At 43.9% G+C, this 124,803-nt stretch overlaps 1 protein-coding gene, 2 long non-coding RNA genes and 1 pseudogene across 4 annotated transcripts; 2 read left to right on the top strand and 2 right to left on the bottom strand.

Moving 5' to 3' along the window:
• Nucleotides 1-29,758: 29,758 nt before the first annotated feature.
• Nucleotides 29,759-34,924, bottom strand: LOC102402253 (annotated as a pseudogene).
• Nucleotides 34,925-51,266: 16,342 nt separating this feature from the next.
• LOC123328028 lies at nt 51,267-56,756 on the top strand. Of its 2 annotated transcripts, none has more exons than XR_006542739.2 (2): nt 51,267-53,552; nt 56,308-56,756. It is a non-coding gene; the product is annotated as an uncharacterized LOC123328028 (long non-coding RNA). The 2 variants fall into 2 exon arrangements; XR_006542738.2 differs by having other exon boundaries at nt 51,267-53,450.
• Nucleotides 56,757-72,771: 16,015 nt separating this feature from the next.
• On the bottom strand, nt 72,772-75,243 carry LOC123328029. The gene is made up of 2 exons (XR_006542740.2): nt 74,755-75,243; nt 72,772-73,991 (listed from the first exon to the last, which is right to left on the bottom strand). It is a non-coding gene; the product is annotated as an uncharacterized LOC123328029 (long non-coding RNA).
• Nucleotides 75,244-75,387: 144 nt separating this feature from the next.
• Nucleotides 75,388-111,388, top strand: SORD (sorbitol dehydrogenase). Its single transcript, XM_006076303.4, has 9 exons — nt 75,388-75,570; nt 85,714-85,747; nt 92,815-92,979; nt 94,870-95,029; nt 101,005-101,123; nt 104,196-104,261; nt 105,206-105,381; nt 108,880-109,001; nt 109,936-111,388. Exons 1-9 carry the CDS (start codon nt 75,508-75,510, stop codon nt 110,099-110,101), a joined length of 1,071 nt encoding a protein of 356 aa, XP_006076365.1. The 5' UTR covers nt 75,388-75,507; the 3' UTR covers nt 110,102-111,388.
• Nucleotides 111,389-124,803: the final 13,415 nt, after the last annotated feature.

Consider the following 124,803-nt stretch of genomic DNA (forward strand, 5'->3'; position numbering starts at 1 on the left):
ATCTATTCTCTTTTGGTTTCTTTTTCACATATAGATGATCACTGTGTTTTTTAAACTTCCCTATGCTATTCAGTAAGTACTTTTTGATCATCTGTTTTATATATATATATATATATATATATATATGCACACACACACATATATATTTAAGGGATTGTTCATTCCAATTCCTTAGATTATCTCGCCTGTATCTGGAAGGCAACAGATGCTCCAGGTTCACCGTGGAGGCACACTGCCTGCCACATGCTCCCAGCTCCCTCAGCCCCACACACTCCAGCCTTGGGATCCAAGCTAATCAGGCTCCAGGGATGTGACACCAGCCCAGGTCATTATGTCCTGAGGGAAACAGAATCAGCATTTCTTTTTTGCTTTTGCTGTTTTTATCTCATCATTTGAACTGGAGTATATAGGTGAATTACAGTCTTGTGGGTGGTTTTTTTCCTTCCCCCTTCTACCGCAACCAGTTTCACTTCTATTAACATATTGAGGTTTTTTTCCATATAGGTTATTACAGAGTGTGGAGTAAGTGTCCTTGTGGGTCCTGGTCATTTATACAGTGGGTCCTGGTCATTTATTTTAAATAGTAGTGTGCATATATTAGTCTGAAGCAACTCTAAAGGAACTCACTTCTCCAAGCCCCATATCTTTATATCTTGGTGATTAGAAGTTTCTTTTCTAAGTCTGTGAGGCTTCAGTTCTGCCCATCTTTAGATTACACCTAGAGGTGATATCATATGATACTGATACTTGTCTCTTCCTACGTCCCTTACTTCACTCAGAATGATCATCTCTATTTTCTCTCCTGCAGCTGGCTTTGGCATTATTTCCTACTTCTTTATGGTTGAGAAATATTGCATTGTGTACATGTACCCTGTCGTCTGTATCAATTCAACTGTGCTTCTACAATTAGCTTGATTCCCGGTCTTGGCTATTGTACATTACAGGGTCAAAATTACAGGGTTATCCATTTTTTATTAATATTTTGGCTGTATTCTCAACCCCATCCCAGTCTAAACATGAGGCACAAGCTTGCTCAGGCTCCAGGGATAGGATAGCAGCCCAAATCAGTGAGGTTTCAGGGAATAAATTAGGCACTGATTTTTTTTGTTGTTTTTGTTTTTTTAATCTCATGCTGAAGCTATGTCAGAGTATATTCGATTTGCAGTTTTGTGCTTGCCATTAGTGTATAGTCACCTGATTCAGTTATTACATATATATACAGTGTATCTGTTCCTTTTCGGATTCTTTTGCCATAGAGATTATTGCAGAAGCTCAAGCAAAGTTCCACTTGCTTAACATCAGGTCCCTCTTGAGCATTTATGACAGCTACAGATTTCTGTGTATATGTGGAAGGAAGGAAAGAGATAATCCTTTTGGATTATCTATTACACCTACAGATTTCTGTGTATATGTAAGTCCCTACCTCTGAATTCATCCCTGGCCTTTCTTTTTTTTTTTTCTTTATTGGAACCCTCTGTGTTTGAATTCTCAGAGTCTCTTTTTGGGTTGTAACTTTAGTTCCTTTGTATCTCTTTTTAAATTTTTCCTAGGAGGGACATCAAAGGCTGTTGTCTTCCTCAGTCTGGCTGATTTCAATTAGTGTATGATCCTTCAAGGTCCATCCTCCTAGTGACCAGCGGTGCTTTTTCATGGCTGAGTAATGGTCCATTGTCTGTCTGTAACACACCTTCTTTAACCTTTAATCTGTCAATGGGCATTTTGCAGGCTCTGTTTTGGCTGTTGCAAGTAGAGCTTCCGTGAATGTTGGAGTGCACGTGTTTTTATTGAATGATGAATGATGACCATCTCAGCTTATAGGCCCAGGTATGAGCATGTCTGATCCTAGGATTGGCTCTCTTGAGAGTTTTTTATTTTCATTTTTTTGACATGCGGAGTCTGTGCTTTCTAGTGGCTGTTGTCAATGTCCATTTCCACTGAACATGTAGTGGGGTTACCTCACCTGCCAGCTCTCCTGCTTTTATTGTTTGTAGACTTGTGAGGATGGCCAGTTTGACTGGTGGGATTTGATTTCCCATTGTTGTTTTGATTGGTGTTCCTGCAGCAATTAGGGATGCTGTGCATCTCCTCCTGTGGTGGAGGTTTGCTTTTTTTTCTCCCTTTGTCTCCTTTACATTAAAGGGTGTGAAGGAAATTTACTGTGGCAGTTGGCTTCTTGAAACTCTGTTGTGTTTGGAATTTATTTCTTCAATCCCTGCCCTGGGAGATTTCCTGAGGGCAGCTGTCATTAACAGAACCCCAGGCCTTGTGAATTAGAGGTCAGCCTCTTTGGTCAAGTTGTAGTTGCAGGAGATGTTTACAGGCGATTGCACTTTTTAAAGCACATCTCTGGTTCCTGGGAAAGTCAGCATCCTGGGCTGTGGATTACAGTGAATTGTATCTGAGCAAACACCTAAGGGCTTGTGTTTCACTACTTTCCCCACTGTAAAGCATCACACACACACACACATCCCCCCCAGACTAATTACTTCTGGGTCCACAGCACTCTGCTGAGTGTGCTTAGGTGCCTAGGAGGCTGCACTCCAAAACGGAGGCTTGAATTGAAATGCCGAGCACCAGGGCATGTGCAGGGTTCGTAATATTTGCTCCCAAGTCCCTGGAGGCCTGGATCCTGCTGGGGAGTCTGGTCCGAGCCAGATCATAGCAGGCAGTAGATGTTTAAAAAGGGTTCAGTGAAGGGCGCCCTGCCAGGCTGTGTCAAACTCACCCCAGTCCAGCAGTGGGACCTACACCTGCTTAGGCTCCAGGGATAGGATAGCAGCCCCAGTCAGGGAGGTCGGGGAGAGTAGAGTAGGCACTGCTTCTCTTTCCTTCTCTTTAACATCATGCCGATGTTATGTTGCAGTAGAGTCAATTTGCAATGTTCTGACTGTTGTCATATAGTCACCTGATTCAGGTACAACATATCTATGAAATATGTCTGTTCTTTTTTGGATATTTTGCCATAGAAGGTCAAACAGAGTTGTAAACATCAGGTCCTGGTGGATTATGTATCTCAGATACAGTTTTCTGTGTATGCAAAGAAAGAAGGTAGGATATAATTTCTCTGCATTCTCTCCTAGAGATACAGATTTCTGTGTATAGGTTAGAGGTACAGATTCCCATGTATATGGAAAAGGAAGGAAGGAAGGGAGAAAGGAAGAGGATAATCCTTGGGGATTATTGATTACAAATACAGGTCTCTATGTCTATGTTAGTTCAGATCTCCTTTCATTTTCAGGCCCTTCATGTTTTCTTTTTGTTATTTCTTTTTCTTGGAACCCTTTGTTTGTGTTTGAAATCTCAGAGTCTCTTTGGGCTCATAAATTTGATACTTTGTATGTCTATTGATATTTTACCTAGAAGGTATATTCATACACTACTATTCTTCCTATGGCTGACTGACTTCTGTTAGAAATGATCCTTTAAGGTCCATTTGTGTGGATACCTGTGGTTATGAACCCCAGGTCCAGTATCTGGGAGACGGGTTCTAGAGACTGGATGTGTGACCCCAGGTACAGGGTCTGGGGGTGGGGTCACCTTTGAGAGTGTCCACACGTGACCTCAGGTGCAGAGTCTGGGGGTCTCACTCCTCTGCACGAGTCAGGATCCTGTGTACCTGGAGACCCCCTCACTCTCCTTTTCCTGTAGCATGTTTTGTTCCCCTGAGATTTCCGACATCTGAGTTGAGGGTATTGCCTGATTTACTGTGGTCCTTTGTCTCCTCTTGTTGCATTCATATGAGGTCAGGCGCCTTGGGGCAGCTGTGCTCCGTGTTCTGCTGAGTGACTGATAAACCCTGGTATACAGCTTCTGAACCGCACTTGAGATTCTGGCCCCGGCACAGTGAAGCCCGTCCACTGACCCCACCTTGTGGTGAAGGAAATGAAGCATGTGTGGCAGGTGCTGAGCAAGGAGTCCAGGGCAGGCCGTGCTTAAAAGGCTCACACCCCCTGAAGGCTTCATGGGAAGTTGAAAGACAAGGTTAAGAAGGGGCTTGTGGAGTGGGTGATCTGCTCAGGAACCTTCTCCTGATTGGCTGGTGGTGAGGTCATCGGGAGTCAGCATCATGCGGTCAACTTCTCCGCCTGATGGGGTTTCAGCATGTATAAGACCGCTCACAGGACACTGCTCAACATTATCTACAGCCCTTGAGGAGGAACATAGGTGCTGGACTTTAATGGCTAAGTTATTGTTTTCTCTTTTTTGACATTTTTCCCTTTCTTTGTGCATATTCTCACTTCTCTGGTTAAATGTACTCTTTGGAACTCAGAGAAGCCTGGGAGTCTAAAGGTTTTCTACAGACAGGAGGCAGGCAGAGGACATGCGATGTTTTCCCTTAAAATTTGATTATTTTTTGGATTAATGGATTAATCAATGCTTCGTAGGATCTGCTCCTCTTGTTTTATTCCCACCTTTTCCCAGGAAGGTAAATTTCAGTGATTAAAGGACAAAGTAGGGACTTCCCTGGTGGTCCAGTGGCTAATAGTCTGCGTTTACAATGCAGGGGCCCCAGGTTCATTCCCTGGTCAGAGAACTAGACCCCACATGCCACAGCTAAAAGATTCCTTGTGCCAGACCTGCCCCAGTCAAATATTATGATAAATAAATTGCAAATATAAAAAACAAAAAATTTTAATTAAAAATAAAATACTTGGTAAAGCCCATATGTAGCCATCCATTCTTGTATGCAGCAAGTCTTTCTTCAGAGAATATATGGCCCTACTATGTGTCCACAGACAGGACCCCGTGACAGTTAGAGATGTCACCAGACAGGCTGTGCCTCTATTATCAGGACTACAAGAGGCAGTGTTCTTGGTAAACAGGCAGGATTTGTGGTTGCTGAGTTCATCCACTTGTTTTAATCTTTCCTTGAATGTATGTCTGTGCTTGAAACAGCGCAGGACACCATTGTCGTTGCCACCCCCTGCCAATCATGTCCTCCGCCTGCCTTTTGTCTGTGGAAAGTTTCAGTCAACAAGTTTAATCAGAGAAATGAGAAATGCTAAAAAAAAGGAAAACAGTCCAAGGAGACTCAACCATAATAATGCTGTCATTAAGCATCATCAAGGACCTTCAGTTCTTTCTCAAAGTCTGTAGATAATATTCTGAGCCACATCCTGTGAGCTGTCTTGTTGCAGAAACTAAGCACCACACTCAGAGAGCCCGAGAACTTAGGTTTATTATGCCAGCGGGCCCAAAGGAGTTAAACTCTTAAGCTCTGAGCCCCGAACAAAGGGATTACAGAGTTTTTATAGACAGACTGTAGTGGGCAACTCTAGCTGTTAATAGGCTGGTTTAAACTGAGGGGTTTCACACGCGCAGGGAACAGCAGTCAAGATGCGGAGTGGTATGCCTGACCTTTACCCGGACAGGCATGATTAAGCAGGTTGCAGGGGCTGGGCAATTGCAAAGAGCAGGACAAGAGTGAGTGAGCTAAGCTCCAGTTCCTAGTACTGTAAGTCCCCACTTGCTGAGACTATGTGACCTATCTGATCCAGACTTTGCAAGGAACAAGCTGAGTTGCAGAGGCAGAACAAGCAGGAGGTTATGTAAAAATTTTAACTTTTCCTCTTCAATCTTATAGATACTGAAACCTCAGGTGGGGAAGTTAATGATGAAGAAGTCATGATGACCAGACTGTACCCATGACATGAGCTGCCACAATTCAGAGATGTGGCCAAAAAGAAATAGGAACAAACTGACCCTGGAACTGAAAATTAATTGTACTTAAAACAAGATGACACTGGTCAGACCACTGATAACCAGTTTCACGTTGACTGTCAGAGCTGACTATGCTGTTTCTGCATGTAGCCACTCCCCACACCACCACCTCCCCACCACCGCCTCTGTCTATAAAAGTTCTCACCCTCTGCTTGTCGGAGAAGGCAATGGCTTTGGACAGACATCTACCACCCCACTCTCCACAGGTGATGGCATCTAAAATAAAGCACACTTTCCTTTCCACCAACCTGGCCTATTTATTGGCTTTTGAGCAGCAAGCAGCCAGACCCCACATACTCTTTCAGTAACATGCTGTTTCACAACTATTTTAATAAATAATTAGGTATTGGTTAAGGTTTATTTTACTATTAACTATCAGTGGGTTTATGCATTCTGATAAAAGCTTTATGCAAGGAGAAACATTTCTTGTTACTAAATATGAACAGTATTGCTTCTATTAATAAATTCAGTTTAGTTCAGTTGCTCAGTCATGTCTGACTCTCTACGACCCCATGGACTGCTGCATACCAAGCCTTCCTGTCCATCACCAACTCCCAGAGCTTGCTCAAACTCATGTCCATCGAGTTGGTGATACCATCCAACCATCTCATCCTCCGTTGTCCCTTCTCCTTCTGCCTTCAATCTTTCTCAGCATCAGGGTCTTTTCCAATGAGTCAGTTCTTTGCCACAGGTAGCCAAAGTATTGGAGTTTCAGCTTCAGCATCAGTCTTTCCAATGAATATCCAGGACTGATTTTCTTTAGGCTGGACTGGTTGGATCTCCTTGCAGTCCAAGGGACTCTCAAGAGTCCTCTCCAACACCACGGTTCAAAAGCATCAGTTCTTCGGCGCACAGCTCTCCTTCTGGTCCAACTCTCACATCCATACATGACTACTGGAAAAACTATAGCCTTGATTAGACAGACCTTTGTGGACAAAGTAATGTCTCTGCTTTTTAATATGCTGTCTAGGTTGGTCATAGCTTTTCTTCCAAGGAGCAAGCATCTTTTAATTTCATGCCTACAGTCACTATTTGCAGTGATTTTGGAGCCCAAGAAAAAAAGTCTGTCACTGTTTCCATTGTTTCCCCATCTATTTGCCATGAAGTGATGGGACCAGATGCCATGATCTTCATTTTTTGAATGTTGAGTTTTAAGCCAGCTTTTTCACTCTCCCCTTTCACTTTCATCAAGAGGCTCTTCAGTTCCTCTTCGCTTTCTGCCATAAGGGTGGTGTCATCTGTATATCTGAGGTTATCGGTATTTCTCCCAGCAATCTTGATTCCAGCTTGTGCTTCATCCAGCCTAACATTTGGTATGATGTACTCTGCATATAAGTTAAATAATCAGGGTGACAATATACAGCCTTGACATACTCCTTTCTCAATTTGGAACCAGTCTGTTGTTCCATGTTTTAACTGTTGCTTCTTGACCTGCATACAGGTTTCAAAGGAGGCAGGTCAGGTAGTCTGGTATTCCCATCTCTTTCAGAATTTCCCACAGTTTGTTGTGATCCACACAGTCAAAGTCTTTGGTGTAGTCAATAAAGCAGAAATAGATATTTTTCTGGAACTCTCTTGTTTTTTCCATGATCCATTGGATGTTGGTAATTTGATCTCTGGTTCCTCTGCCTTTTATGAATTCAGCTTGAACATCTGGAATTTCTCAGTTCACGTACTGTGGAAGCCTGGCTTGGAGAATTTTGAGCATTACTTTGCTATCCTGTGAGATGAGTGCAATTGTGTGGTAGTTTGAACATTCTTTGGCATTGCCTTTCTTTGGGATTGGAGTGAAAACTGACCTTTTCAGTCCTGTGGCCACTGCTGAGTTTTCCAAATTTGCTAGCATACTGAGTGCAGCACTTTCACAACATCATCTTTTAGGACTTGAAATAGCTCAACTGGAGTTCCATCACCTCCACTAGCTTTGTTCAAAGCGATGCTTCCTAAGACCCACCTGACTTCGGACTCTAGGATGTCTGGCTCTAGGTGAGTAATCACACCATCATGGTTATCTGTGTCATTAAGTACTTTTTGTATAGTTCGTCTGTGTATTCTTGTATAATTAGTAAATTAGTCTGGTATTAGTACTTGATGTGTTTATTATTTGTATTTAGGTGATTGTGTGGTTTACCTTGAATGCTTTCTTAATTGATGACTGCTTTTAAACTAACTGTGGCATTGTATATGCTTATTTTCTAGAGACATTTGTTGTTGTTTAGTTGCCCAGTCATGTCCCCACTCTTTGTGACCCCATGGACTCATGGCCCACCAGGCTCTGACCTGCCCTAGCCCACCAGGCTCCTCTGACCATGGAGATTCTCCAGGCAAGGACACCGTAATGAGTAACCATGCCCTCCTCCAAGGGATCTTTCCGACCCAGGGATCTTTGAGTCCCCTGCATTGGCAGGTGATTCTTTACCACTGAGCCACCAGGGAAGCCCAGAGACATTTGTACCCTGTAACTAAAAACCTGTATCTAAAAACTTGTATCTTTTAAAATAACACTGAACATTATGTTAAAAGTTATGTTTTAAAGCAATATTTAAAGTTGAACTAAAGTTCTTTTCTGAACAACCAGCTATCACCAGGCTTATAAGGTTTATTAGCTCTACTCATAAATCATAGGATGAGTTTGTTCTTCTAAACTGTCCATAAGCAGCTCCTCTGGCTCCAGGATATTCAACTTCTTTCATCATCCTTTATGGTACTTTATCCATAGCACCAGCTTTAAATTTCTTTCTTCTACACATAGACGCTAAGTGAGTCTTTTATTTACTTATGAGAGTTGAATCTGGTGGGAAATTTGGTCGGGTTTTAGCACAAAGTGTTCTGAGGTTTAAAATATCCTCTAGGCTTCACTTTGATCCATCCAAGCACACTTTCCAGAATGCTTATCTTGCCAGGACTTATTTCCTCTTGTATGTTCAGTTCAGTTCAGTTCAGTCACTCAGTCGTGTCCGACTCTTTGTGACCCCATGAATTGCAGCACGCCAGGCCTCCCTGTCCATCACCAACTCCCGGAGTTCACCCAGACTCACGTCCATCGAGTCAGTGATGCCATCCGGCCATCTCATCCTCTGTCGTCCCCTTCTCCTCCTGCCCCCAATCCCTCCCAGCATCAGGGTCTTTTCCAACGAATCAACTCTTCGCATGAGGTGGCCAAAGTATTGGAATTTCAGCTTCAGCATCAGTCCTTCCAGTGAACATCCAGGACTAATCTCCTTTAGGATAGACTGGTTGGATCTCCTTGCAGTCCAAGGGACTCTCAAGAGTCTTCTCCAACACCACAGTTCAAAAGCATCAATTCTTCAGTGCTCAGCTTTCTTCACAGTCCAACTCTCATGTCCATACATGATCACTGGAAAAACCATAGCCTTGACTAGATGGACCTTTGTTGGCAAAGTAATGTCTCTGCTTTTTAATCTTGTATGTTAGGAGCTTATTAATGGGTTATGAAGTTATTGATATTGGAGGGGCTGACTGTGTGTGCTTCCTGACTCAATCAAGCTCTCTATTCTTTATTTACTACTAAATTCTCCTTTGGTTTTTTTAATTTCCTAAAAACTTTTGTATAAATTATGTTCCTGAGGTACAAAATGTAGCCTATATCTTCCCCTCCCACGGGCTACGCCTTGAGTGAACATCTGATAATTATGGTAATTACGCTTTCTGCTGTTCCTCACCAGGGTTCTCTAAGGATGGGGTTTACCAGAGTCTGTTGACTATCAAACGGGCTCCTCTAGAGAAGTGTGAATCACCACCAAGTTCTCTGATTTTTAGGCTGATGCTCATCCTATTCTGGTGAATAATTTTGTTGTTATAATTATGTGAATGTAGGACTAAGCATAGAGGGATATCTAATCCCAGGGTGGATCTTTGTTGTGGTATAATCAGAAGTGTTAAAGTCAGTTTCATAGCTTATTTATATCTTTTCTTATTTTATTTTTTAATTTAAAAACTTGTCTTCCACTTCTATTGATATGTAATTGACATAAAGAGACTGTATAATTCAAAAATATACACCATAATAAGTCGACTTACACACATGATGAAATGATTATCACAAAAAATTTAGTGAACATTCAATCTTATATAAATACAACATCAAATAAATAGGAAAAATATTTTTTCCTTGTGTTGAGAACTTTTTAAAATTCTCTTAGCTTTCCTATGTAACATACACAGTGTTAATTTTTTTTCTGTAGCTTATTTTCTTTTAGCTGTGGATTTTTACAGCTTCACTGGGACTTAACTTTATTCTGAGGTAATCCTTAACATGCTTTACACTGGCTTTCTACTGATATGAGTTAATCTTAGGACCAAAGTGGCTGACATAAAGTGTACAACCCTAATTAGTTAATATAACTTACTCAGACTTCCTCCTGTGTGTGCTTGGTCTCTCAGTCGCATCTCTTTGCTCAGTTGTGTCCGACCCCATAGACTGTAGCCTGCCAGGCTCCTCTGTCCATGGGATTCTCCAGACAAGAATACTGGGGTGGGTTGCCATTTCCTCCTCCAGGGGATCTTCCCGAACTGGGGATCAAACCTGCATCTTCTGTGTCTCCTGCATTGCAGGCGGATTCTCTACCTGCTGAGCCTCCTCTTACAGCTTACTTTTCATCCCTGCCATTTCCCACGAGGCAGAGTCACATAAGGCATAATTTTTGTGCACCTGGTGTCTGCTTTTTCTAACCTTCTATCTTTAGAGACCATTCTCACCGGATGCAGATAATTGCATGTGTAATTGTATCAATATTAGACATTAGTAGACTGGAACTTGTGTGTTTATGGGATTATTAAATCTATCCATGTATTTACAGGGCTTCACTTTGATTATTAAGCTACATCACCAGGTTGAGTAGAACTTTGTATGAATAAGTTTTATACAGTTAAATGATATATTGGTATTCAGTGTAGTAGTTTGGGTTAAGTTAAAATTAGAATTGAAATTTCTTTTGAAGATTATTAAAATGTACTTTATTGCTTATTTTATTTGAGGTACATGGCAGGTCCAGAGGGATGTCTTTATTTTTACATATATTATCTTTTTTGGGGGGTATAGTTGCTTTACAATGTAGTATTGGTTTCTGCTGTACAATGAAGTGAATTAGCTAAGGTATACATATATCCTCTCCCACCTGAGCCTCCGTCTTCCCCATCCCACCACTCTAAGTCATCACAGAGCACAGAGCTGAGCTCCCTGTGCTATGCAGCAGCTCCCACTAGCTGTCTGTTTTACACATGGCAGCGTGTATATGTCGGTGCTACACTCTCAGCTTGTCCCACCTTCTCCTTCCCCAATGTGTCCACAGTCTGTTCTCTAAGTCTGTGTCTCTAGTTCTGCCCTGCAAATAGGTTTATCAGTACCTTGAGGCAACATTTCACTTCAGTAGACAAAGACATGGGGGCTCATCCATGGTTTCATTAGCTGGAGTACAAGTAGCTCCTTGTGCTGTCTACGCCTTGCCCAGTGGCTGGAGACAGACTGGTCTGGAGGGAGAGAAGCACGTATTCAGCAAAACTAACTAGAAAATGGGACAGCAGGGAAGGCAAAATTGTGATAATTTAAAGTGGCTCTGCATGGTGCCTTTGTTAGAAAAACAAAAACCCAGTTCCAGGAGCCTCTCCAGGAACCAAGCCTGCAGTTGACACAGAGCATCTGTATTAAACCCAGCCACGCCACTCTCGGCACATCCCGGCAAGATCATTTACATGGAGTTTGTCAATTTATTGGGCTTCCCTGGTGACTCAGCTGGTAAAGAGTCTGCCTGCAATGCAGGAGACCTTGGTTCGATCCTTGGGTTGGAAAGATCCCCTGGAGAGGGGAACAGTATTCTGGCCTGGAGAATTCCATGGACTATATAGTCCATGCGGTTGCAAAGAATCGGACATGACTGAGCGACTTTCACTTTCACTTTGTCAATTTATTACAACTGGTACACTCAACAACACTCTGATATACCACGGGTATCTCTGCCGTTTGCTATTGTAAAATCACGCAGAATCTATGGTAAGACAGCTCAGTTCAAGTGTGACTTTCCATTAAACAGCTTCAATTTACTCATCCATATGATAAACTTTTAACCATGGTCAGAGTGGGCCTACCTAGCTCACAAGATAGTTTTTAAAATCAAATGAAGTAATTCATTTTTAATTAATTAATTTGCTTATATATTTTTGGCTGTATTGGGTCTTCATTGCTGCTCAGGCTTTTCTCTAATTGTGGCAAGCGGAGACTACTCTCTAGCTGTGGTGTGTGGACTTCTCATTGTGGTGGTGTCTCTTGTTGCGGAGCGTGGGCTCTAGGGCGCAGGCTCAGTAGTTGTGGTGCACAGGCTTAGTTACTCCACAACGCGTAGGATCTTCCGGGACCAGGGGTCGAACCCATGTCCCTTGCACTGGCAGGAAGACTCTTCACCACTAGACCACCAAGGAAACCCATGAAGTAATTTATACACAAGAGAATTTTATGGAAGCCATACATGCAAACAATTCCAGTAGTTGGAATTCTTCAGAAGGAAGTAATAAGCATATCATTTAGTTTTATATTTAAAGCTTTGCTTGCATAATAGTTGAAAATCATTTCTTAAAAACACAGCAATACACATGCCTCTAAGCAGGAAGTTGATGTAGTGGAATGCTGTGGAGAGATAGCAAGGACCTGTGTGTATACACACACTAGTCAGAAATATCATTAGTGGCTGTTTTCTCTGGGTGGTAGAATCATAGAAAATGATTAAAACTTTGCTTTGCAGTAAATTATGAATTTTCTCCCATATATGTAAAACTTTGATAACTTTTAAAAAAGAGATTCGCTCGCTCACTCGCTAAGTCGCTTCAGTCGTGTCCGACTCTGTGTGACCCCATAGATGGCAGCCCACCAGGCTCCCTCGTCCCTGGGATTCTTCAGGCAAGAACACTGGAGTGGGTTGCCATTTCCTTCTCCAATGCATGAAAGTGAAAAGTGAAAGTGAAGTCGCTCAGTCATGTCCGACTCTTCTCGACCCCATGGACTGCAGCCCACCAGGCTCCTCCGTCCATTGGATTTTCCGGGCAAGAGTATTGGAGTGGGGTGCCATTGCCTTCTCCGAAAACAGAGATTACTTGGGGGAAAAAAAAATTAATGCTCCCCTGTAAAACAGAATTTAGATAGCTCTCTCCAGAATTTTCATTCTACAGAATTCCATCATTCGAGGCTTGTAACAGTAAGTGCAAGACCATTCCTGAGTGCTATCAGAAAATCTGTTCAGCAAAATGACTGCCTTTCCAAGTAATCACACCAGCAAAAGAAAAGGATTTCTTTTCCATTTCCCATCATTATAAGTTTAAATTAAATTCTGTCTTTGTTTCCTTGTTCTCTTGTCTGTGTTGTTTCTTTGTGGCTTAGAAGAGGATCATTTTGTGAGACCATCTCTATGGAAACTCTAAGAAAATACAGAAAGCATTGGCCAAGTTGGAACGAACACAAACAGTGAAATCCATTTCACAGTCCTTTTGTGGACTGATTGTCCAGTGCGTCTCTGTCTCCTCTGGTTCTGATGCTGAAATTCTTCGTCTCTCGTTTTGTACAACCTCGGCCATCTCTGAGACACGGTGTCCATGACCTGAGGAAGAAGGCTTTGCTCCCTACATAATAGCACCAACAGGATAGTTGTTCTCATCCTTGCTAATGTGTCTGGGGATCCGAGGTAAAGGAAATGATGCTTTACTTGCTTCGTTTACTCCTTTTCTTTCTCCTTGATGGAAGCTAAGGCTCTGTAAATGTTATTGTATTCTATTTATTCTATAATGGCTACTTAGCAAAAGGTTTAGCCTTTCTTCTCTACTGAATCTCAAATGAGAGCCTTTAAAAATGTAACTTCTCTCTTCAGGTAATGCAACAGTAACACATATATTGATGTGTGTGTAATATAGCATACACTTTGCCGGATGGACTGATAATAGCAAAAATCTCAATGAAATTATTTAATACGTACCATTTTTGAAAATATGCACTGGTAAGACCAACCCAGTGAAGACCAACTCAGTGGATGGACTGAGTAGAAGCTCCAAAGCACTTCCCAAAGCCACACTTGCAAGAAAAAAAATGTCATGGTAAATACCCGAACTAATCCACTACAGCTTTCTGAATCCCACCGAAACTACTACATCTGAGGATCATACTTAGCAAATCAACAAGATGCACCAAAAACTGCAAGGCTTGCAGCCAGCATTGGTCCACAGAAAGGGCCCAATTCTTCTCCATGACAATGCCCCACCACAGGTCGCACAACTAACACTTCGAAAGTTGAACGAATTGGGCTACGACATTTTGCCTCATCTACCATATCCATCTAACCTTTCGCCAACTGACTACCATCAAGATGCTGATGACTTTTTGCAGGGAAAACACTTCCACAACCAGCAGGATGCAAAAAAAGCTGTCCAAGAGTTCATCTTATCCTGAAGCACAGATTTTTTTTTTTGGCTACGGGAATAAACAAACTTATTTCTCATTGGCAAAAATGTGTTGATTCTAATGGTTCCTATTTTGATTAATAAAGGTATGTTTGAGCCTAGTTATAATGATTTAAAGCTCACAGTTTGAAACCACATTTATGTTTGCCCCAAACTAATAGATGGACAAAAGGTACATAATAAGATGCTCAGCATCACTAATTATTAGAAATGCAAATCAGAATCACGATGAAATACCACCTCACACCAGTCAGAGTGGCCATCATCCAACCTTCTCATAGATAGGACACAAGTCAGGGATCTTCATGTGTCTTTGTACCTATTGGAATCTTTCATTCATAAAAATTATTAATGGCAGAGAGGCAGAAAGTAGCATGATGCTTTGAAAGGGTCTTAATTCTCACCAAATGAGAATTTCTAGCAAAGTATTTATTTTACATAAAACTGAGAGATGGTATTAAATGTAACATTATGAAAAAGAAAGAACTGAAGATGCTCTGATGCAAACATTGTTGTATTCTTTTGTCAGTCTCAGGGAGAGAGTATTAAATGTTTAATGGCATTTTAATGATGATAACCTTGGAATTAGATTTCTCCAGCAGTTTTAATGCTGAGGGAGGCTATTTAATACATTTTTTAAATGTCATGTAGGTAGGATTTACATAAATAGCAGCAGTTATATACACATGCAGATAACTAACATTTGCTTTGCTAATATGTATCACTGTAAATCTAAGACAGGGCACAGAACAATAGATTAAAACATTTGTCCAACCAACAAAACAGGCAAATTAGCTAGTTGCCGTGGGATTTTTAATTGGAAAATTCCTGACTAGATCTAGGTAAGTTATGGTATTTTAAATTAGTGTCTTCCTTTATCAGATAATTTCAATAATTTGGAGATGTGAGAAAGAAGCAGCACATCTTTTTTCTTCCATAGTTCGTGAATGCATGAAAAGGGTGTTGGATATTCTACATCCAAAAGACTGGAAGGCTCTTAGTCCTCAGGGCAACAAGCGGTATGCTGTAACTCTGTTCCCTTGGGCACATGGAGCTTTAGAACTTCCTGTAAACCCACGTTCAGTGCTGTTCCTTTGCTTAGGTCTCATGTCTCTGAGTAAGATAGTCATCATGCTACCATCAGGGAGCATGGGTAAGCCTGTTTCATCTAGAGAACTAGAGTTCATGCCCACAGAATTTCATGTAAAAGAAAACAATCCCTCAGATCCATCAGACCGGCTTTTACGTGGAAGTTCCTGAGCATGAACGTGTAAGATTTAATCTGCTTCTCAAACCCAGGACATCTGAACACTTGCTTGAGATCCCCAAGGAAAACAGAGATCATGAAAGGACAAAGCAAGCTTCATCACCAACTCCTTTATGATGGTCTCTGGTGGTAGACATGACAACACGGAGAACATGCCTATATCAGATGGACATGAGTTTGAGTAAGCTCTGGGAGTTGATGATGGACAGGGAAGCCCGGTATGCTGCAATTCATGGGGTCACAATGAGTCGGACATGACTGAGCAACTGAACTGAACTGATTGTGGTGTATAACTATTTTTATACATGGCTGGGTTTTATTTGCTAATATTTTCATGTACATTTTTACATTTATGTTCATGAGAGATATTGGTCTGTAGTTTCTTTTTTAGAATTTACTTTTGGCTGTGCTGGGCCTTCATTGCTGTGTGAGCTTTTCTCTTGCAACAAATGGGGCTTACTCTCCATGGTGGTACATGGGCTTCTCTTTGATGTGGCTTCTCTTGTGGAGCATGGGCTCTAGAGCACAGGTTCAGTAGTTGTGGTGCATGGGCTTAGTCGCTCTATGGCATATGGAATCTTCCCGGACCAGAGATCAAACCTGTGTGCCCTTCCCTGGCACATGGATTCTCATCCAGTGTACCAACAGGGAAGTTCATTATATGATTTCTGTTGTTTTAAATTTGTTAAACTGTGTCTGTGGCCCAGAATGTGGTATGGTATATCTCTGTGAATCTTCTATGTGAGCGTGAGAATAATGTGTGTTCTGTTGTTGCCATAACTCATAGATGTGAATTGTATGCAGTTGATCAATGTTATTTTTAAAAAATATTTATTTATTTGGCTGTTTCAGGTCTTAGTTGCAGCATGCAGGATCTTCATTGCATCATGTGGAATCTTTTGTTGCAGCTCTCAGACTCTCTAGTTGTGATGTGCAGGCTCAGTAGTTGGGGGGTGTGGGCTCTAAAGCATGTGGCTTCAGTAGTTACAGCACATGGGCTTAATTGCTCCATGGCATGTGGGATCTTAGTTCCTGAACCAGGGTTTGAATTCGTGTCCTTTGCGTTGCAAGGCAGATTCTTAACCACTGGACTACCAGGAGGTTCCTAGATATTATTGTTGAGTTTAACTCTGCCCTTCCTGATTTTCTGCCTGATGATCTGACCATTTCTGATAGACAGGTGTTGAGATCTCCAGCTCAGATAGTGGATTTACCTATGTCCTTTGCAATTCTATTAGTTTCTTCTTCACAGTTTGTCTGTTATTAGGTTCATTCACATGAAGGCTTGTTATGTCTTCCTGATAATTGATCCCTTTATCATTATTTATCCCTGATACCTGTCCTTGCTTTGAAGTTTGTTCTCTGTGAAATTAATAGGCTACTCCTGCTTTCTCTTGACTGCTGTTTACATGTGGATTTTCTTTCATCTATTTGTCTTTATACCCAGCGTGAGCTTCCTATAGACAATATATGACTGAGTCTGCCGTTTTGATCCAGCTTACAATCAATTATTGGTCATTTAGATCACTGACTTTCAAAGTGATTATTGATGTAGTTGGATTAGTATCTACCACGTTACTGTAGTTTATTTGTTGCCCTTTCCATCTTTTTTTTGACACTTTTTCTGCCTTTTGTGATTTTTACCTGCGCATTTTGTAGAAGTCATTTTCTCCCTTTTATTAGCATATCACTTAAATATTCTTTTTACTTTTTTTAGTGGTTGCCTAGAGTTTGCACCATACATTTACAGCTAATCATAGGCCACTTTCAAATAATGTCAAAATTTAAAGGTTTAATACCTTAAAATAACAAAATAATCTTAGTTCCTTCCTTCAATCCCTAGAATCTTTGCTATCATTTTTAAAATTTATATACAAGCATATTCTTGTTGTTGTTTAGTCATTAAATCATGTCTGACTATTTGTGAGCCCATGGACTGTAGCCTGCCAGGCTCCCCTGTCCATGGGATTTCCCAGACAAGAATACTGGAGCAGTTTGCCATTTCCTTCGCCAGGGGATCTTCCTGACCCAGGGATTGAACCTGCATCTCCTGAATTAGCAGGCAGATTCCTTACTGCTGAGCCACCTGGGAAGCCCATATACAAGAATACACAAGCATATATAAGTATATAATATATGCTTACATAACTGAATATATTGTTGGTAGTAGTATTTAACAAAAGTTATCTGATAGATACATAAGAACTAAGAAAAATAAGTTTATTTTGACTTCACTTATTCTTTCCTCAATGTTCTTTCTTCCTTTATGTAGGCCTGAGTTTCTGAACTTCTCTCTAAACAACTATTTTTTCCTTCTGTCTAAACAACTGGTAATTTTCCTTCTCTAAACAACTTATTTTTACCATTTCTTCCAAGGCAACAAATTCACTCAGTCTTTATGTGTCTGAGAAAGTCTATATTTCTCCTTCATCTTTGATAGATAATTTTTCAGGATATAGAATTCTAAGTTGGTTGTTTTTTCTCAACACTAAATATTATACTCTATTCTCTTCTTGCTTTCATGGATTCTGAGAAATCAAATGTAATTCTTAGCTTTGTTTCTTTAGGGTATTAGAGAATGATTAAAAGAAATTCAGGAAATACAAACTTTAACCCTTCGTGAAACAGTCTCCATTTGGAAAACTGCAAAATGGGGGAGAAGGCAAGAAGCTTTTCTAAGAAAGAATGAAGAACAAAATAGAGACAAATAGAAAAATTCTGATTGATTGGGCAACGTAGTTGATCTTGTTTAGGACAAGAAGGAGCAGGGTAATAAGTATAGCGCCCAGAACTAGCTTGGCCTTTGGGGATTGATTGACTGGATATTGCAGTGTTTTTGGTCAAGAGGAACATATCCAGAGACACAAAAGTCATATAAGTTTCAATTTGTTGCCATGGCACCCTAGGCTGAAGCAGGTCCATCTTGGACCTAGAAAGTTATTTCAACACCAGACAAGGTGCTTTGTTTTTGTGTTTCCCCTCTCTGGTGTCTCTCAGGATTTCTTGTTTATCTTTGGTCTTATGTAGATTGAGCAAAAAATTCCAGCCAGTTTTCATAACCCCAAAAACAATGGTGCCATTAAAGTGCTGCACTCAGTATGCCAGCAAATTTGGAAAACTCAGCAGAGGCCATAGGACGGGAAAAGGTCAGTTTTCATTCCAATCCCAAAGAAGGGCAATGCCAAAGAATGTTCAAACTACCACACAACTGTGCTTATTTCACATGCTAACAAGGTAATCCTCAAAATCCTTCAAGCTGGGCTTCAGTAGTATGTGAACCAAGAACTTCCAGATGTACAAGCTGTGTTTAGAAAAGGCAGAGGACCCAGAGGTCAAATTGTCAACATCTTTTGGATCACAGAAAAAGAATTCCAGAAAAACATCTACTTCTGTTTCATTAACTATGCTAAAGCCTTTGATTGTGTGGATAACAACAAACTGTGGAAAATGTTTAAAGAGATAGGAATACCAGACCATCTTACCTGCCTCCTGAGAGGCTTGTATGCAGGTCAAGAAGCAACACTTAGAACCAGGCATGGAACAACAAACTGGTTCAAAATTGGGAAAGGAGTATGTCAAGGCTGTATATTGTCACTGTGCTTCTTTAACTTCTATGCAGAGAATATCATGTGAAATACTGGGCTGGATGAGTCACAAACTGGAATCAGGAATTCTGGGAGAAATACCAATAACCTCAGATATGCAGATGACACCACTCTAATGGCAGAAAGCAAAGAAAAACTAAAGGTCCTCTTGATGACAGTGAAAGAGAAGAGTGAAAAAGCTGACTTAAAACTCAACATTCAAAAAGCAAAGATCATGGCATCCAGTCCCATCACTTCATGGCAAATAGATGGGGAAATAATGGAAACAGTGACAGACTTTATTTTCTTGGGCTCCAAAATCACTGCATATGGTGCTACAGTCATGAAATTAAAAGACACTTGCTCCTTGGAAGAAAAACTATGACAAACCTGGACAGCATATTAAAAAGTAGAGACATCACTTTGCCAACAAAGGTCCCTCTAATCAAAACTATGGTTTTTCCAGTAGTCACGTATGGATGTGAGAGTTGGACTATAAAGAAAGCTGAGCGCTGAAGAATTGATGCTTTTGAACTGTGGTGTTGGAGAAGATTCTTGAGAGTCCCTTGAACAGCAAACAGATCAAATCAGTCAATCCTAAAGGAAATCAACCCTGATTATTCATCGGAAGAAATGAAGCTGAAGCTCCAATACTTTGGTCACCTAATGCAAACAGCCAGCTCACTAGAAAAGACCCTGATGCTGGGAAAGATTGAAGGCAGGAGGAGAAGGGATGAGAGAGGATGAGATGGTCGGATGGCATCACTGACTCAGTGAACATGAGTTTGAGCAAACTCCACGAGACCGTGAAAGACAGGGAAGCCTGGAGTGCTGCAGTCCATGGGGTTCCAAAGAGTCAGACATGACTTAGTGACTGAACAACAACCAGTTGTTTCATCTACTTCATTTGTTTCTTTTTCTTTGCTCCTTCAGTTAGGCTCTGATGATCCCCAGGTGGGTTAGGTTCTCATTCCTAGATTTCCCCAAGTGCAGCCTTATTAAGAAGAACAGAGTGCTCTCTCTGTTAGAGCATAAAGGGTTTTCTCACTGACATTTAATGTGAGGACCTGGTTGAGCTCCTCAGGGTAAATCCCACAATCTTCTGGGTGTCCCCCCCTGCATCATTAGGTCCCTCTGGAATTTTTAACACAGGTTGTCTCCATTGAGCCTCTGGCAACTCATAAATTACAGTTAAGACTTTCCTACCCCAGGACTGGCTTCTGGGGTAATTTCCACTTGTGTGTCTCCACTCCAGATATTTTGTTCTAGCATGTGGGATGCAGGAGTGGGACAGAGGTGGGTAGTTCCTGGTCCTGGGGCAGCTAGGCAATGAGGAAACCTGAGTAGGTTAGCTTCCGTAAAGTGGTTTCTCCTGAGGTCAGGTCTGGTGAAGATCTGGAGCATTCGGAAAAAAATGATACTCAAACATAAAACTGTCATGAAGAATTCCTTGGACCTTATAAGCAAAAGCAACATTCCTTAGTGTCAATAAAAAGTGCACATTAGGTTTTGACTTGATTTACTGATCATCAATCCTTGAGTTGAGAAAATCCCTCGGAAAATGGAATGGCTACCCACTCCAGCATTTTTGCCTGGAGAATTCCATGGACAGAGGAGGCTGGTTGGCTACAGTCCAGGTGGTTTCAAAGAGTCGGACATGATTGAAGTGACTGAAGTGACACACTTTTGCTTCTTATCCAGTGTAATGCAGCAAGACGTCACCAGTGACATGTTTTCAATTACATTTATATGATAATCACTTTTAAAGCTTTGAAAATGCAGTTTTGTTAGTCTGACTTCATCCTCTCCATACTCAGAAACCACACATTGTAAGCACAAGCTGGGAGGACATCTGTGCAAGTAATTCAGGGAAGTTTGAGAACATGACTGTGTCAGCAGGATGTGATGAACTCTGTGGCAGACAAGTGTGTGTGAGTAACTGGTTGTCTTGGAGATGAGATATTCAAGGCAACATAGGAAGACAGTGCAGACATTGTCTTGACCGACACCTTCCCAACAGGGCGATTCCAAATGACAGACTCGGAATAATAAGTAGCCTGTTCCTGGGAACCACACGAACGGCCTCATCAGATGTTTGTTTACATAATGAATCGTTGCCTGAGATACTGAACCACCCCGAATCCTTGACACACTGCTTTTGTGCTATATAGAAACTCACAAATGTTGTCTTACATGACTGTACAAGCCACCTAAAATATTTTAGCAGGTTCAAAGCCACTTCTGTTTTCACCTGACTCATTCTTTTTAGAGAGAGAGATCTGTTTTTAAGGTAGGGTTTAAATGGTGCCTCTGGAGAAGGAAATGGCAACCCACTTCAGAACTCTTGCCTGGAAAATCCCATGGATGGAGGAGTGTGGTAGGCTACAGTTCATGGGATCACAAAGAGTTGGACACGACTGAGCGACTTCACTTTCTTCTTTCTTTTTTTAAATGGTGCATGAGACCAGAATCTCTTAAAAAAAAAAATTATTGGAGTTTACTTGCCTTACAGGGTGTTCTGTTCATTTCTACTGTACAGCAAAGTCAATCAGCCATATGTGTAACTGTATCTCCTCTTTTTGGATTTCCTTCTCATTTAGGTCACCAAAGGGGACGGAGGAGTGGGATGATTTGGGAGATTAGGATTTACATATATACACTATTGATACTGTGAATAAAATAGATAATTAATGAGAATCTACTGTACAGCACAGAATCTTTAAAAATTTTTTTTTACTTTTTTTATGGCTGTGCTGAGTCTTCATCACTGTGTGGGCTTTTTTTTAGTTGTGGCGCATGGTGGCTTCTCTTGTCATGACTCCCAGGCTCTAGAGCACAGTCTCAATAGTTATGGCACAGGCTTAGTTGCTCTGCAGTAGGTGGGGTCTTCCCAGACCAGGGATCAAACTCATGTCTCCTGCATTGGCAGGTGGATTCTTTAGTACTGAGCCACCAGAGAAGCACCCAGAATCTTTTTAGAGTACTCTTCTCTCAGCCATTAACACAGTCTGACAATCAGATTGATACACTTTTTAAATAAATTTAAGTTTCCTTTTCTTTGAGTAGGGGAAGTTAATACCATTTCAAATATTTTCTAAAGTTAGGTTTTAAATTTCACATTCATGTATCCTAGGAGGTAGGCAGGACTTTCTAATATATGACAGTAAGGGTCAATAACACTTAAATTCATGTTTAATCATAACATGCTTACATTGTGGAAATGTGCATAAATTATTAATTACAGCTCATTAAATTTTTACAAATGGCAGCCCACACCAGTATTCTTGCCTGGAGAATCCCATGGACAGATGAGCCTGGTGGGCTACAGTCCACGGGGTTGCAAAGAGTCAAACACAACTGAGCAACTAACACTTTTACTTTCAACTTTTCTCAAGCAAAAAAAATCTAGGTATCTTCAGTTCATAGTCTCGTAAATTAAGACTGTCTTGTTAAGATCTGCTGGGCCTGTAACTTGGTCTTCATGGTCTGAGTTTCTGCGGCTTCTTCTCAAAATGTCTCCAGCTGTCACCAGAGCTACTCCTGGTCTCTACTCAAAACTTGCCCCCTCCACTTTTAGCAGGAGTGAGTATACATCTTTAAGTTAAAAGATGTATAAGATGTACAAGATGTCCAGAGATCTCAAGCCAGGCCCCTCAAGGAGTTTATAGTCAGTTTTTCAGGGGCCGTAAACCTAATCCCAGCACACCGACCAAGATGACAACTTATCCAGGAGATAACTTCTCCAGAAGACCCAGCAAGCGAGCTCCCAAAGTCAGAGGTAGGTTGTCCTCTTTCAGTCTGCTCTCCTGTGTTCTCTCCTTGCATCCTCGCTTTCTTCTTCATTCACTTAACAATCTAGATTATTAACAGATACTCAAACCTCTTATCTACAATGTGTTCATGTTTCCCATCTTTTTCTTTTGATGCTTTGAGTCGCTCCTTTGTGTGTCTTTTGATTAAGATGCACGTTCAGTATAATTATTGTTTTTACTTGTGCTCCTTTGAATAACAACCAGTTCCTCTGATGCTAGTTCATTGCAATAAGAAAGGTAATTTTCTGTGTAATTGGAATCAAGCAATAAGTGCTTGTAAATGACAAAACACTGGGTCAAGTGGCCAGAAAAATCAAACTCCCATCAAACCTAGACATGAAGATGTCTGCCTGAACAATAATGGCACTTAGCAACTTTGTAGTCCATGTTTCACAGAAATAGAGCTTGGGCACCCTTCGCTTCTGCTGAGTACAGGACTACAAACCCTGGAAACATGTCTTTCCATGTCACTTTGCTCAGAAGTGTCATCACCAAAATCTGAAATACTGAGAAATGTACTTTGTCCCTTCAAGTGATCCAACAAGTGATCTTTGAGCAAAAAGAAATAGCAAATCTGACAGTAATAGATTCTGGAAAATTGCCAGCAGAGCCTTATCATATATCCACAACTCACCAAAGAGCAGTGAAGATGGAAATCGCTTCTGTTTGCAGACAATGGTGTTGTAATCTCCACCCTGGGCTGACATGGATGTCAAGGGAGAGGGGCTGAGAGTTTAAACCCACGTGGTTTTGGTTTTCCCCATGATTAGAAACTATTCATCCCCAAGATACATTCCTGTCACTATGTAAAGGCTGAGAAAAATGAAAGACAGGGTAAGTCTGTCTCTGGGAAATAGCCCTGAATATCAACTGTAAATCAGTAAAAACACCTGAATTATCAAGACTGTTGAGCAAACTCGGCTCAGAACTTGGTCTCGTATGCACATAAGTATAAAGCTATTCTGTCTCACATGCTGCCAGGTCCCAAGGAGTTCCCGATCTCACGATACTCGTCTGAGAATCTGTCACTTAGTCAGACCCTTCACTTTCACTTTTCACTTTCATGCACTGGAGAAGGAAATGGCAACCCACTCCAGTGTTCTTGCCTGGAGAATCCCAGGGACGTGGGATCCTGGTGGGCTGCCGTCTATGGGATCGCACAGAGTCAGACACGACTGAATAGACTTAGCAGCAGCAGCAGCAGCATCAGTCAGACCCTACAAAATCACCACTCTACTCTTTCTGTCTGGGCTGTTAAGATTCTGCCAGGGTGTTTTCCTTTCTTATTTCAGAAAATCCAGCAAAGTAAGCCTTGCCTGCTCAGTGGGTTTTTTTGACACTGTTTTGCTAAAGCCTAAAGTTGACAAAAGCTATAAACACAAAAATCAATAGTTTATCTATAGGATAGCAAGGCATGCCTAGAAATAGAATTGGGAAACAATCTTTCCATGATATGTAGAGCAATAATAAAATGCTTATAAACAATGTCCACAAGAAAGGCACAAGATCTGTATAAATAAAGCAATCAAGTCATTCTGAATGAAGTAATGGAAAATGACAACAAAATGGCAAAGTGCGAGAAGGATAAAAGTACCAATTTCTCTCAAATTATCATAGAATTCATACAGTCTTAAAGGACCACAATACTTTACATTTTACTATGTTAAACAATTAGCACCGTTCTCAGAGTGGTAGCTTTAGATGAAATATGAGTGGAGTGTTACATCTTTATTTTGGCAGGTAAACAGTATTAAACTATATAAGCATTAGTCTTAACTTTATAAAAATAAATAAGATTTAATTACATCTTCAAAAGCATTTATAATCAGCTTAAGTCATTCTGATTTCTTTATATTTTTCATTCTAATTTATCTTTTAATTTTAAAGATAATGTTGAAGTAATATAATTTTTATTGAACAAATCCAGGTGATCTATTGAAGGGAAAGTAATGTTTAGATGGGAAAAAAATTTAGTCATATTTTGTAAACTTTTATTACCTTCATTTTAGCAAAATCACTGTTTTAAATTATTTATATAAATATCCCTTCCCTTCAACAGAACATGAAAGCTGTGCAGCGACAGTCAGTGGTCTTGGATATTTTGTCAAATTTCAGTCACATAGCACTCATAATTTCACACATTTTAAAGTCTTGTCTTGAAGATTCACGTATTATTTGATAGTTTATTGGCATTTGTAATTTTATCTTTAAAAGTGTAAACACATCACACACTCACCTCACTTGTACTGTTGCTCACAACCATTAGGAGAGGCTGCAGGAGGGTTCCTGAATTCATCTGAAAAGCTGGCAGCAGGGTGAGGAAGTGCAGGCGTCCCGAGGAGGTGGAGTGGGAACGGGGCACAGGTGGACCTGGAGGAGCTCTAGGTCTAGAGAAACTACAGAGGGACTTTGACCAGAGTTTCTGGACCACAGCACTTAATTTATTTTTACTGTGGTATCTTTATGCTTTTATTTGTACATTTTACTACTGTAATACAGACAGACAAGATGGAAGACCAGTATTGGACTGTGGTAAATTCAGCAATATCATATCACTTAAGATCTATCCGGTCTTTGGTGAGGATTATTCTCAACGTCATGCTCTATATAGCATCCATTATTGTAAACCTGTTTTACAATATGAAAATACAGTATCATGGGTCTGAAATGTTTCCGAAACAATCTCATAAGAAATAGGAACTTTTATTTATTTTTTAAATATTTATTTTTCTGCACCTGGTCTTGTTTGTGACATGTGGGGTCTAGTACCCTGACCAGGGATTGAACCCAGGCCCCTTGCATTGGGAGAAGAAATAGTTTTTCCCTGATTTTTATTTAGTTGTTAGCTCTGAATATGGCAACTAAGGCTCTATATAGGAGGAGTAGGTCTGGATATGATGAAGAATTTAAGAATAGAAGACTTAGGGGTTTTGTTGTGATAAGGAAAGCAAAACAGGGAAAAGGGCAAGTAACACTGCTTTAAATGTGAGACAAGTGGAAGTTCAAAAACAAGAAACGTGGTGGAAAAGGCCACTCCAGTAAGTTTTGAGGGAATATTGTGTGATGGGCCAGGCAGGTTCCCATCCCGTGAACTGTACATTTTAGTGGGCAGATGGGACACCCCATTTTCTGAACCCCAAGCGTGCCCTTGACATGTTTTTACTAGCAAATGTGGTTGGACCTATTTAAGTTGTTGTGTGAAGCAGCGGAATCCAGTGAGTCAAAAATGCACAAGTTCTGACACTCTGCAGGTTATGAGGAAGGCCTTACAAACAGGTTTTAGTGAACAGATTTCACTCCTTGTATTGTTTTCATTAAATACTAATATTTCTGTGATGAGGCAGAGCCAAACAGGGTCAAAATCACGCATGGATCATTGGAGTTAAGACTTTTTAAAAAATGTTTATTTATGTATTTATTTATGGCTGTGCTGGGTCTTTGTTGCTGCGTGGGCTTTTCTCTAGAGGCAGCAAATGGGGGCTACTCTCTCATTGCAGTGCGTGGGCTTCTCTTTGCAGTGGCTTCTCTTGTGGCCTGCAGGTTTCCGTACTTGTGGCACGTGGGCTCAGAAGTTGTGACTCCCGCGGTCTATGGTACGTGTGCTTAGTAGTGGCCTACAGGTTTAGCTGGCCCACAGCATGTGGGATCTCCCTGGACCAGGGATGGACCCCGTGTCTCCTAAATTGGCAGGTGGACTGGGCTTCCCTGGTGGCTCAGAGGTTAAAGCGTCTGCCTGGAATGCAGGAGAGCCGGGTTCGATCCCTGGGTCAGGAAGATCCCCTGGAGAAGGAAATAGCAACCCACTCCAGTACTCTTGCCTGGAGAATCCCATGGAGGGAGGAGCCTGGTAGGCTACAGTCCATGGGGTCGCAAAGAATTGGACACGACTGAGCAACCTCACTTCACTTCACTTCACTTCACTTCTTTACCCCTGAGCCACCAGGGAAGACTTGGAGTTAGTCTTTTAATAAGTAAGCCTTAAAAAGAAATAACAGAGCCTCAAAGATGACGATGGTCATCTTACTTGCATTCATCTTCCTAACAACCACACATCAGTATGTACTTTAAATGCATTATCCAATTTGTTATGTAATTGTACCAAAGATATGTTGGATATTGATGTTTAATGTCCCATTTTCAAGTAAAGTATACTCACCACCATCTATTAATATCATGTCTGCTTCCAGGAGCTCAGTTTCTCTGGCTTAATCCTGTTATGGAAGGCTTGCAAGACACACATCTCAGCAGGTTATAGCTGAAGGCTTTTCTTTTAATGTATTATTTTATAATTTACACTTATTTTTGTGTTATATCTACTGGTGTTGTTTCTAACTGAAATTAGTCCATTTCTACATAAGTACATCTCATGATGTCAACATATTATTTGTGATTTTTTTTCCGTTAAATTCTATAAGCATATCCTTTTATTTGAGGCAATTATAGAACTCTGCTCTCACAATGACACATTTAGTGTTAAAATAGATACCCACACAAATTCTCATTTATACCAAGGAGCTGGTCATTTCTGAAGTCATGGAAAAATAAACAAAGAACAGCTGGTTGAGCCATCCTATAAAAATGTTGACTTTTAAAATTTTCTCATATTTTCCTTTAAGTTCTCCATGTTTCCCATCCATGATAAACCAATATTATATAACAGAAAATTTCAAATTAGGCTTAAATTCCAAAATCAAGTTTCAGTTCAAATCCTTTCTCCAAGAGAACTAGTTTTCCCAACTTTTTCTCTTTTTCTCAAATCAAAACATTTGAGATAATTAAAATTCAAAACCTCAGGGTCTCATCAAGGTTACTTTTATGTGTCTGTTTCAATAGGGAACCACAATTCTACCTCTGGGTTTCTAGTGGAAGGACTTGCCACCAAAGGTCTACGCCACAGGCCCCTTGACTAGGAGTACACAGCTTAAAATCTGGTGTTTATTAAATGTGCACAATCAGATCAGATCAGATCAGTTGCTCAGTCGTGTCCGACCCTTTGCGACCCCATGAATCGCAGCACGCCAGGCCTCCCTGTCCATCACCAACTCCCGGAGTTCACTCACACTCACATCCATGGAGTCAGTGATGCCATCCAGCCATCTCATCCTCTGTCGTCCCCTTCTCCTCCTGCCCCCAATCCCTCCCAGCATCAGAGTCTTTTCCAATGAGTCAACTCTTCACATGAGGTGGCCAAAGTACTGGAGTTTCAGCTTTAGCATCATTGCTTCCAAAGAAATCCCAGGGCTGATCTCCTTCAGAATAGATGGGTTGGATCTCCTTGCAGTCCAAGGGACTCTCAAGAGTCTTCTCCAACACCACAGTTCAAAAGCATCAATTCTTCGGCGCTCAGCCTTCTTCACAGTCCAACTCTCACATCCATACATGACCACAGGAAAAACCATAGCCTTGACTAGATGAACCTTTGTTGGCAAAGTAATGTCTCTGCTTTTGAATATGCTATCTAGGTTGGTCATAACTTTCCTTCCAAGGAGTAAGCGTCTTTTAATTTCATGGCTGCAGTCACCATCTGTAGTGATTTTGGAGCCCAGAAAAATAAAGTCTGACACTGTTTCCACTGTTTCCCCATCTATTTCCCATGAAGCAATGGGACCGGGTGCCATGATCTTCGTTTTCTGAATGTTGAGCTTTAAGCCAACTTTTTCACTCTCCTCTTTCACTTTCATCAAGAGGCTTTTTAGTTCCTCTTCACTTTCTGCCATAAGGGTGCTGTCATCTGCATATCTGAGGTTATTGATATTTCTCCCAGCAATCTTGATTCCAGCTTGTGTTTCTTCCAGTCCAGCATTTCTCATGATGTACTCTGCATAGAAATTAAATAAACAGGGTGACAATATACAGCCTTGACGAACTCCTTTTCCTATTTGGAACCAGTCTGTTGTTCCATGTCCAGTTCTAACTGTTGCTTCCTGACCTGCATACAGATTTCTCAAGAGGCAGGTCAGGTGGTCTGGTATTCCCATCTCTTTCAGAATTTTCCACAGTTTATTGTGATCCACACAGTCAAAGGCTTTGGCATAGTCAATAAAGCAGAAATAGATGTTTTTCTGGAACTCCCTGATGAACTATGGAATGAGGTTCATGACATTGTACAGGAGACAGGGATCAAGACCCATTCCCATGGAAAAGAAATGCAAAAAACCAAAATGGCTGTCTGAGGAGGCCTTACAAATAGCTGTGAAAAGAAGAGAAGCGAAAAGCAAAGGAGAAAAGGAAAGATATAAACATCTGAATGCAGAGTTCCAAAGAACAGCAAGAAGAGATAAGAAAGCCTTCTTCAGTGATCAGTGCAAAGAAATAGAGGAAAACAACAGAATGGGAAAGACCAGGGATCTCTTCAAGAAAATCAGAGATACCAAAGGAACATTTCATGCAAAGATGGGCTTGATAAAGGACAAAAATGGTATGGACCTAACAGAAGCAGAAGATATTAAGAAGAGATGGCAAGAATACACAGAAGAACTGTACAAAAAGATCTTCACGACCCAGATAATCACGATGGTGTGATCACTCACCTAGAGCCAGACATCCTGGAATGTGAAGTCAAGTGGGCCTTAGAAAGCATCACTACGAACAAAGCTAGTGGAGGTGATGGAATTCCAGTTGAGCTATTCCAAATCCTGAAAGATGATGCTGTGAAAGTGCTGCACTCAATATGCCAGCAAATTTGGAAAACTCAGCAGTGGCCACAGGACTGGAAAAGGTCAGTTTTCACTCCAATCCCAGAGAAAGGCAATGCCAAAGAATGCTCAAACAACCGCACAATTGCACTCATCTCACACGCTAGTAAAGTAATGCTCAAAATTCTCCAAGCCAGGCTTCAGCAATATGTGAACTGTGAACTTCCTGATGTTCAAGCTGGTTTTAGAAAAGGCAGAGGAACCAGAGATCAATGTGCACAATATTGGGATGTAATTGGCATTTTAAAAAATTCAGTAATGCCCATTACAAATATCTGGACAGACTCAAAAATAACTGGTTAACCTTAAAATAAACAGAACCACCATTTCATAACACATTTATACCTTGCTAAGAATGAAACAGTGTGACCTAGGAGAGTCTAGAAATTCTTGGATTAATTATAACATGGTGATCGGTTTCTCAAGGTACTTTCTAAACTCAGCAAGCCACTGGGCTCCATCTACTCCATCCACAACCTGATGATCATAACTAAGTGTAACAGACAGCATGCTAGCCACATCAAATCCTTTTTCATTATCTGCTGGAACCAGTCTATCCTCTGAAGCACCAATTGCCAAAATACATGCTTGGGTGGGTTAACAATAGCAGAGAAGCTTTTAATCCCAAACATTTCTAAACTTAAGATTGTAAAAGTGCCACTCTGGAACTTACGTGACTACAGTTTACCCTCTCGTGCTTTGGTTTCTAAAGAAATAACATCATTGGCAACGATTTCCAGTCCTTTTATATGTGCATTAAATACAATAGGTGTGATGAGTCCTCCAGGAGTACTGACTGCAACACTGATATCAACAACATGATTCTGTTTTACAACTGTGTTCAACCATGAAGAATTTCCTTCAGGAACTTTTAAACATGCCAAAGCTGAAGCTTTTATAATGAAGTCATTGACGGAAATTTTGCTTTTTCCTTGTAGCATCTTCTTTTTTGTTGTTGTACCAACAAAATTTCTCCCATATTTACATCAATAGAAAGGTAATAATGAGGTATTGTTTGCTTAGATTGCATTAACTTCTGTGCAATGACTTTGCGAACGTTGGTGACTGGGATATCTGTGAAGACACCTGTAGGAACTGGAGCCACTCCTTGACCTAGGGGAGGCACAGCAGCTGCTAGAGTGAGAGCAGTTTTCATAGGCACAAAGGAGTTGATCTCCTTCTTAATGATTCTGCCATTTGGTCCTGTCCTTTTTACTTGTGTAAGGTCAATCCCTTTCTCTGCTGCCAACTTCTTTGCAAGCGGGCTAAGGCGCACTCTTCCCTTTGGTCCAGCTGGAGCAGCTGGCCAGTGGCCTGAAGATGGATGGGCTAGCTGGTGTGCTGGTGGTTTTAAATCAGTTACTTCAGTTGGCCAATAGTCAGCAAATGCTGGTATATCTACCTCTTTTTCTACAATGATACAGAGTGGGGTTCCTACAGGGACATGTCGTTTGCCTTCAGGGATCAGGATTTTTGCCTTCTTCCTGCACTTTGAAACCTATAGAGGCCTTGTAAGTCTCTATCTCTGCCAATAAATCTCCTTCGTTTGGCTCCTCACCCACTTTTTTTTCCCCCATCTCTGAACTGTGCCCATGGTCACGATGGGAGAGAGGGCAGGAAGAACCACCTGCATGTGAGTAGGAGATGAGCTACCAGGAGCCTGAGCAGAAGGTGCAGGTGATGGAGCAGCGGCGGCAGGGGTTAGTGCCGGGGCTCCTTGTGGGGCAGGTGCTGCCAAAGAATCAAGTGTGTAATTTTTAAAGGTTTCCATATCTTCAGGCTTTTCAACTGTGATACAGATGATTGCTCCAACTGGAACATCTCTGGTACCTTCAGCAACAAGGATCTTTGCCATATAACACTCCTCCACGCTCTCATATCCAACAGTAGTTTCATCAGTTTCGACCTCATTGATTTTTTTCTCCTTCCTTCTTTTCCCAGCGGTCTATGGTGCCTGCCTGCATTGAAGGGAAAACTGAAGGCAATGGAATCTTCTGATGCGTGGGTAGGCTATGCCAGCGGCGGCTAGGCGATCCCCAGAGCTGCAGCAAGACGCGATTCCACGGTGTGGCCCAAGAGATGGGGCTCCAGCCGCACAGTGCGGGGACCCTGCCATACCCTGTGGTCTTGCTGCTGTGACGAGCCAGCCTGCGGGGTCACGCACGGAGCTCCCGGCTCCTCCTGCAAGGCCGTCCACTGAGCCCCGAATCCTGCCCTTGGTGCATTTTGAGCCTGTCGCGCACAGACGCGCCACATAGTGCCACAGACCCAACATCCGAAAAGCAACGCAGTCTCCGGAGTGACTTCTCCAAGAACAGCCCGGCCGGAGTGACTTCTCCAAGAACAGCGCGGCGTTGCCGTCAGCCGAGCCGCGCGGCCGCAAGTTGTTGTAAAACGGTCTGCAAAGATTCGCCACACCGGCTCCGCGGACCAGGAAAGTGGTTAACGTACGGTCTTCATGAAATGGGGACTAAGGATGACCCAGAGCGGGTCAGGGAGGCTGCTATAGAGCCACGCGGAGCAGGGGCGTTCCAGCAGGCCGAATCTGGGAGAATTAGGCTGAGAGAGGGAGTGGAAGGTGGTGGGCTCTGTGGTGAAGGCTTCTCTGGGGAGGACAGGACCTGAGCGCTGTCTGTGATTTTTAATTGTAACTTAAATTATGGATGATACTTTGGCGTGAATTAATTTTTTTAAATTTTGTGATCCCATTTTTATTTATTTTTTATGCAAAGACTTCCTCTCCTGATCCTCACTTTCTCCTTCCCTAGCTGTGATTTTTATCCGTTTCTTACAACTTGATTTGTTAAAAAATTACATCATCCAGGTGGCATGTAAAATACTTTTTATTGTTTTTAGATAAGAAAAAACAGAAATGAATTCCTTGGTGGTCCAGTGGTTAGGGCCCCATGCTTTCACTGCAGGGGGCTCGGGTTTGACCCGGGTCAGGGAACTAAGATGGCACCTGCCGCTGGACAACTATGCCCACTACCACAGCTCTAGAAGAGCCTTGTCCTGCAAGGAAGACCCAGCACAGGAAAAATATATTAAAATGTTCCTTTCGTCCTGCACCCCACCGCATCCCGCCTCTCTAGGCTGATACATAGGTATACTCATGGCTGATTCACATTGTTGTGGGGCAGAAACCAACACAACACTGTAAAGCAATTATCCTCCAAGCAAAAATAGTTTTTAAAAAGTAGTATCAGGCCCCCCCCCTCAAAAAAAATCTGTGGAATATGTAATGAAGTCAAAATTCAATTATTTGAAAAAAATAATATATATAAATTTAAAATGAAAAAAAATTTTAAAGTCACGAACTTTGCTTTATCTTCCTGGCTTATGCATTAATCCTTTCCCTTCCCAGTGGTTGGAGGTGGAAATCTCATGAACTAGAAGAGAATATATTCGAGAAAGGAAAGTATTTGAGAAGAATTGCAGCAAATTTGCAAATATTTATTGGCAGATTCAATAGCTAAATCATTTTATGAATTTTTCCTTTTTCTCTCATGAAAACTTTCTAAATAACTCAAGATGCTGTCATTGGTAGTTCACATGGAGCCTGACTATTTTTAAACATTGGATCAGAATACAGAAAGGCAAGTAAATACATATGCAAGTATTTGTGTATTCATTAAAACTTTTAAAATTTCAGATTCAATAGCAAATGAATACATTAGCTCTTTTGCTCTAGGGAGTATATTTCTATTTTCAATATTGGTGGTGGTTGCTTCGTCGCTAAGTCGTGTCCAACTCTTATGACCCTATGAACTATAGACCACCAGGCTCCTCTGTCCATGGGATTCTTCAGGCAAGAATACTGGCATGGGTTGCCATGCCCTCCTCCAGGGGATCTTCCCGACTCAAGGATTGAACCTGCATCTCTTGCATTGGCAGGCAGATTCTTTACCACTGAGCCACCAGGGAAGTCCATTTTCAATAATAAATTGCTACAATTACTGTGCATTTTTGAGCTGAACAAGGTAACACAGAATCAAATTTTGTTGTTTTTCTATTAATGAAACAATCGTTAATGTGATGAACTAAGGGTAAAGTCAGCTTTGAAACTGTGTATCAGAGAAGAAATATCTAATTAAATTAATTTTTAACACAAGAAGTCCCTGCAGTGGTGATCTGATATTGATTAAACTTGTATTAAAACTACAAAGTTTTTGCACAAACTGTTTCAGAAGAGAGAAAAAGTTGTAACCATGCGTCTAGGTATATCTTCCCTTCCTGAAGTTGCAGTGCCTTTCAGAAATGCATGTCTTTACCCCTGTCCAGAATCGATTTTCAAAAGTGCACAGTTTCAGTCATTGATCGTATGGAATCATGGGAAATAAATCCTTTCTTAGACACACTCATCGTAACCACTAACATGGTTAAGATGAGTGCAGTGCTTCTTTAGTACACCCAGACATCGACCTTTCACCTCATTGTCACCTACCTTTGGATCCACATACATTTCTGGTATTTTTTGAGACCAGAAAAGCCTAAGAAAGAAGAAAGCCCAGCAAATAAGTAATTATGTTGTTTTCTCCATGTGTACTTGTGAATTTCTCATTTTTCCCATGACCTGAGTTTAGTTTTCCCTTAGTGACTCTTTCTTCACATCTTTAATATGTGCTGAGTTTTATCATGGAAAATGCTGCTTTTCAATGAACTCCAGTCTATTCTTTGAAAACTCGCAGAAATGTTTGGCCTTGTGTGAACAAAAGAACAGAAACCACCTAGAACAAATCTGAAACTGTAATACCTGAATACTGTTCTCCAAAAAGAAATAAACAAGTGTTTTAGAATAAGAAAATGGTAATATAGTAAAAATAAGATTGGGAGTCACAGAAGAATCAAGCAATAAAATTGGAAGACATTCTTTAGCTCCGGAAAGCAAACATAAGTTGTGGATAATCCAATGTCTGTGCTCAAACAAATTTGTTAGTGTACTTTCAGGGTGAAATACAGATTGCTTTGTTTAAAGACGCTTCTTTTTATCTAGACAGACATGTTGATGCTGAATCAACATGTGTTGATGCTGAATCAAGTGGAAGATACCTGAAAGTCACATTATGTGGGCACTATAGTGATATCATCTCCATAGTTTGAATAATTCTGGGTTTGTATATTTACATTAAAAGTTTCACTGGAAATCCAGAAGCACAACTAAATTTGTCCAAAAGGTCAATGGTGTTGACAGGTAAGAAGCAAAGTCAAGTGAATCATCTGGAGAGCAGGGCAGAAACTGTTTTAAAATTAACACGTTTAAACTGTTTGACTATGGCATTTGGTTTGCATCAGTTCAGTTCGGTTCAGTCGCTCAGTTGTGTCTGACTCTTTGCAACCCCATGGACTGCAGCACGCCAGGCTTCCTTGTCCTTCACTATCTCCCAGACTTGCTCAAACTCATGTCCATTGAGTCAGTGATGCCATCCAACCATCTCGTCCTCTGTCGTCCCCTTCTCCTCCCGCCTTCAGTCTTTCCCAGCATCAGGGTTTTTTCCAGTGAGTCAGTTCTTCACATCAGGTGGCCTTCAGCATCAGCTTCAGCTTCAGCATCAGTCCTTTCACTGAATCTTCAGGACTGATTTCCTTTAGGATTGACTGGTTTGATCTCCTTGCAGTCCAAGGGACTCTCAAGAGTCTTCTCCAGTACCACAGTTCAAAAGCGTCAATTCTTCAGTGCTCAGTTTTCTTTATGGTCGAACATCCATACATGACTACTGGAGAAACCATAGCTTTGACTAGATGGACCTTTGTTGGCAAAGTAATGTCTCTTCTTTTTAATATGCTGTCTAGATTTGTCATAGCTTTTCTTCCAAGGAGCAAGTGTCTTTTAATTTCATGGCTATAGTCACCATCTGCAGTGATTTTTGGAGCCCAAGAAAATAAAATTTGTCACTGTTTCCATTCTTTCCCCATCTATTTGCCATGAAGTGATGAGACCAGATGCCATGATCTTCATTTTTTGAATGTTGAGTTTTAAGCCAACTTTTTCACTCTCCTCATGCACTTTCATCAAGAGACTCTTTAATTCCTCTTCACTTTCTGCCAGAAGGGTGGTATCATCTACATATCTGAGGTTATTGCTATTTCTGCCAGCAATCTTGATTCCAGCTTGTGCTTCCTCCAGGCTGGCATTTCACCATTTCATAGATGGTACTCTGCATATAAGTTAAATAAGCAGGGTGACAGTATACAGCCTTGACATACTCCTTTCCCAATTTGGATCCAGTCTGTTGTTCCATGTCTGGTTCTAACTGTTGCTTGACCTACATACAGATTTCTCAGGAGGCAAGTAAGGTGGTTTTGTATTCTCATCTCTTGAAGAATTTTCCAGTTTGTTGTGATCTATACAGTTGAAGGCTATGACCTAATCAATAAAGCAGAAGTAGATGTTTTTCTGGAATTTTCTTGCTTTTTCTATGATCCACCGGATGTTGACAATTTGATCTCTGGTTCCTCTGTCTTTTATGAATTCAGCTTGAACATCTGGAAGTTCACAGTTCATGTACTGTTGAAGCCTGGCTTGGAGAATTTTGAGCATCACTTTGCTAGCGTGTGAGATGAGTGCAATTGTGCGTAGTTTGAACATTCCTTGGCATTGCCTTTCTTTGGGATTGGAGTGAAAACTGACCTTTTCCAGTCCTGTGGCCACTGCTGAGTTTTCCAAATTTGCTGGCATGTTGAATGCAGCACTTTCACAGCATCATCCTTTTAGGATTTGAAATAGCTCAACTGGAATTCCATCACCTCCACTAGCTTTGTTCATAGTGATGCTTCCTAAGTCCCACTTAACTTCGAATTCCAGCATGTCTGGTTCTAGGTGATTGATCATACCATCATGGTTATCTGGGTCATGAAGATCTTTTTTGTACAGTTCTTCTGTGTATTCTTGCCACCTCTTCTTATTATCTTCTGCTTCTGTCAGGTCCATACCATCTCTGTCCTTTATTGAGCACATCTTTGCATGAAATGTTCCCTTGGTATCTCTAATTTTCATGGAGAGATCTCTAGTCTTTCCCATTCTGTTGTTTTCCTCTATTTCTTTGCACTGATCACTGAGGAAGGCTTTCTTATCTCTCCTTGCTTTTCTTTGGAACTCTGCATTCAGATGGGCACATCTTTGCTTTTCTCCTTTGCCCTCAGCCTCTCTTCTCTCCGCTGTCTGTAAGGCCTCCCAGGCAGCTGTTTCTGCTTTTCTTTTTCTTGGGGATGGGCTTGATCACTGTCTCCTATACAATCATCTGGAGAACAGAGCAGAAATTATTTTAAAATAAACACCAGTTTAAACTGTCTGACTATGGCATTTGTTTTGCATGAATAAACATATTGTTTCAGAAGACAATTTAAAAACAACATGAAAAAGAAAACAGCCTTCCAAATGAATGGCTTAATGTCCAGTTTGTAGTACTAAAATAACAAGGACAAAGATTTTAAAAAGAGAATCATCAATAAAAACTTATTTGTGAGGAGATGAGAGTAGCCACTTTTTGTTTAAATAGTGTATAGATTGAATATTGGCTCTAATTACTGCATTCAGCCTTTGAAACAGTTCCCTCCACAGCACTGATGCTGACTTTCAGTGTCATGTCAGGGCTGAGTCACCAGAATTGGGTGGTGGAATTTTGCTAGTAAGGCTTTGTGCCACCCCATTTCAGTGCGGACCACAGGAGAATGTGGGAGTCTTTGCAGGGCCTCAGGCAGGTTAGGGCTAGGATGAACATGGTCGCTCTAAGTTGACGTGCTGGTGATAACACATTCTAAGGTGCAACTTCAGAGGCAGATATTATTGAATGGTTAAAAAAAGAGTAGGATATTTAGCCTTGACATGATATACCCTCAGCCCTTATTACTATATGTAAAATAGATAACAGGAAACCACTCAGTGCTCTGGGGTGACTTAAATGGGAAGGAAATCCAAAAAAGGGGATATGTGTAGACATGTGGCTGACTCACTTTGCTGTGCAGCAGAAGTTAATACAACAGTGTAAAGTAACTATATACTCCAATAAAAAAGAAGAAAAAATAATGACTGTTACAATTCTACTTAAAGGCATTAGAATGAGCACAGCTCAGCTAGAGATAGATGAATCTTCTAAAGCCTTATGAAGTACTCAAAGCATAATTCATGAGATAAGAAAATGAATGAAAAGCTGGATGTTAGCTGAGCCTACTGTGGTAATCATTCCACAATACATCATAGCAATCAAAACTAGCATGCTGTATGCCTTAAACTTATACAGTTACGTATGTCAATTGTTCATTGATGTGTGTCATTTACTGACACACAGTAAATGAACTGAACTGAATGTTAATTATTTCCTAATAAAGCTGGAAAAGTAATAAAATAAATTTTAAAATTAAAAAACGAAAAAAAAAAATAGGTTTTATTGGGGTCATTTAGATCAGCCCCATGAGAGGCCTTCTGTCTTCAGCGGTCTTCCTTCAAACACCAGCCTCCCCTTCTGAAGTTTCAGTGTTTCTTCAGTTCCTATGTGCAAAATTCAAAGCCTCTGAAATGATACACAGAAATGCTCCTAATCTGAACCTTGTAACTCCCCCACACCTTCTCTTATACCCAAAAACTTATTCGTCTTAGATATGCAGAGTCATTTGTGATTATTTCTGTTCATCACCTCTGCACACGTTGATCTTTCCTGACTGCCTGGAAAGCTCCCAATATCCTCTAAGAGGCAACCTGAGTGTTAACTTCTCTAAATTGAATCCTATTCAGGGAGTGCACTTGAGCATCTCCCATGAAAGACTTTCGTCTGAGCCCTGGACCTGCTTTCCCTGCCCTGGAGCCTGGCCCAACCTGGCGACCCACTACGTTGAAGCCCCACAATGAGCTGTATATGCCATGAATAATTTGTATCATAACGTCGGACACCACTGAGCGACTGAACAAGGACTCACAAGCAAAACTTTTACGGTTGCTATTTCAGGGAATGACCACAAGGTGGCAGGCTTTTCTGAAGCCCAATTGTGATTACCTGGGAAATGAAAACTTGAGAGTTTTAATTCAGGGCTGTAATTTAATGTGGAATGCACCTGAACGAACACCCAAAAGCTTTTGTTTTTCTTGAGTATTCTTTTAAAATTAACCTTTATTCCATATTATAGTGACATAGATACACAACATGTTGTCGGTGGCAGATGAACTGAATATATTTTCTATTTTGCTGTAATTTCTGCTTTCTCACCATTGTACTCTGATTAAGTTCTAGAGACATAACTTCTGTTTCTTTTACATTTACTGGCTAAGCCACTTGGGAAGCCTCTCATCTGCATTAGCAGAACAAAAATTGTACCACCAAAGTTAGAAATCTGATTATGAAATAGCATGTTCCAAATTATTTGGAAGTAGTTAGGTCTTTATTTTTGAAAGGATTGATTTTGAAATAACCCAAACTTTGGTCGATCTTGCATTTCTATGTTAAAATAGCAGAGGTATTTGAAACATTTTTTCCATTTATTATAAACTCTTCTCTGAGAAACTAAACCACAGTGCTTTTGCCCACTAGGCTCAGGAAGTTTGATAAAAGAGAATGAAAAAAATGAGACACCTCAGATGTCCTAAGACAGTCTGGTAAGTGATTTGTCTCACAAGAAACTGCAAGGCTTGAGTTCACTGTTGCTGATGCATAATACACATAATAAGCTTGGAAGGGTCACTGATGTATATACACGTCATTGAACGTAATCTTCTATCAACCAGAGACCAAAGGTTTCAGGACTGACAGGAAGTTCTCACCTCCTAACGACTCTGAATCTCTCTGACTTCCTGAGCTCCTTGAAAGTGAAAGTGGCTCAGTTGTGTCTGACTCTTTGCAACCCCATGGACTATACAGTCCATGGAATTCTCCAGGGCAGAATACTGGAGTGGGTTGCCATTCCCTTCTCTAGGGGATCTTCCCAATCCAGGGATCGAACCCAGGTCTCCCACACTGCGGGCAGATTCTTTACCAGCTGAGCCACAGCGGAAGCCCAAGATTACTGGAGTGGGTAGCCTATCCCTTCTCCAGGGGATCTTCCTGACCCAGGAATTGAATCAGGGTCTCCTGCATTGCAGGCAGATTCTGAGCTCCTTACTTTAATGAATTCTGTCCACTTGCCCTTCCTCCCTGTTGACTGATGGTGACACCAGCCCACAGAGCTGAAGGTCTGGTCCAATAACTGACCACGGGCTCTTCTCTTCCCTTTCCAGTCCTGCCTTTTCATCTCTTTCTCTTTTCTCTGCTCATTGCTCACCTTTGCCATTATCATTGGGAGGCAGTGGACAAGCATTATTCTTCATTGTTCGGTTGTGTCTGACTCTTTGCAACCCCATGGACTGCAGCACACCACAGTTCCCTGTCCTTCATCATCTCCCAGAGTTTGCTGAAGTTCATGTTCATTGAGTCAGTGATGCCATCCAACCATCTCATACTCTGTCGCCCTCTTCGCCTCCTGCCCTCAATCTTTCCCAGCATCAGGGTCTGTTCCAATGAGTTGGTTCTTTGCATCAGATGGCCAAAGTATTGGAGCTTCAGCTTCACCATCAGTCCTTCCAGTGAATATTCAGGACTGATTTCCTTTAGGATGGTTTGATCTCCTTGCAGTCCAAGGGACTCTCAAGAGTCTTCTCCATCACCACAGTTTTTCAAAAACATCAATTCTTCATCTCTCAGCCTTCTTTATGGTCCAACTCTCACATCCATGAATGACTACTGGAAAAACCATAGCTTTGACTAGATGAGCCTTTGTTGGCAAAGTAATGTCTCTGCTTTTCAATATGCTGTCTAGGTTGGTCATAGCTTTTCTTCCAAGGAGTAAGCGTCTTTTAATTTCATGGCTGCAATGACCATCTGCAGTGATTTTGGAGCCCCCCAAAAATAAAGTCTGACACTGTTTCCATTGTCTCCCCATCTATTTCCCATGAAGTGATGGGACCAGATGCCATGATCTTCGTTTTCTGAATGTTGAGCTTTAAGCCAACTTTTTCACTCTCCTCTTTCACTTTCATCAAGAGGCTTTTTAGTTCCTCTTTGCTTTCTGCCATAAGGGTGGTGTTATCTGCATATCTGAGGTTATTAATATTTCTCCTGGCAATCTTGATTCCAGCTTGTGTTTCATCCAGCCCAGTATTTTGCTGATATACTCTGCATAGAAGTTAAATAAGCAGGGTGATAATATATAGCCTTGATGTAGTCTTTTCCTGATATGGAATGGGCTACTTCCTCTGCCTCCCCTTGGGGCCCTTGTTGAGGGGAAGTCAGTGCCACATGAAGGGGGACACAGCAGCTCTGGAAAGGCACAGGTGACCTGGAACTGGGGCTTCCCTCCTGCTCTCACCCGTGAGGCTGGACCACACAGAGGTGGATGCCCCAGCTCCAGCCAAGCCTTCCAATGCCCTCAGCGCCCATGACATTCCACCTGCATCCCGCAGACACTGAACTCCCAGATAATCTGCCACAAGCGTCTTATGAAGAGAGAGAGAGAAAAAACTCTTTCCTAAGCTTCTAAATTCTGTCAGCAAGCAGACAGTGATGATGGTAGCATCCTCACAACTGAGCTTCTATCCTCAGCCACTCGTCTCTGTGGTCTGGTCTGGCTACCTCCACCCCCATGTCTCCAGCTACAGTGGCCTTCTCTTAACCCTGTGTGTTTCCTGTAAATCCCATGCTCTCAGGGCTTTTAAAAGCCCCCTCATGTGGTGCAAGGAAATCAGCTCTTTCAGAAATGTATTAACTCACACAGATTTCAAATGTATTATTCTTCGAAATGGCTGAAAATTTTCACCTTTTTAAAGGATTTATTTATTTATTATGTGTTTATTGGGCTGCATCAGGTCTTTGTTGGGGCACATGGGATCTTTGCTGCGTTATGCAGGATCTTTTGAGTCGCTGGGCAAACTCTAGTTGTGGCTCTGCGGCTCAGTAGCTGTGGCATGAGAGCTCAGTTGTTCCTTGGTATTTGGGATTTTAGTTCTCTAATCAGCGATTGAACCTGAATCCCACTGCACTGCAAGGTGGATTCTTAACCACTGGACCACCAGGGAAGTCATTGAAAATTTCATTTTTAAAAACTGAGATAACCAGTTTGATTTGTGGCGTTACCTAAATGTACAATTGAGTGCATTTGCCAAGTCACACAGTTATCTCAACAGGTTTTAGACACTCACAGCCACAGCACAAAGCGTTTCTTCATACATCTGCAGAAAGCGTACACTCTTACCAAAACTCTGGCTTCCAGGTTTCAAAGTGAAGACTGTACAACTGCCGTCAATGTCGTGAGAATCACTAACAGATTCCCAGCTGCACTTTGACATCATCTTCGTTGTTGCCTTGGGGCTTTTGCTAATGCCGAGCACAGATAAGATCTAGTTCTTCAGCAGACAGTTCTTTTATGCCCTGAGCCCTGTCGCCATGGTGCTGGGCAGAGAGAGCAGCAGGGCAGCACATAGTTCTTACTTCTCTGAAAGGCAGTATTAGGGCCTTTCTCAACTGTGTCCTGATTTAAAATAATCCAAACTAATATTTCTCAAAATAAAGCCGTAATACAATTGCCTGTAGATGATGAATCATTTTTCAAAAACATACATTACAAAACTCTAGTCAACCTATTTATGGATCAGTTGGTGAAAGTTCTTGTGAGATACATAAAACAGTAACTATGAGCTAAAACTGATTTATTAATACTTCAAATTCAAAACTATGTGCATTAGCTCTATTTTTGATTTGGACCAAATCAGCTTGAAGAAAGCAGATCATTCTTCATCAGACTGAAGAAATTAGAAGACCAAAAGAGAAAAGATGTTTTTACCTACTCTCTAAGACTCTGATCTTTAGTTCTGGTATTGTAAGGAAGTACTTTCTGTATTAGCCAAAACAATTCTTCATATTCTAGACTCTAGCTTTCTGAGGGAATAAGTATAATCCATTTAAGTGAGGAAGAAGCAACAGAAAACAGATGTTCAGGAAAACTTCAAACAGCATGAATGACTGTAGTATTTTGCTCTGCCCCGTTTTCCATAATTGTTTTCTGGGCTTTCAATTTCCTATTGAAATTAAAATCCTATTGTGGATTTTGAAAATAAGCAGACTTGCCTTTTCTAATTGATTAAATGGAGTGGAAAGGGAGAAAGAAGAACTGACTCTGAAAGTACAAATCTATGAAAACCCTTGGCATCTCCCAAAGATGTTAGTCTTTTTATTTGTTAATAATAACACTTGATTTATGTTTGTTAATGTCAGAACAATTAGGTTTCTATTTGAATGGAGGTATACAGTGTTCTTTGTACTTAATCCACACAGAATACATGAAAATGGCCTGTTCAGTGGTTCCAGTGGGAAAATGCTGGCCATAGGACGCTCAGGGAGGCATGATGGCGGGGGAGGTGTGAGCTGCCCACTTGGCCTGCCCCTGAGGAGGGGCAGGGAGCTGGCTGTGGTTTCCATCTCAGCTTCCACCGAATGAACAGAGAGCAGGCCAGAGCAGTTGGGGGGGTCCCCAGGTAGCTCAGTGGTAAAGAATCTGCTTACCAGTGTGGTAGACATCGGTTTAATCCCTGGGTCAGGAAGATCCCCTGGAAAAGGGAATGGCAACCCACTCCAGTGTTCTTGCATGGAGAACCCCATGGACAGAGGATCATGGTGGGCTACAGTCCATGGGGTCACAAAGAGTTGGACACGACTGAAGGACTGAAAAGCAACAATAGAGAGCTCTCAGCTCAGAGGCACTCACACTGTACCTGACAATTGACATGAACACTAGCTTATCATTTTTATGTATTTCAGGTGTTCACATAATTAATTTATCAAAGACATGTCACTTTTAATTTAGTTTTTTGTTAAATTTTAAAAATTTATCTTTAGAAATTAAGATTCAAATGTAACTTTTAAAAAACTTTCCGTGAAAGATATATTTATTATAAAAATATAAAATTTTTATAATTATAAACATACATTAAAAAATTACACTTTCTTTTAGTCCCACCTTTTTTTCAGCCTTGTTCTGTGTAGCTGTTGGCAACTCTTGTCAGTAGTAAGATGGTTTAACTTACTTTTGAAACCATAAATAAATCAGAATGAAAACAATTTTAAAATTACCCTGAGAGGAAGAAAATTGAAGAGTACCATTCATTTTCCTTTGAGGTCTGCTCTGTTATATATAAGACACTCACATGTAAAACGCTCTGGGGTGAACCCAAAGCAGAAACAACTCATGACATTAATGGCGTGTGCTCACACAGCCAGATTATGGATTGTAGCCCAGCAGGCCCCTCTGTCCATGGGATTCTCTAGGCAAGATTACTGGAGTGGGCTACCATCATTCCCTTTTCCAGGGGATCTTCCCGACCCAGGATCGAACCTGGGTGCCCTGCATTGCAACAGATTCTTTACCGTCTGAGCCACCAGGGAAGCTGCAAGATTATTTCAGGCTGTCGTCAATTTGTAGAGGGTCCCCCATCTGTGTCTCCTGAAAATTTATGATCAAGGGGAAAGGCACATACAGCTCACGGCTTCTCGCTGCTCCCCTGAGGCTTTAAACCCTCCATCTTGTGCTGGGACCAGAGATTGATTTGTCTTCCTTGCGCGTCAGTTGTTATGAGAAACCAGTACAGAAGTCCTTGTAGTGCAGAATCTGTCTTTACATTTTGGCAATTAGGACTTTATTTTACCTCTACTATTTTATTATTCTCTTTAATTTCAGCATGCTCTTATTTCTCTTCATGACTGTATATTAAAAAAATTAAAAAAACGTAATTGCCACTAGCTACTAAAAGGTACCTGGTATATTTTTTAAAAACCTTTGAACTAGTACACTTTTTAGAACTTTTTTTTTAAATCATAAATGAAGTTTTTACTCATCAGCAGTGAAAATGACAGTGATAATAACTTGAGAACTTGGGATTTAATTTTAAGCATACTACTTTCAACATAAATTGAAAATATGGAAATGGAGATGGAAATGAAGATTTTTGCTTTATTTTAAGCACATCATTACTCAGATTGTTTTCATAGTACTCTTGTGACTCATGAAGTACTCCTGTAATGAAGAATATCTGCTGTGAAATGGTCAAGTGTTCAGTACTTATGTTTGTGCTAAGACATAAGACCTTTTCAAAGGTCAGTCGTTTGAGGTTATCATCTGAGGACTACCTGGCTTTTATCCTTCTTTATTTTTGTATTTCTCTACGCTTGTGTCAAGGCACTTTACATCCATCTTAGTGATGAGTTGCTTAGCAACTGACTGGTTGATGAAACCTACTGGATCTCCTCTCTGCCTTTTTGGAATATGTCAGGAACTAAATGGAGTAGGTTTGACTTTTCACAGTGTTTTAGCATTCTACCATCTCTTAAGGTTTGTAAGCAGTTTCATTTATTTGTTTTTGAATAGGTTTTATTTTTGTTCTTCAACCCCAGACTTCCTTGTGACTTCCATTACTTGGAAGTTAATTATAACTTTTACTATATCTTCAAGAGGTATTGTTCCTAATATTTGAAGACTTGTTTCATATATTAGATCTTAGAGAGCTCAATCTTGATCCGTCTTTGTAATTAGCCAATTAAATTATGCTATGGCCAAAATATAATGTTAGATTATTGGTAAATAGGCGTGATTTCTACCTCTAGCAAGGGGTTTAAAATTCATCTGGAGCCACACAGCTTTATACTACATTTGGTGTCTTAGTTGATAAAGAATCTGCCTGCAGTGTGGGAGATCCAGGTTTGATCCCTAAGTTGAGAAGATCCCCTGGAGAAGGGAACGGCAACCCACTCCAGTATTCTTGCTGGAAAATCCCATGGACAGAGGAGCCTGGTAGGCTACAGTCCATGGAATCACAAAGAATCACCTCGTTAAATACCACACAGTAAAGATGTCTATAGCAAAAAGACTAATAATGTTGGAGTTATAGACATTTTCTACAAAGGAAGAATGTGATACTCCAATTCATATTTTGAGTTAAACCACTGCTTCATTCAGTTAACAAGTAGTTAGTAAGAACCTCAAAGAGTCAGACACGACTGAGCACCCATGCGCACATCATGAACAGACAGGGAGAAGCAATGTGGTACACAGTGCTTATGGCATAGTTAACACTCCCAGGCAGCTAGTCACATGATTCCATGTTTCACTTTTACACCTGAAATACATTGGACAATGATATTTTTTTATGCTGGGTTTCAAGGCATTTTGTTCCCCTATAGTGAGCCAATGAACCCAGAGCCATCATCAAAAAGTCACTCTTTCCATTACACTGTCCCTATTATCATAAATCAGGTACTTCTCTGTGTGTATTTCCTTCTAAATTCTCAATTCTCTTACCTTAGTTGGGTTTTCTCTCCATGGGTCAATTTCCTACTGTGTTAATTACTCTATAATAAAAATTCTCCATAGATGATGATGTAAATTCTCCAGGTTTGTTCTTCTTGCTTGGACATGCTAAACCCTTTGACTTGACATGATTTTACAGCCATCTTGATAATTTCCACAACAGCTTTTACTGGGATTAAAAAAAAAAGTTATTAGAGTATTCTACTGGGATTTTAATTAAGATTGAGTCTATGGATCAGTCTGGGGAGAACTGATAACTTTGCAATATTGAAATTTTTAATCCACAAATCTGATATATCCTCTATTTAGGTCTTAAAATGTTTCCCCTTTAATTTTCTTCAATAACATTTTGTAGTTTGCAGTCTAACTTGTACTAGAGTTATTCCTAGGTATTTGGTCTTTTATGCATTTTTGGTAAATCATATTTAAAATTCATTTGTTTTCAATTTCTTTTTATTTCTATAAAGGAATACAATGGATCACTGACCTATGTCCAGTGATCATCTTAAATTCAAATTTATTTTAAAAAGTTGTTTGGATTTTTGACACAATAGTATTGTTAATACATGATGGTTTTGTATTTCTTAGTTTCCAATTCCTATGACCTTCATCTCTTCTTTGTAGCTGGTTCAAGTGTAATTCTTAACAGAAATTACAGTGGTTTCCCCCTCTGACCTTTCATGTGATAAATTGCACTGGTTGTATTTCTAAAGATAAGCCACTCTTACTTGCAGAAAGTGAAGAAGAACTAAAGAGCCTCTTGATGAAGGTGAAAGAGGAGAGTAAAAAAGCTGGCTTAAAACTCAACATTCAAAAAACCAAGATCATGGAACCTGGTCCCATGATTTCATGGCAAATAGAAGGTGAGTTCCCTCATAGCTCAGTTGGTAAAGAATCCGCCTGCAATGCAGGAGACCCAGGTTCAATTTCTGGGTTGGGAAGATCCCCTGGAGAAGGAAATGGCAACCCATTCCACTATTCTTGTCTGGGAAGTCCCATGGACAGAGGAGCCTGGACAGAGGAGCCTGGTGGGCTATAGTCCATGGGGTTGCAAGAGTCGAACACAACTTAGTGACTGAACCACCAGAAGGGGGAGAAGTGGAAGTAGTGACAGATTTTATTTTCTTGGGCTCCCAAGTCACTGCAGATGGTGACTGTAACCATGAAATTAAAAGATGTTTGCTCTTTGGAAGAAAAGCTCTGACAAACCTAAACAGCATATTAAAAGGCAGAGACATCATTTTGTGGTGAGCAGAGTGAGCTGGGACTCAATAAAATCTCTTTGGGTTGTAAATTCGTTCTTTTTTTCACTTTCTTTTTATTTTGCCTAGAATGGACATCTTGAGTTTTTGCCTTGCTCTGTCTGGCTGAGTTTCCTTAGTGTGTATTCTAGATCTATCCCTGTGGCTACTGTAAGTTGAACGCGGAGAAAAGAGAGCGAGCTGGGCAGTCAGGCAAAGAAAAAAGAAATTTATTAGAGGGAAATGAGAGGGTGACTAGCCCTTAGGGAAAACCAGTGTCCTCCCTTTCTGATGGGGTCTTTCTTATACCCCACCAATGAAAAATTCTCTGAACGGATGGTTAATATTTAGCCTGTAGTTGAGTCCTGTGGTCATGGAGCCGGAGGTCTGGAATCTGGTGGTCTCATAGCTTTGAGAAGGTAGGCGCCAGTGGGAAAACAGAATGTCGTTTGGGCAATTTGGTCAGTCTCAAGGGTCACTGTGATATTATTCTTTGTGAGCTCAACATAATGAGCCATTTCTACCATGAGCCCCCATGTAGACCCTGGCATTCAGCCTTTTTGATTTGGGATAAGGGCCGAAGGTCAATCTTCCGTAAATGCTTCCTCTGGGACAAGGGTGTTATGGAGGTGAGATGAGAAAAGCATGTTTGTGGGTCAAGGGGATTTGTGTGAGGTTGAAGTTTTTGGTAATTTAAGCGAGTTAGAAGTAATTCATGGATAGTTGGGTTGGTGAAGGCTCATAAGTGGTTTTGAAGAAATTTTGAAAAAAGACGCATTAAAAATGGGCCAAAATTATCAGACCACCTGACCTGCCTCTTGAGAAACTTATATGCAGGTCAGGAAGCAACAGTTAGAACTGGACATGGAACAACAGACTGGTTCCAAATAGGAAAAGGAGTACATCAAGGCTGTATACTGTCACCCTGCTTATTTAACTTGTATGCAGAGTACATCATGAGAAACGCTGGACTGGAAGAAGCACAAACTGAAATCAAGATTGCTGGGAGAAATATCAAATAGATATGCAGATGACACCATCCTTATGGCAGAAAGTGAAGAGGAACTGAAAAGCCTCTTGATGAAAGTGAAAGAGGAGAGTGAAAATGTTGGCTTAAAGTTCAACATTCAGAAAACGAAGATTATGGCATCTGGTCCCATCACTTCATGGGAAATAGATGGGGAGACAGTGGAAACAGTGTCAGACTTTATTTTTTGGGGGCTCCAAAATCACTGCAGATGGTGACTGCAGCCATGAAATTAAAAGACGCTTACTCCTTGGAAGGAAAGTTATGACCAACCTAGATAGCATATTGAAAAGCAGAGACATTACTTTGCCAACAAAGGTCCGTCTAGTCAAGGCTATGGTTTTTCCAGTGGTCATATATGGATGTGAGAGTTGGACTGTGAAGAAAGCTGAGCGCTGAAGAATTGATGCTTTTGAACTTTGGTGTTGAAGAAGACTCTTGAGAGTCCCTTGGACTGCAAGGAGATCCAACCAGTCCATTCTGAAGGAGATCAGCCCTGGGTGTTCATTGGAAGGAATGATGCTAAAGCTGAAACTCCAGTACTTTGTCCACCTCATGTGAAGAGTTGACTCATTGGAAAAGACTCTGATGCTGGGACAGATTGGGGGCAGGAGGAGAAGGGGACAACAGAGGATGAGATGGCTGGATGGCATCACTGACTCGATGGATGTGAGTTTGTGTGAACTCCGGAGTTGGTGATGGACAGGGAGGCCTGGCGTGCTGCAATTCATGGGGTCACAGAGTCGGACACGACTGAGCGACTGAACTGAACTGAACTGAAGTAGAAGAAGAGGACCTAGAAAAGGTAGGACCCAGGGCATCCAATTCTAATTGCTTAACCAGTTTTCCCATGAATTACTGAGGTGTCGACGTATTTTCAAGGCCCTGTTTATCAGATTTCTTGCTGTTTCCTTTACAACCTGGCAGCTCATCTGGTTAAGAATCCGCCTGCAATGTGGGAGATCTGGGTTCAATCCCTGGGTTGGGAAGATCCCCCGGACAAGGGAAAGGCTACCCACTCCAGTATTCTGGCCTGGAGAATTCCATGGACTGTATAGTTCATGGGGTCACAAAGAGTCGGACACAACTGAGTGACTTTCACTTTCTTCCTTTACAACGCCTGATTTGTGGGTGTAGAAGCATCAGGGTTCCTCCAAAAATAGACATAGGCCCCCTTTTTCTGCCGTGAAAAGGTCTAATCCTCTTCTGTTTTGGAGGACCACTGGCAGGGAATCTAGCTGGTTTTGGATAGTGATGAGGCTAGTAGCTATTTTTTCGGGGCTCTCAGTGAGGTCTTTAGAAAGGCATTGGTAGTAATTTTAAAAGGTTGTGTGTCCTACTGTCCCTGTTCCAATCCCAGCTGCTATTTCTATACTTATTAATAGAGGAATGAATTGATTTGCCCATTTTGGTTGGTTATAAATTAGTGGGATAGGGAGGGTCTATACGGAATATGTGGTTTCCAGGTTATGCCAAGGGATTTGGCTACTTGTTGAGTGATTTGGGAGACAAAAGCTGGCCCATTATCAGATTGGAGAGAGAGTGGGAAGCCAAAGCGAGGGATGATTTCTTGTATGAGAAACTATGTTACTCAGTTTCTGAGGCAGTTTCTAATCTCATAGGAAAAGCCTCAATCCACCCTGAAAAAGTGTCTCTGAGAGTGAGGGTGAGTTTTAATTTTCCAGTTGGAGGCACGTGAGTGAAGTCAATTGGTCAGTCCTCTGCTGGGATATGCCCTTGAGCCTGATGTGTTGGGAATGAGAGAACAGGCTTTAGGGCTTCCTGTGGTGAAACTAAGGAACAGATAACAAAACGCAAGAGTGAGTGATTTGTTGTAGGAGTGAAAGAAGGTTAAGCGGGGTGATTCGAGGTCTTCAGTTCAGTTTAGTCACTCAGTTGTATCTGACTCTTTGCAACCCCATGGACTGCAGCATTTCAAGCTTCCCTGTCCATCACCAACTCTCAGAGCTTGCTCAAACTCATGTCCATCAAGTAGGTGATGCCATAAGATGTCTTAAGAGATGATAAAGAGGTTTAGTGCCTACGTGTAGGGCCTGATGAATATCCATAAGAATCTGTGTGGCCTGAGACTGGGGAAAGACACAGCAGCCCTGTTTTTGTAACCAGTCTCCTTGTGGTTGTGCTCCTTATAATAATCGTGTGTTTTCTTTGGGGAGGTGAAGGGGCTTTATGTTGGGGATTACTGTAAGTTGTTGAGTTGGTGATCGGAGTGAGGCTTTTTTCGCTTCTCTGTCTGCAGTTTTGTTACCCTATAAAATGAGTCTGAGGCTGCCTGGTGACCTCGGCAATGTATGATGCCTACTTCAGTTGGCATGTTAGCTGCTTTTAAAAGTTGGAGTATAAGCGGGGCATTAGTTATGGGAGAGCCTTTTGTAGATAGGAGCCCTCGTTCCTTCCAGATGGCAGCATGTGAGTGTATGATGTGGAACGTATATTTAGAGTCAGTGTATATGTTTGCTATCTTGTTAGCTGCGAGGGTAAGGGCTCTAGTTAGTGCAATAAGTTCTGCCTTTTGGGAAGAGGTTCCCAAGGGGAGAGGTTAGGACTCAATAATTTCTGTGTCAGAGATAATTGCACATCCAGCTCCCTTTTTCTCTTTCTGATGTAGAGAAGCTGCCATCAATATACCAAGTAAAGTCAGGGCTGTTTAAAAGGCTCGAGGAAATATGGGAGAAATGGGGCATCAGGTCTTCTAATGCCTCTTTGCAAGTATGGATGGGGGGCTCAGAAGAACTAGGGATAAGGGTGGCAGGGTTGAGAGTAGGACAGCGTTCAGAGGAGAACTCGGGAGATTCGAGAAGGGTGACATGAATTAGCTGGATGCATGAAGGAGCTAGAAGGGTCATGGATTTGTGAGAAAGTAAGTCCTTCAACTCATGTGTGGTGAACGAATGACAGTGGGTGCTCCAAATGAGCTTTTTACTTCCCTGAGTGAGGACTGCAGCTGCTGCCAGAGCACGTAGGCAGGCTGACTACCCTTGAATTGTGGTATCTAGTTGCTCTGACAGGTAAGTGACAGGGATGAAGGAGGGGCCCTGATTTTGTCCCGAAACTCCTAGGGCAATTTTTTGTCTCTCAGTAGAGTATAAAGAGGCAAGATAGGTCAGGAAGTGTGAGTTGGGGCTGAGGGAATGGCTTGCTTAAGGGTCTTAAAGGCTGATGGATATTTTATTTAGCTCTAGGGGTTCTGAAAGATCTCCTCGGGTGGCTTGATATAGGGGTTGTGCCAAGAGGGTGAAATTAGGAATCCGGAGGCGTAAATATCCAGCTAACCCCCAGAAGGACAGAATCTGTTTCAATGTAGGGAGTGGTAGGGTTGATATAAGGGACTTTCTATTGGTAGTAATATATCTTTTTGTTAGTGTTAAAAGGACTCCAAGATAGGTGACTCTAGGACGAGAAAGCTGAACTTTATGGGAGATGTTCAGTATCCTCGATCGGCTAGAAAACTGAGGAGTTGTATAGTGTGTTGTTGAGAGTGTATAGACGAAGGACTACAAAGGAGGAGATCGTCCACATATTGGAGGACAGTACTCATAGTAAGGTCAAGAGAGGTTAGGTCTGATGCTAGAACTTGGCCAAAGAAATGAGGGCCATCACAAAAGCCTTGTTGGAGGACTGTCCCTGTCAGCTGTTGGGAGCGATGATTGTCTGGATCAGTCCAGATAAAGGCAAAGAGGTCTTTAGAGTTTGGGTGCAAAGGGATGGTAAAGAAGGCATCCCTGAGGTGTAGGACAATGAAGTGGGTAGTGGAAGAGGGAATGAGAGAGAGAAGAGTATAGGGATTTGGAACTGCTGGATGTATGGGGATAACAGTCACATTGATAAGTCTCAGGTCCTGGACCAGGTGATAGGGGCCATTTGGCTTTTTGTTGGGTAAGATGGAGTGTTATAGGGAGAGTGGCTTGGGGGCAAGAGGCCCTGATATAGCAGTTTAGTGATGATAGGCTTTAACCCTTGTTGATGTTTTCGGGAGATTGGGTATTGTGGTTGATTGGGGAATTTAGGGGGGTTTTTGAGGCAGATATGAATTGGAGCATGGTGAGAGGTGACAGATGGGTTGTCTGTATCCCCGACTATAGGATTTATGGATGAGGAGGGCAATGGGGCGGGGGAAGAGGAGGTGGGGTTGAGGAGCAGTAGCCAGGCTAGATCAGAAGATGGGCTTGGGATGGTAATAAGGGCTTTGAATTTTGAGAGATGGTCTCTCCAAGAATAAGACTGGGGCATTTGGGGAGTATGAGCAAAGAATGGGGAAATGGGGTATGTTGAAGTGTGCAAAGTAGAGGCTCGGTTATTCATGGCATAGATATTAAACAGTCATTCCCCATAACAGAGACCTGAGAAACCTTGTTTTTTCCGGATTAGGCAGGCACAGCAGAGCAAGTGGCCCCCGTGTTGATGAGAAAAGGGATCGGCTTACCTGCCACTGAGAGGCCTTTTGAAGGGCCCACAACGAGGCAAGCAACCATGTGATTACGGGCTGCTTGTCCAGGTCTCCCTGCCTGATAATCCCCGTTGGGATCATCTCTGGGGACAGCCGTTGCCCCTACGGGCTTAGTGTCGTATCCCAGTCTACGTATCCCATCAGCACGCGCCTGAACGGCTTGCCATACTCGTTCCTTCTCTTCTGGGAGAAGAGTGGAGGAAAGGATGATGTAAATATCATGCCAGGTTAAGTTGTAAGACTGGGTAAGATACTTGAATTCTTTTAGATAATTATTAGGGTCTGAAGAGAAGGAGCCAAGACGCTTTTCAATTTGAGATGGATCGGTGAGGAAGAATGGGACGTGAACCCGAACAATGTCTTTCGCTCCCGCTACTTGCCATAAAGGGAGAGGTGGAGCAGGCAAAGACTTCCTGCTGTCAAGTTTCTGGCTTTAACGTTGTTCCGACCGCTTATCGGGAGGGGATCTAGGGAGGTCAGGGAAGAGCCTTGGAACCCTCGGGGTAGAGGGTGGGGCTGAGGTCTCAGAGCTTGCAGCGGAGAGGGGTTGGGCGCTGAGGTGGCCTGCCCTTGAGCAGGAGGGAGGGAGGAGGAGTCGTAAGGTGGAGGTTGTGAAACTGGATCTGGAGCGACTGCAAGGGAATTGGGAGCGAGAGGGTGTGAGCTGTGGTCGGAAGGGTTGAAGGAAGAAGAAAAGTCTCAAACAGGAATCGGGAGACATTGTATTAGGAGGATGTGGCCCAGAGTGGGCTAAGAGTATTTGAGAAGTAGAACAGGATTCACAGAGGGAGAATCTGAGCGCGAAGAGCAAAGAACGGCTGGACATGAGGGATCTCGGACCACTTTCGGTTGCGACGGCAGAAGGTACCGAGGTCCCATAGAGTATTATAATCGAGAGTTTTGTTATCTGGCCATTGGAACCTATTATCAAGTCTGTATTGTGGCCTGACAGTGTTAAAATATTAAGTAAGTCTTTTTGGTCTTATGTCTCCTTGGAAGCCCAAGACTTTTAGGTTTCGGAGAAGGCATCCTAGAGGAGTAAATTTTGAGGGCTGGGATTGAGAATTTCCCATTGTGGCCGATTAGGAAGGGTAGACAAGGTTAAGAATCCACCTGCAATGCAGGAGACCTGGGTTCGATCCCTGGGTTGGGAAGATCCCCTGGAGGAGGAAATGGCAACCCACTCCACTATTCTTGCTTGGGAAATCCCATGGACAGAGGAGCCTGGTGGGCTACAGCCCATAGGGTCACAAGAGTCAGACACAATTTAGTGACCGAAGCACCAGACAAGGGCGAAGGAAAGCGAAGACAAAGTGCTGAGAGAAAAGGCATCCCTGTTTTCAGGACCTTCTCAGAGAGTAATAACAGTCTGCTCTGAAATGGGCATCCCTTATTTCAAAGTCAGACGGGGTACAAGGCTGAGGGCCCGAGGGCCGTGGGGATCTTCCTGCCTAGTGCTAGGACCTGGAAATGAGGCGAGGGAGAAAGAGGATCCCAGGGAATGCAATTTTGCTCACCCTTGTAACCGATAGATGAAATGTGGGCCAGCATGTGGATGTCGGTCCAGCAAGGCAAGTGGAGAGTCCCGCCCAGAGCTCATCTGTTTCTCGGCAAGGTCCAAGGGAGGGGACCACCGGAGGTGGACTCGTGAGAGGAGCCCACCCAGTTGCTGTGGCTCTTCCCTCCCGGGTTTTGGCACCGGAATGTAAGGCGAGTGCAGAGAAAAGACGGTGAGTGAGCCGGGCAGTCAGGCAAGAAAAGGAAATTTATTAGAGGGAAACGAGAGGGTGATTGGCACTTAAGCAGAACCAGTGTCCTCCCTTTCTGACAGGGTCTTTTGTATACCCCACCAATGAAAAATTCTCTGAAGGGATGGTTAATTTTTAGCCTGTAGTTGAGTCTTGGGGTTACATAGCTGGAGGTCTGGAATGAGGTGGTCTCATAGCCTTGAGAACCTAGGCGCCCTCGGGAAAACAGAATGTTGTTTGGGCAATTTGGTCAGTCTCAGTGGTCACTGATTTTATTCTTTGTGAGGTCAACATAATGAGCCATTTCTACCATGAGCCCCCATGTAGGCCCGATCAGCTCCCAGGGGCACAATTTCCTTGTTTAGTGTTGTTTGGATATGACTGAGAGTCCATCATACATACGTGCTGAAGCTTTAGTCTGTCGGTGAGGACTTTGCTGTTTATGGGTGTTGCCTCTTGTGGGTTGTGCTGCAGTGCTCATTGGGGTGCATGTGTCTTTTGAATGATGGGTTTCTCGGGATCTAGGACCAGATGGGGGAATATTAGATCCTAGGCTTAGCCTCTCTCGATAGTTTATTTTCAGGCTTTTGGAGACTGTCAATTATCCTTCCTGTTGCCAGACTACCTTCCCACCTACTGTGTAGGGGTTCTTTTTACCCAAGGCTCTCTCCCGCATTTATTGTTTGTAGATTTGTGAGGATGCCCAACCTGAAGGGTGGGGTATGATTTCTGGTTGTCATTTTTTGATTGACATTCCTGCAGTAATTAGGGATGCAGAGCATCTTGGCCTGTGGTGGAGATTTGGGTTTTGTATTGTTTTGTTTGATTCCTTAAAGGGTGTGTGGAAAATTTCCCTTTCTTCTTGGCTTCCTGAAAGTCCATTGTGTTTGGAATTTCTTTCTGTAAAGCCCACCCAAGTAAATGGCCTGAGGGCGGCTGTCATTAACAACCCTACAAGACATTTGAATGTTAGCTTAAAACTACATTCAAAAAATGAAAAATCATGGTATCCAGTCCCATCACTTCCTGGTAAATAGATGGGGAAATAATGGAAACAGTGACAGACTTTATTTTCTTGGGCTTCAGAATCACTGTAGATGGTGACTGCAGCCTTGAAATGAAAAGATACCTGCTCCTTGCAAGAAAAGCTATGACAAACTTAGCGTATTAAAAAGCAGAGACATTATTTTACTGACAAAGGCACGTCTAGTTAAAGCTATGGTTTTTCCAGTAGTCATGTATGGATGTGAGAGTTGGACCATAAAGAAGGCCGAGTGCCAAAGAATTGATGTTTTTGAACTGTGGTGTGGGAGAAGACTCTTGAAAGTCCCTTAGACTGCAAGGAGATCAATCCTAAAGGAAAGTAGTCCTGAATATTCGTTGGAAGGACTGATGCTGAAGCTGAAGCACCAATACTTTGGCCACCTGATGTGAAGAACTGACTCAATGGAAAAGACCCTGATGCTGCAGAAGATTGAAGGCAGGAGGAGAAAGGGATGATCAGGATGAGATGGTTGGATGGCATCACTGACTCGATAGACATGAGTTTGAGTAAGCTCTGGGAAACGGTGAAGGACAGGGAAGCCTGGCGTGTCGCAGTCCATGGGGTCGCAAAGAGTCGGACAGGACCTAGTGACTGAACAACAAGGACATTTGAAGTAGAAGTGCCAGTAAGCACAGGTAGTGCGGTTGTCATTACAGGAAGTCTCCACAAGGTGGCGGCAGCACTTTCCCCTGCCCACCTCTGGTTCCTCAGACAACCAGAGCCTTAGGGAAAGTGGGTTTCCTGGGCTGTCAACTGGAGTGGAATGTGCCAGAGCAAAATGCCTGCAGCCTTGTGTCTCACTGCTTCTTCCCCCTAAAGCTTCACACACCCGACCCCCAGACTAATCCCAACTGGGGCCACAGCACCCAGCTGAGGGTACTTAAGGTGCTAGGAGGCTGCACTCTCACGAAGGGTTTAATCTTAACAGGAAGAAGGCTTGAGCTGAGGACCCCAGCACCAGGAGACGTGCAGGCTGGGTGACTGTTGCTCCCACGATCCTCCAGGCTTTGATCCCACTCAGGACTCTGGTCCCAGCTGAGACAAGCAGACAGGCGTGATTTTCAAAGGGGCTCAGAAGTAATAACTAAAAAGGGGCTCAATGAAGGACACCCTGCCAGGCTGTCTGGACCCTATCCCAGTCCAGCCTTGGGACTCAAGCCTTCTCAGGCTCCTGGGATACCGTAGAAGCCCAAATGGTGGGAAGGAATAAAGTTAACTTTCTCTCCTTTCCTTTGACTTCATGCCACTGCTATGTAGGGGTACAGTCAATCTGCCACGCTGTGCTTGTTATCAGTGTATAATTGGCTGATTCAGGTACGACGTATCCATGGAGTATATCTGGTCTTTTTTGGGTTCTTTTAACCCTAACCCTAACCCTAACCCGGACGAGGCCCCAAGATGAAAGGTTGTTGTTGAATCACGCGAAGACACCGGGATTCTTGGTCCCCAGAGGAGAAGAATTCAATCTGGGGCCAGAGACGAGGCTTGATCGCTCAGAGCTTTTGTGTAATAAAGTTTTATTAAAGTATAAAGGAGATAGAGAAAGCTTCTGACATAGGCATCAGAAGGGGGCAGAAAGAGTACCCGCTTGCTAGTGTTAACAATGAAGTTATATAATCCAAAGAATGTCTGGAGGTTGTAAAGACCTCATCAGACCATAATTTACATTTTAAGATAACACTGTCCTCAGGCAGGATATATCCTTGTAAAGACCAGGTCTACTCCCATAATTTACATTTTAAGTTAACAGAAGGTTTAATCCAGAGACTGTCCTTAGGCAGGATACATTATTGTTATATAATCCTAAGGAATGTGGAGAAAGAAAAAAAGTTTGTCCTTTCTTCCTCCTTGAGAATTCCAGATCCCTCTCTCCTTGGGGACCCCTAGACTCCTTATCAACCTGCCTAGGAACTGACTTCACTTTCACTTTTCACTTTCATGCATTGGAGAAGGAAATGGCAACCCACCCCAGTGTTCTTGCCTGGAGAATCCCAGGGACGGTGGAGCCTGGTGGGCTGCCGTCTATGGGGTCGCACAGAGTCGGACAGGACTGAAGCAACTTAGCAGCAGCAGCAGCCACAGAGTTTATTGCATAAGGTCAAGCAGTCTGCTGAGCATTGTGGGTTATCTATCTCACATACAGTGTTGTGTGTATATGAGGAAGGAAGGAAGAAAACAGTCTGTGGAGTATCTCTTAGAGATGCATGTTTCTGTGTATAGGTGAGAGATAGAGATTTCTGTGTGTGTGTGGAAGAGAGAAAGGAAGGAAGCTGATAATCCTTGTGGATTATTATAGATTGCTGTGTCTATATTAGTCCCAACCTGCTTCATCCCAGGCCCTTCACTTTTTTCTTGAACTCTTGGTTTGAATATGAATTCTCAGTCTTCAGATTGTCAATTCTTTTGTTTCGCTTTTTAAATTTGGCCTAGAAGGGACATCTTGTGTTATTGCTTTCCTTAGTGTGGCTTAGTTCCTTTAGGGTCCTTTAGGGTATGATCCTTTTAGATCTATCCCTGTGGCTACCAGTGGCATAATTTCCTTACTTCAGTTTTGGGTTTTATGGCTAACAGTCTATTGTATATATGTAGCACGTCTTTTGAGTTTAATCTGTTGGTGAAGATTTTGCTGTCTCTCTCTCTGTCGGTTTCTGCGAGTAGCACTGCAGTGCTAGCTGGGGTGGATGTGCCTGTTTGAATGATGGTTTTCTCGGGATCTAGGCCCAGACACGGGAATGTCAGATCTTGGGCTTAGCCTCTCTTGATGGTGTATTTGCAGGCATTCCGAGTCCGTCCATTACACTGGGTGCTGTCACTGTGCCGACCCACCTACTGTATAGGGGCGTTCCCTGCCCTCAGGCTCTCCTGCCTTTAGTGTTTGTGGCCTCCTGAGGATGCTCTGATGGGACTTGATTTCTTGTTTTCATTTTGATTGGTATTCCTGCAGTAATTAGGGATGCTGAGCATCTTGTCCTGTGGTGGAGGTTGGGTCTTTTTTTTTTTCCCCCATGAACGGTGTGAGGAAAATTTGCCTGTGGCAGCTGGCTTCCTGAAAGCTGGTTGTGTTTGGAATTTATTTCTGCAATTCCCGCCCCCAGGACGTGTCCTGAGGACAGCTATTAACAGAACCCAACGCTTGAGAAATAGAGGGGCCAGTAAGCCTCGGAGGTGGAGTTGTAGTTACAGAAAGTGTCCACAAGGTGACAGCACTTCCCCGCGGCCACCTCTGGTTCCTTGGGCAACCAGAGCCTTAGGGCAACTTGGCTTCCTGGGCTGTAAATGGGAGTGGAACGTGCCTGAGCAACAACTTAAGGGGTTGTGTCTCACTTCTTCCCCCTAAAACTTCACCCCTCCCCTCCAGACTCATTCCAACCGGTCCACAGCACCCTGCTGAGAGGTCTTAAGAAGGAAGTTTGAGTTGGGAATCCCAGCACCAGAGGTCCTGGGGGTTAGGTAACATTCCCAAGGTCCTGGAAGATAGAGGGTCGGGTCCCCATCCTTTGGGAGCACTAGGGACTTTGGTCTCAGTCAGGGAGACCAGACAGAAGAGGTTTAAGAGGGGTCTCAATTAAGGGCTCTTGGCTTGGCTGTCTGGACTCCACCCCAATCCAGCGATGGGACCCAAGCCTGCTCAGGCTCCAGGGATGGAACAGCAGTGCAAATCAGGAAGGTTGGAGGGAATAAACAAGAAAATGCCTTTATTTTCTTTAATTTCACGTCTGTGCTATGTTGGAGTATATTAATTTTGCAGTTTTCTGTTTGTCGTCAGTCTACAGCTTTCTGATTCGTACATATAGCGTATCTGTTCTGTTTGTATTCTTTTGCCATAGAGGTTTTTGCAGAAGGTCAGCATAGTTCCCTGTGCTGATCATCAGGTCCTTGTGGAGTAGTTAGTATAGACACAAATTTCTGTGTGTGTGTGTTATTCCCAACCTAATTAATTCCTTGACCTTTCCTTTTTTATTTTTTTAAATTCTTGTGTTTGAATTCTCAGAGTCAATTTTTGTGTTGTAATTTAATTCCTTTGTATCTCTTTTTAAATTTTGCCTAGAAGGGACATCATATACTCTTGTCCTCCTCTGTCTGGCTGATTTCACTTAGTATGTGATCCTCCAGCATCCATTTCTATGGCTACAAGTGGAATGATTTCATAATTGCAGTGTCAGTTCTTCATTGCTGAATAATAGTCCATTGTCTACAAGTACCAGGTCTTTTTTAAGCTTTAATCTATCAGTGGGCATTTTGCTGGGTTTGTGTCTTGGCTCTTGTAAGTAGTGCTGAAGTGAATGTTGGGGTGCATGTGACTGAATAATGGTTTTCTCAGGAGACAGGCTGACTGTGGGGACGTCAGATCCTAGGGTTGCTGCTGCTGCTAAGTTGCTTCAGTCGAGTCCGACTCTGTGCGACCCCATAGACGGTAGCCCACCAGGCTCCCCCTTCCCTGGGATTCTCCAGGCAAGAACACTGGAGTGGGTTGCCATTTCCTTCTCCAATGCGTGAAAGTGAAGTCGCTCATTCGTGTCCAACTCCTAGCGACCCAGTGTACTGCAGCCTACCAGGCTCCTCCGTCCATGGGATTTTCCAGGCAAGAGTACTGGAGTGGGTTGCCATTGCCTTCTCCAAGATCCTAGGGTCAGCTCTCTTGATTTTTTTTTTTTTCCTGCCATGCTGAGGCTGTCAGTTCTAGGAACACTGTTGCCAGTGTTCCTTCTGCCAACCATGTGCCGGGGGGGGGGGGGGGGGGGGGGGGGGGGGGGGGGGGGGGGGGGGGCGGGGGAGGGGGGGGGCGGGGGGCGGGGGGGCGTTCCCCATTCCTCCCTGCTCTCTCCCACATATATTGTTTGTAGACTTCTGAGATTGGCCTTTCTGACTAGTGGGATTTGATTTCTTGTTGTCGTTTTGATTAGTATTCCTCCTGCGATAATTAGGGGTGCTGAGTATCTTGTCTTGTGGTGGTTAGGGTATTTTTTCTTTCATTTTTTTTTTTTTTTCTTTTAGGCATGTGTGGAAAATTTACGTTTCGAGCTGGGTGTGTTTGCAGTTTATTTCTCTAATATTTATCCCAGGACCTTTCTTGAGGCAAGCTGTCTTAACAGCACCGCCCCAGCGCCCCCCCCCCACCCCCGCCCCCCGCCCCTTGTGAATTGGAGGTGCCAGTAAACGCCTTCGGCCAAGTTGTAGTTACAGAAAATATCCACAAGGTGGCAGCATTTTTTGATGACCACTCTGGTTGCTGGGGCAAACAGAGCATAGGGAAAGTCGGGTTCCAGGGTTGTGTAACGAGAGTGGAATGTACCTGAGGGAACATTTAAGGGCTTGTGTCTCACTACTTATTCCTCCTAAAGCATCACACACACACACACACACACACACGGCTTCCAGACTAATTCCAAGGGGAGCCACAGCACCTTGCTGACTGTACTTCAGTGCCTAGGAGTCTGCACTCTCAGGAAGCAGGCTTGAGCTGGGAACTCCAGCACCAGGAGACATGGAGGTTAGGTGACTATTGCCCCCAAGGTCTTTGAGGACTTGATCCCATTCGGGTGTCTGGTCCCAACCAGAGCACAGCCGACTGTATAAGCTTAAAAAGGGCTCAGCGAACACCCTCCTAGCATGTCTCAGAAACATGGCAGTCTAGTCTGGAGACCCAAGCCTGCACAGGCTCCAGGATGGATCACATCCCACGTCAGGGAGATCAGAGAGAATAAAGCAGGCACTGCTTTTCTTTCCTTTTCTTTACCATCATGCCGGTGCTATGCTGGAGTGGAGTCAGTTTGCAGTGTTGTGCTCGTCCTCAGTGCGCAGCCACCTGCTTCAGGTATAACACGTCCATGGTGTATCTCTGTTGCATTTTTGAACTTTTTACCATAGAAAGTCAAGAAGAGTGCCAAGCATCAGGTCCTTGTGAATTATATATTTCAGATACACTTTTCTGTGTACATAAAGAAGGAAGTTAGGAGATAATTTTTGTGGATTATCTCTTAGAGATTTCTGTCTTTAGAGATGCATATTGCTGTTTATATATGGAGGGAAGGTAGAAAGGAAGGAAGGGGATAATTTCTTGGGTATGTAGGCACGGACATTCCAATTCATTCCCTGGCCGTCACCTATGTTTCTCTGGAACCCTTCGTTTGACTTTGAATTCTCAAAGTCTCTTTTGAGTTTGGGGTGTAAGTGTGTTGCCTTGTATGTCTACTTTTATTTTGACTGGAAGGTACCTCATATACCATGGTCTTCCTCTGCCTGACAGACTTCCCTTAGTGTATGATCCTTCAAGGACCATCCCTGTGGCTATTACTGTCGTAATTACCTAATTTCGGTGATGGCTTTTTATGAGTGAGGAATAGTCTACTGTATATATGTACCACACCTTGTTTAAACTTTAAGCCCTCGTTGGAGATTTTGCTGAGAGTGTGTCTCGGCTATCGGAAGCAGTGCTGAAGCTTTGTTGGAGTGCCCATGCCTTTTGATTACTGGTTTTCTCTGGATATAGGCCAAGGTGTGGGGATGTCAGAGTCTAGTTTTAATCTGAGAGCTTTTTTTCAGACATTCAGAAACTGTCCATTATACTGACTGTTGCCAGTGTATATTCCCAGAGAGAGCTTAGGGGGATTCTTTTTCCTCCAGGCTCCCTCCCGCATTTATCGCTTGTAGATTGGTGATGATGACCACTGTGACTGGCGGAATTTGATTTCCATTTGTCGTTTTGAATGGCACTCCTCCAGCAGTTAGGGATCCTTAATATCTTGTCTTGTTGTGGAGGTTTGATTTTGTTTTGGCTTTTTTTTTCCCCCCTAAAAGGTTGTCAGGAGAATTTACCTTTGACAATTGGGTTGACAAGTCGGCTGTCTTTGGAATTTATTTCTCCATTACCTGCCCCAGGAGATATCCTGGGGCAGGTAATGTTCATTTCTGTCATTCACAGAAATGCAGCCCTCATGATTTGAGTTGCCAGTGAACACCCGAGAAAATGTTGTAGTTACAGAAAATGTCCACAAGGCGGCAGCATTATTCAGGCCTACCTTTGGTTCCTGGGGTAACCAAAACCTGAGGGAAAGTTTGCTTCCTGGGCAATGAAATAGAGACGAGGGTGCCTGAGCTAACCCGAAAGGACTCGAGTCTCTTGAGTCTCGGTTATCTTTCCCCCTGAAGCATCACACAAACAGCCCGCCCTGGCGAATCTTCCAGGACCGCAGTGCACTGCTGAGGGTGCTTAGGTGCTAGTGCTAGGAGGCTGCCCTCTCAGGAACGAGGCTTGAGCTGGGATCCCCAGCCCCAGGAGAGGTCGAGGCTAGCTGAACCTTGCCTTCAAATCCCTTGAGGCCTCGATGCCACACAGGACTCTGTCCCAGCCAGAATGGAGGAGAGAGTAGATCTTTAAAAGGGTCAACCAAGGGCACCCTGCCAGGCTGTGTCAACCACCCCCAGTTCAGCAGTGGGACCCAAGCCTGTCCAGGGACGTGATAGCATCCCAAGTCAGGGAGATCGATAAGAAAATAGGCACTGCTTTTCTCTCCTTTTCTTACCATCTTGTCGATGCTGCAGCGCAGTACACTCGATTTGCAGTCTTGTGAGTGTTGTCACATACAGCCTCCTGACTCAGGCATACGTGTTTATGGGGTGGGACATCGCTCTCTCTCCTTTTATTTATTTTTATTATTTTTTTTTTTTTGCCATAGAAGAGTGAGAAGAGTGCTGAACATCAGGTCCTTCTGAATTATCTATCTCAGTTATACTTTTCTGTGTATACATAGAAAAAACTTAGGAGATAATTACTGTGGATTACCTCTTAGAGTTACAGATTTCTGTGTATCTGTGCAAGAAAGTAAGGATGGAAGGAGAGAAAAGAATATTCCTTGTGGATCATCTAATACAGATTCACACTTCTTGTCTGTGAGGGTAAAGGACTCATAGACCCCACATGGGGGCCCACTGTTAAGATGGCTCATTATGTTGACCTCCCAACAAAGAATAAAATCACAGTGGCCCTTGAGACTGACCAAAAATTGCCCAAACAACATTCTGTTTTCTCACTGGCGCCTACCTTCTCAAAGCTACAAGACCACCAGATTCCAGACCTCAGGCTACATGACCACAGGACTCAACTGTAGGCTAAAAATTAATCATCCGTTCAGAGAACTTTTCATTGGTGGGGTATAAGAAAGACCCCGTCAGAAAGGGAGGACACTGGTTCTCCTTAAGGGCCAGTCACCCTCTTGTTTCCCTCTAATTAATTTCCCTTTTCTTGCCTGACTGCCCGCTCACTCTCTTTTTATCTGCACTTGCCTTCTGTTTTATGAGTGAGGAGTAATCTGGCTGTCTCACTTCATCTTCATTTTTCAGTCTTGACCTTGTTGGTTGATTCTCTATCTCAGCTCTAGTAAATAGTGCTGCTCTGGATATAGGGGTGCATGAGTCATTTCAAATTATGATTTTTTTTCCATATCTGAGCCCAAGAGTGGGATTGCTGGATCATATGGTACCTGTGTGTTGAGTTTTTAGAGGAACCTCCATGCTGTTTTCCATAGTGGCTGCACCCGTTTATACCCCCACCAAGAGTGTGGGAAGATTCCCTTTTGTTTCCGACCTCTGCAGCAATTATTCTTTGTGGATCTTTCTGGTGATGGCCATTCTGACTACGGTGAGGTGATTCCTCAGTGTTGTTTTGATTTGCCTTGATTTGATAATTAGTCACGTGGAGTATGTTTCTGTGTGCTTTATGATCTTATACAGTGTGAGTATAGTTTACCTGTTGAAATTGGCTTCTTTTGAACATCGACCCTGTTTTGAATACTTTTTTTGGTGATTTACCCCAAGGACTTGAGGGCAGGTGTCCTTTCCAACCCCGTGTGCATCCTTATTCAGAGATCATTAGCACCAGTTTTAAAGATGTTGTTATGGGAAATGGTCTCAAGGTGGCAGCATTTCTTCCTGCCCAACTCTGGTTACTTAGGCAACCAGAGCCTGAGGGAAAGCCTTGCTCCTGGATTGTCCAGTTTCAGCTATGACAGAAGTAACATACAACCAGGGCGTATTGTGTCTCTTGATTTCTTCCCCCTTCCCTCTGGACCTGAGATCCCCACCACCAGGAGTCTTGGAGCCCAGGGGACTTTTCGAAACTCTTCCATCCCAGAAGTTCCAGCATCCTTTGGGTGCAGTAGGCTTGGTTTAGCTGTAGGAGGACCTCCCGCCACCCCCCAGAGCTGGAGATTGTCTAGGTCCTTTGGTAGAGGGCTCATTGCCAGGCACATCTTCCTTGCCCACTCAGATCCAAGACACTCCAGCCTTGGGACCCAAGTCTGCTCAGGGATGTGACACCAGCTTAGGTCACCAGGTCTGAGGGGCCTAGAGTCAGCATTCCCATTTCTTTTTTTTTTTTAATTGTATCATTTGAATTGGGGAATATAAATGATTTACAATGTTGTGGATTTTTTTTCCCCAATAGATAAGAACTTTATTCACTTATTGGAGAAGGAAATGGCAACCCACTCCAGTATTCTTGCCTGGAGAATTACATGGACAGAGGAGCCTGGCAGGCTGCAGTCCGTGGGGTTGCAAAGAGTCGGACACAACTGAGTGACTCTCACTTATTCACTTATGTCTAAACATCTAAATGTTCTTTTAGGGTGCTTTTCCCATATAGATTATTGCACAGTGTTAATTAGGGTTCTGCATGCTATACAGTGGGTCCTTCTGGATCTTTTTATAATTAGGAGTGTGTATATGAATGAGCTATTTTCTCCCCACACCCTTTCCTTCCTGGTAACCATAAGTTATGAAGCTGTATATTGTCACCCTACTTATTTAACTTATGTGCAGAGTACATCCTGTGAAATGCCAGGCTGGATGAAGCATAAGCTGGAATTAAGATTGCTGGAAGAAACATTAATAACCTCAGATATGCAGATGACACCACCTTTATGGCAGAAAGCAAAGAGGAACTGAGGCACCTCTTGATGAAAGTGAAAGAGGAAAGTGAAAAAGCTGGCTTAAAACAACATTCAGAAAACTAAGATCTTGGCATCCGGTACCATCACTTCAAGTCAAATATATGGGGAAACAATGGAAAGAGTGACAGACTTTATTTTCTTGGATGCCAAAATCACTGCAGATGGTGACTGTAGCCATGAAATTAAAAGATGCTTGCTCCTTGGAAGAAAAGCTATGACCAACCTAGACAGCATATTAAAAAGCAGAGACATTACTTTGCCAACAAGGGTCTGTCTAGTCAAAGCTATGATTTTTCCAGTAGTCATGTACGGATGTGAGAGCTGGACCATAAAGAAAGCTGAGCACTGAAGGATTGATGCTTTTGAACTGTAGACTCTTGAGAGTCCCCTGGACTGCAAGGAGATAGAAACAGTCTATCCTAAAGGAAATCGGTCCTGAATATTCATTGGAAGGACAGATGCTGAAGCTGAAACTTCAATACTTTGCCCATCTGATGCAAAGTATTGGATTGCATCTGATGCCCATCTGATGCAAAGAACTGACTCACTAGAAAAGACTGATGCTGGGAAAGATTGAAGGCAGGAGGAGAAGGGGACAACAGAGGATCAAATGGTTGGACGGCATCACTGACTGGACGGACATGAGTTTGAGTAAGCTTCGGGAGTTGGTGATGGAAGCCTGGTGTGCTGCAGTCCATGGGGTCGCAAAGAGTCGGACACGACTGAGCACCTGAACTGAACTTAACTGGATCCAAACCCCCGGGGACTTCAGTCATCACCTGGGTCTGGGCTGGGTCGGAATTAGGCCACAGATGGGAAACGAGGTTCTCCTTACTGCATTTCCCTGTGATTAAGGTCACAAGGTCAAACATGACTTGGCTTGTTTTCTGTATTTCTTTCAAGCAGCTTCCTTGAAGTTTCTGAAAGTCAGAGATAAGGAGCTGGTCTGGTGGAGTCTTCCATAACAACAACTCGGCTTTTGATCATTAATCAGTTAGGTTGATACACTGCTTGCCCAAGGTGGGGGTTGTTGACTGATCTTTAAATATCTTTAAGATTGCTTGAATTACTAAAGTAAAACCCTTCAGGGTGTGAGAATAACAAAGCCCTAGTGGAGGAGCTTCCACTGATAATACAGTAAGTCTGCCCATCATGGGCATCTGGGTTCCCAGCTGCCCTACCCTGCCTTACTGCTTTTATGCTTTGGTTCTGATCTATCACAACCCTCTGACTCATGCTTTCAGATTCTGCCCACCCAGCAATACCCTTAATACTCTCTCCAAGCCTTGACTCTTTTTTTTTTTTAATTTTTCTCCATCTTGGTTATTTATTTTCAAAATTTTATTTATTTTTGGCTGCTCTGTGCTTCTCCCTGCAGTGCCTTCTCTTGTTGTGCAGCACAGGATCTAGGGCATATGGGCTTCTGTAGCTGTGGCCTTAGTTGCTCTGTGGCATGTGCAGTCTTCCCGGGCCAGGGATTGAACCTGTGTCCCCTCCATTGACAGGCAGATTCTTTACCACTAGACTACCAGAGAAGTCCAAGACTTGACTCTTGGTATTCCCTTTGTCAGGAATATTCTCCTGTTTCTCTTATGCCCCACTGTTTCATGATCCATTTTTAAAAATGAAATGACCACGTGGATTCTTTTTGTTTTAGTTAAGCTCTTTTGCAAGACACGAGGATTAATAGTCCAGCTCAAGTAATGGAAGTTTATTTTAAGATGGCACAAGTCAATAACAGGGCTTCCCTGGTGGCTCAGTGGTAAAGAATCTACCTGCAATGCAAGAGAAGCAGGAGATGCTGGTTTGCACCCTGGGTTGGGAAGATCCCTTGGAGGAGGGCGTGGCAACCCACTCCAGTATTCTTGCCTGGAAAATCCTATGGACAGAGAAGCCTGGTGGGCTACAGTCCGTAGGGTCGCAGAGTCGGACATGATTGAGGCAACTGAGCATGCAAGTCAATATGGAAGATAGGCAAACCATGGAAATCCAAGAACAGGAACTCTTCTGGGCGCAAGATGACTCCAGGAATCTCGGCGGCAGGAACTAAGGATCTTCCGTGTACTGTTCTGCATTTGTGTGACTCATCTACTATTAGGGATGTTCTCGCTTCTGTATACTCAGTTTCTGTTTCCTTAGAACTTAGCCCTACTCAAGAAATACAACTTGCATCTGGCCCCACAACTTCCTCCCTCCTTACATCGTTTTAGCTTTGGCTTCTGCCCCTAATTTCCTGATTTTCTTCTTGTTTCCCATTTCAGATTCTAGAGAGCAACCTGCTGCTATTTTACTTTTTAGGCACAACCTTCTCCACTGAGCTGCCCCATTAGTATCTGATCAGCCTGTGGATCTGGGTGATTTGGGGGGATTGACTGTCCACACATGGTCCAATCAACTGTGGACCAACAAAACTGCCCAAGTTCTCTCTTAACAAGGGCTGTGAGTATACCAGTTACCGTGATTGCTATAAACAAGACACTTTCCCTTATATCATCTCATGTTTATCCTTATAATAATCTTGACAATAGATATCATCCTATTTTCTACAGATGAAGAATTTAGGGAACAGAGAGCTTACCCAAGGCAAAGCCAACATGCAATCTCAAATCTGTCATTAGAAATCACCATCCAGAAGCCTCAAGGAAGCATGTTAAGTGAATTTCTCTTGAAACAAAATTACAAGGCAGAGAGATGTCAGAGAAAGGACAGCACTGCTGCTGCTGCTGCTGCTAAGTCGCTTCAGTCGTGTCCAACTCGGTGCGACCCTGTAGACGGCAGCCCACCAGGCTCCCCCATCCCCAGGATTCTCCAGGCAAGAACACTGGAGTGGGTTGCCATTTCCTTCTCCAATGCATGAAAGTGAAAAGTGAAAGTGAAGTTGCTCAGTCGTGTCCGACTCTCAGCGACCCCATGGACTGCAGCCCACCAGGCTCCTCCGTCCATGGGATATTCCAGGCAAGAGCACTGGAGTGGGGCGCCACTGCTGCCCTTTGTTCCTCCCATGACTGCATAAAGAACAGGTTTTCCCAGGAGAACTCACCCAAGGTTGATAACTATGTGTTTGTGCATGTGTTTGAGACTGTCCTGTGGGTTCAAATCAAGGATATTACTCAGAATAAAGTCTGATGGATAAAGTCTAAAACAGACCCATCTTGTACCATAATCTACCTTAAGGTACATGGTAGATACAGAGGTATCATCTTAACCTAATATAAAAAAAATCTAGATTTACAAAACCAGTCAACAAAAGTATAGTTTTTTTTCCTCTTGCTACTTCTTTCCATCTTATTCTGGACCCTGGGTTATGGCATTGGTGTAGGAGTGGCTTGAAGAAAAACCCTAGGCTTAAGGCTCTTCAGATTCTTCTCTGTCCCAGAATAAAAGTCAGGAAGATTCTGCATGCGTGGCATATGGGAACAGGGTGAGTGTGGTGGGACCAGCAGTGGGCGTGGGGTGGGGTGGGGGAGAGGCGGAGGGGAAGGGGTGGTAAATAAGTATCTATATACTAATATACCTCTCCCTGATGGTGTTTGGGTACAGAGTGTGGTGAGACCAGTGGAGGGTGGTAAGTTAGTATCTATTTACTAATATACCTCTCCCTGATTAATGAGGAGATGGAAAAACATAAGAATTTGATGAAATAATATAAGGGAAGCCTTTAGAATATTTCCTGGCTATATTAGTTTACTATAGTTGCTCTAATCAGTTCAGTTCAGTCGCTCAGTCGTGTCCAACTCTTTGTGACCCCATGGACTGCAGCACACCAGGCTTCCCTGTCCATCACCAACTCCCGGAGCTTATCCAAACTCATGTCCATTGAGTCAGTGATGCCATCCAACAATCTCATCCTCTGTTGTCCCCTTCTCCCCCTGCCGTCTCCCCTCTGGAATCTTTCCCAGCATCAGGGTCTTTTCCAATGAGTCAGTTCTTCACATCAAATGGTCAAAGTATTGGAGTTTCAGCTTCGGCATTAGTCCTTCCAATGAATATTCAGGACTGATTCCTTTAGGATGGATTGATTGGATCTCCTTGCAGTCCAATGGACTCTCAAGAGTCTTCTCCAACACCATGTTCAAAAGCATCAATTCTTCGGCGCTCAGATTTCTTTATATTCCAACTCTCACATCCATACATGACTACTGGAAAAACCATAGCCTTGACTAGACAGACCTTTGTTGCTCTAATAAATTACCACAAACTTACTCTCTTAATTCATACAGATTTGGGAGTGATATCACCAAGATAGAATAGGAGATTCTTGCTTCCATCCCCAACAAAGATCAACCATTAAATAGCTATTCAGGAATAAAAAACAGCTCTGGAGTTCACCCAAGAAATTTCAGCAGCACTTGAAAATAACAACAACAACTTGAGAATAACCACACCAAAAAGGAAGGCAGGCAGCTTCATTTTGTCTGCATCAACCCATCCCACAAGCTGGCATTGCTCAACACCAAGACAGACCTCTCCAATTTGTACTCATCAGGAAAGGAAGAACAGGGTGAGCAACCAGCTTCTCCTGCCTTTGGGGGTCCCACAGGAAGGACCTGCTTCAGTTCACCCCACTCAGAGACTGGCAAAGCTGAGGTGTATGAAGATAGCTAGGTTTGGGGAAGAAAAGTGGGTGATTCCAGTGGTAGTCACACAATCAGAGCAACCACAGTTCCCAGTAACCTGCTCTGCAGGTGAGCCCAAAAGCTTTCAACACTGAAGAAGCTGACAGCCTGCACAGCTGCTAGGGACGCTCTGCGGCTTTCACTGGCATTTGTCCAAAGGTAGTTGGATTTGCTAATGCCAACATCCTGAGTCCCTCCCCTTGCCCAGTGGAGCCCAGGAACCACACTGGCAGCCAGCCCAGGCCTCTGCAGCTGCATGAATTGAAGATGCCCGGCTAGACCTCTGCAGTTCACCCCCGCCACTGCATGCACTTGACAAAAGCCCCTCTAGCTCTGTACTTGCATGCCACAGGCCTGACGCCTGTCACCAGACTCCACTAGTATATATGGATGTCCATGGGGACACTGTGCAGCCAAGGCAGAGCAGGCCAGTGACCTGGGACCCTGCAGCTGCTTGAGGGCCTGGATCAGGCTCTGTCTTTTGTCACTGGCCTGCGCCAGGGCACTCACCTGCACTAACCCCTCCAAATGTGTACCTGTGTGCCCTTAGCCCAATCCCAGGTGGGCTCCACGGCCACATGCTGGTGGTGAGACCCAGCAGCCATGGCGGTGCATACAGCCAGCCCGGGCCCCTGCAGGTGCCAGTGCATGCACAGTCGGCCCTGGCCCTTGCTGCCTGCCCTGGTCCCCAACACCCCATGTGTGTTAGCAATTACCCCTGCCGCTGCAGGCACCAGCAGCCAGCCCCCACAGCTCCTGTGTGCATAGCTCCAGCCACCACTGCTGCTTGCCCTGGTCCATAGCAGCTGGATCTGGGGATACTGCTGAGGACTCCAACAGCCCTTGCCGTCTCTGTGGACTCCCAGTATCACTTGTCAACGGGCTGGGGACCCTGACGGACTGAGAGAAATGAGTCACCATGACTCCCGGTCCTGGTGCCACCAAAAGGAGTTCATTACCATTAGTCCTATGTATAAGAAATGCTGAAAGGAGTTCTTCAAGCTGAAATGAAAGGACGTTAACTAGTAACAGGAAGATAAAATTATATTCCAACAAGTTGAATAATTTAAAAGAAATGGATGAATTCCTAGAACCATACGATCTACTGAGTCTGAATCATGAAGAAATAGAAAATCTGAATAGACCAATAACAAGTAAGGAGATTGACTCCTTACTTTCACTCCCAGGGCTCAGGTTCGACCCCTGGTCAGGGACCTAAGATCCTGCAAGCACTGCAGCCAAATTTAAAGAAAAAAAAAAAAAGACATTACAGGATATAGACCAATATTCCAAAGATCAGATGAATATAGATACAAAAATTCTCAACCAAACAGTAGCAAACCAAATTAAACAGCATATTAAAAGGATCATTCACGGTTATCAAGTGAGCTTAATCCCTAATGCAAGAATGACTCAACATAATGCAAATCAAAATGAGTAAATTTTGGAGATCTTAATATACACCTTAGTGACTACAGCAAGTAACTTGAAGTATTCTTGAAAGTTTCCATGAGAGTGGAACTTCAATGTTCTCACCAATACAATGACAACAAAATGGTAATTATATGAGCTAAAGGATGAGCTAAAGCTAATAAACTAGCCCTGTAGTTTTAAACATCTCCTAATATAAACATGTGTCAAACCATCACATTGTACAGCTTAAACTTACACACTGTTATATGTAAACAATACCTCAATAAAGCTGGAAAAACACACCAATACATATTTATTCTCTTAAAATTCTAGAGGTCAGTAGTCTGAAATCAGTTTCTCTGGGCCAAAATCAAGCTGTCTGCTTCCTCCTGAGTCTCTTTGGGAGGATCTAATAAGTTGTCTTTTCTAGCATCCAGAGCTGCATCTTTGTTGACACCTTTCTCTATCTTGAAAGCCAGCAGTTAGCATATGGCTTCAGTTCTCACAGCATTGAAGACCCAGCACAGCCAAAAATAAATAATAAATACATGAAATTATTTTTGTGTGTGTGTGTAATAACGTTTTATTAAAGTATAAAGGAGATAGAGAAAGGTTCTGACATAGGCATCAGAAGGGGGCAGAAAGAGTACCCGCTTGCTAGTGTTAACAATGAAGTTATATAGTCCAAAGAATGTCTGGAGGTTGTAAAGACCTCATCAGACCTACTCCCATAATTTACATTTTAAGATAACACTGTCCTCAGGCAAGATACATCCTTGTAAAGACCAGGTCTACTCCCATAATTTACATTTTAAGATAACAGAAGGTTGAATCCAAAGACTGTCCTTAGGCAGGATACATTATTGTTATATAATCCTAAGGAATGTGGAGAAAGAAAAAAAGTTTGTCCTTTCTTCCTCCTTGAGAATTCCAGACCCCTCTCTCCTTGGGGACCCCTAGACTCCTTATCAACCTGCCTAGGAACTGACTCTCTCATTCCCCCCTTTTCTTTTAGGAGAATTATGTTGCCAGGGAATAAAATTATTAAAAATAAAAACCTTGGATCTGTCCTCTGCACTCCATCTCCCTTCCACCACTTGTCTAAGTCCAAGTTACCTTCCTCAGCTGACATCTGGCAGTCACCCAACCTGTGCACTTGCTCCCACTTCTCTGTCCCAGCTGCACTGCTCCCACTACCAAACGCCTCTCTCCCTTGGATGGCTCTAGATTAAAATTCCCTGCTCTCTTAGTTCTTTTTCTAACGCTTCTTTCTTGAGATTTGTTAATGGCAGATATATTACCAGTTCCTTGGGGGAAGTCCATGAATCTCACCCGCTGCATATGAATTTTACTGGCTTAACTCTCTTGAGTAACCTTATTTTTTAAGATCTGCAGGAAATCTCATGGTTGCTTTTGTGTTTGTTTTTATTGATTTATTTATTTACTTTGTTGTAAATAACCAGGTTTGAGTAATTGAATACTTGATGACAAAACGGAGAAATCTGGAAATCAGAGATTTTGTAACTGTTTTGACCTTTGCAACATTAAGGCCTTGAGACACACTGATTTTTCTTGTTAATGCGCCGTGTAAAATCCCAGATCTGTAGTAACCCAGTATCAGTGAAGGATGTTCCCCCTTTCTCTGGATGTGTGACCCCAGAAGATATGCATCCTGTGATTTAATTTTTAAATTTCAAATTAAGTTTTTCTGGCAGAATTCTATTAACAAGTTGTTGAAGTTGTATTCAGTGGAGAGTGCCTAAAAGTGCTGTGTTGTTTGGGAAAGTTAGGCCGAGGCCCAGAGAAGCTGTGCTAAGCAGCCCAGCAGGAAAGGCAAAGCCAGCATTTTATCCTTTATTCAGTAAAATGCCTAAAAAAAAATCTGTTCCTCACCACTGTGAATGCTGGTCTCTGTTAGGAAATTACATAGAAAGCTGACAACAATACTGTAATAAGGACTTGCTCTTTTTTGTCTTAAAAATGTCAGTTTCTTAAGAATCTTTATCAACTCACCATGTTAACTTTTCTATAAAGGGCCCTAGTCATAGAGTATTTTTAAAATGTATCTCTTGGACTTCCCTGATGGCACAGTGGATAAGAATCAGCCTGCCAATGCAGGGGACATAGGTTCTATCCCTGGTCTGGGAAGATTCCACATGCCTCCGAGCAATTAAGCCCCTGCGCCACAACTTCCGAGCCGATGTGTTGTAACTACTGAAGCCCGCACACTCCGGAGCCTGTGCTCTGCAACAAAAGAAGCCACTGCAATGAGAAGCCCACTCACCACAGCTAGAGAGTGAGTAGTCCCTGCTCACCACAACTAGAGAAAGCCAAAGCGAAAGCAACGAAGACCCGGCACAGCCGAAAAAACAAAAAGTATCTCTCCTGCCCTTCCAAATCTCTTGGTCTTCAGCCAATAGCCTTCAAGAGAGTTTCAAAGTGCTATTGCTCAGGAGAAAACAAATACCACTCCACGTGTGGCAGTTGTGTCATTATTTTAGTGACTTTTGGTTCTGATGTTCTGTTTTCTTAAAACTCAAGAAGTGTCTACTTCAAGCAGCCTTCAGCTCTTAAGCCATTCCTGAGGCTTTCTCCATCTTCATTGGAAAAACCTTCTGGGAGACTGTGATGAAATGCTACAAGGCAAGAAGGTGAAGCTGTTTTAAATTCAGGTGCCTGAATGAAGGCAAGCAACCCCTAGTTAGTCATCTTTCTACGGCCTGCTCAGCAGAGTGCAGGAGCAGCCTGGGGAACCAGCCAAGCACAGCCAAAACTTGTGGGAGGCGTCTCAAAGCAAAAACATGACTGACTCTGTAAGTCCCCTACAAAATCCATCCCATTGCCTTGTTATACCTTGTAATACTTCCCCCCGCCACCAACACACACACTTCCCTTTGTGTCATTATTGGCATTCCAAAGTCTGATCCATGTTCATCATCAAATATTCTTTTTTGAGCTCCTTCATTGTATAGACCAGTTTACCAGGTTCTGTTTAAGAAATGAGGCCTTAGCCCCAGTGGGTTTCCAGTACATCTGAGGAAGGGATGATTACTAGTGAAAAGACAGGCCATGCCCCATATGTGAGGCACGGAGTAGGTGCCACACCGAAACATCGTCAAGAAATAAGGTGCTGGGGAAAGTGTCCAGGAGTAGGTGAGAGGATCTGGTAGAGTGTCTGGAGGAGGAAAGGGTGTAGGGAATGAAATCCATACACTGTCTTCAAAGTCCTCAAAGCCGGGTTGGGTCTTTGCAGACTTAGGCCTTCCCAGAGGGCAACTCTGTCCCTTTAGAGTTAAACTTCCCTGTTTCTTGAAGGGGAGAGAGGCTTAAAGGAAGAATTTGGGCAGAAATCGTGCTTCTAATATAAAAAGCAGAGCTGGGTAAGAGAAAGGGACTCACAGATTCCATTGCATGGCTTCCTTACACTGATGCATCAGGCCCACAGGGTGATGCACCGTTTCATTCATTCGCTTCTGGTGCCAGGCACTGTGCTGCATTCTGGGGACATGCGCCCAACGTAGACACTGCATCCGTGCAGCACCTGTTCTCCACTTGTAGACCATTGGCCACCTGCAGCCTCAGCATTCTCAATGCTAATAATACAGACCCTAAGGCCTCAGCTGAGACTAGACTTACTGTATCAAAATCTCTGTGCTGGTCCTGAGAAACTGCCCCACACTGTCCATCCTCATTACTCCGCAGCTAAAGCTTGAGAACTCTGGTCTGAGGGGTACTGCCTCTGCAGCCTACTTTCAGGGCAGACTGGTCCCCTTGGATGTGAGACAGACCAACTGTGCACTGCAGGTGGAGCTGGGTTGGTCTTCTTCAACCCTCCCCACCCGCTTCCTAGCTCTCCCTCTCCCTTCCCTACCCTCTCCCTTCACTCTCTAACCGTCTTCACACCCTGCCCCCACCCGCTCCCCCTCCCCCCTCCCGCCCCCGGCTAGCCCTGGGGAAGGCTAGCCCCGCCCCTCTCCGCTAGCCCCGCCCTGGCTGTCAGGGACAAGGAGGCCCCGCCCCGAGCTGGGCGCGCGCTCCCAGTCAAAGCCCAGCCTCCCGCCCCTCACCCCCAACCCTCCAAGGGGCCGCCAACCAAGCCACCTCACCAGCTGCGGACAGCGGCCCCGACCCGAGAGGGAAAGAGCGACAGACATGGCGGCGGCCAAGCCCGAGAACCTCTCCCTGGTGGTGCACGGACCCGGAGACTTGCGCTTGGTAAAACTGGATCGGGAGTGGGAAGACTAGCCTGTTCCTGCCCTACTCGCTTCCAAGCCCAGCCGCAGTCTCAGCTCGCCAATTTCAGCGCGGTGCGGGCCCCACACTGCGCGTCCCGGCCCGGCGATCGAGCTGGTTACCATGTTGGGGGGAGGGGGACAGTTGGCCGTTCGTTCTAAGGTGCGGTGAGCAGGGTTCTTGTAACGTCCCTCCCGGAACCTAGCCCCGTGGCCGGCACGTGGCCAGAGCCTAGGAAGGTTGCAAAATGATTGAAGCCCTCTCCCTCCTTTGCCAGCTTCGGATTTATAGACCTGCCCCTTGTCATTGCATTTTGCAGAAGTGATATCAGACGGGCTGCCTCATTTAGGACACGTGCTGGGCTTCTTTTCTGGTTAGACAGTGCAGGCAGAATGAAGAGTCAGGAAGACATTTAAAAGCTGGGGGACTCGTATTTAATCTTTCTTGCTTGGGGCTGATCACACACCCTTTGCAGGATTATTATGATCAGCAGAATTCCTAGCACCTAATAGATACTCTGAAAGTGCCAGCTTCTTCCACGTTTAGTGCCAGCACAGATCTCCATCTCCAGGACTCTTGGTGTTCGCCATGCCTGTGCCAAATTTATGGATCTTGATAGTATTCATGTCTCTAAAGCGCATTTCCTCCTTACCTCTCTTAGTCCACACCTGGTTTATGTTTCAGCCATTTTCGTTCCCGTTCCTTCTCCCTTGTCTCTTTAAGAGCAATATGTATGTGTCTTCTCCACCCCAGACCCTGCCTCTGCTCCCTTGCTCATGGGACCAAAGTTCTAGGAGCTGCGGAGTCAGCCTTGTAGTTGTGCCAGGGCTCCTTTGACAAAGTCCGTCTCAAATGGGCCTGGGCTGTTGGTATGAGGGACGGGTCCTGTGCCAGCCATCTCTCCTATTCCCTAGCACTTCCTTCCCCCTCAGAGAGAACATGCACCAGGATCTAAATTGGAGAGACTTGGAAAATTATCCAGCTTTAGTCAAGTAGTTCTTGACTATTTGATAATCAGTGGTTTCTCTCCCCATAGAATGCAAACAGATTGAGTTTGGCAGCAATTTCAGAGTTCATGGACTTCCTTTACAGCCCTCCTTCATAGATCCTCTAGAGGTCTGTGGACCCCAGAATGCCTGCCCAGAGCCAACTCAGTTGAGGGAAGTGCCATCCCCAAGGTGACAGGCTTCATTAGTTAACAGAGCCCAGAAAAACCCAGAGTTTCAGACTCTTATTCCAGTGCTCTTTCTACTCCCCTTGGAGCCTCCAGCCAAGATCCTGGATTAAAGTGTCACTGTTAGTTTTTATTGCTGCAAACACCAGATGGTATTATGAAGAAAGGAAAGTGGTACAGCTATACACAGCTTACAGAGTGATCTCAAACTCAGCCTTGCATCCTACAAACATTTACTGGATGAGAGGGAGCCTGCTGTGTGCCATACACTGGGCTGGGGGCTCATCGAGGAGGAGGAGGACACAGCCCTGACACCCAAGCTGCTCTAGACACTCAGATGCACTAAACGATACAAGTGTGAGGGCTTTGCTGGAGGCCACAGAGAGTTAAGGCCTCACAGGGACCTTTAGCCCAGGGAAGAGGCCCTAGAGGAGATGGATGCTACTTGAGGACGGAAACTAGGGGACATTCAGGCAAGTGGAAAAGCAAGTACAAACTAAGAGCAGGACAAAATTGTGTGTCCTCTTTTCTGGTCTTATAAATATGTGATGTACTGAATGCTCAGACTTCCCATGTGGCGCCAGTGGTAAAGAACCCCCCTGCCAAGGCAGGAGACATAAGAGACGTAGATTGAATCCCTGGGTTAGGAAGATGCCCTGGAGGAGGGCATGGCAACCCACTCCAGTATTCTTGCTTGGAGAATCCCCATGGACAGAGGAGCCTGGCGGGCTATAGTCCATAAGGTTGCAGAGAGTCGGACACAAATGACGCAGCTTATCACGCAGGCACTGAATTATCAGGGCCTGCCTTAAGGAAAGTCAGTGTACCTAATAATAAGCAGAACTGTAATTACACCCCCAGGCTCTCCTTTGCCTTAATTCCTAAACTCAGGCTCTCCCACTGGTCAGCCAGACTGTTTATGTGGCTCTGTAGAACTAAGCATTGAACATAGAAGAGGGTGGGGAGGCTCACCTAAAATTGGTTTTATCAACTGTGCCTTAAAAGCCACCCACTGCCCAAATTAGGGGCTGGGATGGGGTGAGTGTATCCGAAAGAGATGAGAATGTGATAGGCTGAAGAATGTAGCCTGTGGTGGTGGGGTTGGTACACTTACTGGGTGAAAGGCTTCAGGGTGGATTCAGGAAGACCCCAACTCTTGGAGGTGATGGGGTTCATTTACTGGACAAAAGAGAGTAGATTAAAATGGTAAGTTTGGTTTGAATTTAAGATGTCTCTGGGACAGGACCTTTTGGTGTCTCTGAGAACCTCCCAGATTCCTCTTGTCCATGGGATTCTCCAGGCAGGAATACTGGAGTGAGTTGCCATTTCCTTTTCCAAACACTTGCAACCTAACACAGACCCTTCTGGCCCTCGCCACTCCCTCCTGAGCATGCGTGTCCCCCAGCACCTCCATAGGGAGCCAACTGGTGGGATATCTCTGCCCTTGCACCCCCTTAAAGCACCCCCTTAAAGCAGATAGGCTAAGTGTTTTGGGGTTGAGTTGGGAGTAGACATCTCAGCAGCCACTTGAAACTTGTGGCCTGCCTACCAGGAAGGAAACCTGATACCCAGCCTTCCTCTAAAGTGCCTATGAAAAATGCAGGATTCCCTTTTCTTTCTCCAAGCTGTGGCTGCAGGGAAGGAAAAATTAAACTCCTTCACTATTAGGTAACTAGTGATCACGACAGTCACAGCAAGGGAGGAGTCAGTGCTCCTTGGCCTGGGGACTTGGGCCTGCACTGTGGTTTGGGCTCTGGAGCATTTGTAAGTTGGGTGGTAAATCAGAGTGGGAGTGTGTACACATATATACACTGAGAGATTGCGGGTTTCTTTATAATTCCTTATAATGAGGACTTAGGACGTTCACTCCTTCACTCTTCCTTACCCCTAGCATTTTAAATAGAGAACATGTGGACTTGAAAGAAACAATGGAAGAGGTGACCAAGCTGATGCACAAACAGCTTATCAGCAAACACTGTCAGCTCGCTGAGGTCCTCTTCAAATGGAGACAGTAATGAGATCACAAGCCAAGTAGGGGCCAGAGTGGCCAGCAGCTCTACTGCTTCTGGTTGTGTGACTTAACAGATTACTTTCCATTTCAATTTCCTGTCTTTATAATGGGGATGGTAGTAGTACTCACCTCTGAGTTGTGTGAGAATTAGATAGCACTGGAGAGCAAGAAATTTTCCTGTACCCTTCTAGGTTCTTCTGGCTGGTCTGAGATAGGACCTTGACATGAGATAGGAGAAAACCAAACAAAATTTTATTAAATGTGCATACATGACAGAGACCCAGGAAAACTGAGAAACTTGCCAAAATGGCCAAAGCCCTCACCTTAAATACCATCTACAGCTAAAGAGAAAAGAAGATGTTGAGGGTGGGGAGAGTCAGTTATGGGAGGTTGCCAGGGAAAGCTCAGAAAACAAGGGTAAGGTTGTTATACAGATTTAAGTCATTGCCTTCTCCACTGACGAGTTTCGAGAGATTTGGTCATCTTCCTCTGTTTGGTACATTGAGGAAGACACCCTTATAAATGGAGATTTTCCTTACAAATATGTCACTTGGGTTTTCAGAACATATTGAAAAATAACCAGCTTAAAATAATTAATATGCCCAAGAGACATATTTTGGGGTGGCGAATTCTGCTCCCTTACAGAATTCTTTCTCTGAATTCTTATTTCATGGAGTTGGGATATGAAATAGTCTAATTAGTTTTTCCCCGAAGAATCTATTTGAGGGAAGTTATTTAAATAGTTTGTGTTTCCCAAACTGTCTGAGATAAAGGACCAATTTAGTTTTGTTTCCAATTGGTCATGGATCAATATGTTTGTATCACTGCATTTGGATGTTGCAGCAATGTCAAAATGCTGTAAACATTTCTAAATGCCCCTGCCAATAATTTCTGTACATATTGCATCACCTATCAGCAGCAGTCCATTGACCATGCTGAGAACACGTTATCTCCCTTATTCTTGCCGACCAGCTCTCAGATTTCAGGCAGGAGCCTGGGGACAGGGAAAACAAGAACAGCACAGCCCCCACCTGGTGGAGGGGATGTAGTCAGATGTTTTTGTTTTATGATTAGCTGTATGAAGAGAGAACTGGTTAAAGGAAAATAATCATTTCAGAGCGATGGGTTGATGTTAATTATAAAGGACAGAGAAAATAGTGCATTGGCATCAAGTTTAAACATTAATCAGAGTACCATGAAGATATTTCTTAGTTTTTGCTCTGTGAGGAAATGTATTATATCTGATGTCCAAAGAATTCCTTTGAATCTATAATGATATTTTAAAAGGTGAGATAATTCTGAGTCTGTAATACACATTCAAGGGGTCCCTTTCTTGCATATACACTTTGCTGTTAAGATTTTGGTTGGGGAGGAGAGGATTATAGAAAGAGGGGAGTATGAACACATGGCAGCTGGGGTGATCCTAAATGTCAGGTCTCTCTCCCTGGTTTTGCCACCAGTAGGCTGAGCTGCCTGCTTCTATAGGATTAAATTATAAACGGCCCCCGAAAGGCTTTAAGGAACAGCTGGGCTAAACTGGGAGATTACTGTGAGTGAGGAAACGAGGCTGCTTAACCCTTTAATACCTGAGCTAGACTTATCAGTCAGAGGCAGTTGAAGCTGAATCTAAAACTCCTTCAGAAAACAGGAAAATGGGGTAGTAGCAAATAGGCCAAAGAAATAACTCCTTTCTTTTTTATCTTAATTATGTTCCAACAACAAAACAAAACCAGATAACAACAGGCAATTAAATCCAGCAAATACTGCCATCTGTGCCAACAGATGCCATAGAAGGGCAGTGCCAAAGGCCAAATGCAAAAGGCCAGGAAGTACAAAGCTAACATTTTCCCCTAAAAGCAGGAGGAGCAGTAAACAATACCACAAACAGGATTTTAACATTTTATATTATACATCCTGGCACTACTAACAGACCTGGTAAAAGTAACCCTGTTCTGGTAGGAACACTAGAATTATGGATGGGTGTGGGGTAAATTTCTTTCAAAATTGCATGACAGAGAAATTGAGGAGAAATGTATACTCATATATAACATTGATGTCCACTTCATAAGTCTTTTAGTGTGGCTGTTAAAGCTGGCAGTTTTCCCCAAACTAGATTTACATGAAGAACACTAATTATTGGAGAAAATATGGTCAAATTTTGTGAAGTGATATTCAGCTCAATAATTTTTTAGAAATGTTAATGTTCGGTTACCTAGACCTGAACGCAGTGAGCACTTAATCAGTAAATAAAGAACCACCTAATAGGTTCATGCGTAGTTATGTCCATACGTTTTGAATAGGGAGGAATTTTTTTAAAGTTTATCACTGCTGAGACTCTTTTAACCATCATGTATGGATTCAATTAGGTGCTGCGGAAGCTCAGGAGAGGAAGGGTGGTGGGGATAGAGAAGGGTCTTTTTTGCAGGAGGTGATTGTTTCTCTCCATGTTCGTGATTCATCCGTGCCAGTCCCAGGGTTACAACCATCTATTGGACAACCTCACCTGGATGTCCCTGACACTGCAATCTTTATACATCCAAACCTCAAATCTCCCTGAGTTCCCACAGGAATTAGGAAGCCATTCCAGGTAACTCCCTTCCCCTCACTTCTCACCTCCTGTGGGATCTCAAGGAAGAAGAAAGGGGATTGACCAGTGGAGAAATGGCCCCCTTGAGGTGAGGGAGTGAGTGTGGGGTGGTTTGGAAATTGCAGGAGGCTTGCAAGGAGGTAAATAGCTTGCAAAATGAGGGGGTTTAGGATTTTGCAGGGCCACTGGGCACTTTAAATGAATTTGCAATTTAGAAAGATTGTTATCGGCAGAAGACTGGTTGGAGCCCAGAGAGCCTGGGCTGGAGGCTGGAGACCCGCTCAGTGAACTTTGCGAGAATGTCTGACTCTTCTACTTTGACCTTGAGTTTGCCAGGACCAGTGTCGGCTAGAACAAAGCCTCTTAGGATAAAGTGGCCAAATTGAAAACCTTTGAATTTTCCTCATACCCTCAAAACACCCTTCAAGCCCTCAGGGGAGGGGAAAAGTTGAGGAGTGAGGGAAGCAAAAATAAGATTTTCTGCTCTGGTCTCCTTAAGGGTGCAGGGCAGCCAGCCAGCAGGTTGACAGGAGACCTGGCAAGTAGCGCAGGTGGCAAAGGTGGGCTGCAAGGACCCTTGGTGAGAATGGCCGCTTTCTCCCAGCTGTGCCCTTTGTCCCTTACTCTGAGGCAGGGGGCACGGTCTTTACACTCAACTGTTAGAATCAAGCCTAAAAAAATGCTGGAATCCTACTTGACTTTTCTCCTAAATTCCAGCCTTTTCAGAAGCAGTCTAGTTCCCTTAATGTTGACCTAAGAAACAAGAGAAATACAACTTTTCCCCAAAATAGTTTTAAAAGTTACCCTTTCAAAAGAAAAAGGACACGGTTGTCTAGAGCTGGTTCAACCACGTTGTGAGCTGATTTTACAGAAAGGATTTTGATTTTATTTCTTTTGTAATAAGAGCTAACATTTACTACGAGTCAGGCACTCTTTTTTTTTTTTTTTTTTTCTTTTTGGCCGAGCTGCACAGCTAGTGAGATCTTAGTTCCGCAACCGGGGATTGAACCCAGGCTCTTGGCAAGAGAGAGTTTGGAGCCAGTGGACGACTGAGGAATTCCCAAGGGCTCTGTCTTTTATGATTATCTTCATTAGACAGAGGAAGAAGATTCAAAGTCCAACGACCTTATGTAACTGCCCCAAGGACACACAGCTCCTGGAGGGGAACCTGTGTTTCAACACAGATAGGTGATTCCAGAGTCATGTTGGCTGGAGGAGGGGGAGGGCATGTTCTCCTAATTTCTCCTCATCTTGAGACCATTGCTACCATCCAGGCAAGACGTACTCAGATGGACAACTGGAAGTTGAGGAAAGGGGGCCAATAGGGCATACTCAGGGAATATATATTTAAGCTAATTTGAGAAAATATATTTAGGAAAGGCAAGATAACATTTGGGATGTGAGATTCCCCTGAGATGATTCTGTGTTCCTACAGAGTTCTTCCTAAAGTATTTACATGATTTATTTGTTGTGGTGGTGGTGGAGGAGGAAGACCTGAAGGGCATAGAAGGGACTCAAAGTGAAAATGCTGTAAAACTTACATAACTCAGTAAAGAGTGTTCTTCAACGCCTCTCTATCCCTTGGTTACTATCACTCACAGAAAAATAAGAAATCCTGTTCAAGAGAGTTTGAATATGTGTGATGACAAACCTTTGGGAATGAAGAAAGGGGCCAGGGGGTTAAAAGTGAAATTATGAGATCTCAGAGGAGCCAAGAAATTTTGATACATGAGAAGTAGGATAAATGAATATCACCACCGTAATATGAGACAGAAAAGGAGATTAAGTAAACAGGATTTAGCCAACATCATACCAAGGAACCAACCATAAATGAAAAGCAGGATTTTTTTTAATAACCATGCTGTAATAACTTTTGAAAACATTATGAGCCCTGCAGCTATGCTTAGGATAATATTTACAAACTTAAGGACTGATCTTAACATGGTCTTGTGCTCGGGTGGCATGTCTCCTGCAGAGAAGAGAGAGGAGAGCCAAACTGAGCTGTAAGAGTCTTTAGACTCAGCAAGAAAGAGAACAGAAGAAGACAGATGATTTTCAGGGAGGAGTATGTAAGTTCCCCATGTCTGTTCTGCTACTAAGGAAAAAGCAGGTTATTGGCACAGCACCCTCTAGTGTCCAGGAGAGACACTGCAGCTTTGCCCATGTGGTAAGACCAAAGTTGGTGAGCTCTGTTAACTCCCAGTTACAATAATCTCTGGTGACCCAAGGGCAACTTGGTGCTCCTAACTGTTGCTTTGAGTTTGGATCTTACCATCTTTCCATCCCAAATTCCCAGTGCCTGGAAAGTTGCCTACTAGCACCTTAGGGGGTTGTGGGGGTAGGGGATGGGTGGGGATGGGGAGAGTGCAGTTCCATGTTTGAAATAAAAAGCCTTACTTACTCTTAGTTTCATTTTAGCATGTAATTTAAATTTTCATTCCGTATAACAGAAACATAACCTTACACAGCAGTCTCTGATGCTGTGTAATGTCAGATGTGGGACCAGCAACTTTGAGAAAGATTTTGGTGACAGCTAGCTATCTGGAGTTGCCTGTTTCTAGATGGCTTTCTTCCCTCCCTCCCTTCTCTCCTCCTCTTCTTTCCTCTCTTTGTTCCAAATGTATTAAGAGATGAAAAAACTGCCTCTTGTCCCCCCATCAAGCTACTTTGGGTGCAGCTCCATCATTTACTACATTATTGTTACTATGAACAGATGGCCAAATCTCCCTGTTCCTCACCCTCATCATAGATCAAAAATGGGATAATAATAAAGGCGTTACATAGGGTTGTCCTGGGATGAGCTGAGGTGATGCATGAGCAGCACTAGCACAGGACCTGACACAAAGAAGTTGGTCAGTGTTAACTAATGAGCATGAGCATTAACCCTTTGATCTTTTGATTCACTGGAAACAGGGAGTTCAAATAAGCATTGAGCTGTTATAACAGAAAAGGCTGGTAATCTTGGATGAGCAAGAACCTCAGACTTTCTGTGGAAATACTGTTATGGAGAGTGATTATTTAACAAGTACCAAGCCTCCCAGGTTTGGCGCAGAGCACTGTATCTGGTGCCAGAAATTGAAGGCATAGTCTTTGGCAACAAGGTTCTTATCATGTTAGCAAAATAGCGCTGCTGCTGCTGCTAAGTCACTTCAGTCGTGTCCGACTCTGTGCGATCCCATAGATGGTAGCCCACCAGGCTCCCCTGTCCCTGGGATTCTCCAGGCAAGAACACTGGAGTGGGTTGCCATTTCCTTCTCCAATCAAAATAGCGCTAGGATTATTTATTGCTCCCATAAAAGCATCTGGGGGAGGCTTTGTGAAGGAGGCAAGCTTTGAGCCATGCTTCCTTCTAGAGCACTCTGCATTGGGCCCAGTTCCGAAATTCTCATCATCTGATTGCTCCTTACATCACCCCTAGAGGAGAAAAGGCAAATTCCACTTTGAGGGTGCAATGAGATGCAATGAGGCAGGCTTGCGAGTCGGACACACCTGGGGTTAGACCTGGTTTGTCCATTCTGGTCCTATGACCTTGATCAAGTTTTTTTAACTTGCTAGTCTCAGGTTTCCCATCTGCAAGAGGTGGGCCATGTGCCGTGATGTATGTAAAGCCCAGTAGACTGTCTGGCACATGGTATGTCCAGTGAATGGTTTATTTGTATCCCTTCTCCCTCTTCTTGCTTGGCTGCCTTCAAAGAATTAATAAAATGAACATTTGGATTTGGCCACTCACTGTCCTTCTACCTTGTCATTAGGAACTTCCTAGCTAGTTGGCAGTGGGAAAAAAAGCTTGGTAAACTATCATTATCCTCATCATAAATAGCTGTGACCATCAGATTGCTTTTTAACCCAGTGAGCGTGTGCAAAATGCAGGTCCTCTGTGTCCCCCCAAAACAAACTCCAGTGGGAGGTTTTGAAAGAGAGTAACAAGCGTTAGTCTGTGCACTGATGTGAATGAGCAGAGCACACACAGTTTCCAACATGTCCAGAGACAAAAGCCTTCCTGTGCAACTGCTGGAAACACCTCATCCTTTCCCAGTACAAGTTCGCCAGACCAAAGAAAACTATGTAAGAATGTATTATCCACACCCCATATTAGACACCCAGAAGTATCCTTTCTGCCAGGGTATGCAAGTTGTATACTTTTCCTTGGTCCATGGCACATTTCACAAGTGGGCTGGGTGAGGTCAGCAGTTGGAGTCAGCAGGATTCAGGATAACCCCTCCGACATCCACCCAGCAGCAGTATGGTCTGAATCTGTGTTAATTATAAGAAGAAATATTTGAAGGAAACTTTGAAATGTTCATAAGGTAAAGTTGTACATGCTAAATTATTTTTCTATTTTGTTTCCTTTAGGAAAACTATCCTATCCCTGAACCAGGCCCAAACGGTAGGTCTGTGGAATATTTGACTTGTCTTTTATTGTTTCTTGTTGTTTACCCCGGAGACACACGTACGCTGCTCCTTTCTCCCTCTTTTCCTACCGTTTGTTACTTAAAAACCTCCATTAAAAACCAGAGGGATGGGTGGGGGAGGGAGATAGGAGGAGGATTCAGGATGGGGGTACACATGGGCACCCGTGGCTGATTCATGTCAGTGTATGACAAAAACCATCACAATATTGTAAAGTAATTATCCTCCAATTAAAGTAATTAATTTAAACAAAACTATGCTTTTCTTAGGCTTTCAACCTAGTTCTATTGTCCACAGTATGGCTAGATAGATTCAATCGGCTGCTACATGAAATAAAAGAAACAGTGATAGAACCAGAGGAGTTACCGTATCAAACTGCTGACTTGTCCCAGAGAATTTGACATAAAATTCTTCAGGTTATGGACAAAGGCAGAATTGTCCCTCTTTTGAACTAATGACAGAATTAGGTTACTCTGTCCTCTATAAACTGCCATTTGGATGGCCAACTCATGTCCTAACTCCAAACTTTGGAAAGGCGTGAGTCTTTAGATCGTAATCTTGTAAATACAAAAGGGGACGTCCAGGACAGTCTCCAAAGACCAGGCTGTTCTCTCCAGTGGGGGTGGGAGGAGCTGCATAGAGCCCTTCCCTACTACCCTAATCAAACAGGAGCAGGAACTGGGTGAGCACACTGGGGCAGGGTTCCTGCCACCTTTGCTCCATTCCTTCTGGCCAAACCTGCCCAGCCGAGCTGACCTGCACATTTCCCAGGGTGATGTCTCTACCTGGGGAGCTCATGCCACCCTCCTAGCTGTGGCAGCTTCCAACTGACAGTTTGCCGATTCCTTTCATCCCTGGGATCCCGCAGCAGGAAGTGAGGCAGGTGGCAAGGGGCAATTTCTATCCTTGATGAATAGGTTGCATGCTTCCCTGCCTCACCCCAGAACTGTAGCTTCTGTGTGAACATCAGACTGAAGGCAGCTTTCCTGGAGCCTCTGGAGTTTTGTTACTCAAAGGTCAATTGGGTTACTGATTTATAGCAATAGTTCAGTTCAGTTCAGTCGCTCAGCCATGTCCAACTCTTTGCCACCCCGTGAATCGCAGCACGCCAGGCCTCCCTGTCCATCACCAACTCCCGGAGTTCACCCAGACTCACGTCCATCGAGTCAGTGATGCCATCCAGCCATCTCATCCTCTGTCGTCCCCTTCTCCTCCTGCCCCCAATCCCTCCCAGCATCAGAGTCTTTTCCAATGAGTCAGCTCTTCCCATGAGGTGGCCAAAGTACTGGATCATTCCTTTGTGAATGAAGGAAGCATCATTCCTTCCAAAGAAATCCCAGGGCTGATCTCCTTCAGAAAGGACTGGTTGGATCTCCTTGCAGGCCAAGGGACTCTCAAGAGTCTTCTCCAACACCACAGTTCAAAAGCATCAATTCTTCGGCGCTCAGCTTTCTTTACAGTCCAACTCTCACATCCATACATGACCACAGGAAAAACCATAGCCTTGACTAGACAATCCTTTGTTGGCAAAGTAATGTCTCTGCTTTTCAATATGCTGTCTAGGTTGGTCATAATTTTTCTTCCAAGGAGTAAGCGTCTTTTAATTTCATGGCTGCAGTCACCATCTGCAGTGATTTGGGAGCCCAAAAAAATAAAGTCTGACACTGTTTCCACTCTTTCCCCATCTATTTCCCGTGAAGTGATGGGACCGGATGCCATGATCTTAGTTTTCTGAATGTTGAGCTTGAAGCCAACTTTTTCACTCTCCTCTTTCACTTTCATCAAGAGGCTTTTGAGTTCCTCTTCACTTTCTGCCATAAGGGTGGTGTCATCTGCATATCTGAGGTTATTGATATTTCTCCCGGCAATCTTGATTCCAGCTTGTGCTTCTTCCAGCCCAGCGTTTCTCATGATGTACTCTGCATATAAGTTAAATAAGCAGGGTGACAATATACAGCCTTGATGTACTCCTTTTCCTATTTGGAACCAGTCTGTTGTTCCATGTCCAGTTCTAACTGTTGCTTCCTGACCTGCATACAGATTTCTCAAGAGGCAGGTCAGGTGGTCTGGGATTCCCATCTCTTTCAGAATTTTCCACAGTTTATTGTGATCCACGCAGTCAAAGGCTTTGGCATAGTCAATAAAGCAGAAATAGATGTTTTCCTGGAACTCTCTTGCTTTTTCAATGATCCAGAGTATGTTGGCAATTTGGTCTGTGTTTCCTCTGCCTTTTCTAAAACCAGCTTGAACATTTGGAAGTTCACAGTTCACGTATTGCTGAAGCCTGGCTTGGAGAATTTTGAGCATTACTTTACTAGCGTGTGAGATGAGTACAATTGTGCAGTAGTTTGAGCATTCTTTGGCACTGCCTTTCTTTGGGATTGGAATGAAAATTGACCTTTTCCAGTCCTGTGGCCACTGCTGAGTTTTCCTAATTTGCTGGCATATTGAGTGCAGCACTTTCACAGTATCATCTTCCAGGATTTGAAATAGCTCAACTGGAATTCCATCACCTCCACTAGCTTTGTTCATAGTGATATTTTCTAAGGCCCACCTGACTTCACATTCCAGGATATCTGGCTCTAGATGAGTAATAACATCATCGTGACTATCTGGGTCGTGAAGATCTTTTTTGTACAGTTCTTCTGTGTATTCTTGCCATCTCTTCTTAATATCATCTGCTTCTGTTAGGTCCATACCATTTCTGTCCTTTATTGAGCCCATCTTTGCATGAAATGTTCCCTTGGTATCTCTCATTTTCTTGAAGAGATCTCTAGTCTTTCCCATTCTGTTGTTTTCCTCTATTTCTTTGCATTGATTGCTGAGGAAGGCTTTCTTATCTCTTCTTGCTATTCTTTGGAACTCTGCATTCAGATGCTTATATCTTTCCTTTTCTCCTTTGCTTTTCACTTCTCTTCTTTTCACAGCTATTTGTAAGGCCTCCCCAGACAGCCAAAAAATTGCCTTTTGGCATTTCTTTTCCATGGGGATGGTCTCGATCCCTGTCTCCTGTACAGTGTCACAAACCTCAGTCCATAGTTCATCAGGCACTCTATCTATCAGATCTAGACCCTTAAATCTACTTCTCACTTCCACTGTATAATCATAAGGGATTTGATTTAGGTCACACCTGAATGGTCTAGTGGTTTTCCCTACTTTCTTCAATTTAAGTCTGAATTTGGCAATAAGGAGTTCATGATCTGAGCCACAGTCAGCTCCTGGTCTTGTTTTTGCTGACTGTATAGAGCTTCTCCATCTTTGGCTGCAAAGAATATAATCAATCTGATTTCGGTGTTGACCATCTGGTGATGTCCATGTGTAGAGTCTTCTCTTGTGTTGTTGGAAGAGGGTGTTTGCTATGACCAGTGCATTTTCTTGGCAAAACTCTATTAGTCTTTTCCCTGCTTCATTCCATATTCCAAGGCCAAATTTGCCTGTTACTCCAAGTGTTTCTTGACTTCCTACTTTTGCATTCCAGTCCCCTATAATGAAAAGGACATCTTTTTTGGGGTGTTAGTTCTAAAAGGTCTTGTAGGTCTTCATAGAACCGTTCAATTTCAGCTTCCTCAGCGTTACTGGTTGGGGCATAGACTTGGATTACTGTGATATTGAATGGTTTGCCTTGGAAACGAACAGAGATCATTCTGTCATTTTTGAGATTGCATCCAAGTACTGCATTTCAAACTCTTTTGTTGACCATGATTGCTACTCCATTTCTTTTGAGGGATTCCTGCCCGCAGTAGTAGATATAATGGTCATCTGAATTAAATTCACCCATTCCAGTCCATTTTAGTTCGCTGATTCCTAGAACGTCGACGTTCACTCTTGCCGTCTCTTGTTTGACCACTTCCAATTTGCCTTGATTCATGGACCTGACATTCTAGGTTCCTATGCAATATTGCTCTTTACCGCATCGGACCTTGTTTCTATCACCAGTCACATCCACAGCTGGGTATTGTTTTTGCTTTGGCTCCATCCCTTCATTCTTTCTGGAGTTATTTCTCCACTAATCTCCGGTAGCATATTGGGTGCCTACTGACCTGAGGAATTCCTCTTTCAGTATCCTATCATTTTGCCTTTTTAAACTGTTCATGGGGTTCTCAAGGCAAGAATACTGAAGTGGTTTGCCATTCCCTTCTCCAGTGGACCACATTCTGTCAGACCTCTCCACCATGACCTGCCCGTCTTGGGTGGCCCCACGGGCATGGCTTAGTTTCATTGAGTTAGACAAGGCTGTGGTTCTAGTGTGATTAGATTGACTAGTTTTCTGTGAGTATGGTTTCAGTGTGTCTACCCTCTGATGCCCTCTTGCAACATCTACCATCTTACTTGGGTTTCTCTTACCTTGGATGTGGGGTATCTCTTCACGGCTGCTCCAGCAAAGTGCAGCTGCTGCTCCTTACCTTGGCCAAGGGGTATCTCCTCACGCCGCCCCTTCTGACCTTGAACGTGGGATAGCTCCTCTAGGCCCCCCTGTGCCCGCGCAGCCACCACTCCTTGGAGGTGGGGTTGCGCCTCCCGGCTGCGGCCCCTGGCCTCAGGCGTGGGGTAGCTCCTGTCGGCCGCTGCCCCTGGCCTAGGATGCGGGGTAGCTCCTCTCGCCCGCACTAAGAAGACAGATAATAGCTGTTTCTATCAGTGTTAAGCAAGTAATGTATATTTAAGGCTCAAGTGTATCTACTAAGATACGATATTCAGAGAAGTGAAAGGGCACTTCATTGTGTTCTGAAAAGTTGGTGTGGATTCCAGAGGTGGCAAAAAAAAAAAAAAAAAGAAAGAAAGAAAGAAAAGAAAAGGGTTTCTCTGGACCCAAAGGAACCTTTTCAGTTTCTCTCTGCAGCATGCTGCTCTCATTTTCTTATCCCTTGCCACCCTTGAGTTGAAAAAGGAAATGATGGTAAATTTCAGCTAGCATTCTAGCATCTCAAATGTAATCTCATGTTATAAATTGCTAACTTCAAGAGAGGAAACTCCAAGATAATTTTCAGCACTCAAATGACTTTTCCCTACGTTTGATCTCAGGATGTGCCCTGCAACTTCTTACTCTGTTCACCAAGGACGAGGAAGTTCTACGGAGCCACACCTGGTGGATCTCCCGTGGTTTGTGACAAGGGCAATGTGTAAAACATCCGAGTGCAGAGCAGAGCTCTGGTCTCTTTGTCTTTCTAGGGCAGAGCTTTTTCTCAGGGAGATACTTTGTAATGTGGTAAACTCAGTCACACTAGGCCAGTAATCCTGTAGGATTTATTTCAGCAAAGGGGCTCAGTTCAATCATTATTTTAAACTTGGAAAACTGACAACAACAATATCACCAAATCTCACTATATTCAAACCTGTGAAGGAGAAATGCCAGTTGAAGTCTTTGGATGGTTTAAATTAAAGCTGCACTTTTGAACAAAACAAGCATGAAGAACTCAGCCTGATAGCACACAAAATATTGCCAAGCCTGAATTGTACCAGCCTCCTTCTCATGATAGATAAGAATCAGGCATGCTTGCTCAGTCGCTAAGCTGTGTTGGACTCTTTGCAACCCCATGGACTGTAGCCCCCCAGGCTCCTCTGTCCATGGGATTTCCCAGGCAAGAATACTGGAGTGGGTTGCCATTTCCTATTCCAGGGCATCTTCCCAGCCCAGAGATCAAACCCACATCTCCATCTCCTACATTGGTAGCAGGTTCATTATCACTGAGGTACCACCTGGGAAGCTCAAGAATCAAGCATAGCATATTAATTGTCTGAAAACAGTTATCTCCTCAAAAAACAGGTTTTTTTTCCTCTTACGTGGTTGACACACTTCTTCCTACTAACACCTTTTATTTGGTGTATTAGAGTTCTCCAGGGAAATAGAACTGAGAGACATTATTATTTATATTAGCTTTATTATATATAGAGAAACAGAGACAGAGGAGCTGCCTAGTCTGAAATCAGTAGGGATAACCAGCAGGCTGAAAATTCAGGTAAGTCTTAAGGAGAATTCCATCTACTTCAGGAAACCTCAGACTTTTTTAAGGCCTTCAATTGATTGGAGAAGGTTTATCCACATTATGGAGGATAATCTGCTTTACTCAAAATATACTGGTTTAAATGTTTGTTTTATTAAAGTATTATATAATTTATACACAGCATTATATTAGCTTCAGGTGAACATGATGATCTGATATCTGTATATACTGTGAAGTGATCACCACAATATCTAGTTAGCATCTGTCTTTGCAAATAACTATTGTACAGTTTTTTTTTTCTTGTGATGAGAACTTTTTTAAGATCTGTTCTCTCAGGAACTTTGAAATATGCAACACGGTATTATAAATACAGTCACCATTCTGTACATTACCTCCCCAGACTTATTAATATTTATTTGATAAGGAGAAGTTTGTTCCCTTTGACCCCCTTCGCCCATTTCACCCACCTTCCACTCCTTGCCTCTGGCAACCACCAATCCATTTTCTGTATCTGAGTTTGGTAGGTTTTTGTTTTGTTTTGGTTTTAGATTCTGCATATAAGTGAATTCATATGGTATTTGTCTTTCTCTGACTTATTTCACTTAGCATAATGCCCTCAAGGTCCATTCATGTTGTTGCAAATGGCAAGATCTCCTTTTTTAATGGCTGAATAATATTCCATTGTATATATAACGCCACATTTTCTTTGTCCATTCCTCCATCAATGGACACTTAGATTGTTTCCATAACTTGACCATTGTAAATAATACTGCAGTGAACATGGATGTGCTTAAATGTTAATCACATCTAAAAAGTAACTTCCCAGCAACATCAAGCATTTAACCAAACAGCTGGGCACCATACCCAAGCCAAGTTGATGCATAGAATTAGCCCTCACATGCAGTTATTTTGCTGTTTGGAAGCTTTCTTGCCTTGTAAGACTTAGTCAAGCTGCTTTTTAGCTTGTTTTCCTCTGTGATCTAAGTTTTATACCTGACCTTGAAACCAAACCCTCTCATTTGTCCAGAGGAAAAACACCTCAGAGAGATATAGGGGTCCTTCCCTTCCTCACTTGTTTTTTCCTTCTCCTTTCTCTTATCAGAGGTGCTTCTGAAGATGCATTCTGTTGGAATTTGTGGCTCAGATGTCCATTACTGGCAGCATGGTCGAATTGGAGATTTTGTTGTGAAAAAGCCAATGGTGCTGGGGCATGAAGCTTCAGGAACAGTCGTAAAAGTGGGATCATTGGTCAGGCACCTACAACCAGGTCAGCAAAGCCCTTTCGGCAGTGGATTTGTTTATTCATTCAGCACATATATTTCTGTGTGATTTTTCAGGGCCAGGCCCTCTGGTAAACACTGGGGACACAGCAGTGAACAAGACAGTCTCAATCTCTACATACTTGGATTTTACACAGGGGAAGGCAACTGGGACAGACAGTTAATTAATCAAAATTGTGTTGAGGGCAGCAGAGGAGAATACAGGGTGCGATCAGTGTAGACTACTCTCCAGAACCCTGGCTCATCTGAGGAAGAGAAAATTAATTCAACACCTGAAGACAAGTAAGAAATAAGCCAGTAAAGGGGAGGGGAAGATGTTGCAGCCACAGGAACCACAGAATATCTCTACACGCTGAGAACCAGGGCCTTCCATGCAGCATTGATTTTATTGGATGGCTTGGAAACCATCAATATTTTTTTGTTGCTATAGTTAAGTCACTAAGTTGTATCTGACTTTGCGATTCCATGGACTGTAGCCTACCAGGCTCCTCTGTCCATGGGATTTTTCCAGGCAAGAATACTAGAGTGGGTTGTCATTTCCTTCTTTAGGGGATTTTCCTGATCCAGGGATCAAGTCCAAGTCTACTTGGTAGATAGATTCTTTATCACTGAGCTACCTGGGAATTTGCTTAATTCAGGCAGAATTCTCAGCTATGGCAGATTGCGATGTTCCCCAACACAGTGAATTAAATCCAAGCTGTCTTGGAACAGCAGCTGTGGCTTTAACCTTCTTTTCCTGGTGAGCCCACCTCATAGCCTGGAAACAACAGATTCTCTCTGGGAAGGAGAGAGTTCTCAGGAGGTGTCATCCTGTGTTAGTTACAAGGCCCTCTGAGCCTGGCTGCACCAGGAGGGATCCACTAGCCCTGAAGAAGCTAAGTACATGTCTGCATTTTGTCAGCATCTAAATTTTACCTTAACAAGATACCATAAACAAGTATTGAACTGTAGTCATGATATGCAAGCTACAGTCTAATGATATGAAGCTGAGTGATATGTACTTGAATGTGCAGCCTACTTTGAAATGCATTCGAAAAGAAGGTGGATTGATGGGTGGAAGAGAGAGAGAGAGATGAGATGGATATGTGATAAAATCAATGTAGCTAAATGTTAATTGAAGAAACAAGTGGAGAACGTCTGGGTGTTCATCATACAGTTCTTTCAACTTTGCTGTATGTTTTTCAACTCATGGGAGAAGTCCTATGACTTTGTTGTATGTTTGAAAATTTTCATACTAAGAAGTTAGAAGAGCCAGTGTAAGGCTGGGTTTCCAAGTGGACGTAGTGAGACATGGAGTAGAAGTACAGTAGAGCCGGCTGTTCACAAGCCTTAGTGTTTCTCTGATGTACAGAGTCTGAAGTCTCTATGGGTCATTTGCCTTAGTGGTTCTACTAACCAGGAATCAGTTATTGTCTAGGAGGCTGAACACAAGATGTGCCATCATTATGGCTCCTGTCAGCATATTATCAAAACAGGGAAGAAAAAACTCTGCAAATTCCACACACTAGCTACCTCTTTTGCACCAGTTTGAGATGGGAACAAAACCTGGCTTGTTGGGATTAGTTATGTTTCCTAAGCTGGGAGGTGGCTGTGGAACTGGAGGACGTATCCCATGAGTTGAAAAAAGGGCAGGCAAGGCAAACCATCCTGTGGAGAAGTGGACTGGTCATTTTCTTCCAGAGTGTGTGTGCTGCCTTTGGTATTTCCCTTGGAGACACTAACAGGCTGGGCTTTCCTGGACTACCCTGGGTCCCCAGTGGGGAGGGACGCTCATTTGGCCAGATCCCCCTGTTGGCATTTACCTGTGAGCACGTGACTCTTAACAGCATCTCTGCCCCTCTGTTTGTTTGTTTGTTTTTATGTTTGTTTTCCACAAGGTGATCGTGTTGCCATCGAGCCTGGTGCTCCTCGAGAAACTGATGAGTTCTGCAAGATCGGCCGATACAATCTGTCACCTACCATCTTCTTCTGCGCCACGCCCCCCGATGACGGGAACCTCTGCCGGTTCTACAAGCACAATGCTAACTTCTGCTACAAGTCAGTGCCCAGGGCCCAGCCACGGCACCTGGGACCTCTTCCCTGCTGTTTTTTGGTGTTCTTTCTTCTAGTTTCCCGTAGTGGTTTCTTCCTTCTTTTACGCTCATAATTCCAGACATTAAGCATTCTCTCGGCAGGCCTGCCTTCCTTGGATGCATTGAAGACAGGTCACCTGGCTAGGGCTAGGACTGACCCTCAGTGCTTACATTTAGTCGTTCAGTCTAATTTTCCCTCAAGTAGAGCAATAATAGAGAATCATTGCTGAAATCAGTCACTCCTCTCCAGCCATCTTGGAGGTAACTTATTGGGATTGTCCTCTGTTATTGGTTTCCACTGCAGCTATAACAAAGATATCTTGTAACAGTAGGAACCTTAACAACAATGACAGCAGCAGCCAGAGTTTACTGTGGCGTAGAGCCACAGGGCATGAGCTTTGGGACCCTGGGTCCACTCACCCCTAGTGAGTGACTTTGTGGAAATGAACCTTCTTCACTTCAGTCTCTTTAACCGCCTGGAGATTAAATGTGACCACGCATGTAAAGACACAATGATTGTTATTACCTGCCTGGCCTTGTGCTAGGTCTCTGCATGGCTTATTTGACTTCCATAACAGTGATGGTGAGGTGGACCCCAGGATTATGTGAGAATTAGCAGAGGCAGGAGAAGGCTGATTAGCTTGGCCCCAGAACAGAGCCAGGTCCAGACAGGGTGGCTGTGATTCTCAGGCTCTTGCCCTGTCCTCACTATCCTAGTTCAGCTTTCAAAGTGATTGGGGAACTTATGTCTGGCAGAAACAGAGTGCTATATCTTCTGCACGGGCCTGGCCATGGGGCTCTGGGATGCTGGTGTGCCACTTTCCTTCTCAACCGGCCAGGTGTGTTCTCCGCACCCCAGCCTGGCCCCAGTGGTGGCTCTTTTGGCCAAGATGGGGCTTGTCCAGCGGAGGCCAGGCACTCGTCACAGGGGCAGTCTGACAGATCTGAGTTTTCTAGTGCCTACTGGAAGCCTTGAGAGGAGTCACAGGCCAGGGACCTCGTGAGTTTAAGTTGGCACTCGAGGAGGGAACAAATTACAAGGGCAGAGTCTGCCTTTGAGCAAGTGGTTCCTAAACCAGCCCACCTTTCCTGGGCCCTTTCCAAGTCAAGGTGCCCAACAAGTTTTTTGTGGAAGGCAGAAGAGCGTAGTGATAAAGCTTGAGACTAACCACTGATCTCTGCTATTTGCCAACTGTGTGACCTGGAGCAAATTAAACTGTGTAATCTCAATCTTCTAGATGGTAAAATGGAAATAATAGCATCGATATGATGAAATGCATAGAATTAATACATTTTAGTGCATTAATTCAATGGGAAAAGCATCTCAGGTACTCAACACGAGGCCTGGCACATAATAGGAGCTCAGTAAACAGTGCCATGACAGCGTCATAGCTGTGGCCTTATGTCTGGGGGATGGTACCATGATAGGCCTGAAAAGGAGCCTTGCACTGGGAATGGGGAACGGGGGTTGGTTGTAGGGAGAGGTGGGGAAGGAAGTGTCCTGGTTGGCAGTGGCAATGGGAAGGCTGCGGAGGGCCTTCAGGGGACACACTACCCCCACTTCTCTTCCTCTCCAAGGGTATTTTGTGTCTGTGTCCCCAGCCTAGCCCTGGGTCCACACCCTCTTCTCTTGTTTCTTTTTGTGAGGATTTGCACACCACGACAGCTTCTTTATTTTCCTACCCATCTTATTTTCTATCTTCCTGCTTCCCCCTTGGCTTCTTGATCATTCTTTGAAAGTGAAAATGAAGTCGCTCAGTGGTGTCCGACTCTTTGCGATCCCATGGACTGTAGCCCACCAGGCTCCTCTGTCCATGGGATTCTCCAGGCAAGAATACTTGGAGTGGGTTGCCATTTTCTTCTCCAGGGGATCTTCCCAACCCAGGGATTGAACCCAGGTCTCCCGCATTTCAGGCAGAGGCTTTAACCTCTAAGCCACTAGAGAAGCTTTGCCTATTCCCTGAATCCCACTATGAAAACCTCCAAGTTGCCTTGTCATTCTCTGGTGTTTCAGTTCAGTTCATTCGCTCGGTCATGTCCGACTCTTTGCGACCCCAGGGACTGCAGCACGCCAGGCTTCCCTGTCCATCAACAACTCCCAGGGTTTTTTCAAACTCATGTCCATTGAGTCAGTGATGCCATCCAACCATCTCATCCTCTGTCATCCCCTTCACCTCCTGCCTTCAATCTTTCCCAGCATCAGGATCTTTTCAAATGAGTCAGTTCTTTGCATCAGGTAGCCAAAGTATTGGAGTTTCAGCTTCAACATCAGTACTTCTAATGAATATTCAGGACTGATTTTCTTTAGGATGGACTGGTTGGATCTTCTTGTAGTCCAAGGGACTCTCAAGAGTCTTCTCCAACACCACAGTTCAAAAGCATCAATTCTTCGGCACTCAGCTTTCTTCACAGTCCAACTCTCACATCCATACATGACCACTGGAAAATCATAGCTTTGACAAGATGGACCTTTGTTGGCAAAGTAATGTCTCTGCTTTTTAATATGCTGTCTAGGTTGGTCATAAATTTCCTTCCAAGGAGTAAGCATCTTTTAATTTCATGGCTACAGTCACCATCCACAGTGATATTGGAGCCCAAAAAAATAAAGTATGCCACTCCACTGTTTCCCCATCTATTTCCCATGAAGTGATGGGACAGGATGCCATGATCTTAGTTTTCTGAATGTTGAGCTTTAAGCCAACTTTTTCACTCTCCTCTGGTGTTTAGAAAATCATGAACAGTTAGAGTTGGGAAGAAACTCATCCCCTTTCCCTCAGCTTTCACTGAATGAGGTTGGGGAAAGAGGACCAGTAGCTCTTCCCAGGTCTATGGCAAAAGGGCAGCTCCCAGGACTCTGGCTATGACTATGTGTGATAAGGCAACATCTGCCTTGTCAGTTGGAGAAGGCAATGGCACCCCACTCCAGTACTCTTGCCTGGAAAATCCCATGGACGGAGGAGCCTGGTAGGCTGCAGTCCATGGGGTCGCTAAGAGTTGGACATGACTGAGCGACTTCACTTTTTTTCACTTTCATGCATTGGAGAAGGAAATGGCAACCCACTCCAGTGTTCTTGCCTGGAGAATCCCAGGGATGGGGGAGCCTGGTAGGCTGCCGTCTATGGGGTCGCACAGAGTCGGACACGACTGAAGTGACTTAGCAGCAGCAGCCTTGTCAGTGGAATAATCTCCCACAGAATAATCCTTTCTCATCACCGTCTCCAATCCCATTTCTCTGTGTTTGTTTTTTTTTAATTGGCTGCTTTGGGTCTTTGTTACTGTGCATGGACTTTGTCTAGTTGTGGAAAGTGGGAGCTACTCTCCAGTTTCCAGGCGTGGGCTTCTAGTTGCAGTGCTTCTCTTGTTGTGGAGCACAGTAGTTGTGGCCTGGTGGGCTCAATATTTACCAATCATGGGCCCTAGAGCTCAGGCTCAGTAGTTGTAGTTCACAGGCTTAGCCGTTCCGAGGGATGTGGGATCTTCCTGGACCAGGATCGAACCAGTGTCCCTTATATTGCAAGGCAGATTCTTAACCATTGGACCACCAGGGAAGCCCCTCCTCTTGGTATTCTTATGTCATAGGGAAGTCAGAGTGAGGATGAGAATAGCACACAGTTCCTGACCACAGGCCACCCTCACTTTAGTCCCAGTACCAGCTTTGAGCGAGACCCAAATGTGATGAGGCAGGACTGTTGGAGAGAGTGTGTGTGTGATTTGGGGTCTTTGAGAGAGTTTGCAAGTCAATATTTCTCTTCAGAGTTTTTTCCTTAATATTGAATTTATGGGATAGATTCAGCAGCTAGAGGGATGATGGTAACAATCAGAGCAGAAGAGTGGATTGAGGTGGGGGAAATGGTGTAAGAGGCAGAGGGGAGGGGAGAAAGAAGGGGTTGTGGGCACCTGTCAGGCCGAATGTAGACCTTGTTATTTATCTTGTGGAGGGTTGTGAACAGAAGGGTCATGGAGATGAGCACATGCTTTGGCTTCTACTTATTTCTTTTTGGAATTTGAGGGATTTCATGTTCTTGCATGTGGAGGTTTTGGGAGCATTGAATAAGTACTGGGCAGTGAGGAACTAGCAAAAGTTAACTACAGAACTGCTTGTGCCAAAAGGCAGCTGATGTGGGACAGGCAGAGGATATGAAATCAGGAGATCTGGATTCAAGTTTTTACTTTCTTGCTCACTAGGCTTGTAATTTGGGGCAGGTCTCTTAATGTCTTCTGGCTTCAGTTCTGCTCAGTTCAGTTCAGTCGCTCAGTCGTGTCCAATTCTTTGCGACTCCATGGATTGCAGCACGCCAGACCTCCCTGTCCATCACTAACTCCCGGAGTTTACTCAAACTCATGTCCATTGAGTCGGTGATGCCCTCCAACCATCTCATCTGCTGTCGTCCCCTTCTCCTCCTGCCTTCAATCTTTCCCAATGAGTTAGTTCTTCGCATCAGGTGGCCAAAGTATTGGAGTTTCAGTTTCAACATCAGCCCTTCCAATGAATATTCAGGGCTGATTTCCTTTAGGGTAGACTGGTTAGATATCCTTGCAGTCTAAGGGACCCTCAAAGAGTCTTCTCCAACACCACAGGTCAAAAGCTTCAGTTCTTTGACACTCAGCTTTCTTTATGATCCAACTCTCACATCCATACATGACTACTGGAAAATCATAGCTTTGACTAGATGGACCTTTGCTGGCAAAGTAATGTCTCTGCTTTTTACTATGCTGTCTAGGTTGGTCATAACTTTTCTTCCAAAGAGCAAGCGTCTTTTAATTTCATGACTTCAGTCAGTTTTGCTTCTATAGAATAAAAAACAAAGCCTTCCCTGGACTTCCCTGGCAGTCCAGTGGTTAGACTTTCACTGCTGAGGGCCTGGGTTTAATCCCTGTTCACAGCCAATGGCTCAGTGGGTAAAGAATCCACCTGTAATGCAGGAGACTCAGATTCAGTCCCTGGGTCTGGAAAATCCCCTGGAGGAGGAAATGGCAACCCCTCCAGTATTCTTGCCTGAAAAGTTTTATGGACAGAGGAGCCTGGTAGGCTACAGTCCATGGGGTCACAAAGAGTCAGACACGACTGAGCAACTAAGAGTGCATGGGGAATCAAGATCCTGCAAGCCGCCAAAAAAAGAAAAAACCAACAAAGCCTGCCCTTCCTGCCTGACAAGGTCATGCTGAGGATTAAATGAGATAATGGAGGAGAAAGCACTCTAATCTGTAAAGCATTATGCAAATATTTGCTGTCTTCATCAGTGGTATCGCGAAAAGGGTCAAGATACCAGTAGACAGGGAAGTGAAAGCCAAGAACCCAGTGGCAAAGGTGACACAGCATTTAATCTGCTATGTGGAGACAAGCCCTTTCCCATCGTAACCAGTCCAGAGACAGCCAGGCAGCTGCTGCTAGCACATGTGGTTCTTTTGGAGCGTGTAATATGGGGGACGATGTGCAGAGTGATGTCAGCTTCTAATCACTGTTTTGCAAAGCTGCTGATAGTCTGGGTTTTTTGCTAAAATGAAACCAGAAAGGCTATAAGTTTGAGAAGCAGATGAAATGCTGGGATGTGGTTAAGTTAAACCCTTGTGAAATGAACTCGTTTATTAAAGACAGCCACACCGCACCTTATCTTGGATGGCATTTTCAGAGGGAGGCAGTATGATACGGGCTCTGGAATCAGATGTACCTGGTTTCCAGTTTAAACCCTTTAAGATTCTCAGTACTCCCTGATTTTGAACTTTTGGAGCAAGTCATTCACTCCTCCAAAGCTTGCTTTCCTTGTCTGTAAAGTGGGAATGATAATGTCCACACAGAACTGTTCTGAGGATTTACAAGAGTGAATATAGGTAAATTGCTTAGCACTTTTGCTCAGCATAAATAAATAAAAGCTCAGTAAATATTAGCTATTGTTATTATTGTTAACCTAGAGGGACTGAGTATGTTGAATGACTCCTCAGGCTTCCTGACAATGTCACCTTTGAGGAAGGGGCCCTGATTGAGCCACTGTCTGTGGGGATCCATGCCTGCCGGCGAGCTGGAGTCACGCTGGGGAACAAGGTCCTTGTGTGTGGAGCTGGTAAGAAACAGATATCACTGTGGTTATGAGTTCATTAAAGGGGAATGTGAGACCCCTCTGCCCATCTCATCCCCCCTCCGAGGGCTGAAATAGATTCTCGAATCTCTGGTTAGGGAGGATTACAGTGTGCCATTCCTTCAGTGACAAGCACTATGCTAAATAAATGTCTGCAGGCAAGGTAGCTAACTAATGTTATCTCCTAGGCAACATAACTCATTTGTTCACTTTAAAGAGTGCAATTTGGAATTATTTTTCAACCCTTGACAGGAAACTAGAGAAATATTTTGGGGATTAAAGAGAAGGGTATCTTTTGGAGCTTTCAGATCATCCCAGAGAACTGGTCTCCTGGTTTTCCAAGAATGAGATGGCTACTACCTAGGACCAGCAGGAGTGAGTCCCAGCCCATGGGGAGCCAGCACTCTGCCCACATAGGCTTATAGCTAGCTCTTTCTTCCTCTGCTTCTACCCAGCTGAACAAACCTGGCAACCTCAGATTGAATCATCTAGGCTTCTAACTGCTTCAGGTGACCGAGACAACATGCTTTACTCCTTGTGGGTGTGAGCTGGTGTACACTTTTTTTTTTTTTTATTGAGGTTTAACTGATGTATAACATTTTATTAGTCTCAGGTATGTAATATAATGATTTTGATATTTGTGTATATTGCAAAATGATCACCACAATAAGTCTAGTCAACATCTGTCACCACCTATAGTTATAAAAATGTTTTTTCATGATGAGAACTTTAAGATCTGTTCTTTTAACAGCTTTCATATATGCAATACAGTATTAAGTATAGTCACCATGCTGTACATTTGATAACGAGGACTTATTTATTTGGTAACTGAACGTTTGTACCTTTTGACCCTCTTCATCCATTTCTTCACTGCCACCACTGCCTCTGGCAATCCAGTCTAGTCTCCATACCTATGAGCTCAGGGTTTTTATGGTTGAATAATATTCCACTGTGTGTGTGTGTGTGTGTGTGTGTGTGTGTGTGTACACCACATTTTCTCTGTCTGTTCATCCACTGATGAACATTTAGATGGTTTCCATGTCTTGGCTATTATAAATAATGCTGCAGTGATTATGGGAGTGGAGATTCATTTTGAGTTAGTGCTTTTGTTTTCTTTGGATAAAATTCCACTTCTGAGCAGAAGCAGAATTGTCAGATCACATGGAAGTTCTATTTTTAATTTTTAATTTAATCTCCATACTGTTTTCCATAGTGTTTGGACTGGTTTACATTCCCAGCTAACAAATGCATAAGGTTTTCCCTTTCTCCATACCCTCCCTGACACCGGTTACTTGTTGTGTTTTTGATAAAAGCCATGCTGACAGATGTGCAGTGATATCCCTTTGTAATATTGATTTGAATTTCTCTGATTATTGATGTTGAGCATCTTTTCATGTTTATGTTGCCCATCTGTATATATTCTTTGGAAACATGTCTAGTCATATTCTCTGCCCATTTTTAAATTGGATTGTTTTTCTGCTGTTAAGTTGGGTAAGTTCTTTATATTTTTGGAGATTAATACCCGTATCAAATATATGATTTGCAAATATTTTTCTCCTACTCAACAAGTTGCTTTTTTCATTTTGTTGATGTTTCCTTTGTTATACAAAAGTTTTTTAGTTTGATATGGTCCCAGTTGTTTATTTATTTATTGTTTTTTTTTTTTTTGCCACACCATGCAGCTTGCAGTATCTTAGTTCCCTGATCAAAGACTGAACCTGGGCCCTTGGCAGTGAAAACATGGAGTCCTAACCACTGGACTGCCAGGGAATTCCCCACTTGTTTATTTTTGCTTTTATTGCCATTGTTTTTGCTGTCAAATCCAAAAACTCATCAAGACTGATGTCAAGATGCTTACTACCTATGTTTTTTTTCTAGGAGTTTTAGGGTTTCAGGTCTTATGTTCAAGTCATTAATCCATTTTGAGTTAATCCTTATACATTTTGTGATTGATTTTTTTTGGGCAGGGCCAAATAAGTGACTGCAGGGCTTCCTATGGGGGGTGATGGGTGTAGAACAGATGTGCCTCAATGAGCCAAGCAGACTGTGGGATCCAGGTGACAGGTTTTTTCTTTTTAATCTGCATAAGTAATACATTTTTGCCTTAGAAAAAGAAATTAAATTATCCATACCATGCCTGCACACATGTGAACAAACACACATAAAAATTCACTGATAGCACCATCAGCCTGAGAGGACCATTGGTAAGAATTTGGTGTAGAATCTTTCAGTTTTGTTTTTGTTTGTTTTATTCATGAGATCATTCTAAATGATCATGCTTCATTTTACCTACAAAAACATTAATATATTGTGAACATTTTTCTATGTCAATAGATAAGAGTTAGATGACATATATATATATATATATATATATATATATATATATACACATATTTTTTTTTTTCTTTTTTTTGCCACACCACATGGCCTGTGGGATCTTAGGTCGTTGACCAGTGATCAAACCCATGCCATTGGCAGAGAAAGCACAGAGGCCTAACAGTTGGACCTCCAGGGAATTCCTCTTTTTAACAGGTGTATAGTATCCTGCTGTAGTTTACTTAACCCGTTTGTTGCTTATTTCCCAGTGTTTTGCTTTCTGGGCAAACTCACTAACTCACTTTTGGAGTGTCCAAAAAGCAGATCCTCAGAGGTATTCTGCATATGTGTATTTGTGATCTGGTTTTTGTGTTAAAACCATCTAGCACACCGAAACGGGGAAGCCAACCTAGGACACCCTGACAGGGGGTCCTCAGGGGGCACCTTAAAGGATACGTCTCAACTTGGGGAGACATGAGGGGTTCTTTCTGAAAAGGTGGGTGGGGGGCAAAGAGAACAGGAGCCCAGCACTGGGAGCAGATTCCAGGTAGAGAACAAGCACTCATGTGTTCATTTACTCATGCACTCAACAAACAGTTGTTAAGGTCTCACTGTACGTCAGGCACTGGGGCAGAGATGCTAGAGGCCCACAGAAGGTACAGGTCCTGTCCCTGGCCTGGAAAAGCGGGAGAGCTGGTGTTTGGTATCTCAGAATTGTCTCCTATTTACTCTTTTATTCAGGGCCAATCGGACTGGTCAGTTTGCTTGCAGCCAAGGCAATGGGTGCAGCTCAAGTGGTGGTAACTGGTAAGTTTTTCTTAAGAAAACCACTGATAAGGTTTTCTTCTTTCTAAATCTTCTGAAGGCGGGAGCAGCTGGGCCTACGGTTTTGAGGAAGGGGCATGAAACCTGTTTCCTTCCTGGAGTACTGGGTTTTTAGAGAGGCTCCTGCTCTTTTCTTTTGATTTCCAGGGGATGACCAAGTCAGGGCTCAGGGGAAGACTCTTTTGAAGCTTCTGAGAGAGGGTGCTACTGCAGAGAAAAGAACCTGGCTCTTTATATGTGAACCTCAGATACTTATACTGCCCATTTTGTCCTAAGAAGAGACTCAGCCCTTGTTTGACCCAACTCAGAGCGGGGGTGTGTGTGTGTGAGTGTATGTATGTGATGTGAAGTTAGTTGGGTGTGTGATATGTTTATAAGAGGATGTTTATGTGTGAGGTATGTGATATGAATGAGAGACATGAATGTGTATGTGTGAGGAGAGGTTATCTGACAGCATATGTGAGTATGTGAGTGTGGAGTGGTGTGGTATAAACTGAAGCTGGGTGTATGTATGTGGAGAAGGCATCTGTGAGAGAGTGTGTATGTATGTGTGTAATGTATCTGAGAGTGTGTGGGTGAATGTGTAGAGTTGTGTGCTGTATGGGGTGTTGTGGATATTTGAAGGGAATGGGGTGCAGAAGGGTGTCACTGCATGTTTTGTGTGAGGAGGTGAGAGAGTGTATGTGTGTAGCTGTGGAGAGCTATGTGGTAGGTATGGGGGTATATGGGGATATAGAAGGGTGTGCATGTTTGAGAAGTTATCCAAAGATTGTGTGTGAGGGTGTGTGTGTTCAGAGAGTGTGTGTGTTGGGCTCAGCCACACCACTACACAGAGCTTCCTTGGCATCAGAATCTGCATCTTCATTTTTGCTCCCTAATCCACCGTCCAGTTTCTTAGTTTGAAAGAAACTTTTGTTCAACTGTAGATCTGTCAGCCTCTCGGTTGTCTAAAGCCAAGGAAGTCGGGGCTGATTTCATCCTCCAGATCTCCAACGAGAGCCCTCAGGAAATAGCCAAGAAAGTGGAAGGCCTGCTGGGCAGCAAGCCAGAAGTCACAATTGAGTGCACAGGGGTGGAGACCTCCATCCAAGCCGGCATCTACGTGAGTAGGGATAAAGTGAAAGTGTTAAGTCAGTCATGTCTGACTCTTTGCAACCCGGTGGACTGCAGCCCACCAGACTCCTCTGTCCATGGGATTTCCCAGGCAAGAATACTGGAATGGGTTGCCATTCTCTTCTCCAGGGACTCTTCCTGACCCAGGGATCGAACCCAGGTCTGCCACATTGCAGACAGCTTCTTTATCATTTGAGCCATCGGGCCCAGTAGAAATAAGGGTAGCTGAAGCTGGTGGGCAGCTTCGAGTAAGCAGCCCAGGGTGGTGAACCAGTAGAAGGCACCAGTAGAAGGCATGCTCCCCCTGCAAAACATAATTAGGTAATCCCATGTTATCTGCTTTCTAATCTCTCTTATGAAGGTAATGACACTTCCCTAACATCCTCATTGGGTCATTGTGATGTTCAAACTAGGCCACAGATACACATGGGCCTTCAGAGATGTTAAGTGACTCATACCTTTAGGGTAGGATTTTACCAAGTAGTGCTCTTGGTAAAAAAAAAAAAAGAAAAAGAAAAAAAAAAAATCAATAGGAGGAAGAGGGAACCATGCCTTAGATGAGTGTGGGAAATCCCTATCTTGTTTTATTGAGGAAAACTACAGTCTTTGAGTCATTGATACAAGGTGACGGGCACTAATTCAGTTAGTCACAAAGATGAGGTGCGTTTTTAGGGTCACAGTTGTCTTCTGCTGTCCTTTCCCAGAACTAGGAACAAATAAGCTGCCAATACCTGACCCACCCTTTAGCAACCCACCAGTAATTTATGGATGTTGGAAGGGGAGGGGCAGGGAGGAGTAGCACTGCCGAAGTATGAGGAAAAGAAAGAATACGAGCTCGGCTCTGCTCTCCACCATGGGCCATGTTCTTGGCTGTGTGCTTTATAGACATGGTCCTAATCTGCATACTAGCCCTCACAGTAAGTTCTCATTTTACACATTTTATGATGAGAGAGGCCCAGGGACTTGCCTGGAGCACACTACTCCAATGCCTGGGCTTTCCTTGCTCCATCCGGCTGCTCCAGAGGGGAAGAGATTGAGGGGCTAGGAGCCAGTTCTGGGGTAGAAGGGGCTGGGCTGGGGAGAATGGCGGCAGCTGCCACCCCTGGGCACCCCTGCCCTGTCCCCCAGACTGCTTTCTCACAACAGCACATGCCTCTGCCCTTCTGAGTCACACAGGGGCACTTTCCACCATGCAAGACGTTTGGGAAAAGCTGATCCCTCAACCTGTGTGGCACGGCCCTCAAGCCTGGCACCCAAGCAGAGCTGCCTTCCCCTCTTCCTACCAAGATGCCTGTGACCCCGGGGTGTCAGGGAAGCAACGGGAGAGGGAGGAGCAGGTGCCACTTTTGCCCTGACCTGTTCCAGCCAGAATCAACCAGCTCTCGGCTCCACTGTTGGAGATAATTAGCATCACCATGTGGGAAGGAGCTAAGAGAAACCAAAATCCAGCAGGCATTGAGCCTGTGTGTTACCAGTGGAGCCATGTTGACTCATGGCATATCTTGGGTTCCTGCCATATGCCTGGTTTTGTGCCAGACACCTTGAGGGCTTGACCAGTAAGGTGTGTGTGCTGTTTCTGAGTTGTTGACAAGACAGTGACCCCCAATTCAACAGAGAGGCAGTAAAAGATATGGCTTCATAGGGCAAAGCCCTCCTTTGAGAGTCAATCTTCTGTCGTGTTTTGTCTGGATAATATTCATAAGAAGACCGAGCGAATGTTTATGGTAGAATTGCTGTCATCTCCTTGTTGTGAAAGTCACAGCCACTAAGCAATGGCCTGAGCATTCCTTTGCCTGTGGTCAGTAAGCTACTGGTCTCCTGGCAGCTTGTGATGACCAGTTCAGTGGTGCTTCTCTCCCTTCTTACCAGGTAGAGAGGAAATGCTGAGTGGACAGCAGGTTTCCTGGGAAGTTTCTCAGTGTATTCTGTGGCTCACTCACAAATCTGAACCCCTCCCCTCCAGTGAGGACAGCAACATTTTCCCGTCGTGAGATGCCCTTTCCTTGGCTGACAGTGTTTGTATGTCACAGGTGGTCTGTAAGTGACTTCTCCTCCATTAAACCTGCAGATGAGCTACACGTTGAGCCCATTCTAGTGCCGGCCTCTGTGACTGTTACCCCGTCAGCCCTGCTATGGGAAGGCATTGTCCTGTTCTTACACATGAGGCGACCATGGCTGATAGCACCGTCTCGGGGCCCACAGCTCAAAAGTACAACTGCCAGGAGTCACCCCTATACTACAGGCTTCTCTGCAGGATGTATCCTTCCCCGCGGAGACAAGCTGTGATGTGTGCTGTCTTAAATCTCTGTGGTTAGCACTTAGAATGGCCCCCACTAAGTGCTTTCTACTGTTAGCTATAGTAAAAACTTAGCATGAGCAAATTGTCCATTTTTCTGTCTCTCACTACACTGAGCACAATGATCCCCCCCACATCTCTGGAGCAGGCTCAGCACTCATGTAAAGTTATGTGGAAGTTGTCAGCGGAAATTTTGCTCTCCTGCCCACTCCAAAGAGGAAATTGATGACTCCATTATGACTTATACCATTGAGGTGAATGTCCCTGGAACAAAGATTTCTAATTGCCAGCCTTCACATATAAGGCAGTTTTAATTTTTTAAAAGCATTTTAATTAATTATTTATTGGCCACACCGCTTTTGGGATTTTTTAGTTCCCCCACCAGGGATCGAACCTGTGCCCCGTACAGTGGTAGCTAGGAGTCTTAACCATTGGACCATCAGGGAAGCTCCTAAGGCAGTTGTTGAACCACAGAATTCCTATAGCCCTCCCCATTGGTATAGTGCTTGGTAGTTGGTGGCCCCTTAGAAATTTGACCCTCTGTCTTGTGGGTAAGTACTCTGGAAGAGAAAGTGGCTGACACTGACATCTGGTACTAAGTAAAGCTTTGAAAGATGCTCAGAGGCTGCTGAAGGGTCAGCCTTGATTGCAGGGGAGATCCTCATTGCTCTCTGGAGAACTTTTGCTGTTTCCTGGGGTGCTGTGGGCAGCAGGAGATGCTCCCACTGTGCCTCCACTGGTAAAGTGCATTCAGGACCTTTAAAGGAGACCGTGTTCACTCTGCTGCTCTGCTGAGTTTGGTTAACGTGCTAAAGAGTTCAGCTGTATAAAAAGAATCAAGCTTTCTGAAATTTCTGGATATTTACCTATTTTTATGGCAACAGTGGGCTTTCCACATGGTGCTAGTGGTAAAGAACCCACCCGCCAGTGCAGGAGACATAAGAGACACAGGTTTGATTCCTGAACTGGAAAGATCCCCTGGAGGAGGGCATGGCAACCCACCCCAGCACCCTTGCCTAGAGAATCCCGTGGGCTGAGGTGCCTGACAGGCTATATAGTCCATGGGGTCACAAAGAGTCAGACATGACTGAAGCGACTTACCATGCATGCATCCTCATGGCAACAGGGCTACTGTGAGTGGAGTCTGTATTCTCTCATTTTCTTAGCTTTCTGTCCTTACCTCTTCTTCAGGCCACTCATTCTGGTGGGACCCTGGTGTTGGTGGGGCTGGGATCTGAGATGACCAGCGTGCCCCTCGTGCACGCAGCCACCAGGGAGGTGGACATCAAGGGCGTGTTTCGATACTGCAATACGTGAGTATGTTGTGGGTGAACCAGGGTGGCGAGCGGCCACCAAGTCCAAGGGAGGCCCTCCATGGCCTCTGGGACCAAGAGGCTCTGCCTATTTATTCATGAGAGGCACACCCTGGCCGCATTGAGAGCCATGCGATATGATAAGGCCCCAAAGAGAGAGCATTCACTCCTGGTTAAAGACTGGAGAGCAGAGCTGACAGGTATGTAGGGAGAGAGTGAGGGAGGGAGATTATGAGGCATGCTCTTCTTGAATGTCTGCCCCTCATCGCCCAGGCGCTCTCTTTTCCGGTTCTAAGTGGCCAGATCTCCATCTTCCCTCTTTAAAGAGAAGGAGAGAAACGAGGGCAACCACAAGAACTCCAGTTTCTTGGTTCTCACTCCCAGTCCCCAGGTCCCACCCTGGGAAGTGACGGGGTCTAAATAAATGCCAACATGTGTTTTGTGGCTCGATCCTCTCCCTGCTGGGTAACTCTGTCCAGGACCATCTTCCCCACCAGTGGCCCTTTCTCCCATTTTAGAATTTGTATCTGTCCTGTCAACAGAGTGCTGTTTTTTCCAGTAAACTCTGCCAAATGAGCTGCTACATGGTGTGATTAGATCATCCTGGGCTGCCGCCCTGAGGCTATCTGCCTTTTCACCGTGGCTTACATATGCCTTAGACCTTCATGCCAGAGAAATTCTAGGCTTCATGGCAGACATTGCATTTGGGAACAGACTCTGTACTCCTGAATTACAAGTCATAAGATCATTTCCACCCATTCTTGGCCTGTAGAACCAACCTTGCAGAACCACAAATCTACAAATAAATGTGGTCAAAAAAAAAAAAAAACCAAAAAACTAGTAAGTGTGGCCAAGCTGATCTTGTGCTTGGTAGTTTTGGGGCCCTCCCTCTTTCCTCCTGAAGGTTGAGTGTAATGCTTGTGATCTTTTCCAGATGGCCGATGGCGATTTCAATGCTTGCATCCAAGTCTGTGAATGTAAAGCCTTTGGTCACCCATCGGTTTCCTCTGGAGAAAGCTCTGGAGGCCTTTGAAACATCCAAAAAGGGTTTGGGGTTGAAAGTCATGATTAAGTGTGACCCCAACGACCAGAATCCATGATGTGAATTGAGCTCTGTCGTTGTCCCCACTCTCAGCATGTTGGGGTTCAATGGTTGACTGGGAGTGGTGGAAGTTTCTTTTGAGTAGTTAGAATAATTAAAATAATTCATTGTAAACAGAGAGCCTTACGCTGGGGAGTTGTGCCTTAAAAACACAAGTAAGGAGAATCTGGGGGAACTTGTAGTCAGGATGACCTGTTCATGCTGATCAAAGTTCAAGTAGAGCAGAGCTTGGCAGGCGGGTGCTGGGAACTCCCCTTCTTCCTGGAGTGTCTGGAAGTTCAATAAGGAAAGAAATCTGCCCATTGAATTCCTGCTTCTAGTGTGACTGTGGCCAGATGGGAGATGGTAGCTCAGCTAAGAAGAGACCATTTACAACTTTATCAAGACTTAAGTGGCCCAGAAGCTGATTTTCATAAAAATCTGCAGCTCGGGGTTGAGGGTGAAAGGTTGTGAACAATTTTACTTCAGAGCACAGTGCCTCTCCCTTGACACTAGGGCTGTTTGGTTTTATGACAAAAGGAGAATAAGGGACTCACTTTCCTGGATCTAGGACACATAAAAATCAAACAAATAAAATCACAGTCTCATGTGAAATCAAACCAGCTTGTATTCCTGAAATGTAGAAACAGACAAGGAACTTTGCAGCACTGCTCTTCAGATCCTGAGAATTCTGTGTGACTTATTTTGCAAGGTGAAGAATCACCTTCCCAGCGTGCCCCGCCTGCACCCTTTTGCACATTTGGAGGCAGCCACTGCAGGCTCCTTTGTTACTAGGCAACCAGGAGGTGCCTACTTAAGGGTCCTCATGGGAGACCTTAAATCGTGTTCAGACTAGCCCGGGAGAGTTTGGGCAGTACACCTGTCTTACCCCACAGGATTAGCATGCCCTTCTAGGCTCAAAGTTCACTAATGATTATTAGACAATTGGTTTAGTTCCAGTCTTTATGAGCAGGAAACTTTTTCCCTCCTCAAAGCCAATTAAGGGTCTTGGTACCTTTCTGTCTGAGCGATAGCTCCAACCTTGTCTGTTTTAATTATGGGATTTTCCTGGATAAGATTGGGATCTAAATCACACCATGCCATTTGTGACTTTGAGGTTACTGGTCACGAATGAAGATACAATAGCTGGGACATGATTTGGGCTACAGTCCTACCCCTCAGATCAGCTAGGGTTGGCGGGTGAGTTTGAAGAGGTTCTGGTTTTCTTGTGAACAGGGAAGGCTGTATCCAGTGCCTGGAGTTCCTCAAATTGATTTGGGTAATAAATTCTGCTTGTAGTACGTGACTGCTGCCCCCATTTGTGGCCCTGTTTGGGGAGAAATTGACTTTGGCTACCCATTTCACAAAAGGAAGTATCTGGGGTTTTTGAAAGTGACTCATTTTCTGCATCAAGTACAATTTTCATTGACTGTTGAAAACTTAATGATCTCTAATCCTCACAGCAAGCCAAACATAATTATTTTACAACTAAGGAAATAGAGAATCAAGTAATTTGCTTGAGATCTCACACTACTTTTTGTTTCTCGCGTTATCTTTGGAGTTATCTTGCGTTTACACATAGCACAGGCACACACTCAGGAGCCACACCACTTCCTTCCCCAAGTCCTGTTTAGGTAGGGCCAAACTTGCTGGCTCCCTTCTCTTAAAATTCTTTCCAGCTCAGTGATGCCCAACGTTCTTGAACATGGGCTGAGAAAGACTCTTCCCTTTCTAGATGGAAGTCTTCCAATAGAAATACCCCTAAAGGAGGTGGACTCACTATGTTAAATTCACAAGTAGCCACTCTTCTTCTGACTGTGATTTGGTGGAGGGAGGAAGCCACTGAACCTGAAAAGGACTTAGGAGTTGTAGTGGGGACTCCTGGAAAGGCAGGACCACCAAGGACAAAAACATGTGGCTCAGTTCACAATGGTGATGGGGCTAGATCTTCTGTGTTAAGGCCTTAGAGCTGCTACTCCCTGGTCTGTTAAATGGGCTTCCTGATACCTCCATGCGGGCAGTTTCAAGGAGTGAATGGGCTGACTGAAAACAGTTCAGGAAACACTTTCCATTTCCAAATCCCCCCAGAGCTCTACCTACTGTGATGTTTCACAGCTTCCCTAGGAGGGGCAGAGAGCGTGGTTGGTGGGAGAGGAAGTGGTATGGGATGAGGGGCCAGCGAGTCCTCCAGGTGGCAAGAGGACCCAAGTCAGTGAACTGAGCTGGTGCTGGGGCCCCTTCTTCTCTGCATCCTTATTAAGATGTTCCCTCCACTGTTTGGAAGGGGTTGCAGGAAGCCCAGAAATTCAGTTCTCCTGCCACTTTCCCTAAATATTCCATAAATATTGATTCAGTGAATCAGTTCCGGAAACAAGAATATGAATTCCCCATGAGCTCCCCAAACTTGGGTGGCCTTGCCAGCCTCTGTGTGCTCTGTCACTGGTGTGTGGCACCGGGTAATACTGAGGACCCCACCCAGCCGGCACTCCCAACTTGGGTGGAGACCTGAGAAGAAGGACCCTGCCAGCAGGTTAAAGGGTACAAGGGGGAGGCTGCCCCCTGGACCTCAAAGGAGACGGGGACACAGCTCCAACCACTTCCTCTTGCCATCCACATTTTGCTACGGTGGATGCTGTCATAAGTCACTTCTGGATCTCCCGTCCCTGGGTGTCAGGCCATCCCAGTCACTTCTGTGTAGCACAGTCCTGCCTCTTCCTTCCTGCTTCCTATCTTGCTTCCATTGGGAGAGCAAAGGAGTCTCATGGGAACTTGGTTGGACCAGAGGTTAAGAGTTGGGGGGAGAGACAGAATTTACTGGATATTTGCCTTTCCCCAGAACTGTCCTCTGCACATGATATCAGTCTGGGCTTGGAGTACAGAAGCCAATATACAAGCCCCACATGCCTGGGTAGCAGGCAGGTCTCCAACTTCACTGTCGCATCCACACACCGAGGTCACTGAGGTCCTTGAGGGCTCAGGGAGGGCGGCGGTGAGGCGGCCTGGCTGGGAACTCATCACCCGAGGGGAGCATCTGTCAGGCAGCAGCAGAGGTTCTCCGGTGCAGCCGTTGCCATTCTGAAGCAGCACAGCCGCACTCCCACGGCCTTCCTGTCTCCCTCCTGACTGTCCTCTCTGCTTAAAGCCTCTCGGAGTCAGACCCTGAGTTCCTTCCTTGCATACCTAGAAGTGGTACAGGATTCATGCAAGATGTTTCTGCCAAAAGATCTTTCAGTGGATCTTATCATCAGCGGGAGCTTCTTGAAGGTGATGTGTTGGAGAGAAGCCTCTGTCCTCTAGGGTCTTGCACCCATCAGGCCTACAAGAGGCAGCTTGTTGTGAAGGATTTGGTGCAGGAGTCCTGGGTTGTATCTAATCCCAGGCCTGCAGCTAACTCTGTGCGACTTCCCAAGTCACTTTCCCAATTCAGGCATTGGTTTCCTCCATTGTTAATGGAAGGGTTGCACTGGATGATCTTAAGGTCTCTTTGAGTGCTTATATTTTACAAGGTTCCCATCATCCAGAGGCCCTGTGGAGTAAGGACCCCTTTAGGGGTGTCCCTTAGGCTCTAGATGTGAGTGCTCTTCTTGGGTTTCAGTTCCAGTCTTGTCTGTATGTTAATGGGTGGCTGGAGGGAGGAGAGAGGAGCTGTCTGTAGGAACACCCAAGTTCTTGGCATCACCTTTTTCTACTCCTTAGCCTCAGGCTCTCAGGTGTGATCCTGAGGTGGAGGTTGCAAGCCCAGAGCTGGGCCTGGGGAGGTGTGGCCCCATCGTTGACTTCCCTGTGTGTGGGCAGAGGCACAGCCTGGCTGTGGTTCTCCGTGTAGGACCTCCAGGAGGGGCAGCCTGACGTGGGACTTGGTTGCCTTGCTTAATGGGGAGAGCCTCAGCAATTGTAGCTATCCTCCCCTTTGTGGGTCATCTGCTGGGGGATGGGTGACTTGACTATCCTCCCCTCCTGCTTGTCTTGTTGTGAGTCCTTTATTCATTTTTTGGCTGTGCTGGGTCTTTATTGCTGGCCTGTGGACCTTCTTCAGTTGTGGTGCAAGGACTTCTCATTATAGGGTGCAGGCTTCTCTAGTTGATGATTGAGAGCCCTAGAGTACCTGGGCTTTCCAGCTGTGGTGCACAGGCCTAGCTGCCCTGTGGCACATGGAATCTTAGTTCCCTGACCATGGACCACACCTATGTCCCTTGAATTGGAAGGCAGACCCCCAACCACTGGACCACCAGGGAAGTCCTGTGATTCCTTTTTTACATCTTTAGTTGTAGATCTTTTCTGCTAGTTTTCAGGTCTTTCTCATTAATAATTTGCTCTGTAAATAGTTGTAATTTTGGTGTGCCTGTGGGAGAAAGTGAGCTCAGAGTCTTCCTACTCCACCATCTTGGCCACTCCCTTAACTGTGTCACACATCATCATTCTACATCACCATATCCCATCATATGGATGTACCATTATTTATAAAGCAAATCACAGTGGTTTGGATATTTGGATACTCTGCAGGGTTTCGAGTTTATGATAAAGTTTCAGTGACTATCCTTGTACATACATTTTCATACTTCTAACTTACTCTTTCCTGAAGTTGTATTTTAGAATGACAATGGCTGGGTTGAAGAGTTTACACCTTTTAAAGGTGTCTTGGTTAGGAAAAAAAACAATATTGAGACCACCTAAGAAAATCTGAGTTTGGGTGTGCCTGAGTCGACGTACAGTGTGGGAGGACTCTGCAGAGTAGGAGAGCTTTCACAGATGGGGCCATGCAGCCACTGGCTCTCTGGCTTCAGGCCAACCCTGGGAAAGCTGGAGACTTGGGCCTCCACCATCTGTAACCTGAACAGGACACCATTTCTTCAGGCCTTCATCTTCTTATTAGTAAACTCAGTATCCCTTCTAGCAGGATGTGAGAACATACAGCCCCTGTAAAGGGCTGGCGTAGGATTCATGGGGAGCTGTGACTGGATCACTGTGGAGCAGGGGACCCTCCCTGTAAATAAACTTATACTAGAAGGCTCTCGACAGAGGATGAGATGGCTGGATGGCATCACTGACTCAATGGACGAGAGTCTCAGTGAATTCCGGGAGTTGGTGATGGAGAGGGAGACCTGGCGTGCTGTGATTCATGGGGTCGCAAAGAGTTGGACACAACTGAATGACTGATCTGTATCTGTAGAAGGCTCTCTCTGCTCCACCAAACTTCAATGCCAGGGCACTCTGAGAGATACTCACTTCAGTAAGTCACTTGGAGGAAGTGAGGATGGTGTGTATAGAATGTTCCTTTTGGGCCCTGACCTCTCTTATATATGCAAATCAACGTGGTATAGAAAGAATTCAAATAGTTAATAAGATGCAAATCTTGGATTCTCAGACCTTGCAGACTGACAGTTTGTAGTACTCTTTTGGAATTTCTGAGCAAGTGATTAAAATACAATTGTCACATTGCTTTTGTAAGCACATATATATTTAACGCTGTGCTTATATATATAGCTTAACAATGTAGATTTTCAAGTTTGCTTGCATATTTGTGTCATGTGTTTTCAGAAACACTAAAGTGAATCATTTCCCTTGTCACCCTCTAAATGGGATGAGATAGGACTGCCAGCATTTATAATCTCAAGGATTGATGATTCTAAGGAACTTCTGGAAAAACAGCTAAGTAAGCAGAAGAGAGGAAAACATATGAGCTTAGAGGGAGTGAATGAGGAAAAAGCTCAGAGGAAATGGAGCCAGTCTAATCTAGGGTAAGGTGAAGAAAGTGACTCAGCTGTGACCTTTGGAAACTGGGGCTGCTTGTTCTGGGGAAAAACAGCTGGGCTTACAACACATCACAGGGGTAGACAGGCTCTAGCCAGAGCTCCCCTGGGCACCCCAGACTTGGCTTCCCCTGGCGAAAAGTATAGTGAAAGTATTAGTCGCTCAGTTGTGTCTGACATTGCAACACCATGGACTGTAGCCTGCCAGGCTCCTCTGTTCATGGGGATTCTCCAGGCAAGAATACTGGGGTGGGTTGCCATACCCTCCCCCAGGGGATCTTCCTGACCCAGGGATCGAACCCAGGTCTCCTACATTGTAGACAGATTCTTTACTATCTGAGCCACCTACCACATACAAAATTCCCACATCTTGCTGCACACCCAACAAAACTAGAACTCGACTGGTCCCTAAAGCCATACTGCCTCTTCCAGAACAGGGTTCCAAAGGGAGTGAATCTTCCAGGAGAAAGACAGATATTGCTGGGGTTGGCTGAGGAAAAGTTTTCTGTCATTCAATATGCATCTTGTCATTGGCCCAACTACCGGAGAAGCTCTACTGCATTTGGAAGCGGTGATAAAGGAAGAGGCCAGTGGGGTGTTTGGATGTCTTGGGCTCCCCATAGAAAGAAAGAGGTAGGTAGGTACATATTAGGCTACTCCATTTTCTTATGACCTTGAGCAACTCAAATTCTAAAAGCCTCGGTTTCCTTATTCTTTAAGTAGGAAAGATAACACCTACCTCAGGGTGGTCACAGGGACAGAATGAATGGCTCCGTGACTGTGGCCCTGCCCCTTCCTCACCAAATCTCTTGTCTTCAGCTGGTAAATGGGCAGGGTGGATGATCCCCAAGGCTTTTTCAGCTCTGTGCCTCAAGTTTGCAAAAGTGCTTCAAAGAAGTTCCCAGAGTGACAGGAAAGGCTCAGCCTGCCCATGACCCAGTGTCCTCTGCTTTTCCATAAACCTGTCAGGGCTAGGAGGAGGAGATGGCACCTAGATGTGGAGGCCAAGCAGGACAAGTAGGAACCAGGTAACTGCATTCAGTAGCTCCCTGTTATCTGCCTGCCCTGCTCTGCCCCTGTGGCCACCCAGAGGAACCCTGCACCCAGGAGCCCTAAGTAAGTGATTGGTCCCTACTGGCTAGGGTCTCCCCAAGGCCATGGCTATGCCTCTTACCCACATTATGGAAGTACCCCTCAATGGCTGGTGCAGTGCCTGGTGCTCACAGAGGGAGCTCTGGGAGTGTCTGTAGCCTGATAAGTAGCCTAATCTCACTCTGAGCTCTGAGCCATTGCTTCTCAGCAGTCGGCCTGAACTGACCCCGGGGCAGCTAGATGTTCTCAGCATGTTTCACTGGGTAGCAGAGAAAGGACCTGGGGGGTATGTCCAGAGCAAGAGGAGGGCTCACCTGCTCTTAAAGCCCCCTGCCCTGGAGACCCATCAGAGACAGCCTGGGGTCCAAATGAGATGGGGCAGCTGAGCAGGATCTCATTGAGGAACAAGGAGTGAGACCAGCTGCTCCTTTCAGACCTCTTTGGTTTTAAGGGGGCTTGTGGGGGCCCTATGGTATGATAAGAGCAACTTTGGGCCACAGGCAGAATCCTGGGTTCTGGATCCAGGCCCCCCCTAAGTTTAGGAGATCCGTTTAGTTTATTTGTGTGTTCCTAGGCATCTGTCATCGGAGAAGGCAATGGCACCCCACTCCAGTACTCTTGCCTGGCAAATCCCATGGACAGAGGAGCCTGGTAGGCTGCAGTCCATGTGGTTGCTGGGAGTTGGACACGACTGAGCAACTTCACTTTCACTTTTCACTTTCATGCATTGGAGAAGGAAATGGCAACCCACTCCAGTACTCTTGCCTGGAGGATCCCAGGGACGGGGGAGCCTGGTGGGCTGCCGTCTATGGGGTCGCACAGAGTCGGACACGACTGAAGCGACTTAGCAGCAGCAGCAGGCATCTATCATAGGGGCAGTAAAACCTCTCTCAGTAGTGTCATCTATGCAGTAGGATACTAAGCTGCTGTGGAAAAGAATGAGGGGATAGGTATAACAGCCAACCTCTTGAATGTTTACTATGGGCCAGACTCTTTTTAATTTATTTATTTATTTATTTTTGGCTATGCTGGGTCTTCATTGCTGCTAGTGGACTTTCTCTAGTTGCGGTGAGTGGGCCCTACTCTTCATTATGGTGCACAGGCTTCTCAATATGGTGGCTTCTCTTATTGCAGAGCATGCGCTCTACGATGCACAGGCTTCAGTAGTTGTGGTGTAGGGGCTTAGTTGCTCCACGGCATGTTGAATCTTTCCAGACCAGGGATCGAACCTGTGTCACCTGCATTGGCAGGCAGATTCCTTATCCACTCCGCCACCAGGGAAGTCCTGGGCCAGAATCTTTTCTGAGAATGCTAGGTATCTTAACTCATTTCAACCTCACAACAACCCTATGGGATTAGTATTTCTTCCATTATAAACCTGAGAAAACTGAGTTACAGAGATTAAATAATTGCCTCAGATCCTCCCCGACCCCATACATACATATGTTTGACTGTGTGTGTGGGAAATTGTTTAGAAAGATAGAAACCAAACTGTTAATGGTAGTTCACCCCAGAGGAGAGGATTTGAGGGAGGTTTCATGGTGTCTGAGGGGAGTGGAACAAAAGGACTTTCATCATTTTTTTTTTACTGTATAAATATTTCTATTAGTTAAAAAAGTTTGACCAGTATCATTTTAAAAAGTGAATAAGGATGTCACAATTCACTGTAGCTTTCAGAGTCAAATGAACAAGTGCATGAGCCGTATCATGAACTCCCAATGCAGAGGATGCTCTCCATTCCCAGAAATCCTTCAGCTGCAGCCAGTTCCAAGGAGCAGGGAGAGGAAGGGAGCCACCCAATCTTGATTACAACCCCACCCCTGACCCCTAGAAGACCCCTTGGGCAGGCTGGGCAAGGTGATCTGTTATATCATGGGCCCAGGAGCCACTTGTGAAACCTCAGGACCATAGGGTGGAGCCACGGGTCTGAGAAGTGCACTGCTTGCCTCCTTGTCTTATCTCTTGGTCTTCTTAAGTAAATCATGTCCTTTATCTGATGACTAAGGGAGTAACCACTCTTATGGGGGCAGTAATTGGCAGGTCTTCCCTCTAGTTCTGGATGCCTGCATCTTTTGGACTTAGCCATGTTTTGTGGACTCCATGACACTGAGTTCTGTTTGTTGGTTTCTTTTTCTTTTTTATTTATTTTTTAACTGAAGCATAATTGCTTTACAGAATTTTGTTGGGTTTTGCCATACATCAGCATGTTTGTGTCTTTTTTAATATAGTTTAAAAATTTTTTTGGCTTTGCTGGGTCTTCATTGCTGTCAGTCTTTCTCTAGCTACAGAGAATGAGGGCTACTCTTTAATGCAGCACTCAGGCTTCTCATTGCAGTGGCTTCTCTTGTTGCAGAGCACAGGCCCTAGACACTGTGGCTTTAGCAGTGGGACACATGGGCTTAGTTGCTCCCCAGCAGCTGAACCCAGGCCAGGTGAGGCCTGTTTCTTATAAAGTGATCCTTCGTTGGGGTCACTAGCACTGATGAGGTAGCCATGTCACACTGATGTCAACAGATCCAAAGGTAAAAGGAATTCACAGATGTTCTTTCCTTCTAAAGATGCCATCTTTAGGGAGGTCTGGTTGTGGAAGGGGAACGCAGCTCAAGTCTGGACCAGTAGAATGCAGATTCCAGCCCAAAGATGAGTTTGTACAATTGACCCTTATCCTTCAAGGATTGGTTCCCTCCTCCAGAGACTTTTCCTAAACTCCCTCACAGCTCTACCACTTATCTTGGTGTTTAATCAGTTATTTATTGTGTGATGTAATCTATGTACCATAAAGCCCGAGAGAATCTGCTCTGTGCCCAGCACTTTGCTAGGCAGTGGAGAAACGACAGTTCACAGCATAACAGGAAAGACGGACCTTGAACAAGCACTGTGCTTGCAAGTGTAATGAGTTACTGCACTTTCTCCCCAAAACTGGACTGATTTTTCACTCCCAGAGGGCTGGGATGTGTCTTGCAGTCCTTTTGAGCCCTGTGGGATCTAACATGACGTGTCACAGCAATTGGTCAATAAATGCCATTAGAAACAACGAGAAACAGATTATGAAAATGTTTAACTGTTTCTTTTCTTAAATTAGGTATATATGCTCAGTCGTGTCCTACTCTTTTTGACCCCATGGACTGTAGCCCACCAGGCTCGTCTGTCCATGGAATTTTCCAGGCAAGAATACTGGAGTGGGTTGCCATTTTCAACTCCAGGGGATCTTGCTAACCATGGAATTGAACCTGCGTCTCTTGAGTTTTCTTCCTTTGCAGGCAGATTCTTTACCACTAGTGCCATCTGAAAAATAATATTTATATTAATTTCAAGTATATAACATAATGATCCATATTGTGAGACAATGACCACAGTAAGTCTAATTAACGTCTGTCACTGTATATAATTACAAATTTTTTTCTTGTAATGAGAACTTTAAAAATCCACTGTCTTAAAGCAACTTTCAAATATGCAACACAGTATCATTAACTATAGTCACTATGCTGTAGTTTGGGTTTTTTTTTTTTAATAATTTTATATATTTTTGGCTGTGCTGGGTCTTCACTGCTGCACAGGCTTCTCTCTAGATGCAGCGAGTAGGGGCTACTCTCTCTAGTTGTGGTGTGCAGCCTTCTCATTGCAGTAGCTTTTCTTGTTGCATAGTGCGGGCTCTAGGGTGTGTGGGCTTCAGCAGTTGCAGCACGTGAGCTCAGTAGTTGTGGCATCCAAGCTCTAGAGCACAGGCTCAATATTTGTGATGCATGGGCATAGTTGCTTTGAGGCGTGTGGGATCTTCCTGGACCAGGGATCAAATCTGTGTCTTCTGCACTGACAGGCTGATTCTTTACCACTGAGCTACCAGGGAAGCCCCTGATTATTTCTTGATCGCCTTCTCTTTCTATACCATTAGACGAACCAAGATGGAAAAGAGCAGAAATTCTGAGATTTCATGAGACCTGGCTTCAAATCCTGATTTTGCTTGTTCCTTCTTGGATGTTTGTGGGCAATTACTCTCTGAGCCTCAGGTGCCTTCTCTGTAAAATGAGGGCAACAATACCTTCTCCAAAGAGTTAATGTGAAGATTAAATGAGGCAATTTGTATAAATGTGGTATAGAGTCTAGAACACACACCTTTAAATGTTTGTTTCCTTCTCCTGGCCAGTTGAACCTTGGATGGAAGGTCAAAGAAGGGCTTCTATTTCCTAATACAGGGCTTCTGTTCAGTTAGGATAATGAGCACAGAGGGAAATGGTAAACTTTTAGGTCTGGAAGTGGTCTTAGCCTACTCCCTTCGTTTTCTCGGTGAGGAAATTGAAGCCCAGAGGACTGGTGATTTCCCTAAGGTCACACAATGATTTTAGTAGTAGGGCTAGAAACAGAACCCAGGTACTGACCCAGCATCCAATGCACTCAGGGCAACTTCTCCTACAACTTTTTACTGCCAGCCTCCCACTCTCAGAAAAGGGAGTGTCTTCATATTACAGTTTATCTGAAGTCTCTGCAGGGAGGAAAATAATTCCTGAGAAGGTGGTTGGAGAGATTCCCAGTCCTTTACAACTTCCTGACGACTGGGCAGGGAGGTTAACTCTCCTTGTCACATTCCAGGAAATACCAGGAAGGAGTGACTTCCACATGATCTGCGGGCCTGATGTCCCTAGAGGGTAGGGCAGGCCTCCCCCTCCCCCCTTCCTAAAGAGATGGGAAGGGGAGAGAGCAGTCAGCACAGGACAGACCTGGACTCAGAACAAGTCACTGGGACTTCCCTGGCTGCCTAATGGTTAGGAGTCTGCACAGGTTTGATCTTGATCCCTGGTCCAGGAAGATCCCACATGCCACAGGGCAACTAAGCCTGTGGGCCACAACTACTGAACCTGAGCTCTAGAGCCCGTGCTCTGCAACAAGAGAAGCCAGCATAACGAGAAGCCCCTGCGCTGCAACTAGAGAGTAACCCCGGCTTGAGGCAATTAAAGAAAGCCCACATGGAGCAAGGAAGACCCACAGCCAAAAATAAATAAGTAAACAAATTTTTTTTTAAAAAAGGACAAGTCACTTAGCATCACTCAAGCCCCAAATACTCCAAACTTCTCAGAATATGGAGCTGTGACTCCTAGAGCTTCAACCTCTCTTAATAATAACTGATAACAATAATAATATTGCTATGTCCCAGACACAGTTCAAGGCTATCATACATTATCTTTGCCTGAATGCTTACATGATTTTGAGAGGCAAAATAAAGTGGTAGTTAAGGGCCTGGTCTCTGGTTAAAACTTTTTGGGCTCAAATCCAGATCTCTCACTTACATATAGGGCAATACAGCAAAAATCAAGTGAATTAGTATGTATAAAGCATTCACCATAGCACTGGGCACACAGCAAGCTCTGTGTGCTTTAATTGTTAAAATCTTACAGTCACCTCAGGAGCCTTTTCTTAATCATCTTATCTAAAGGGGCTCCCTTTAATGATTCACTTTCAGATTATTGTTTTATTATTTTTGAATCTCTTTATCATGATCTGGAATCAAGATTGCTGGGAGAAATATCAATAACCTCAGATATGCAGATGACACCACCCTTATGGCAGAAAGTGAAGAGGAACTCAAAAGCCTCTTGATGAAAGTGAAAGTGGAGAGTGAAAAAGTTGGCTTAAAGCTCAACATTTAGAAAACTAAGATCATGGCATCCGGTCCCACCACTTCATGGGAAATAGATGGGGAAAGAGTGGAAACAGTGTCAGACTTTATTTTTCTGGGCTCCAAAATCACTACAGATGGTGACTGCAGCCATGAAATTAAAAGACGCTTACTCCTTGGAAGGAAAGTTATGACCAACCTAGATAGCATATTGAAAAGCAGAGACATTACTTTGCCAACAAAGGATTGTCTAGTCAAGGCTATGGTTTTTCCTGTGGTCATGTATGGATGTGAGAGTTGGACTGTGAAGAAGGCTGAGCGCCGAAGAATTGACACTTTTGAACTGTGATGTTGGAGAAGACTCTTGAGAGTCCCTTGGACTGCAAGGAGATCCAACCAGTCCATTCTGAAGGAGATCAGCCCTGGGATTTCTTTGGAAGGAATGATGCTAGAGCTGAAACTCCAGTACTTTGGCCACCTCGTGTGAAGAGTTGACTCATTGGAAAAGACTCTTGATGCTGGGAGGGATTGGGGGCAGGAGGAGAAGGGGACGACAGAGGATGAGATGGCTGGATGGCATCACTGACTCGATGGATGTGAGTCTGGGTGAACTCCGGGAGTTGGTGATGGAGAGGGAGGCCTGGCGTGCTGCGATTCATGGGGTCGCAAAGAGTCAGACACGACTGAGCGACTGATCTGATCTGATCTGATCTGATCATGATCTAGGATTATCTTCCGTTTCTTTCTTTCCTTGTTTCTTGTCCATTTGCTCCCATTAACAGAGAAGTTCCATGGGAGCTGAATCTTGCCTGGGACCTAATAAAAGCTCAGCATATATTTTTTGAATTGAATTTTATCATTGGATTTTCCCCCTTTTATGAAGAGGCAAAATGCACTGAGAGTTCCTTTGTTTGCTCAAGATCACCCAGCTGGTGACCCAGTTTGACTCAAGTCAAACCCAGTTTGACTCCAAATCCCTCACTCTTAACGACTATGCTAAATTGGCTCCTCTTACTCAAAAACTCTTGGGGCTTCCCAGGTGGTGCTAGTGGTAAAGAACCTGCCTACTAATGCAGGAGACATAAGAGACATGGCTTCAATCCCTAGGTTGGGAAGATCCCCTGGAGGAGGGCATGACAACACACTCCAGTATTCTTGCCTAAAGAATCCCATAGACAGAGGAGCCTGACAGGTTACAGCCCATACAGTCGCAGCAAGTCGGACACGACTGAAGCGGTTTAGCATGCACTCAGGCACTCAAAAATGCTTGTGAGTAAGTGGATGGGAAGTGGATGGGAAGGTTGCCACATCTTATCAACTTTCTCCCCTCTCAAATGGTGCTGGGTCTGGAAATATGGGGGGAAAGGCAAAGAGCTAGCCTTCATGTCTTTCTCCTAGAGCTCAGCCTCAGCACCTCCCCACATCTTCATGTACTCCGTTCCCACCTGACCCTGAAGCCCTTTCACCAAGTCTCATCCTCATCCTCTCCATCTCCAGCCCCACTTCCCTCCAATCCCACCCTGTTCCTTCTCTACTCCTGTTCCATTCTCAACCTCATTCCCATGCCCAAGGCAGGGCTTGGGCTGGGCTCTGTCCTAGGACCTGAGACCTATATCTGTGACCTGAAGTAGAAAAGATTTGCTTTCTTTCTCAGAGTTGATATAAGATATAAACATGTCTGTTACATTTTGTGAGTCATCCTTCCCTAGTCCTCTTTCTCTGGAAGTTTTGGTGGCCTCCTATATTTACATATTCTCCCGTGTCTAACCTCTCCCCTACACTCATGATCTCATTTTGCAGTCCGTGATCTCATTATCTCAATCCAAAGGCACATTGCCTGCTTGCTGCCTGATCCTGCCTTTCAATTCATTTCCCAAGACTTGGCCTCAAGGTTCCAGGAAGGGTGGGGCCAGTTGAAGTTCTGAAGAATAACCAAGCTGAACTTCTATCCTCTCTGCGCGTTCTTGACTTATATCACGCAACACGTGGCTTTCTGGAAACTGGGCAAGGTTAGACAGTAGCTGGATAGTATGAATACATGCTTCAGTCTGACATCTGGAACTTGGCTAGGGTGTGGTGTTAGGACAAATGCCAGACAGGCTGGGTGTCACCTGAGGCTACCTAAGATCTTGGTGGCACAGATGTCCCCCTGTCCAGCTGGACAGGCAGTTGGCATTGTCTGGATCCTGGGCAAGAGTGATCACAGAGTCTTCAGGAGACCTTCAGACAGGCCCAAGCATTAGGGAGGATAAGGCTGAGTAGAGATTA

Source organism: Bubalus bubalis, chromosome 11, assembly GCF_019923935.1.
Source record: "Bubalus bubalis isolate 160015118507 breed Murrah chromosome 11, NDDB_SH_1, whole genome shotgun sequence".
In the NCBI taxonomy this organism is placed as follows: domain Eukaryota; kingdom Metazoa; phylum Chordata; class Mammalia; order Artiodactyla; family Bovidae; genus Bubalus; species Bubalus bubalis.

Bases quoted from the DNA above. Each gene is read 5' to 3' on its own strand.
- SORD (XM_006076303.4), top strand. From the start codon at position 75,508: ATGGCGGCGGCCAAGCCCGAGAACCTCTCCCTGGTGGTGCACGGACCC. The intron at 75,571-85,713 runs GTAAAACTGGAT...TGTTTCCTTTAG, and splicing joins GACCCGGAGACTTGCGCTTG to GAAAACTATCCTATCCCTGA. The intron at 105,382-108,879 runs GTGAGTAGGGAT...CCTCTTCTTCAG, and splicing joins CCATCCAAGCCGGCATCTAC to GCCACTCATTCTGGTGGGAC.